We start from the raw sequence: 121896 nt of genomic DNA on the forward strand, positions 1-121896 counted from the left end.
GTCCACCTACCTTCGCATTCATTGCAGTAGGTGGACGTCCACTTTGATATAGTGGAAGCCGAGGCGTTTGACTGACCAGGGGGCACTATTGATCGCGTATTACCAAGGCAGTGGAGCCGATGGCGCCGCCCATGCCGCGTCTGCCAGTCTGCCGTAACAGTCGGATACGACGGCTCGGCTTCACCCATTATGACGCTACATAATAGCCTCAGCAGGCCACGCCGCAAGCTACGCTACTCCAACGGGCACCTAGCTGACGGAACAAGAGAAGACCCCCTGTGTCAGGAGAGCAGCAGTACGCATATCGAAGGAAAGATTCGCTACCACTGTAGCCACAGTCACGTTGGGCCCACCTGTCGGGGCATCAACGTTCTATGTATCCGCCCCCCCCCTTTGATCTATAAAAGGAGGGAGCGCCGCTAGAAAACCTCAGGCTGGGGGAGAGCCAAGACCAGCAGAGGATAGATTCATTCACACAACCAAGACAATACATCTCCCAGTGGACGTAGGGTATTACGCTCCGGCGGCCCGAACCACTCTAAATCGTGTGTTCCTGAGTCCTTGTCTCAGCGTAGATCTAGCCCCATCGCCTAGTACTTCCCCGAGTACTCCCTCACTGGGAATAGGCGGGTGCGCTCCGCCACCCGGCTGTGGGTACCCCTAAAAATCCCCGCGACATTTTGGCGCCGTCCGTGGGGAAGACAGGCGTTGGCTGGATCTTCAGGCCTCTGGGCTGCGTTCTCCCTCTGCAACGGCAAACTTGAAGATGAAGGAAGGCACACTCACTCTGCATGCTATGGCACCGGCGCTCCGACGACCTCGGTGCGGCGGCGCACGGCAGCGGCGTCTGCTGTGTGTCGCCACCGCGACACCTCAGAGCCGGCGTAGCAGCGTACAGCGGAGGCGCCGCTGCGCGCCGCCGCTCCTACGTCGACTCAAGGTTTTCTCTCAAGCAACGGCCACGCCCCCTCTGCGATGGCATGACGTCGGCTCAAGGCTTTCTCTCAACTTAGAGCCTAGAGCCGACAGCCATCCCGGAGGAAGTTGACCGAGACCTCCTGCCGCCGCAGCACCGGAGATCCACCTCAGCGTTGCTCGGTGCTGCTGCAGGCAGGACCCCACCACCTCGCGCGGGGGCCCTTGGCGCTAGCACCAAGGACAAGCCGGCGAACGACCGCACTTCTCCACGCGTCGCACCGGTCCATCTGCTGCGCAAGGGTTCTGGTTTCCATCGGCAACGGCGACGGCAGGGGGAGGGGGCCTCTTCCATTCAAGGCCAAAGAATTTGTCTCATGCCATGTAAGCATGTGACAGCTCTTAGGCAAGGAGGGGCCCCCCGAGCTCCCGAGGTGATCCTGGATGATGCGGTTCAGGCACGTCCAAGGCGCCTTCACCTCCGAAGAACACGCTGTATAGCATGCAGCCGTAAGTTACTCCTAAGAAAGGAATGAGAGAATTTCTCCTTTGTAAAAGCGTGGTGTCTATGTGTGTGTCCAGAGCGGTCAAGGTCCGACCTTGTAAACCCGGCCTCTGGCCCTATCACACAAACAGGCAAAAGCGGTCCGGAGCGGTGGAGGTCCGACCTCGTAATCCCGACCTCTGATGTATACCGTGATAACCACAATGATAAAGGAGATTTTCTTTTCTTGACCTTATCTAGGCTCCACCCCGGTTACATTCATTCATTCTGGATGGCTGTTTTTTCGGTTGACCATTTCTTCCTCCCAAACAGAGTCTTTACCTTTGTTGCTAACAATCCAAGTTGAGTTGCTGGCTTGTGGTCAGGTGAAGACACCCCTTCTAGCTGGAAGACAGTCCGGACCCCTAGGGACCTGCTCTGGAGAAGTGGTATTTGTATCCTGGGGTAGAGAAGCTCCGCGTGGCTTAGCCTGGTAATGTACCCTAAGTTTACGTACTTCACTACCCTGTTACAAGTACTCTAGTATCCAGGACTGCTGACTTTAGAGGTCCCGGGCTCTCTTCTAGTATAAGGCTTGGTTTCTTTGCACCTTACTATGAGGTCCGGTAACATGCTTCATCGGATTGTCAGCAACGGTCGCTCCAAGTCCACTCCGGTGGCCCGCTCCGGCGGAGACCGCTCGCCCCGGTCGCTCCAAGTCCACTCCGGTGGCCCGCTCCGGCGGAGACCGCTCGCCCCGGTCGCTCCAAGTCCACTCCGGTGGCCCGCTCCGGCGGAGACCGCTCGCCCCGGTCGCTCCAAGTCCACTCCGGTGGCCCGCTCCGGCGGAGACCGCTCGCCCCGGTCGCTCCAAGTCCACTCCGGTGGCCCGCTCCGGCGGAGACCGCTCGCCCCGGTCGCTCCAAGTCCACTCCGGTGGCCCGCTCCGGCGGAGACCGCTCGCCCCGGTCGCTCCAAGTCCACTCCGGTGGCCCGCTCCGGCGGAGACCGCTCGCCCCGGTCGCTCCAAGTCCACTCCGGTGGCCCGCTCCGGCGGAGACCGCTCGCCCCGGTCGCTCCAAGTCCACTCCGGTGGCCCGCTCCGGCGGAGACCGCTCGCCCCGGTCGCTCCAAGTCCACTCCGGTGGCCCGCTCCGGCGGAGACCGCTCGCCACGGTCGCTCCAAGTCCACTCCGGTGGCCCGCTCCGGCGGAGACCGCTCGCCACGGTCGACAAAAGCCGGGTCCGGGAAGTAGTGCTACCCCCTGAGCGATCCGAAGTCCGTGTAGCCGCTTAGCTTGGTTCCGTACCCTAAGCCTACACCTTCGTCGCCCCGTGGAGAGCACTCTAGTACCTGAACCAGGCAACAAGCATACCGGCCTCAGGGGTCCGGGATGCCCACTCTCTCCAAGAGCACACCAACGCAATCAAGTTGCGTAGGAACACATCACGGTGGTGGCCCCACCCGCGGGTTCGTACCTCTCCCGAGGTGGGCCCGGGGGCCACTGTCGGTACCCCAGGACTGGGGTACCCCCTCTTGCTGTGACTAGGCAAGAGCCTTAGTAGTCATCCTTGACTACAACCAAACAGCCGGACCCCTGCAGTCCGAAGTCCTGTCCTCCCGACAAAGGTCCGGACCTGTTCCACGGCCGGGGAAGGTCTGGGAACGCCACGTGTCCCAGGAAAAACAGGCGCTCAAGCGCAAGCAGCCAGGGCTCCGGACCTCCCAAGGAATCCAGACCCCCGCGGGGTCCCGGACCCCTCATAGGGTCCTGGATAGCAACAGGACCCCTCTCAAAGGGAAAGTTTGGACGCCCCGCCTCAGGGCGGTCCGGGGCCGACACGTGTATGAGGCCCTTGGTCTCCATATTGAGGTCCACCTACCTTCGCATTCATTGCAGTAGGTGGACGTCCACTTTGATATAGTGGAAGCCGAGGCGTTTGACTGACCAGGGGGCACTATTGATCGCGTATTACCAAGGCAGTGGAGCCGATGGCGCCGCCCATGCCGCGTCTGCCAGTCTGCCGTAACAGTCGGATACGACGGCTCGGCTTCACCCATTATGACGCTACATAATAGCCTCAGCAGGCCACGCCGCAAGCTACGCTACTCCAACGGGCACCTAGCTGACGGAACAAGAGAAGACCCCCTGTGTCAGGAGAGCAGCAGTACGCATATCGAAGGAAAGATTCGCTACCACTGTAGCCACAGTCACGTTGGGCCCACCTGTCGGGGCATCAACGTTCTATGTATCCGCCCCCCCCCCCCCTTTGATCTATAAAAGGAGGGAGCGCCGCTAGAAAACCTCAGGCTGGGGGAGAGCCAAGACCAGCAGAGGATAGATTCATTCACACAACCAAGACAATACATCTCCCAGTGGACGTAGGGTATTACGCTCCGGCGGCCCGAACCACTCTAAATCGTGTGTTCCTGAGTCCTTGTCTCAGCGTAGATCTAGCCCCATCGCCTAGTACTTCCCCGAGTACTCCCTCACTGGGAATAGGCGGGTGCGCTCCGCCACCCGGCTGTGGGTACCCCTAAAAATCCCCGCGACAGATGTTGTAAGTTTGATGTTGAAATGTTATGTCAGTTGAACAAATTAAAGGGATCTACCAGCCATGGTGATGATGCTAAGCTAAGATTTTTTTTAGATAAAGGACACATGTCCGGCCTCTACATCCGCAGGTGTACACAGCCAATTATTACAGAGTTCACAAAAAAAAGAGCAAGCCAGTCTCTAAAAAAGCGAAAAGAACTAGAGCAACCGATAGATATGTTGCCACCCTCCCTTCACTCTTTCCAAGCCGATCATCTCCAATTGACGACTCATCATGATGAGGGTGTTCTTGGATAGCTCCTCACGCTACAACTGTGCCCAGAAACGCATCCATTACGCCGCCCTGAAAATAACCTGCAGAATTGAATTAATTTTAATTTTATTAAAAATAATATCATTTCTGCAGTTCCAGATGGCCCAACATACTGCAGCGACCCCAACCCAAATCAAGTTTCTAATCTTTTTAGATTGATTAGATAACCAAGAACCAAACATATGGCGAACTGATCTAGGTGGTGACAAACCAGTAGCAAAGAAGATAATCCTCCAAACCATTCTCGCATATGGGCAATGAAGGAAAAGATGATTAATAGTCTCATTACTATTACAGCCACAACATTTTTGGCTTCCTGACCAATTCTTCTTTGCGAGATTATCTTTAGTTAAGACCACTCCCCTTTGCAGATACCATAGGAAGATCTTAATCTTTAGAGGAATCTTCAATTTCCAGATCATCTTATGGCTGAATGGTGGATGAGTATTTATAAGATGTGAATACCAAGATCGAACCGAATAAGCCCCAGATGTGGTCAAGTTCCATCTAAAAGTATCAGACCCATTCACCAGTTCAACCTGAGTGATCTGAGCTACTAAGTTATGCCATTCCAATAGTTTATTATCCACCAAAACCCTCCTAAAAGATAAGTTGAGGGGACTCGTAGCCATGACTTTAGCTACTGTTGCATGAGGATCTCGCACAATATTATATATTGATGGATACATCACCTTGAAAGGCCTACTCCCTACCCAAGTGTCCTCCCAAAATCTAGTTTTAGCCCCATCTTTAATATCGAAAGAGCCATTCGCCAGCACCTCATCTTTAATTCGCATGAGGCCTCTCAAAAAATGTGAGTCATATGGCTTGGCTTTAACTTGGGTCAGTGACTTGGAACTTAGATATTTATTAGTCAGTAATCTTTGCCATACACCATCTGTGTTAAGCAAATTGACTAGCCATTTGGCAAGCAAACATTTATTTTGCAGTTGTAAATCTAAGATACCAAGACCCCCCTGATCCTTAGGGCGACAAAGAATGTCCCATTTGGCGAGTCGAAATTTATTTTTATCCGAAGATCCTTGCCAAAAGAATCTTGATCGAAAATGATCAAGGTTTTTGAGTACCCCTTTAGGGATCTCAAAAAAGGACATCATAAATATGGGTAGACTGCTAAGTACTGAATTTAATAAGACCAGACGGCCCCCGTAGGATAGGTACTTAGCCTTCCAACAGGAAAGTTTTTTTCTCAAAGCGTTCTTCAACTTTACTCCATTCTAAATTAAGGAGTTGCCTATGGTGCATTGGAATACCTAAATATCTAAAAGGGTATTCACCAGCATTACAACCAAAGAGATGGGTATAAGATTCTTCCATCTCTTTTGCTGCACCATAGCAGAAGATTTCACTTTTATGAAAGTTAATCTTTAGAACTGACAGTTGCTCGAAAGCACAAAGCAAAAGTTTTACATTTTTTGCTTGTTCCACGTCATGATCTAGAAAGATAATGGTATCGTCAGCATATTGAAGAATAGATAAACCATCATCAATCAGGTGGGGAATGACACCTCTTATTTGACCATCGGCTTTTGCTCCCTTAATTAGGAGAGCCAGCATATCAGTAACAATGTTAAACAAGATAGGTGACATAGGATCCCCCTGGCGGAGTCCTCTTTTTGTTTGGAAGTAGGGACCAACGCCATCATTAACTTTGATACCTACGCTCCCCCCTGTTACCATTCCTTCAATCCACCTACACCATTTAGGGGAGAACCCCTTCATTCGTAAGGTTTGTTGAAGAAAGGACCACTTAACCTTATCATAGGCCTTTTCAAAATCAATTTTGAAAATGACCCCATCCCGTTTTCTGGTGTGCAGCTCATGGATAGTCTCATGGAGAATAAGAACTCCTTCCATGATGTTTCTGCCTGGCATAAAGGTAGTCTGTGTCGGACTCACCACAGTCTTAGCTTCCTTATTCAACCTGTTAGTGCCAACTTTTGTAAAGATTTTAAAGCTGGTATTAAGGACACAGATGGGTCGGTATTGTTGAATTTTGGTAGCGTCTTCAACTTTGGGGATAAGCGAGATTATCCCAAAGTTCAAGCTAAAGAGGTTAAGATCCTCTCTATGGAAATCAGTAAAGAGAGCCATAAGGTCGTCCTTGATTACATCCCAAAAGACTTGATAGAATTCTGCTGGGAAGCCTTCAGGGCTAGGCGCTTTATTATGTTCCATTTGGAACACTGCCTCTCTCACCTCAGATTCTGTGAATTCTCTAACAAGCACATCATTTTCCTCTTGTGATACTTGTGGAATATCCAAGATTTGGTTTTCCATAAGTGAGATCTCAGAGATTTCAGGATCTCCAAAGAGGTTTTTGTAATATTGGGTGATGTGGCTTTTAAGATGGTCACCACCAATAACAACTCCTTGATCATTCTCAAGTCTAAAGATATGTTATTTTCGATGTTTCCCATTAGCAACTAGATGGAAGAACCTGGTATTATCATCTCCCTCTAGGAGAGTTTTCACCTTAGCTCTCTCGTACCACTTAATTTCCTCTTTCTGAAGAAGAAGAACTAAACGCTCTTTTAGATAATGCTTAAGATTAATTTCCCTATCAGATAAAGGGGAAATCTCCGCCTTCTTATCTAAATCTTCTAAAAGAGTTAACAGACGCTTCTTCTCTTTGCGGTAGATTCCCGCTGTATGTTTAGCCCATCCCCTAAGATGTTGTTTGAGCCTACGAATCCTATTCTGCCATATCTCCAGGGGTGTGCTCCCCGAAGTCTCAGATTGCCAGATATTTGCAACCATCTCATAGAAACCGTCTCTAATCAACCAACCTCTTTCAAATTTGAAAGGACGTTGGTCAGAAGAGTGGGTAGATGCCCCAGTGTTTAGGATAAGAGGAGTGTGGTCAGAAATATCTCTATCTCTCGGCTCAACAGAGCAGAGAGGGAATTTGTCTTCCCAATCCGTGCTAACTAGAACTCTATCCAGTTTTTCAAAAATCGGATTGTCGTCCGGACCTGCCCAAGTATATTGGCGCCCGGACACAACAATTTCCTTGAGATCAAGGGATTCAATTACAGCATTGAAGAGATTTGGCCATTTAAAATCAAACACCCCGGAGCTTTTATCTTCCGGTCTTCTCATAATATTAAAATCACCCCCAATTAGATACGGGAGTAATTCTTTTGAGCAAGTATTGGCCAATTCTGCAAGAAAGGCATGTTTATTTTGACATTGTGCTGGTCCATAGACAGTATACAGCACAAATTTGAAACCATCCGTTTTATATCGTAAGGTGAATTTCACATAGAAATCACCTTCCGCGATGGCTCCAATGTTGAAAATATCCAGGTCTACTCCCAAAAGGATGCCTCCAGATCTTCCGTGTGGTGCCATACAATGCCACAGGAACTGACGTCCCCCACACAGGTTTTTTAAGATATGATCTGGAAAATCATCTCTACCGGTCTCAGAAAGAGCTATAAAATTAATTTGCTCTTCCTTGACCAAATCCGCCAAAAATATGTGCTTAGCCAAGTCTCCAAGACCTCTGCTATTCCAGAATACCCCTTTCATTTGATAACAATTTTCGAAGGGGTCTTTGGCTTTCTAGGGAGTCTGCCATTTTTTGCATTCTTGGCAGTGCTAGACTTTTTCTTGCGACGGACAGGAGATAGATTGAAGATGTGATCAACCTCCGTGTCTTGCATGATCTCATTTAGCTAAGCTAAGATAGATCCATGGATTTAACTAAGTGCAATAGGGTGGTTATCTTAATATCTTATTCCTCATTGTCCCTTCCACTCAAAGTCATGAACATGTTCGTGCTCCAAAATTTTTATTTTTATCACCGCACATCTGATCTTTTTCGGTTACTTTCCAGCGGTTTGCCAACTATTCACATGGGTAAGTTGCTGAAAGTTTTTTTATGCTTTGCATTGTACTAATCTTCACCCCCTTTACTTACTGCCATGTGCACCCTAAGATTCCTCTCTTATTTCCTGTCTTACCCCTTTTGTTTAACCAGCAGGCCTCTCTCTGATGCCCATGATGAGTTCACAGGAAGCAATAAGGTTCTGCCAGTTCTAGTATCACATTGATCTCTTTTTCTGCAGAAACTTATGCATGTGACTGAACATGTTTTCTGAATTTCATCCACAGATTCAGCTGTTACCGGGCAGCAGGAAGAGCAATTTGAGCTCATGGATCAGTCGTTGCTCAGTGTTGCGGCAAATGAGAAGAATGCAAAAGGATTATATTTTGCAAATTATGTAGCAACTTCTCAAACGACTAGGTCTGTATGTCTGTAAAATTCGCACGCAAGATGGTGCGGGCAACGAAAAAGCAAATGTAAACACCAGGACTTGGCATGTTCAGTTAGCAACGTGAGATGTGCTCTTTTTACTGTCGTACTATCACTGTAAAGGAGGAGATCCGCTGAAGAGCAGTTGTACCTGCAAAGAGGTTACTGTAAAGCAGCACTGTCACAGCCCATAGCACTGCCATCAGAAAACGTTTTAGAAGGTTACATACACCTAAAGGCAGCCAGCACTAACAGCCACTGTCAACTCCTGTGCCAACGGTACAAAGGAGCAGGGATTAAGAATTAACTGACACTGCATTCGAAATGCTCTTCCATGGAACATTGGATAAAAGCCCGATTACCGAGAGAATTAGCAGTAACCTGTTTTCACAGAACACGAGGAGGGAGAAGAGATGTTTTCACCTCCAAAGACCAGCAGCAACAATTAACAATTCAGGGAGGCTGTGCAATGGCAGTAATAAGTACACCAACTGGGGATAAACATCTGCAGATCATGACACCAACCACACCACCTTCCTCTCATCTTCCCCATCTCTTGTAAAACCGCATCCAGTATCTTTTTCCCGATTAAAAACTAGTTCAGGTACAAATATCTTTAATTGTTCAGGCCAAGATCCAATCAGACCTGCTCTTAGCAGCAGCACTCTGTCACCATAGTGCACTGCAACAATCGATCAAAGACCGTTCTAATTTGGTGTTTGGAATTTTTTGTATCCATTTGGATCCAGATCTCTTGTGCTTTCCCTGTATAAACAATTCATGGGGTCTCCCCCTCTACAATCCCAATGCTTGCGAGAGGCGCCACCTCACCAAGCGACCATCCACCGCATTGCCGCCCCACTCGCCTCTCTTCACGTCACCCGCCCGCCTCCGCCTCGCCACCGAGGCGCGCGCCGCCAATGCCGCCGTGGTCCCGCGCCGCCGCACCGAGGCCCGCGCTTCTCGTGCCGCTCGCCCCCGCGCTGCTGCTGCTGCTGCTGCTGCTGCTGTCGCCGCCGTGCCACTGCGTCAACGAGCAGGGCCAGGCGCTGCTGCGATGGAAGGACACGCTGCGCCCGGCAAGCGGCGCGCTGGCGTCGTGGCGCGCCGCGGACGCCGGCCCGTGCCGGTGGTCCGGCGTGTCGTGCGACGCGCGCGGCGACGTCGTCGGGCTGAGCATCACCTCGGTCGACCTGCGAGGCCCGCTCCCGGCCAACCTGCAGCCGCTGGCGGCGTCGCTCAAGACGCTGGTGCTCTCCGGCACGAACCTCACCGGCGCGATACCCAAGGAGCTCGGCGGCTACGGCGAGCTCACCACCCTTGACCTCAGCAAGAACCAGCTCACCGGCGCGATCCCCCCCGAGCTGTGCCGGCTCGCGAACCTCGAGTCGCTCGCGCTCAACTCCAACTCCCTGAGCGGCGGCATCCCCGACGACATCGGCAACCTCACCAGCCTGACGCACCTCACCCTCTACGACAACGAGCTGAGCGGGCCCATCCCGGCGAGCATTGGGAACCTGAAGAAGCTGCAGGTGCTCCGCGCCGGCGGGAACCAGGGGATGAAGGGACCTCTGCCGCCGGAGATCGGCGGCTGCACCGACCTCACCATGCTCGGCCTCGCCGAGACCGGCGTCTCCGGGAGCCTTCCGGAGACGATCGGGCAGCTCAGGAAGATCCAGACCATCGCCATCTACACCACTCTTCTCTCCGGCCGGATCCCGGAGTCCATCGGCAACTGCACCGAGCTCACCAGCCTGTATCTCTACCAGAATTCCCTCTCCGGACCGATTCCGGCGCAAATTGGGCAGCTCAAGAAGCTCCAAACTCTGCTCCTGTGGCAGAACCAGCTCGTCGGCGCGATTCCCCCGGAGCTCGGACAGTGCAAGGAGCTCACGCTCATTGACCTGTCGCTGAATTCCCTCACCGGGAGCATTCCGACGAGCTTGGGCGGCCTGCCGAATCTCCAGCAGCTGCAGCTGAGCACCAACCAGCTGACCGGCGCCATCCCTCCGGAGCTCTCCAACTGCACCTCGCTGACGGACATCGAGGTCGACAACAACGCGCTGTCCGGGGAGATCCGCCTCGACTTCCCGCGCCTGCGCAACCTCACCCTCTTCTACGCGTGGAAGAACCGGCTCACCGGCGGCGTGCCGGCGAGCCTCGCCGAGGCGCCCAGCCTCCAGGCGGTCGATCTGTCGTACAACAATCTCACCGGCCCGATCCCCAAGGAGCTGTTCGGGCTCCAGAACCTGACAAAGCTGCTGCTGCTCGACAACGAGCTGTCCGGGCTCATACCGCCGGAGATCGGCAACTGCACCAGCCTCTACCGCCTCCGGCTCAACGGCAACCGGCTCTCCGGCACGATACCCGCCGAGATCGGCAACCTGAAGAACCTCAACTTCCTCGACATGAGCGAGAACCACCTCGTCGGCCCTGTGCCCGCCGCCATTTCGGGTTGCGCCAGCCTCGAGTTCCTCGACCTGCACTCGAATGCTCTGTCCGGCGCATTGCCGGACACGTTGCCGCGCAGTCTCCAGCTGATCGACGTCTCCGACAACCAGCTCGCCGGGCCGTTGAGCTCCAGCATCGGGTCACTGCCGGAGCTGACGAAGCTGTACTTGGGAAGGAACCGGCTGACCGGCGGCATACCGCCAGAGCTCGGCTCGTCCGAGAAGCTCCAACTGCTGGATCTCGGCGGCAACGCGTTCACCGGTGGCATCCCGGTGGAGCTCGGGAAGCTGCCGTCGTTGGAGATTTCGCTTAACCTCAGCTGCAACCGGCTCTCGGGGGAGATACCGTCGCAGCTCGCCGGCCTCGACAAGCTCGGCAGCCTGGACCTGTCGCACAACGAGCTCTCCGGCAGCTTGGAACCGCTCGCGGCGCTGCAGAACCTCGTCACGCTCAACATCTCCTACAACGCCTTCTCCGGCGAGCTCCCGAACACTCCCTTCTTCCAGAAGCTTCCCCTCAGCGACCTCGCCGGCAATCGGCACCTCGTCGTCGGCGACGGGTCCGACGAGTCCTCGCGGCGCGGGGCCATCTCATCACTAAAGGTAGCCATGTCCGTGCTCGCCGCGGTCAGCGCGCTGCTCCTGGCGGCCGCCACCTACATGCTCGCCCGCACGCACCGCCGCGGCGGCGGCGGGCGCATCATCCACGGCGAGGGCACGTGGGAGGTGACGCTGTACCAGAAGCTCGACATCACCATGGACGACGTGCTCCGCGGGCTGACGTCCGCGAACGTGATCGGCACCGGCGGCTCGGGGGTCGTGTATAAGGTGGATACCCCCACCGGCTACACCCTGGCCGTGAAGAAGATGTGGTCGGCGGACGAGGCGACGTCGGCGGCGTTCCGCAGCGAGATCGCGGCGCTGGGCTCCATCCGGCACCGCAACATCGTGCGGCTCCTCGGGTGGGCCGCCAACGGCGGCACCCGGCTGCTGTTCTACAGCTACCTCCCCAACGGCAGCCTGAGCGGGCTGCTCCACGGCGGCGGCCTCGCGGGGGCCAAGGGCGCGCCCGCGGACGGGTGGGGCGCGCGCTTCGACGTCGCGCTCGGCGTCGCCCACGCCGTCGCGTACCTCCACCACGACTGCGTGCCGGCCATCCTCCACGGCGACGTCAAGTCCATGAACGTGCTGCTCGGCCCGGCCTACGAGCCGTACCTCGCCGACTTCGGCCTCGCCCGCGTCCTCTCCGCCGCCACCTCCAAGCTCGACGCCGGCAAGCAGACGCGCATCGCCGGCTCCTACGGCTACATGGCACCAGGTCGAGATCGTGACTGATCCTATTCTTTCTACGACAATCTCATGGATTTTTTTTTTTCTGACAAACAAAATTGTCTCTTCTTGTTTTTTTTCCCCTCTTCCGGCCAAAGCAGAGTACGCGTCGATGCAGCGGATCAGCGAGAAGAGCGACGTGTACAGCTTCGGCGTGGTGGTGCTGGAGATGCTGACGGGGCGGCACCCGCTGGACCCGGCGCTGCCCGGCGGCGCGCACCTGGTGCAGTGGGTGCGCGAGCACATGCAGGCCAAGCGCGATGCGTGGGAGCTCGTGGACGCGCGGCTCCGGGCGGGCGCCTCCGAGGCGGACGCGCACGAGATGCGGCAGGTGCTGTCCGTGGGCGCGCTCTGCGTGTCGCGCCGCGCCGACGACCGGCCCGCCATGAAGGACGTCGTGGCGCTGCTCGAGGAGATCCGTCGCCCCGCGGCCGGGGACGACGCGAAGCAACAGCAGCGGCAGCCGCCGGCTGCGGCGGCCCCCCCGGCGCCGGTGTCGCCGGTGCGGGGCGCGCGCTCGGGGGCCCAGTCGTCGAGCTGCTCGTTCGCCGCCTCGGAGTACTCTGCCTGACGGGTTTGCAGAAAAGTTTTGCGAGCGTAGTGAGCTTAGTGAATTATTACTACTAGCTAGCAGCTTAGCAAGTCATAAAGAAGTATGTGGATTAGCCAACGTGCTACCGGTGATGTTGTACTTAGGTGTGTAATTGCCCTTGTACATTAACCTGAAGAAAACTTCGATTTTAGAATCAGCTTTCTGGCCCCCCAACCTGTGTCAAATCTGTTGATGAGCAATGCAAAATCTCGCTCTAGCTGAAACGCGTGCCACGAGTACCCAAAATTCCTTCTCGCGGCTCTGACATCCCATCATCTCCCGTGCCGCCCCAAAGGCGGCAGGGCTGCCGGCATCGCCCATCCTCTGCCATCATGAGCAACAACCAACTTGACACAACCACAATGGCTTCCCTCTAAGATTGGTAGGCTTTCAATAAGCCCTAATCCCAAACCCTATGGACGTTGCCCCGGCTGTACTGATGCCGTGACGTTCAGTCCATGTCCTCGCACAGCGGCTCCATGGGATTAGCCCAGAGAGCGCGCATTAGAATTCAGAGCAGAGCCAGAGCGGATGTTGTGGAGCCCCACCTGCCAATGATTAGGCGCTCGCGCTCGTCAGGATCAGGCGCGCCCATCAGCCCGGTGGCGGTGGGGTTGCTACTGCCCAGGTGCCATCCTTTTGGAATGATTCCTCGCCTGGTGATTTGGCTCCTCTCTTCTCTCTGCTGCGGTTGGCACGTCCGCCTCGTGCCGACAGATGAGTGTCGCCTCGCCAGTCGCCACTAATGATGCGTGACCAGTGTCCTTGTCCACGCTGGCGCGCTTCATGCTGTCTGCAGCCCCCCTCGCTGCTGGTGCGCCGCCGCCCGGTAACCCTGTTAGTATTACTTGCTAACTGCTATCTTCAATTCACTCTGTTCGGCTGGCTGTGACTGGTAGTTGGTGCTGATTTATTGTGAGAGAAAAATACTGCTGATTGGCTGTGACTGGTAGTTGATATTGATTTAGTGTGAGAGAAAAATACTTCTGTCTGGTCGCAACCGAACAGAGTTCTATTCCGTGAATCTGATCTTCTAGGCCCACAAATGCCAGGCTTGTGAAGTGTCAATGCTGAAGCACCGTGGAAGGCCCAAGAACAGAAAGGCCCATGTGTGCAGTGCTGAAGATAACAGATCCAATGGCTATTATGATTAGAGTTGCCGAATTGATGGCCAGATATTTCTAATTTTTGTGAGAATTTATAGGATTTCTCTTTTTTTTAGACTGTCCACCTAGGATTCTAGGTGGCATCACTTGGAGACTTTAAAAGGAGCCTCCAAATAGTAATAGTAAGATGAGCTATTCAGTTAACAAATACAGAAGCACTTTGAAGTCTAAATAATCAGCAATGCTACTCCATTCCCTTCTAGACAGAAGTAAAGCATATGGTCAAAGGCTAGTGATCATGATATTGCATACCTGTTGATAGACTCTAAGTTACTACAACAATATTTGCGCACCATGATCAAAATGACTTTCATCTAGACCTAGTAGCGAAAGGAAATGATACACTTATCTAGAGAACTGGCTTTCACCTAGCATAAAATTAAGCAATATGCTTTCAGTGCTAACATAATAAGACACAATTCAACACAAAATAAAGCAGAAAGGAACTAGGCCAAGTGGTTCTGCTATATCGTGACAATGTCAAAGGAAAACAATTTCTCAGTAGTCAGTACCATTTTAGCAGACATTTCAATATTACATGGATAAAAAAATGAGGTCCGATAAGAATATTAAATTCTTTAGTACGCCGCTAATGACTACTGAAATTGTAAGAAGACTTATCTACTTGATCTTTTGTTATCATAGGAGGCAATTGAACACTACATAACGCGAAGATGAACCATATGAAGTCTACATACTTGATCATTTGTGGTTGGTCTTCTTTCCCTTTAAACCCAGCATAGGGGAAGTTGAAAACGACCCTATCAAACCGCCTCATCTTGAGATCGGTATGAAGCTTCATCGTCTTCGCATTTACTCCATGCAAAATTACTGCCCCCAATTTTTTGAGATCCGCCAAATTGGATTCTGCTCCGCTGTACTTCTTCTTCAGGGTGTCTGCCAAAGATCATTTGGAAAATAACGGGAATCAAATAAAAGGCTGGTCACAGAAAATTGCCAAAATGCTCCTCAATTGATCTACCAGGTACAAATTTCCTCACTATTGAAGATTATGTGTCAGACAGAATATTAGAGATGCAATTCAAGTGATATCGGTATCTCATAACAAGACTAGTGCTGTAAAAACATAGAAGATTGCTGTGCTCACGTGATAATCTCTAAAAGACGAAACCTGCCCCATAGGATCGAGCAGGAGATTGGGCCACGTCGCCCAGTTTCCATCATCGTCCGATTCCCATGCCTACGTCGATCGTGCCGTCCATCCTGGCCGTCCCGCGCTGGCTTTTCCCGACGCTTCGCGAACGCTCAGCTCATCCCGTCGCTCGTGTGTCGCACAGGCCATCTTCCAGACGCTTCAGGCTGAGCAACGGCGGCCCCCTCACGAGTCGTGGCGTGCGGCCATCCTTCTTCCCTGTTGTTCCTCCCCGCAAGTCCACCGCTCCTCTTCCGTCTGACCCCCACCAGAACGAGCAAGAGGAGGTTGCGGCGGCCGCATCGTTTCGTGCCGACTCAGGGGCGGACGAACTCCTATCCATAGCCAGCTACTGCAACGGCTTCTTCCACGCTCAAATCCAGCAAGCTCTGCTGTTGCCTCACACGGTCACACCACGCCATCGCCCGCCGGAATCTATTCACAACTCCGATCATTCGTCCGCCCCTGTGCATCCTGTCGCGGCTCTGCTGGCCGGCCGCCGCGCAACAATCTACGCTCAGTCAGGTACATCTTCTTTGTTGGGAAGTGTACTACAACTAGGCTACAGCTTACCTCCATCCGCAGTTGTGATTATGCTGCTGGATTAATGCGACATTGCTTGCTTCTCTTTGTTGTGGATTAATGCTTCGATGCTTGGCCAGGCTCCCAAATCAAACTACTTTTTTCTGCCTGATTTTAGAGGAGATAGCATTGTTCATAAGCATACTGAAGTTGGTCCATGGATAAATTTGATCTATATTTGGTATTTTCCATACATAAAAAGATCGTTGTTGATTAAAATCATCCAATCTGTGCAAAATGTATCAGAAACTTTTACTAGAGCTCTAGCAAAATGTAACTTATATCAATACTGAAGTTGGTCCATGGATAAATATATGCAATCAGTAACTTATATCACTAGAGCTCTAGCAAAATGTATCAGAAACTTTTACTAATGTTCAGTACTATACTTTGTTCACTCTGATCATTAAAGCTTAGATGCATACATATACTTTCATACTTTACTGTGCAATGCTAACAAAGTTATCCATTCAGTTATTGATTAATGTTGTCATTTTAAAATCATCCAGTTGCTTTAAAATTACCACTACCGAGAATCTCAGAGGCATCATACGAAAAAAAACTATAGACCAAATGGCTGGGCTTCAGGAACGACAAACTTAGATGCAGAGAAGAACATGCTATGAACATTCATGAGACAGAGCAATCGCTTAAGTACATAAAACAAAACCTGCAGTTGCATTCTATCATTAGCACAGCCTAGGCTACATTTCCTTTCATATTTATTCTATGCTGATGACTAAAAGCTGTGTGAGGATAAATTGAACAATATGACATTTGGTTCATTCAACACAATAGTATTCGTGCCATTGTATAGTATATATTGGAGATTAATGACGAATAATCGTAAATGGGGTCTAATGTTGCTTCCTCCTTCCCTGGACTCCATTTCACTATACTGCTAGCGACAAAACCTGCAGTTGCATTCTATCATTAGCACAGCCTAGGCTACATTTCCTTTCATATTTATTCTATGCTGATGACTAAAAGCTGTGTGAGGATAAATTGAACAATATGACATTTGGTTCATTCAACACAATAGTATTCGTGCCATTGTATAGCATATATTGGAGATTAATGACGAATAATCGTAAATGGGGTCTAATGTTGCTTCCTCCTTCCCTGGACTCCATTTCACTATACTGCTAGCGAGTAGCTTAAATAATTGCTGCAATGTGAGCTTATCTGAATTTAGTAAACTGTGAGCTCAGTAATATCTATGGCTATAGTTTTGGACGTTTATTTACTCTCTTCTCATGTGACTTCTCTCTTCCTTTTATTGCCAAGCTGATCTCGAATGCATACTACATTACTAGCTCAGTTGACAAAACAAACAGGATAGCGCTAGCGCCCATGCATGGATAACTATCGTTTGTTCGCCTACTAGCTGAATCTAAGAAAGAAAAGGTGCTTGACGTCAACACCATGTTTATTGATGTCCGGCACTGTAACAGCATCTGCTGTAATTTAATTGGCAAACAATTCGAGTCTAATTAGTGTGCATAAAGCCATATAACTGGTAATAACATTGGCAAGAGCAAAAAGGGCGCGGCAAAGCCGCGCCACAAATTTCTAGTGAGTACCTAAATCCGCACCTCGTTCACGAGTAGATTATTAGAATGGGAAAATCGAGGAAAGAAAAACAAACAATCCATAGCAGTCGAGAGAAGTGGCGACGATGTTGGCGCCCGAGCCGAACCCGGCAGCGAGCGCCAAGGAGAAGGAGAAGTCGCCATCGCCGACGAGCAGGATGCTCTGGGCCGACGAGTACTGCCCCACCCACTTGACCTCCTGCTCCCCCTCCTCGTCGCTGCCCTCCTCCGTCATGTCGATCACCGGGAAGCCCTCCCCGCGTGGGGCTGCCACCCCTTCCTTCTCCTCCTCCTCCTCCGCCGTCAAGTCGATCACCGGGACGCCCTGCCGCCTCCCGTCCGCGGCGACGCCCGCAGGCAGCCGGGGGTTTCCACCAGCGGCAAGCGCGTACTCCAGCGAAGGCTGTGCCATGCGCGCGCCTCCTCTCCTCTGCCGCGCCGCGCTCTTCGCCCCGCGGTGGTCAGGTGAGGTCACACGGTGACAGCCTTGATCGGTGGCTGCAACTCGCCTTACTCCCTGCCTTGGGTTCGAATTTTAAATTTCAAACGGTCGCGAGGTACAACTAGTCGTTGCTGCTGCTTGCCTTGTTGGGCCGGGCTCCTATCACTTCCGAAGCCCAGCGCTTTTCTTGGCAGGCTCTTGCCGAGAGAGAAGGATACCAAACGCGGCGCGGGCGGGCCGCCGCTGCCATGTGGGTCCGGACAGCCAGAGACCGCAGGCGGACAAACCCCCCTCTTTGGCTGGCTACGTCTACGTGTCGGGGAGCTTCTGGGACCCACCCCCGGTTTCCACGCTGCAAGAGTGACACGAGTCCGCACCACTTCGCCTCCCCGTCGGCGGCGATTCCCGCACGCGCACGAGCGCGCATGGCCGTTGTGGTGGCCGCGCCGGTGGAGATCGGGCTCGATGCGGAGGCGGGACGCGGCGGGGCCGGGGCCGGGGCCGGGGGTGAGGTGCCACTGGAGGTCGCTGGGAATGAGGTGCTGCCGCCGGTCGAGGTCGGCGGGGAGGGGGTGCCGCCTCCGGTCGAGGTGGACGAGAAGGGGCCGCCGCCGGTGGAGGGAGTACCGGTGGCCGTCACCGCGAGAGGGGAGAAGGAGAAGGAGGGGAAGGGGAAGGGGGAGGGGGTGAAGTGGCTGGGGCATTACTCCTCCGCGCAGGACATTCTGCTCGTCGGCGACGGGGACTTCTCCTTCTCTCTGGCGCTGGCCACCGCGTTCGGCTCCGGCACCAACCTCGTCGCCACATCCCTCGACACCTACGGTTCGTCTACTTCAATTGCTTCCGCGACGCCTAAGCCCCTTCCTGCTACGTACTAGCACCTGGTGAAAGTGATGCATTTCTTTTTGGCCCTTTGCGCCTTGGATACGGGAATAAATTGGGGGCAATTGATGGGTGGATGGATGCTTACAAGAACACCATATGTTAGTTCGGGGTTGTGTTGGTTAAAGAAGGATATACGCTGTCCATTTAAGCTACCAATCTCTTCGTGCAAACCGTGCAAACTTTAATCTGGACCACCGGATCAACATCCAAGGGATGCGTAGGGAGGATGGGAGAGGGGATTTGCAAAAGTGTGATTAGGGGCGGGCGGTTAACCGTAAAATTAACCAATTCCCCATACCCCTTGGATGTTGATCCGGGGGCCAAGATTGAAGTTTGCACAAAGGGGTTAGTTTGCACTTGATATATTCCCATCTTAAAATGGGTGACATCATATTTTGCTTTCTTATGGTTTAGAGTACTTGCAAGTTGCAACACAGCTTATCCCCATTACTATGTCTTTTAGCAGCTCCTTTGTGTCAAGCAATTGCTTTAGGACAACAGTTCGATGGTTAATACTGATAGCATTGACAATCAGCAAAGGGGAAGAAGCGGCACCATGTCCTGCTGTCTAATAAAAGTATTAATTCTTTCACACTGTGATAAGACTTCTTATGGAAAATTTGCCATCTTCAGTAGTTTTACAGTCTTGTATTTTCTTCATTCCTACTTTGGCGTTGGGCCCATGCGCATTAAGATCATGTGCTAAACTGGAATCACGAAGGGCTGCTATGTTTTTTTGGTGATTCTGTTGTCGCTATTACTTATCTATTTCTCTGCAAAAATCCTCTTTATTCAGAGGATCTGAAGGACAAGTACAGCAAAGCAGAGTCAAATCTAACAGAGCTGAAAAGATTGGGTGCCACATTGATGCATGGCGTCGACACGAAAAAAATGAAGTTGCACCCTGACTTGAAGAACAGAAAGTTTGATCGAATTATCTTTAATCTTCCTCATGCTGGCTTCAAAGGAAAAGAAGACGACTTGCATATGATCAAGTATGTGGTAGTTGATGCCCTAGATTTGGACAATTGTTCATGTTCTTCAAATGTATTGGTAGGAACATTATTCTTGTTTTTCAAATAGATTGGTTGCATCATTTTATTTCTCTTAAATGAGTTCTTCAAAAACATAGTTGATTAAATATTCCTAAGGATACATCTGCACATGAAGGGCCATGCTCTCCTTTTTAGAAAACATGTTGCATATTTAGAAATTAGAAAACCTGGCAATGTAAAAGACATTGGATATCATCTGACCAAAATTGTCCATTTTAGGCATCATTGTTATGCTTAACTTTTTTTCACTCGAAATGTACTATAGCCTTTTATGCTTACATTATGAACAAGTAACACATACTCTATTTGCTGGCGTCATTTTGCTTTAGATCCTTTGGCAGTAAAAAAATATACCATCTGGTTTACCATAATGCAAGAAGAATAAACAACCTTTGTGCATATAGCATTTTTACAGCTCCTTACAGTATTATTTATTCATTCCTTCTTTGTTGCACACTCGTGAAATAAGATTCCTTCTTTTGTACAGCTCCTTGATAGGTTTGATGAAAAGGTTCACGTTCATATGATAGTGATAAAGGAAATAGTTTGCTGATGATTTCTTGTTGCATTTGGACAGCAAATGAACCTTTAAAAATTTTACCATGCTGTTGTAGTGTTGTTTCACAAAGTTCTGTTTCTTAGTTAACTTATTATTAACCATCTGCCGTGATATTTAGCTCGCACAGGGAGCTGGTGTGGGGCTTCTTCAACAATGCACTTCACCTTTTTCGGCCTTATTGTGAAATCCACATTAGCCACAAGACAGGAGGGGCGTATGACAGATGGGAACTTGAAGACCTAGCTTCTGAGGCTTCTCTTGTTCTGGTTGACAAAGTTGCTTTCTGACAGGAAGATTACCCCGGGTATAACCAAAAGAGAGGAGATAGCGCAAGGTGCGATGAAGCTTTCGATCTAGGCACATGTTTCACATTCAAGTTCCGGATCAGAGACTATCAGAAGAACCTGAATGAAAACATGACTGGTTCAATCTCATTCCTTGGAACCATGACCCAAGCAACTGAAAGAGGCCCATTTCATCTGTTTCTGCCTGATGAAGCTTGGCCTCGGCAACATCTTCCTCCACCACATACCTCAGTTCACACGCCGATAGCTCTGGAGCCTTACAGGGTTGCACAAAGGCAATATCCGGATTTTAGACTGAACTTTGATGGCATAGTGAGAGACCCGTATAATCAACAACAGGGCAATGCCCAGCCAATGATCAGAAGTATAAAGCCATCTCTGAGGGCTCTGCCCGATCCAGGCGGCACCATTCCTCCACCTATGAGCAGAATCCCATGTCCTGATCTCCTTGCACCTGAGGAGCCTCGGTATCGACATAAACCTACTCCTGATGCTCCAGGGAGGGATCACTCTTGCTTGGCGTGGGAACACCCGTGGAGTCTGCATAGGGAACACCAGCGGGGTCTGCAGAGGGAGTGTGAAATGCAGGGACAGGTGATGCCCGCGGCCAGGGCTGGCCCTGAGGGCGGGCGAGCGGGGCGGCCGCCCCGGGCCCCCCGAAACCAAGGGCCCCGCAGGCGATGTGTGTACTGTGTACAGATACAGGGGACAGGGAAATAGATGCCTGGCTCAAAATCCTGCCGACTGCCGAGGTGCCGCAGGCGCCGGCGCAACTAAACCCGTGGAATCTGAAGATTGCCTCCTTCAACGCATCTCGTCTGCAATTGATGAGTGGTCACGCATAGAGGATCTCAGGGATCTGACGGCTGAGACAGCAGGGTTAGTTCTAGCTCCTCCGTTGCTCTGTATGTAGTGCAATGGCCGATTGGCATCAACATAACTGATTGATGGAATGGGAAGGTATATAGCATTTGCCCTTAGCAGTTTTTTTTAGCATATTTGCCCTTAGCAGTTCTGCCGCAGCGCTGTGCACATGATTAATTGATGTTTGATTTATGATCAATATTTCGTATTCATTACAGCGGCCTATTGATTTTTGATTAATAGATATTATTAGGAAATAGGAACTGCGAGTTCTACATGATAATTGGTAATATTTTATTGGGTTGATCTAGTACTTTTGTAGCTTTACACTAGTTTTGAAGTACTAATGGTTGTTTCCAAATTTTTGGCACACCATCATATCGTCCAGTAAGCATGCATGTGGCAGTGAAAGAAAAAAAGAAAAAAAAGGAATACGTAGATGAACATATAGAGAGGATCCATTATCAATTATGATTTCATATTTATACAATATTTGATGTGAATATTGTTTTTAGATGCACTTAAGTTTTAGAAGTAGCATGTGTATTAATTATATATACATATATCCATTATTTACTGTGTATAGCAAGGGCCCCATTTTTATTTTCCCCCTGGGCCCCTAAAACCTCAGGACCGGGCCTGCCCGCGGCGACCAGCTTGAGACATTTGGCATTGTTGGAACGTCAGCAGAGTTACAGACAGTTTGTTCAGAAGGAGCAGCTGCGAAAAATAGTTGCGTTGTATGGTTGTATGCCATGAAGGGTCTTTGGGAGGTGTACGTGTAGAGCTCTAGAATAGAGGAGCCGGGGCTTTCCAAATCACACTAGTTACTACGTTCGGGTGAGTGACCAGACATGAGTCATCAGAGTTTTGTGTTCCAGACTTCCAGGTGTGATTACTCATCAGTGTTTTGTGCCCAAGGCTTGTACATTTTCCTATTAATTAACTGTTTACTCTGGCTCTGGCTCACATGGGGAACTGACTTACAGGCATGAATATAGTATGCATCTGGCTCACATAAGGTTGTATATATTTTCCAGATATTTAAAATACAGTACCATAGTTGTGGAAGTAATTTTATAATTAAATTTTATTTAATACTCCTAATTAGTAGTCAAAGCATCGTTTCTCTCTCATCAAAACATTTTCATGCAACAACCAAACACGGCCCAAAAGCCGCGGCCTCCACCACCGTGCGGGCCCCGCTCGACGAGTCCCGGAAAGGTCCGAACCTTTTTCGTCGCATTTCGCTACGTGTACGCCATTTCAGACACTAGACCACAAAGCGCGCATGGCAGTGGGAGCGGCCTCGCCGGCGGACGGCGGTAGGGCACGACGCGGCCGGGGGCGTGGGCGAGGCAGTGCCAGCGGAAGGGGTACCGGGAATCGGGGTAGAGGCCAAGGGGAAGGGGAAGGCGGTGCTTGCGGAGGGGGCGCCGCCGGCAGTCGCCGTCGAAGGGGATGAAGCGGAGGAGGGGAAGAAGCGGCTGGGGCAATACTCCTCCACGCAGAGCATACTGCTCGTCGGCGACGGCAACTTCTCCTTTTCGCTGGCGCTGGCCACCGCATTCGGCTCCGGCGCCAACCTCGTCGCCACGTCGCTCGACACCTACGGTTTGCCCCCCTTCCATCGCTTCCGCTTTCTCTCGTGTCCTGTAAAGTTGCCGCCTGCGCGTTAGCGGAAATTGGTTGGTGCCATTTTTTTTTGGCCCTTCGCGCACTGGATACGGAAATACTAGACAGAGAGAAACCCACCTGCTAATTCGACGATCCGTGTGTGGTGTTTTGTGAAGATGGGTTTGATGCATTTTGCTCCGTTGAAAATTGAGATCAAGGCTACCTTGTTATTGGTGCCTTTACGTTGTGTTGATGGAGGTGCTGCTGCAATTGCAACATGATTCTGAAGGAGCTAGGTGCTATTTGCTATATACATTCAATTTTGTAGGATGCTCTTGATGTGTATTATTGATCTTGGAAATAGACTTCTTGCTATTTGGCAAGATTCTACTGAAGTTAACTGTAAACAATTAAGAAAGGAGTCTTATTCGTGCCATGTATTGTTTCATATTGCTAGAGATGTACTGAAGCAGTGAAGCAACACATACGTTGAGGAAGCACTCTTGCTATATTCCTTTTTCGAATGCCTTTTGCATACTTTGATCGATTTGTCGAGTATGTGTGTTTATGAAACACAGCGTCGTGCAGTTTAAAAGATCTAGTTTAGATCGCTTCGTTTTAACTTTGACTTTTAGATCCCTTGGTCTGCTCAACTGTTAGAAGCAACCTGCCTGCTGTTTGCACATTGTTATTGCACCTTGAGCACAACGTATCAGCAAAAGAAAATGAACCAGCAAGAGCAATGTTTTGCCAAGAACGAACGAACACACATGCACACAAGTACGCATGCACCCACCCACCCACCCACACACACACGCACACACATCTACAACAGGCTACCTAATAAAATTGCACATTTTTCTCACTTTAGTCACCACCATTTTTTCATTTCCTCCGCAAATCTGAGTATCCTACTTCCATTTGATCTCGTCTATCATTGAGCTGACTTGCTTAGATCATTTTAGTTATACTAATCTATTTTCCTCTGCATTTCGCAATCCTTTTCTACAGAGGCTGTGAGGAAGAAGTACTCCAGAACAGAGTATAATATAATGAATCTGAAAAGATTGGGGGCCACAGTTTTGCATGGCATTGACGTGAAAACAATGAAGTTCCACACTGACCTGAAAAATAGACGGTTTGATCGTATTATCTATAACTTCCCTCATGCTGGCTTCAAAGGAAAAGAGTATAAGGCGCATATGATCAAGTATGTGTGCTATCTTGTTATTTAATTTATGGGTCTGTCTACACGTCAATCGACTGAAATTTAGATATCTATCAATCGATGATGTCAGCTGTTGATTTATCATTCAACTGCTCCGCTACTGATCAATACATATGTGTTATCGGACCCGCTATTTACTATAGTGTGCCTGTTAATATAGAGACCCATTCAAATTGGACGCAGTTGTAGTTTGTGGACCCATTTGGGTCCGTTTTCCATCCTTTCGACCCCCCCCCCCCCCCCCCCCCAAGCGCACACGCGTGCACTCACTCTGAATGTACACACGCACAATAAGTAGAATGATGTGTGCAGAATTTTGAACATCAGCAGTAGACTCCTATTACATAGCACACACACCAGTAGCTCGTGTTCATATGTGTTCCCAGGATTCCTACCTAAACCTTCTCAAAACAAGCTCATATACAGACTTACAGAGCTAACAAAGTAGGCTCCTATCACATACAGAGGCACTGATAACAATACAATAATATTGTACCTCAACTATAAGGGAATTACATGAGCCAATAATGAACGAAAACATTGCACCAAATTGCAGAGAGCAAATCATCCTACCAGCATCATATCAACTGTATCTGCAGCAAAAGAAAAAAAAATAGAAACATCATGAATACATAAGCTGAAACAATAGAGAATATACATAATACTGAGAATTATAAAAATTTATAGTGGAAAGTTGGTGAAAAAAATATTAAGTTACTCTAAGAACAGAAAAGTTATATGTAAATTTTTTGGTTAACAACGAGTTTGCTGTTTGCATGTAATTTTTTATAGTTGATCTGTAATTTTAATATTGGAACCAACAGTAGAGTTATACAAGAAATTTATAGAAGTTACACATATCTTTGCCAATACATCTCCAGATAGAAAGAAACTTTGTATGTAGACACATATACTGTTTACTTCTAAACACTTCAATAGTATTAAGTTACACTAAGAATAAAAAAGTTACATGTAATTTTCTGTGCTAACAATAAAGTTACATATTAAAATTTTCTTATAGATGCTCTGTAACTTCGAATATTGGAAGCAGTACATAGTAGATTCATACAAAAACTTTTTTAGAACTTACACATATCTATGCTAATAAAACTTCAAATGCAAAGAAATCTTTATCCACATACACATATTATTTACTATTAAAATTTTTAACAGATATTATAATAAATTATAATATATGCTGCCTAATAAAAACAAAGCAACATGTGTACGAAAAGTAAATATTTGATTTAGTTTGACCTTTGACAAAATATGTAGATAGAGAACCTTGCCATGAGCAATGAAAATAGACGGGTCTACTAGGAAGGAGACAAATATATATTAAGTAAAGAAAATATTCAGAACTACAAAACTACACAATTAATGAAAAGAGGTAGAACATTAGTTCTTAGTTTTTACCTGCAGTCTGGATAAAGTTTTTTTTTGGTAAAAAGAGTTTGAAGAAACTTGCAATCTACATAAAAAGGTAGTATGACATACATCAATCTATAACAATCTGGGGCAATAAATAAATAATTTTGAAGATCGATAAAAATAAGAATTAGATACTACCTATTATACTTAAATAATACAAGGTCCATATCGACAAAACCAAGCTAACCGAACACCTGAAATTAAAGTGCTACTGTCAAACATGCAACATGGAGAGTCCATTTACATAAAGACAACAAATCCGATGGGTATGATTTTGGTTTTTATGCATTATTGCATGAAACTATTACACTGCTGTTGTAAAATACATTTACATGTGTGATGCTCTCTACTTTTTACTCCAAGCAAGCGATGACAGCAAAGGTACCATGGTATCAAATTACATTTGAGATATGAGTAACATTGTAACAAAAAAAATACACTATGTGTGATCGTATAATTATAGATATATGATTCTTTAACTTTTAAATATAGTACCTAGAAATTTTTACTAATCAAGGGTCAGTAGATGAAGTATCTGAACATTTACTTTTCCTTAATGAAACTACAACCACTCGAAAACAATTCAAGCTATAGACGTGAGCTGCGACTTCCAGTCGTCATGCAAAACTACAGGAGCGCACAACAGAAAATCAGAGTGCCGCTAGTTTGTTCTCAGGTGATTAATACCGGAACACACATAAAAAGGACAAAGGATACTACCTGCTTCCAAATTGTTGAGGATACTGAGGTAATACTCCCATTTAATACCATCAAGGTGCTGTGCAGAAAATTGGATGAAAACATTTTTTTTGGGAGATTGCAATAATCTCAGACATAGGATTATTAATTCTATATTTTCTGTGTGATCGTGACCAAGTGAATAACATATTTTCCCCCTATCTTTGGATTCAAATGCGATCGAATGCCAGCAGGCCAACAAATCCCCACAATAGGCTTAGATCACAAAATCCAAAGCACCTTCGTGAATCAGCACAGAAGCAGTGCGGGATTTGGCTGAGTGGGATTCTGCTCTAATCCACCACAACTGCCAAACAGGACAAAAATGTATCACAGCTTCCCCCACCCCCACTCCCCCATAGACAAGAGAATGATACACTCGAGCGGACAACTGGGATCCCCTACAAATCGATTCTAACCACAACACAGATCGAATCAAAATCAATTACGAAATTGGAACAAATCAACCCCAAATCTAATATATGTCCACTTAAACCTCACGCACAGATTGAAACCCTAGAACTGCATGTCATTGGTCAACTCGTGTGCATACCTCAGCGGCCAAATCGATCACGAGGTCATTGTCTCCTTGTCGATGGCCGCCAATCTGATGACGAGGTAATCAATTCATTGTCGCCGCCGTCGCTGCCGTGGCCACTTCAGCTGCCCCGCGACAAGAATGAAGATGAAAGTGGGATAAATGAACCAGAGTATGCTTGAGCTCCTCCCCACTTAAACAGAGCCAAAATGGGGTCGCAGGCCCACTTCAGACGGAGACAACCCAATAAGGGCCTAGTGGGCGGCCGCGAGCTCAAAAATATTCTGTCGCAGCAGGCCCGGTTGTGGTATTTGCACATGAGTAATCTCATTCATCCGGAGCCGATCCAACGATTGAGAACGTCGATTGACACAAATGCAAGATTTCAATCGACTGACGTCTAGCACATCTGTTAATTTATACAGTTACCCCTTTTTTAAATCCTTGTTCATAAACTCTTCATTTTTTTAATGTGGATTGGTTGATCCCTTAAGTTTGGATTTGATTCAGTATTCCTATGACTATATTAGTACGGCGAATCAATGTTCTTTTGTTTAGTACCTCGATGGGAAAAACTGGCAGTGGATAGAATCTCAATAAAATTGTTCCATTTCCATTGGCATCTTAGCCACCACCTATCACTGTTTCTTAAATGAACTTCAAGTCCTTATGCTTACAATAAGAATACCAAACATCTTAAGTATTGCAGATATTTTATTTCTCCTCCATGGTCCATAAGCAAAAGAGCATTTTTTGCTTTTAAAATTTTGTTAGTTGCGTTAACTTTTGTGCATGTATCTTCTTTTTTGCAGTAATGGTAGTTTTTGTTACTTCCTTATTTATTATGTACACTATACAATATCGTTCCTGTACCTTGCCAGCAGAAGTGTCTATACATATGATTATATGGAATTTCGATGGAAAGGTCTGACGAGTAGGTTTCTTTTGTTATGATAGTTGCTTCTAGAAAACAGGAATTTATTCAATATTTAGCAGGTCTTCATTTTGCAGCCTTGTGTTCTTAAATCCTTATTAACCATCTGCTTTGACCTCTTAGCTTGCACAAGAAGCTGGTGAAGGGATATTTCCACAATGCACGACACCTGCTTCGGCCTTGTGGTGAAATCCATGTTAGTCACAAGACAGGAGAATCATACGACAAATGGGATCTTGAGCACATTGCCGCTAAGTTTTCTCTTATTTTTGTTGAGAAAGTTAGTTTCCAGAAAGCAGACTATCCCGGTTATAACCAAAAGAAAGGAGATGGTCCAACATGTGACAAATCTTTCCCACTAGGTACCTGTTTCACATTCAAGTTCAAAATTCAAGATTTGAAGAAGTGGAAGAAACAGAATCGGAGGACTGGATCGGTCTTATCCATTGGAGGCAGCACAAGGCCATCTCTTCCAGTTCCACTTGTTCAGGCATTGCATTGGCTAGATGTTCCTCAACCAGCTAACACAGTTCTCCTGCCCCCTGTCTGTCCAGTGCTCAGCATGCCAGGGCCATCACTGAATGCTTTGGGTGCTCCAGTTGGTATTCCTCCACTGCTGGGTGGAATCACAAGCACCACTCTCCTCACTCCTCAGTGGCACCCACAGTATGTTGCTGAACTGCTGGGAAGAACAACTGACCACTTCTTTGCTCAGGAACACCAAGGGAGTCTGTGGAGAGAGTATGCGATGTTGAGGCAAGTCATGCCTGGAGCAACCAGATTGAACTATTCTGCCTTCTTGGAAAATCGTTACAGGGAGTCTGTTCAGAGGCAGGAGTGGTTGCGCTGGATGATCATCGCATACAGTTGTCAGTGAAGGACCTTCAGCGAAGGCTCGTCATTGGTCTTTTGGAGATCTGTGTGTATCTGTGAAGAGGATTGCTCGAGTAGAGGAACTTGTCCTCCCCGGATATGCTATGTTAGACATGACCACAAGTGTTTTGTGTATAGGTAGGGCTATTTTGTGTGGCGAACACTGGCCACGGCAGCAAAGCAGCGAAAGGAACGCTGGTTCCAGTGTCTGGATGAAGATGTAACCCTGGGTAGCTAAGTCTGTTTTTGCTGTGGGGACTGCCCTTAGGGACGCAGATTGACTGTAGCGACCTCACTTTAGGGGGTAAATCTGCTTGCAAGCTTCTGTCGTGCACTCGTTCTAGGGGATAAGTGGATGGGGGGAGTGCTCATCGTCAGCCCAGAGCATCCTTAATACGGGTTCTCTATGATTTTGTCAAGATCGAAGCAGGCCAGCACCAGCAGGCTCCGAGTGCTGATTATGTTAGCAATGCATGGCACAAACTCCGGCATGGATTTGGGGCAGCATTTGGCGAGGCTGGACAACTGCAGTATAGCCATTCATGTTGGTGCAGTACGGCAGTCTATTTTATAGACACGTTTCAAGATATTTTGGTGTTTACATTAACTGTTTCGCCCTTGTAAACATCTTCTGTTATATATATATTTGAGTGTTTGAAGAAACCACCACATTCGCCGAGGGCGTCTATAAATTCCCACATTAATCTAAAAAAGAAAATGACTTGCACTGTCGGATTTTATGAAGATCTAACGGTCTAAACTAACAAAAGTCTAACTATCCAAAGAGTCTTTATCCAATTAATAAAGTTAAAGGTATAAACAGAATATATAGTACATATAGAGTCTGCATGATACAAGAAACCTATGTTTCCATTTTACTTATATATCATTGTATGTTAAGTTACGGCCCATTAGCACTTACAACATATTATTTTGGCCCATTAGCACTTGCAACATATGACATGTTATTGTATTGTCGCATCGGTCCGTTGGATGTGCTACCAATGCTAAGGTTGGCAGTTTTGGCATGTTAACGCAATGATTGGTTGGGCCCTTGGAGCCAGGGAGTTGATAAGACACGTAGGTAAATGCGGTGACTCAATGTGCATACGAGTGGATAGGATGAGATTGCTGTAGGTTTATCTATTGTTTTAGCTATAGAGTTTTCACTCAATTTGTTTTGCCGACTCTTGCTCTAAAAATCGAGTGAATACCTTCACTCAATATTCCATCGCCAAACGTTGTTACATGCAATAATTTCAATTGGTCAGAAATTTGATTGAGAAAAAAAAACACTCGATTGTTTTATAGTCAGTTCTTTGCAAGGGCCATTAATAAGAGCCAGAGTCAGTCTCTTAACAGGATGAGGATATATTTGTCTAAACAGGTGTTCACACCCATGTCCATTTATATGTGAGATTATTAAGGGTGACAAAAAGAACTGAAGGTGAAGGTGCTAATCGATGACCAAAATATCCAGGAGCAAATGAGGCCAAAAACATTGTGTACAAAAAGATCTTTTTATCAGTAATATAAACATGCTCTGCATATTTAGATAAGTACACGGCATAGTCCTTCTATGAAATGTCATCTCAAAATAATCATCTTCTCAATAAGAATATATAATAATCAAGTTTTTCTAAAAAAATACCAGCAAGTATCAAAATAGTGGATATATGCTATGCAACAGTTAGAGCTTACGTTTTAGATTTAACAGAGTAGTATATTAGCATACAGCAATAATGGAAACTTGAAATATATGGCTCACGCTAAACAATCATTTAAGAAAAAAGCTCTACGGTAAAACAACATATACCTTGCCTGCAATTAGAATAAATATCCCGCTTCCCACTAAGTTCTTTTGCAAATAACATTAGACCTTCTGAAAGCACCGTGCCAATCTCAGGATTGCGGCCGCACAGCGGCACGGCCCGACTTGGGCACAAGCTTGGGGGCAACAGTGGCGGGAGAGTAGCAGAAGCACCTTGCCTAAGATCACCAGATCTTGGTGCAGCTGGGGTGGGAGAGGGAGGGAGCGACAACAAAACACCAGCAACGTACGAGCAGACGACCGGCAGCGGTGGAGGAAGTCCAACAGCTGCTCAGGGATGGACAAAGCAGAGCATATGGTCAGCGTGGGAAAGGATAAAGGAGGTTGAACCGACAAGAAAAGTAGAAAAAGTGAGAAGAGAAAAGGAAGTACAGAAAAAGGGAAAACAAAAATTATTGATTTAGTCTATAAGTATATTCATTATTATGTTTTTTCATATATAAAATTATATTATTATGAAATCCCATTATAGATTATAGGAAAACATAAAATCCATCTGTACAAGTCATATATAGCTAGAGGCATATAGGATATTTGACATCTTCCATGTATTTGTGAAAAAATAGGTTCCAGCTCCATTACAGAAGCCGCTTCATCTGAGGGCCATAGCTAGAGCCATTTAAGCCATAGTTAGCACCTTGACAAACTATCCCTAAATCGATAGCCTATGATACACAACAAATAACTCCAACAGCTACAGCCACTGCTCTCTTCTCTCAAAAAAAAATAGCAAGCTCTAAAGCACAATCTAAAATCAGCAACTGAGTCGAACTAAATAGGGAACTTCTCCATTAGGTGCATCTTACAAGAAATACACTAATAGATTTTAAATGCGTGGAGCAAGAAAATGGAAGAGGGAGAAATCAACAGAAATATCTAGAAGTTAAAGAAAAGAGTTAAAAACAACATAAAAGACATATGGAACTATCCGTCACCAATATGACAAAACTTTAAAGTGGGTCCTTTTATGCAGTCAGGCGGGTTAAAAACAAATAAAAAATATATAGTAACCAAAGTGGGGGGAAATCAATGGGTAAAGCACAATAAAACATCAATATATATATATATATATTTTGACTGGAGTCAGCTGGGAGGCCCTAAACTACTTTTAAATATAACTTTTAATTTAATCTATAAAATTCTTAATTCGCTCCCACCATGAATTAGACCTAGAATGGCTGGATATTACTGAGGTGATCTATAACAACTAGGCTAGACTTTCTTTCATTAAATATTATGCAAATTATCACACAAATCAAAGTCCAACATCTAAGTTACAAGTTGTTGGCTTTAACATCACTAACACATACATATAAATATATTTGATACCTACATATAAAAAATTTATAAAGGATAAACATGTATTCAAGTTGATCCCATGTTGCAGTTAATCATCAAACTTAAATATCACGTGCTACAATGCATCCATATTGAAGATGGCCCAATATTAAATTGAATCATCATATTTACATTTTGCAATAAAATATTAAACTATGAAAAATATAATATAGAATAAAGTACTTTAGAAATCGATGATTGATATGAAACTATACATAGAAAGCTGCAGGTAGTATTCAACGAGAATGAACGAGAGATAATACTTCTATTCTGTTAAGATAAAAAATCTAAAAAATAAGTAAAAAACTAGATACCCGTGCTATTTGCGCGGGCCACCTCGCTAGTTATACATACAAAACAGTTGGTGAGTTGAAATGTGGAAGGATCAGGCAAATGCCTAGCATAATTTCTCTATCTTTAGTCTGACGGAAAACATTGCTCCGCCCAACTACAGCACAGCTGCACAGCGATGAGCCGCCTCTTATCGCTGATCGTTTCGTTCGCATCATCATGTTCCTCCCTTGCGAAGCCAGGAGCCCCAGGTAAAGCTGAAACCAAAACCTCTACCCGTCTGTGCTGTGCCTCGGTGGTGGATCACCGGTTGAGCTGCTCGATCATTTGCTTCGTCTCGCAGCCGCAGCGGAGAAAATCCATTTCAGCTGCCTCCCGATCCCCGAATCCCAGAGGATCAGTCGTCAGTTCGTCATTAGATTCTGAATCTTAGCAGGAAGAAAGAAACCCACTGTTTCTTCTCTGGCAGAATGGTTCACCCTTCACCGCACGGCATAGGAGTTGGGTGGTGGCGCCCGGCCGCCCACCCTCGGCAGTGTTGGGCACCGTGCCGCCGACCCGACGCGGCCACGGGAATGGCATGCCGCCGGCCGGGCCACGCGGCCCCCCTGCCTGCGGCTTCGGTGGCACGGCGCGGTTCGCTTCGGAATTCGTGAACACCATCAGCTCCGATTGGTCTCATCGACTGAGAAATCACACTACTCGTAGTTGTTGTTTCGTTTCAGCGACACGCGTCCGGCACTGCACAGTACTATTCTGGGTCGTCGTGCTGTGCCGGCAGCCCGCGACCGTTCAAGTCTCGCTTGGAAACCATTTTGCTGGACTCTGATCGAACTCTGAAGCCAATCGGGAGCACTCTTCCGATTCAGTAGATGAGCGCGCACGGCACGGCGACGCCGGTGGAGCAGCTGGGTTTCATCGAAGGTTGCTAGGAGCCTAGGACATAGTAGGATGGAGAAGGCGCTAGGGGGAGAGAAACGGGTGAGCCGGTTGAAGCACTACTCCTCTGATCAGAAGATACTGATCGTTGGCGATGGCGATGGCGACTTCTCCTTCTCGCTGGCGCTGGCCATGGCGTTCGGCTCCGGCACAAACCTCCTCGCCACATCGCTCGACACCTATGGTTTGTCCGTCGACTACTTCCGCTTTCACATTGTGCGGCGAGTCGTCCTTCCTACTAATACGGATGGTGCTCGTTTTTCTTTTTCTTTTCTTTTTTGTCTTCTGCGGTTTGAACTAAATGTGATGCTTGTGTTGGCCGAAGAAGGATTTGACGTGCACTTATTTGAGGTAAAAGGGTGTCTTAATTTGTTTTAAAGAAAATCATTTTGAAAGAACCCACCTTTGTGTTGGAACTTAGAAAGAAATACACTAGAAGGCTGTCTTCAGACTTTTAAGGGAAATCTTTTGAAAGAACCTGCCTTTGTGTTAGGCTTTTCTTTCAAAAAAATTCAACATGTGCAACAATCAGCAAAGTGGATGTGGCTGGGTCATAGAACTTGGCAATTGATTAGTAATCTTAGGAATATTTAGGTGGTGGAAGCAAGCCAAAACCATACAATTTGCAATACATAAGTGTGAAGAAATACAGCTAATAGGACTTCAGTATTGTCAAAAATGTAAGCCGCTTAAAACATCAACAAGTCTCCAAGGTTTGACTGACAAGGATCATTAAACGACGTATTTACGTTGAGAGGAACTGAGGAAGCATGTGTCAACTTTTGCGAATATCCTGTGCATACATAAAACATTTTTATAGTTTTATTTGAACAACTATCAAGTTTCATAGCAACATGTTGTGGCAATCCTCTTTTACAGTTGCTCTGACGATCAAGTACAGAAACGCAGAGTCAAATATAATGGAGCTGAAAAGACTGGGGGGCACGGTTTTACAAGGCGTCGATGTAAAAACAATGAAGTTTCACACTGAACTGAAGAACAGACGGTTTGATCGAATTGTCTTCAATTTCCCTCATTCAGGGTTCAAAGGACGAGAGACCGAGCTACACGTGATCAAGTACGTGCTCCACCATCTTGTTATGTTTCCCTGTAGTTAATGTTTGGTTAAATCCTTGGCTAAGAAGGCTGTTGCTTTTAACAAAAAATTAACTACATTAAAAACTTGCAGAGGTCTCATCTGTCTTCCATATACCTTAGCCAAAAGCACAGTATGCTTAGATATTGTGATGCAGTCAAAAATGAAAAGAATTAAAAAATAACAATAAATATCTTTTTTTCGAGAATACGCAGGAGAATGCGTATCATTGCATTAAGAAGAAAAGAAATGAGTTTTTTACAATGCGGGCCATAAGGGGCGCACGCACACCTCAACAAGCAAAAATAAGACTATACGGCACTACAATACAACCGAGAGGCTCATGAAAAAGCAGCCTAGCTAGGAACAAAACTACTCGTTCTCAACTGGTGAGGCCAACCTACCCCCGCAAGCTTGCTTGCATCAGCTCGAATCCAATTGTTTCCCTCTTCGAGAATTCCTTGAACAAGCTGACTCAAGCTCTGCTGGGTGCCATTGAAGACCCTGGCGTTGCGCTCTTTCCAAATCATCCAAGACACTAGCATTACAACAGTGTCTAGCCCCTTCTTATGTTCTTTCGACAGCCCTTGCCGCAGGAGGAGCCACCACTCCAAAAAGTTGAGGCCGGCAGGAGACGGCGAGTTTTGGATCCCAAGAACCGAGAGCAGGGTATGCCAAACCTGTCGGGTAAAGCTGCAGGTGCAGAGCAGATGGTCAGCCGTCTCCTCTTCTTGGTCGCACAGCCGGCACGTTGCATCGCTCGTCAGCCCACGATGGCGTCTCCTGTCCGAGGTCCAGATGCGCTGTCTGACTGCCAACCACATAAAGAATTTCACCTTCTGTGGCGCCCAAGTTTTCCAAATCGGCTTTGCTCCCTCAAAGTGGATGGTGCCTTGGAAAATCGCTAGGTAAGCTGATCGGGCAGAATAAGCAGCATCTGTAGTCCACTTCCACCTGATGATGTCCTCGACCCCCACCCTCAGCTCAACTGCTTCAACGATTTGCCAGAGGATAAGGTACTCAGAAAGTGATTGAGCTGTGAGGGACCCTGTAATGTCCTGAATCCAGCGCTTGTCGCTCAGCGCCTCCGCCACTGTCCTTGAGTTCCTGAACCTCGGTCTGACGAGGTTGCAAAGTTCAGGCGCGATCAGACAGGGTGAGTTCTGGCCGAGCCAATGATCTGACCAGAACAAAGTGAGGCAGCCATCTCCAATTTCGATGTCAATAGAGGCATTGAACATTGCTTTTACCTCAGGATCATTACCGAAGTCAAGGCTCAAGTTTTTCCAAGGTCTGTTAGCATCAGTCCGTTTGAGCCAAAATCCATCTTAGCCGCAGGGTGTAGGCAGCAAACCGGAGGTTGACAACTCTCGAACCTCCGAGTTTTGTCGGCAAACAGACAATCGGCCAAGCAACCAGGCACTGACCTCCAGTTGCTTTTTCCTTGCCGGCCCAGAGAAAACCGCGCCTCCTCTTGTCGATTTCCTGGAAAACCCAATCTGGGACCTTGAGTGAGATCAGAGTGTGCACACAAGCAGCGGACATCGTGGCCTTCACCAAAGTTAGCCGCCCTGCTTTGTTCATCAGTGATGCCTTCCAAGTCGGAATGGATGCAGCAACGCGATCCACCAAGGGCTGCAGGTGTGATTTGCGCAGCCGTCCAATGGTGAGAGGGAGACCGAGATACCTTATAGGAAAGCTAGATATCCCGGCCGAGAGTAGGCTGCCAGCCAGTGCAACGTCGCTATCGCTGCACGCTATGGGAGCGATCAGGCTCTTCTGCAGGTTTGTGTGTAGACCGGATGCTTCTCCAAACAAGGCCAGAACCTCCCTCGTGGTGACCAAATCTTGTGCAGTTGGGGAGATGAAGAGCACAACATCATCAGCATAGAGAGAGCATTGGTGCTGAATGACCTGATTTGCTAGTGGGACCAAGACATCAAGTGCCGCTGCTTTCATGAAAAGGCGCTGAAGCATCTCCATCACGAAAATGAAGAGCAAAGGTGAAAGCGGATCGCCTTGCCGCAAACCCCTCGCATTGCAAATCAGCCTCCCTGGATCGCCATTTAGTATGACTCTTGTCGAAGCAGTTGAGATGAGGGAGGCGATCCCGTCTCTCCAACGTGTGCCAAATCCCAAACATTGCAGAACCTGCAACAGGAATGGCCATGACACAGTGTCAAACGCCTTGGAGATGTCAAGCTTCAACAAAAGGGTTGGCTTCCGCTTCCTATGCAGCAATCGTGCCGCTTGTTCCATGAATTTGAAGTTGTCATGAATGGAACGCCTCTTGATGAAAGCACTCTGGTTAACCCCCACCAGATTGTCTAGCTCAGGTGCCAATCTGTTGGCCAGGCACTTGGCGGCCAGTTTAGCGAAACTGTGGATCAAGCTAATTGGCCGGTAGTCACTTGGCCGCTTCGGGTCTTGGCACTTTGGCAGAAGAGTGATCAGGGCCCCATTCAGCCGCTGCAGTTGCGTCCTGTTGGTGAGGTAGAAAGCTCCGAACGCAGCTAGTATGTCGGTCTTGATGATAGGCCAAGCAGATTTGTAGAATTCTGCAGTGAACCCATCAGGCCCCGGCGACTTGTCGGCCGGTAGAGACTTGATCGTCTGCCAAACCTCCTCCTCGGAGAAGGGGTACTCTAAGTGGTCGAGATTGGCCGGCTGGATTCCTAAATCCTGAAGATTCAGTGTGGCACAACGTTGTGGATCCACACCTAAAATCCCGGAAAAATGGCGAAACAGCATGTCAGCCTTCTCATCGTGTGAGGTTGCCAATCCGGAATCATCCTCGAGCTTCACGATGAACTTCCTCTTGGTTCTGTGGCTTGCTTGCAGGTGGAACAGCTTTGTGTTGGCATCACCCTCACGAAGGTATGTGATTCTGGAGCGCAGTCTCGCGCATAGTCACAAAGTTCCTGGGTCGACCGGGTCGAGGAACGGGGTCGAGGATCGAGGGTCGTCATTTTATAAAATTGTGGTACGAAGGGGGTATACATCTATGGAACGATAAATTATTATGTGGGACGCGACCCTGATTCATCGGGGTCGATATCTTCGGATCGATAAAGACAAAAACTATATATGTGCTACTAATGAAGAAACTAATCTGCACAAGCATATAAGAAACATATAAAAGAGTACATTTAGACCATGATACACGTACTCAGCTCATTGTCTAACAAAAACCACACCAATCCACTGTCCTTAACCTTCTTATCCCAATTAAATCTGCTAGCAATGGGGCTGCGACCCCTTTCAAACCGGGACACGATCCAACCTTAAATGGGACACTGACCCTCTTCGACCCCGACCCTCGAATCGGAACGACGTTCCCGGGTCGAGGGACGAGGCATCGACCCCGAATCCTGTGACTATGGTCTCGCGATAGTCCGCTCCAAGGAGGCTAGCCCGAGGCACTTGCACTTCAGCTCTTTCCTTAATTGGTGTTCCTCGCTGGAGAGTTGTCGCCGATCCTGCGCGCAATCGAACCTGAGGACCAGCTCCTTGGCCACAAGAAGCTGCAGCTTGATCTGCCCAATGCGTCGTTGGCTCCAGCTTTGGAGTTCCCTGGCTGTGTTCTTCAGGAGCAGATCCACGCGCTGGAAAGGATCAGTGATGTTGTCTGGGCAACGCCAACCACGCTCAACCGTGTCCAGGTAACCCGGTATCTTGAGCCAAAAATTCTCAAAGTGGAACCGGCGCTTGGAACTGAAAGTTGCGTTCAGCGCGAGGTGCAGGGGGCAGTGATCAGACATGTCAGAGGAAAGAGCCTGCAGGAAACAAGATGGAAACCGCAGCTCCCAGTCCACGGTGACAAGCACGCGATCGAGCTTCTCAAGGGTTGGATTCTCTCTTTCGCTACTCCAGGTGAAGTAGCGCCCATGGAGAGGCACATCCTTGAGCTCCATCTCGTCGACGAATCTACGAAACCTTCCCATATTCCGACGTTTGAGATTCAAATTGTTCTTGTCGGTCGCGTCCAGGATGAGGTTGAAATCGCCGGCAATCATCCAAGGACAAGAGATTGAAGTTTGGATTGAACGGAGCTCATTTAAGAACTCAACTTTGTCCACGTCCGGCTGTGGCCCATACACACCTGTGAGACACCAAGGTTCGGTGCCGTCATTGGCTGTCAGAAACACGGAGACAGAGAATTTCCCCACTCTCAACTGAGACAAGGAGAAGTCTGGGCTGCGGCAGGCGATCAGAACGCCGCCACTAGCGCCCACGGCCGGTAAGTAGGAAAAGCTCGAGAAACCAGCTCCGAGCATCTCATTGATCATGAAAGAGGAAATTACACTGAGTTTAGTCTCTTGGACGCACACAACGGACGTGTTAGCATCCCTCACGACCCCGCGCAGAGCGTCACGACGGCTCCTGCTATTTAGCCCCCTGACGTTCCACACAAGCAGGTTGTAGTTCTGCTGATCCATGGAACTAAGCAACCAATGGCGCGGCCGAGGTGCGGCTCAGACGGCTACGACGTCAACGTCAATCTGCATGGCTGCAGTTGACAGCTCCTCGTCCGAGAGCGCCTAGGCCGCCGGGAACAGATCACGAATGGCGTCCAACTGCTTCTTCTCTAGCGGCTTGTCGAAGAGCTTGTCCAGTTTCGTCTTGGCATCGTTGGTTACTGGGTCACCATCGGCCAAGATGCCGAGCTTGCGCATGAGCACAACCTCACCACGCTTGGACGGTCGCACCGATGAGTTCAAGGGTTGGTTGGCGATGCGGTTGCTGCGTCGCTGTGATTTCACAGGAAACACAGCCGAAGAAGTACGCCTCGATGCTGGCAATTGGGCGAGCGGAGCCTGAAGGGCGCGGCGAACACTGGCGATGAAGTTCGCGGTAGCAGCCGTGGCCGCCGCCAGGTCCTGATCCGGGCCATTCGCCGTCGAGCGCCTGCGAGTGGCACGGCCGCGCTCAGAGATGGGAGTGGGCCGGACCGGTGTCGAGGCTGGTGGTTGGCACGAGCGGCCTGCGTCGGGGGGTAGTGTGCTCAACCGCAACTGGGCCGTTGTCAAGCAGGGGCACGGACGCAGTATGGGCCGGAGCAGAAGGTACAGGCACATCAAGGGCCGACTCCTCAGAGACAGGCACGCCCGTCAGCTCACAGATAACCAGCTTAGTCACAGCTGGCTCCTCAGAGGCCGGCTCGGCGTTGGCTCCACACGTTGCAAGTGGAGGCGGCTCGAGGGTGAGACGCGTCGGGCCTGCAGCAAGGTCGAGGAGGAGCCGGCGGCAAGGGCGTGGGTGCGCCTCGCTATAGGCCCGCCTCCGGTACACCCTAACCGAAGGTGGAGACAAGGCAGCCGCCAGAACCCGACAAGGAGTCAGCTTCGAATTCAAACTCGCCTGGGAAAGTAGCAGCGGATCCGAGGCAAGGGAAGCAACGTGTTGGCCGCTGGGAGGCATCGTCGCCGCCAACGCGCATGCCGAGGCGACGTGTCGGGCGCTGGATGGTGGAGCACCCACGGACACAGGCGAGGGCGAGTTAGAGATTCCCCCGACACTTCCGCTTTCCAGAAAGGGAAAGGAAGTTGTTGCAGGCTGGCCAGCCAGCTGCCCGCCAGTAGGGGCAGGTGGGTCGTGGCAGGCCCCAGCGCCCGCGTCAGCGCATGACATCGGCGGAGATTCCATCGCCGGCGTGTTGGGGGCCTCCGAGGCCGGCGAAGCTAGCGGCAGAGGTGGTGGGGAGGAAACTCGCGCCGGCGCCGGCGAGGAGACCAACACCGATGACGGCGATCGCGGCGAAGCCAACAGCACCGGCAGAGGCGGTGACAGTGGAGGAGGCTCGCACGACGGCGGTGGTGGCGGCAGAGGCGAAGAGGACGGTAGTGCGGAGGCCACCTGCCGCCCCGTTGCCGTGGCCGCGTCAGGAGGACTGGAACCGTCAACCACGCCGGGTTGGCAGGGAAACCCGTGGAGGAGCGGGCCCACGCCAACAGAGTCGCCGTAGCCCCGATCAGGGTTACCGTCATGGCCGTCGCCGTCGCCGTCGCCGGGAGGCGGCGAGGGACTGGTTGTCGATGGCATGCGTGATCGGAAGTCGGTGGTGGACCGAAGGTGAATGAGGACAGGGTAGGAGAGCATCTCCTTGCTGCGCAGAGATGGGGGCAGGTTGCCGAAGATGACCTGGAGCTCCGTGTCCGGCCTCACGTGCTCGGCGATGAGCAGAGTGACGGTGCGTGGAATCCGACAGGGGTTGTCTGTCCAAGCAGTGAGCTTGAGCACAGATTGATCGGATTTGTCCTCCGATGAGGGGGCCAACCTCTCGATCCAGCAGGACGACGAGAGGATCTTCCGCGCGGTGTGCAGACTCACTGCATGAGCCAGGACGCCCTCCATCTCAACGGAGACCCGAAAGCGCAAGGAGACTGCCTCGGCCCGGACGAGCCGAGTCCAGGGCCGGAGGAGGAACCTGGAGGTAGCGACGGAGATCCACCCAGCGCGGAACGCACAATCGCGATCGGCCTGAGTGGCGAAGACGATGAGGAATTGCTCGGGGGAGAACTTCCTGACAGCCATGTCCCGGCCATCAATGCCGTTGATGCCGAGGACGGCGCTGCGCATGGCATCAGCGGTGACACCGGCGCCGCTCCCATCAGGCGCCACCGCGAGCAGAGCCAGCCGGAGATGAGCTTCCTCGACGTCCAGCTCGTCGCAGCGAGAAACGAAGCAAACCTCGTGACCCGGCCGGAGCGCCCGGTGGCCGGCGGGGAGGTCCTCATCCGAGAGACGAAGAGGCTCTGACGAAGATGGCGCTGGCGTGTCCACCTCCATAGGGGCCTGGGGTTCCACGCGGCAAGGACGCGCCTGTTCGCCATGGTGCTCCCGAGCACGATCATGACCAGAGCGAGTCGAGGACCGACCACGCCGGCGGCCGTGCGTAGAGGCCCCCACAGGGTGATGGTGTCCGGCCCCCGGCGACGAAACTCGCGTGCGAGAGCGAGTGTAGCCCCGGAGGGTTCCCCCGTCAAGAGAGCGCCGGACGGCCCTGCCCCCAGAGCGGCGGTCGTTCCTGCTCCGAGACCGGGAGCGGGCGCGAGTCGCATGGCCACGGCGAGTGCCACGACTCAGCACACGAACGTGGTGGTCGTCCCGTGCGCCACGGCCATCGCCGTCGTCCTGCAGAGGAGGCCGAGGGGGCACTCCGAACTGGCCCCGATCACTCCCGGGGTGGTGAGGATGTGGCACAGGCGGCGGCGAGGGCGTCCTCCCGCGGGCGGCCGCGCCCCGGGGAGTGGGAGGGGTGGAGCGGCGAGGCCGGACGATTCGGCGGCCGCCGCCGCCGCCGTCCGAGGCGGTAGGGCTCCTGGGAGAGCGCGGCCTCTTGCACTCGCGCGCAGATGCTTGTCGCGGCCGCCGGAAGGGTAGAAGGACGTGGCCTCCGGGGAGAGGGAGGAACGTACTGGGGTCGTGGTTGCCGGACCCGAGCGGGACTCCGGCGAGGCGGGGCCGTGGGGGCCGGGGGAGGGGAGGCGCTCCATCTCGGAGGGGTCGCCCACTACGTAGTACTCTCAATGCCTCAATAAATATCCTCAAAGGGGAAGAGGACAAAGATATCCTGCAGCATTGTGCATTACTTTCGATATTGTTGTAACTTGTGAGTAGAAGTTTTTCCATGTACATGTGACGTGGTAGGTTTAACAATAACTTTCAACATTTATATAGAAGTGTCCATAAGGTAGTTAGATGATACTCCATCCATTAAATTTTTTAAATTATAGACTCCATTATAATTTCTAAATTATAGATCGTTTTCTCTTTTCTAGGTACGTAGCTTTTGTTATGTATCTATATATATATGTTATGTTTAGATACATGGTAAAAATTATGTATTTAGAGAATCTAAAATAGCCTATAATTTACAGAGGGAGCAACTTCTTACTGCATTAGAAACATAAGGAGATAACTGTCTGCCTTTTTAAGGCCTTCTCTCCCTCCCTTACCTGTTTGTAAATACATTTCTCAGTTAATATATTAACTATCTGCTCTGTCACTGTGATCTATAGTTCACACAAGGAACTGGTGGCTGGCTTCTTCAGCAACGAGTGCCACCTACTTCGGCACTGCGGTGAAATCCACGTCAGCCACAAGACAGGACACCCATACGACAGATGGGATCTTGAGCACCTAGCTTCCCAGTCTTCTCTTGTTCTGATTGAGAAAGTTGGTTTCCACAAGGAAGACTATCCCGGATACAACCAAAAGAGAGGCGATGGTATAAAGTGTGACGAACCATTCAACCTAGATCCTTGCTGCACGTTCAAGTTCAAAATCTCAGAAGCAGGGAGTGGCCTCACAGGAAGTAGGACGATGAAGCAAATAGAGGAACTTGACCTCTGTAAACTCTCTATATAATATACTTCCACCGCTCTTAAATATACTTCCACCGCTCTTAAATATATACTCGCCGCACGGCTATGGAGTACTATCTGCCGCTACCCACCGCCGGCGCGTCCGTGTGCATGGGCATCACGTGCCCACCACGCCCCCTCGCCGCCGCCGTAGCCGTACGTGTCCCCGCACCTCGCTTGCTCGGCCGTAGGCCTCCCAGGGTTAACCGAACCATCGGTAACCGGTCCGGTTTGACCGGTTACCAGTCAAACCGGCCCGGCCCGGTTCTGGTTTGGTCCGGTATGAAACCGGTCTAAATTCAAAATTTAAATTTGAATTTAAAAAAATGAAAAATTTCTAAAAATACTTCAAGTTGCGACGAATCTAATGGTGTCAAATTTTCTCAAAAATTCGTTCGTTTAATATACTTTTAGGGCATTTAAAGTTAAAACAAAAAAGAAAAGGAAAAAATGAGACGGCCCATTAAGGCCCACTTGGTAAACCGGTAAAACCGGCCGGTAAACCGGTCTAACCGGCCGGTATACCGGTTGCACATGCGATTTTAAATTTGAATTTGAATACAAACCGGTCAAACCGATCGGTATACCGGTACGAACCGGTTGAACTGGGAAGTTTGAATTTAAATTTGAATTTGTCCGGTTCCGACCGATAACCGGCCAAATCAGACCGGTATACCGGAACCGGAGGCCGGCGGTTACAGTTAGCGGTCGGTTATTAAAACCCTGAGCCCTCCCCGTTCCGTTACGCGTGCCGGCGGCGGCGCCCGCGTCCCCGCGCGGCTTCATTGGGGAGCGTACGGCCGCCGGACCACTTCAAATATCTCGACCCGGCCATGCACAGGGCCGCACGGCTCGCATAGTAGTAACATATAGGACAAGCAAGTTAATCCATTTCCTGCTTGTCCTAAATATCATATATTTAAGAACATAGCATAGTAGCAGACAGTAGATGTTGGATATGGTCAAGTGTTTTGTGTAAGAATAGGGCCTTTTGTTTGTGTGGCCCTGTTCAGTTTGTGAAAAATTGTTGATTTTGGTACTGTAGCATATTTCGTTGTTACTTGATAAATAATATCTAATCATGAACTAATTAGACTTAAAAAATTCATCTCATGCTAATTAGTTAGACTGTGTAATTAGTTTTTTTAACTGCATTTAATGCTCCATACATGTGTCCGAAAATTCGATGTAACAAATTCGATGTAACAAGTACTGTAGAAATTTTTTTTTGGAACTAAACAAGGCGTCGAAGATGCAACCCTGGACAAGTTGACAGCCGAGTCTGTTTTCTGCAGACCTTTTATATATATATATATATATATGAAAGAGTGTTTCTTCACACCCTTAGACCAGTCCCAACCTGAAACTACCAGAGTAGTTTCCATAGCTGCCAACGGGGCAAGAAACCTCCTGTGGAAACAACTTTACCCAACGCAGAGACACCTGCACACGGGTCCAGCGGGTTTCTCAGTGCAAGCCCAGCGCATTTTCCTCTCACGTCTCACCTCGTTGCTCGCGTAGACAGCATTTCTTAGATAAGAAACCGTTTCTCTCTCACTTTTTTATATACCTCGCCACCTCGTCAAAACGCCTACATGGCAGCAATATTAATTGCAGGAAACGATCCTACATCACCGCGTTGGGACCGGCCTTATAAAGCTGTGTTTAGTTCGAGCACAAAAAATTTTTGTGTTGGTATCTTACTAATTTAAAGTACTAAATGAAGTCTATTTATAAAAAATTTTACATAGATGAGTTGTAAATTGTGAGACGAATCTAATGATGTTAATTAATCTATGATTAATTAATAATTAGCTGATAGTTACTGTAGCATCACTATTGCAAATCATAGATTAAGTAGGCTTATTAGATTCGTCTCGCGATTTACAGCCCATCTATGCAAAAAAATTTGTAAATAGGCTTCATTTAGTACTCTATGCATATGTCGAAACATTCGATGTGACGGTTTTTTTTGCGTTTACAGAGTTTATGGGTAAAGATCTGAACAGAGCCGAAAAAGTCTGTTTTTGCAGTGGGACTGCCTTGTTAGGGAGGCAGATTAACGCCGTGTTTAGTTCCCAAATTCAAAGTTTCAAATTTTTTTTCGGCACCTGCATGGAGATTTAAATCTAGACGAAATAAAAAACGCATTGCACAATTTGCCTGTAAATCACGAGACGAATTTAATGAACCTAATTAGGCCGTAATTAGACGCAAAATTGATATAGTAATGCTACAGTAAACAACCTCTAATGACGAATTAATTAGACTCATTAGATTCGTCTCGCGATTTACAGACGAGTTCTGTAATTAATTTTGTGATTAGTCTATATTTAGTACTTCAAATATAGAAAGATGCTCTTTCAAGAATTTTACAGGAGGCAACTAAACAGGACCTAATTGTAACTACCTTGGTTGCTACTAGCGGCAACCTGAATAACGCAGAGCTAGCTAGGCTTTGCCGTTCTAAAGGATAGAAATGCAGAGAGAATGTTGTGTTGGCTCGCACACCATTGTGCTTCCCATCGACCAGGAAGGAGATTGGAAAAGAAATGAGACGAACTGAAGTAGAGGAAATCATCATAAACACATGCATTACTTCTGAGGAAACCACTCTGTGAGGTTGACACAGTTCCAAATTTCTCGGCAGCATGTCGTCGACAATCAAGGGCCATGTTTGGTTTGGGAGTGAAAAAGTTTTTATGAAATTTTTTTTGCAGCTTTGACTACTAATTAGAGGTATTAAATAAAGTCTAACTACCAAATCACCTTCAAAATTATGGTACTGTAGTACTACTGTAGATAATGAGGCATTTGGCCGTACATTTAGGGGATTATCAGACGCGGTTGCTGTAACAGCACTGTAGCCAATCATGATGAAACTTGGCTCATTAGATTCATCTCGAAAAATTACACTCATCTATGAAAAAATTTCACAAATAAACGAACACTTCGTTTAGTACTCTATGCATGGATTCGTCTTTTTTGAAAAAAAATTTGATGACGTAAACAAAACACGGCCAAGAAGCGAGTCCAAAATGTCTGCAGCTCGGAGAAAAGACCTGAAGCGGCCATGTGGGCCCCACGCGCCGAAGCGATTAAGGTCTATTTAGTTCCCACCCCGTAAACACAAAAAAAATCGTAAACACAAAAAAGTGTAAAAATTTTTTGCTAATTTGAAGAACTAAATGAAGTCTATTTACAAAACTTTTTTGCATGGTTGGGCTGTAAATTGCGAGACGAATCTAATGAGCCTACTTAATCCATGATTTGTAACAGTGATGCTACAGTAACCATCTGCTAATTATTTCTTAATCATGAATTAATTAGCATCATTAGATTCGTCTCGCGATTTACAACCCAACCATGTAAAAAGTTTTGTAAATAGACTTCATTTAGTACTTGAAATTGGCAAGATTGCCACGCAATTTTTTTTTGCGTTTACAGCGTAAGGGAAGAGGGCCTAAATGCAGAGGTCGAGTAGCTAGACAGGTCTCCTGTTCCGTACACTCAAGTCTTCCGTCCACAGACCACAACCGCGCATGATGGGGGTGGCCTCGCCGGCGATCGCGCACGCCGCGGCCGCGGACGGCGGTGGGGACGGGGCAGGTCAGGCGACGTCGGGGGTTGCGGGGAGCGAGGAGCCGATGCCAGCGGAAGGGGTCCCGGGCATGGGGGTAGAGGGGAAGGGGGCGGAGCCATCGGAGGGGGTGTCGGCGGCGATCGCCGTGGAAGAGGAAGAGGAAGAGGCGGAGGAGGCTGTTGCGGCGGCGGAGAATGAGGAGGGCGATGCGGATGAGGAGGAGGGGGAGAAGAGTCTGGGGTGTTACTCCTCTACCCAGAGCATACTGCTCGTCGGGGACGGGGACTTCTCCTTCTCGCTGGCACTGGCCACTGCGTTCCGCTCCGGCACCAACATCGTCGCCACGTCCCTCGACACCTACGGTTCGTCTACTTCGGTCGATTGCTTCTGCTTGCTCTTGAGAGTTGAGACGCGTAAAGGTGCTCGTCTTTGCCGTTACGCACCACTACATGGGTGAATGGGGATGGTTTCTTTCTTCTTTTTTTTTGTGTGCCTTTGATTCGGGAATACATGGAGCAACTGATGGATGGATTCATTCGTACAACAAAACCACATGCTAATTTGGAAATTCCCGGAGAATGTGGCAACAAACCTTCTGGCGCGTAAAGGTGCTGCCTTTGGCCAATATGCGGTTAATTTCCCCTTGCTACTAGTAGTACGTACCAGTGATATAAATGATTCCTTTTTCTTTTGTATTTTGCGCCTGGTAGTGGAAATGAACGCCATGGACGGATGCACATGAGAATGTGGTATACTGTGTTGCCCTGTTAAGATCAATGTTATGTTGAAATCAGTGCCTTCACATTGTGGTGTCGAATATCTATTGCAATATCCATTGCATAGAGCCGGAAGTGATTTGCTTTATGCATTGGGTTGTAGTGCCGTTGAATCTACTCTTGCAAGATTGTACTCAAGTTAATTGTAAGGAAGAACGTCCAATTTGCATGATGTATTGCCTCTTAGTGCTAGTGATTGTATGTTATCTAGTAAAATAGAATCCAGTGCGTGTATTTTGAGCCAAAAGAGCACTATATTTAACTACATGTTATGCCACTGTTTGTCTGTTTCTTTAGGAAAATTGTGACCCCTCCGTTGCTTATCTGTTTCTGAATTGCTTGAGCTGACCTATTACCTAAGGTCAAATTGGCAGTATGGTTTGTGTGATTTTGTCATCCTGATCACTAGCTGTTGTACTTAATATTTCCCCTGCATTTCTTGTGGCCTATTCCTCATGTACAGAGGTGCTGCTAGGCAAGTACAGCGAAGCAGAGTCAAACGTAATGAAGCTGAAAAGTCTGGAAACCACGGTTTTGCATGGCATTGACGTGAAAACAATGAAGTCTCATAGTGACCTGAAGAACAGACGGTTCGATCGAATTGTCTTTAATTTTCCTCATGCTGGTTTTAAAGGGCGTGAAGACCAGGTTCATATGATCAAGTATGTGCACCATTTTGTTATGTTTATTTTGGTATTTTGGTCAATGTTGGATGAATCCCTGAACGAAAATGTTCTTGCTATCTTCATGTAGACTAATTGTATCGGTACTTGTCTTAACCTTAGTAAACAATGTCACTATCTAAAATGTAAAGTTTACTTGGTATTCATAAGTTTACATCTGTATGTGAGGTCATGCCCTTTTGTTTAGAAAACCTATGTGCTGATGCATGCAAATGATGTTGGTTAGATTATTAATGAATTTGTTTCCTTTTCCGGCTTTCATTCTCAGACTGCTGATCTTTCTTGTTTCTAGAAATTGCCTCCTCTTTTTTAGAGAAGTACACTCCTTATGCAATATGCATAGAGTAAGAATAACTAATATATTATATTACCAGAAAATGTAACGTGAGCCTGTTCAGGGGAGCTCCGCCAAGCTGTGGTTTACAGGGAATCATTCCCAGAATAATTCCGTGAAATGGTTTCTCAAAAATAAACTACGATGCTGAGAGTTTAAAAAACTAGCTTCTCCTAATTCACTTATTCCCTAGAAAATTTCCACCATAGAGTTTATTGTAGGGAATCACTTTCAATCTTACAATTGCTTTTCCAGAGGAGCTGTACCAAACAGACCCTAGATGTTTTCCCTTTAGATTAAATTGCACCAGTCTTATCTGTTATCAATACGAAATTTAACCATAAGCTTAGAACTTTGTTAGTTTCATGGACTGTTGTATGTATATCTTTTTTGCAGAACTTATTTCCTTTTTCAGTTACTTATCTGCAAGTGTACTATACTGATGATGAAGACTATTTTTGTATATCTGTGGTAACTGAGTAGTTGACATATGGTTTAAAAAGTTTCCTTCTTAATACCATTTTTCTTTAGTTATCTTCTTATTAACCATCTGTTCTTGACATTTAGTTTGCACAAGAGTCTGCTGAGGGGCTTCTTCTGCAATGCACGCTACCTGCTTATACCTTATGGTGAAATCCATGTCAGACACAAGACAGGAGGGCCATACGACAGATGGGATCTTGAGCAGTTAGCCTTTGATTCTTCTCATATTATGGTTGAGAAAGAAAAGTTTCAAATAGCAGACTATCCTGGTTATAAACAAAAGAGAGGAGATGGTGCAAGGAGCAATGAACTGTTCCCTCTAGGTCCTTCTTGCACATTCAAGTTTCAAATCGGAGACTGCAATAAGTGGAAGGAATCGAGCAGAAACAAGGGTACTTCAATCTCATTCCTGGGTGGAAGCAATGCCCATCCTTCTGGCAAATTGGGAACTTACACAAGGCTACTTCATGAGCTTCCACCTGTTCAGGCATGGCCTTGGCCACATTTTACTCCACCAGGCCGCATGCCAATACCTCCACAGCCTTACATAGTTGCTCAAAGGCAACAGCAAGGTCCTCCACTAAGCTTGGATGGCATCGTGGGGGCTCTTTTTCATGCACAGACAATGTTCAGCATCACAGGGCCATCGCTCAATGCTTTGTGTGCTCCAGGCAGCATTTCTTCGCCAATGAGAAGAATTGCATGTCCCAATCTTGTTGCACCGCAGGAGCAGCCTTGGCATCAGCAGAGAAAGATTTCTGGTCCGCTGGGAGATGATTGCTTTTACTTTGAACACCAAAGGTGTCTGCAGAAGGATTGTGAAGCGCAGAGGAAAGCTGTGGTGCCTGGAGCAGCCGGGTTGAGCTATTCTTCTGCTTTCTTGGAGCAATGCTACAGGGAATCTGTAACTGTCCAGAGGGAGGAGGGGCTGAGAGAGTGTGAAGTACAGAGGAAAACCATGATGCCTGGGGCAGCCGGCTTGAGGTATTCTTCTGCCTTCTTGGAGCAATGCTACAGGGATCGGCAACTGTTCAGCGAAAGGAGGGACTGAGGGTGTGTGAAGTGCAGAAAAAAGCTATGGTTTCTGGAGCAGCCGTCTTGAACTATTCCTCTGCCTTCTTGGAACAATGCCACACAGAGATTTGTGTTTGCGAAGTGGACGGATAGGTAGAGCCTGGATCTTGAGTTCTTGACATAGCAGGGCTTGTTTTTGCAATGGAGCTGCCTTTAGGGGTACAGATTACCCGTAGCAACCTCACTTCACTACTAGTCAGCCATACAGTGGCAAACCAAACCTACATGCAGATGCAGTGGCACCCTTTTTTTCCCTGTGCGATAGTACCTCTGCAGTCATTTGTTTCTACTTGCAAGAAAATTACAATTGAGCGTGTATCTTGCAGGTTGGTGATTAACCAGAGAAAACCAAATCGCTCGGCGATTTGTTAATTGGAAAATGGCTGCGGACTGCAGCCATTTGTTCATCCTTTTTTCCCCCTGGCTACTGTGCATCGTTGACCGTTCCTGCTTTCTACTTTGTGGTATCGATCCTCTCCTGGTAACGCTGCTCCCCGGCGATCTCCGAGTTCTCGCGCACTTGTTACCGCGCTCTGCTCGCTAGCCGCGGCCTTGGATCGGAGCTTGGAGCACGCACCGCGGTGATCTCAGTTCGACGAGGCGCCACCAGCCTCTCCAGGTCCAGGCTGCCCGTTCAGGCTCATCGCCGCCGCGCACTCCTGCAACACGACCCACTTCTGCCGCCAGTTCAGCATCCCGGTCAGGCGCCGGGCGGCAGCCGCCCAACCCCAGAGCGCGTCGAGGAAATTCGTCTCTGCGATGACTCGCGAGCACGTTTTCCAGCGCCCCAGCCGTTGAACGCATCCATCTGGAGCACTGTTGCAGCGTTGCTGCGCAAAGCTCCCATTAGCTAGCCGCGCCGCCACCCAGAAAGGCAGCTGCCCCAAGGATCGCCGACGAAGATGGAGTCCGTCTCCAGAAGCCGGTAGCCAGAAGGAAGTGACGATGACCTTTGTTGCTTTCCTTTGTCGAAGCTATTACCCCTTCGGCCTTGACAGCCGAGAGTTTCTGATGTAAAACGTTTGGGGATGCAAAAGCAGCACTTTTCATATCAAAGCTGTGACCAAGTCTGAGCACCACAAATAACATTCAGGAAATGTCTTACATCCTGACAAACACAATTACTTCACATAGCTTAGCATATAGATAATCCACCGGTGAGGGGGGGGGGGGACATTTGAGAGGGGACATCAACTGGCATGATGATGTCACTGTTACTATTGTACTAATTAATAATTAATGATTTCAGAAAACCACATCTGGATACACGCGTGCACAACACAATGGAGATGCACTGGCAATTTTCTGCAGGATGGAATTCCGCTGGTGACATTTGTTGGATCAGAGATTACTTCACAGAACTATTCAAGACACACAAAAAAAAAAATCACCAATCACGAAACTAGCTGCACAACAGTTGTCCTACCTGCACGACAAAATCAATGCTATGCATATTATTCATTAAAAAAATTCAACAGCCAAGAAGTAATTCCTGTAAGAGTAACCTGTACCGGTGTAGAGTTTTAAGCAAATATAAATATCAGCACTGTAACCAACTTATAAATGAGATAAGGATTCAGTGTTAGTGCAATATTAAATTTAAAGCACATTGTCACAGATGTACTAACCATATTGCCTGAACATACCGTGAAATTCAGTTTCCTGGACATGGTACAAGCAGACAAGCACACAGATAAAGAGTTCAGTTTTAACCAGGATGACTTAAGCTCAAAAGGTACTGAATATTTAGAGTACACATAAGATTAAGTTGACGGAAGAACATAAATTTCAATCTTTCTGAGTATTCTTCGGTTCATTGATTGTCTCGAATTGATCAATTGCAGATGCTTCACTCTTGCTCTTCCTCTTCTGTAGCAATTTGTGTGCAGTCTGATGTTAGAGAACCAGGAAAGCCACACTCCAGCTTTTTGTCCGGGATCCAAGTTGGTGTCTCCTTCTCCCAGCCAAACTGAATGGAATGTTTGTACCTGGTGAACAAATTATCAGCTACGTTGAATTTTCTACTCCAAGTATTACCTAGATAGGATAGGCTGTAGTACGGGGACATGTATGTAGAAGTGCTAACTCCAATTTGACAGCAGACGGCCACGACATGAGAGCAGGGTCTGCGAAGAAGCTGCATCTTGTTGCATGAACATGTAGCACGTTTTCTGATTGTGCTCGCTCCAAACTTATTCAAGTTACCGCTAGATTTTGAATACATGCGAACAGCTACACTCTTCTGCCCTGACCGAACCACAAACTTTTTAACATCATCCCCCAATATATTGTTGCCGTTTGCTTTCACGCAGATCACCTGATGCACCTGGGCCTTCTGCATTTTCAGATTCATCTCATCCTGGACACGTTGAGGGAACTTCGTTGCTGGGTCGTTGATTGCTTTGTTTGCTGCGGCACTTGTGTTTTTGAAGTACTCTATAATGCGTTTGAATGTCACCTCCACTATGGCACAGAGTGGAAAGCACTGTACCCCTTTGAATACATGGCTATGCTTATATATATCAGATATATCAGTGCCCATGTTGCCATACCTAGCACTATTTGTGTCATGCAGCAGTGACCACTTTTCTTTCGGTTTCAGATGGATCCAATCAGAAAACTTTGTTATCTTCCTTTGGCTGTCATCTCCATGATTTCCTTCTTCCCCATCTCGCACTGATTTTGGTTGGCTGCATGGTGCCTTAAGTTCTGCCTCATCATGCTCATCAAGCTCGCCTGACCCCTGCTGCATTTCCTGACTTGTATTGCCTTCTTTCTCTGCCATATATTTTGATGTCAGCTCATCTAGCTCCTTCCAGATGTCAGCAAACTTACTTGGTTGCATCTGCTGGCAAAGCCTCTCGAACATCATCACCAACTTCTTGTCGCTAAAATATGCCAAGAAGCTTTCAGAAAGGTGTAGCATACACCACCGGCTTCGTACATCCCTCCATGGGTGTGGTTCATCAGGGTTATTCTGAATATCTTCTACAGCATTTACCAACTCCACTTTACAGTCATGGATAATGCAGACACCAGAGCGCTCCTTCACAACTGATCGCTTCAAATTCCTAAGAAACCAAAGCCAGCTTTCCTTTGTCTCTCTCTCAGCAATAGCAAATGCTACTGGAACGAGGCAATCATTAGCATCAAACGCAAGGGCAGTCAACAGCACCCCTTGATATCTCCCACATAGTGGTTTGCCCTTAATACAAAGCACCTATGCAGCACGGATACAGATACACGTATCGGTATCGGGCCGATACGGATACGGGGATACATCATTTTCTCAAAAAACCCGATACACAGATACGTTTTAGTAATTTTTTATAAAGTAAATATTAATGCATATTAATGGTAGGAAAAGGAAAATAAAAAAGAAAAGAAGAAGAAACTAAGAAAGTCCAGCCCAAGAGACCACCAAACAGTCCATATAACCTTCCCTTTCTCTGGATCGGTCGATCGGAAGCAGATTCTCTGCTCTCTCTCTCTGCAATACGTTCCACGGAGTATCCGATACGTACCCAAATAAGTATCCGATTTATGTTTTATTTATTTTTTTACGGATACTTCTCCGATACGTATCCGTCGCGTATCCGCCGCGTATCGGTATCCGATACGTATCGGATACGTAATTCGCACCTCCTCTGGAGTATCGGGGTAACGTAGCAAAGCACAGGGCGACAGTAACTGAAGGCATGTATGCACTGTGCAAGTGCCCAAAATATACAGTTGAGGACTCGGAAATCCTTGCAGCCCACAACCTCTGTATCCTTGATGTCAAGAAAACTACCTGGGTTTGAAGACAATATGTTCTTAAGCAACCTTGGGGCATAGTTGTATGAGTCATAATACGTACCAAATCTGAATTCCAACGCTTTCTGTTTTGCCCTCCATACCTCAGGGAGACTGACCTGCTTGTCATACTTGTCAGCACAATCTACTGCGATTTCCTTCACTGTCATTGTTAGCTCGTGGTCTTCTAGATAGTGCCACAGATTCTCATCATCACTTGGCAGCAGAACCGTTGCCAGTTAGGAGTAACCATCAGGTACTGCTTTGAGCAGAACATCATAATGCTTGAGTTCACAGGAGTCCGCATACAACACGAGCTTCTGAATCGCATATTTTCTCTTCGTTTTATTGACAAAGGAAGTCCAACACTTGTCAGTAAATAAAAACTGGGTCTCCCAGTCCATCGCTTCGAAATACCATTCAGGATCTTCTTCCATGAATAAACTGGAGATCATGTCGTAGCAGTATTCTTTGAAAAAACCCGTGATATGGAGATCTTGTGTCTCTGGATGAAGCCAGAACAGTTTCAAGATCCAGAGCTTCACATCCACCAATGTCATCGGCCACGGCTGCGGCAGCTCCGCCACTATGTGGCCGCATGCATTCAAATCTTCTCCTCTCATACAAAAAATCTCTTCGCTGCTTCTTTTGTGCCCGTAGTACACCTCGATGTGATATGTTCTGTGATCCTATACACCGAACAATGGCACAACATAAATGTGACAGATTACGACGAACGAAATTAGATTCAGGAAAAGGCTAGTTGGGATGAGTGCGGTGAACAGTTGAACACGAAGCCACGAACACGAACACGAACACGAACCTGTGCCTTCCGAGGGGCCGCCGCGGCCTTCCGCTTCCTCCCACCGGTGGTGGCACCCTGCAATCTCAAAAACACGCAAACATGAGCCAAAGGGAGGTCGCGAATCGACAATACAAGACGGGTGGGTGGTGCAGCGGAGGAGGCAACATACGGGATTGGAGCCATCGGAGGCCGGACCGGCGGCGTTGGAGGAGGACGCGCCCGGTGCTGTCGCTGTCGCACGGCTGGACGAGCCCCCGCGCTTCCCCATGGACGGATTCATCGGAGGCGGCCTCCGCTTGGCGTTGGTCTCGCGAGCTTCGACTGCGTGTCGGAGTGTCAAGTGTGACTGTGGTGGCTGGTGGCGGCGGGGAAAGGGAAGAGGTTCCCGCCACTTTCTCGCATCTTCCCGCCATTTTCAGGCGGTGGTACTATGCCTGGCACCAAGCCAGGTCCAGATCGGCAGAACGGGCCTGTTTGGGCTCAAGTATATTTTTTTTGAGCGACCCATTGGGCCCTGGGAATTCAGAGGAAGTATGTTTGTAAATAGAGTTGGATCGCTATAGCTCTTTAGATGTGTTTCTAGACGCCGCCAGGTACGGCGGCGAGATCTGACCTCGGCGGCGATTCAGCGTCGAGGGTACGTGCTCCCACCAGGCGACCTTGCGGATTTCCCTGCTGGTACGGCGCACTCGGGCTGACCAAGGGGGTGACCTAGCTCACCTTCCCGGCCTTGGTGCAAAGTACTGGCGTGGACGTGGCGCTAGGTTTTCGCTCCTGTTGGTGAAGATCTGTTAAATGGCGGCGGAGAGCTCGATGTTGGGGGCCTCAAAGGCCGAGATGGAGGTGGATGAGTTACTCAAAAAACTTCAGTTGAGCGAGGAGGAGAAGGATGGCGTGGTGCTGGCAAAGGCAGACCGGGACAACCTCCCAGTGGTGAAGTGGATGGCAGTGGCGAAGCTTCTGACAGCGAAGGATTTCAGTACGACCTCCCTGATGTCGATGATGCGTTCGGCATGGAACCCGGCAAAGGAGGTGTCTTTCCGAAGCATTGGCAAGAATTTGTTTGTGATCCAGGCGTTTTGTTTGGGTGATTGGAAGCGGATAATGGAAGAGGGTCCCTGGATTTTCAGGGGCTATGCACTGATGTTGGAGGATTTCGACGGATCGACAACGATTCCCAAAGTGATACCGCAAAAGGTGCTGTGTTGGATCCAAATCCATAAGATACCCCATTTATTTCGCACAGAAAACATCGTGAAACAACTTGCGGAGAAGGTGGGGGGAGGTGCAGCATGTGCTGATGAGGCCCGTGCCCTCGAGGACGGGAGAATTTCACCGTGTCCGGGTGAAGCTGATGGCGTCTAAACCTTTGATAAGGGTGGTTACCTTTGCTCCTGAGGGACAGGACAAAATGTTGCTCCAAGTGAAGTATGAAAAGCTTCCTCGTTTCTGTGCTCATTGTGGACTGATGGGCCATGTCCACCTGGAGTGTGGCGCTGGGGAGTATGCGGAAAAGGATCTCCAGTTTGGAGGTTGGATGATTGCAGAGGCAGATACCTGGCATCCAGGCACCCCAAGGTTCCGGTCTTCTTTACCTGATGAACGTGAGGGGCCGAGGGATGGAGCTGGCCGTGGTGACGGAATGCGAAGGACTGGTCGAGGTGGCCGCGCTGCATGGGGCGGCCGAGGACAAGCTGGTGGCCGAAATCCGATGTGGCAGGCAAAGGAGAAGTCAGAGAGTATTAGCACTGGCTCCAAGAAGCGAAACTCTATTGAAGTTAGTGGCGAGGATCGGGAGGATCAGGACCTGACAGACACAGAGATGAGTCCCCATAAACCTCAAGCTACAATTCCGGTTCAGGCAGAGGACTCGTCTGCAGCTCGAAAGAAGCTGGTCTTGAATGGGGAGGCAGGTGTTCCTCCACTGCCTGAGCAGTATAGGTCGCCCCGCGATATCAAGCGAGTTAGGCGTGTTGAAAATAAGAAGAGTCTGGAGACAACCACAGAGAAGGCGGGCTCCTCCGAGGAGCACCGCCAGCAGCAATGAGTTGCCTAAGCTGGAATTGTCGCGGGATTGGCAGCGCCGCGACAATAAAAGAGCTTCGCGAGATGGCGAGGCGTGTTGCCCCTTCCATACTTTGTGTCCTCGAGACTCAAGTAGCGAAGGCAAGGGTGGAGCAGTTGAAAGGTACGTTAGGCTTTGATAACGCTTTTGCTGTAAGCAGTACAGGCCGTAGTGGTGGCCTGGGCATTTTCTGGACGAATAATGTAAGTTTGGAAATTTTACCTTATTCACAATACCATATTGATGCAATTGTTTCTGAGGGTGATTCTGAACCCTGGAGATTAACTTGTGTGTATGGGGAGGCACAGGTTAGCGAGCGCCACAAAACGTGGAGTTTGCTAAAGTTTATCAGGGCTTCTTCTCCACTTCCATGGGCATGTGTGGGGGACTTCAATGAGGTCCTGCACCAACATGAACATGAAGGAGTGCAGGAGCGCAGTACGGCTCAGATTGCCGGTTTCAGAGAAATGGTGGATGTATGTGGCTTCCACGATCTTGGCTTTGAGGGGCACCGTTGGACCTTTGAGAAAAAGGTTTCTGGGGGCTCTTACTGCCGGGTTCGCTTGGACCACGGTTTGGCTACGGCTGACTGGTGCATTCGCTTCCCGTCAGCATCGGTCAAGCACTTGACTGCAGCAGCTTCGGACCATGGGCCGATTCTTATGCAGTAGCGTGTTGAAGAGAGGCCTAGGCCTAAGAAAAAGAATTTCAGATATGAACAAATGTGGGAGTGTCATCCCGAGTTTACACGTACTCTATCAGAGTCGTGGTGTAAAGATGGTGCTGCGAGCACTATTCAAGAGCTTCAGGCAAAGCTTAATGGTGTCTCTAATCATCTAGTCCAATGGGATAGAGACGAATTTGGTAATGTTCGTCAGGAACTTCGTCGGCTGAATGCTGAACTGGAACGCAGGCAGAACGATCCTGGTCGGTCCAATCCTACTCATGCTGAATTGAAGATTTTAAAGCGTATTCGGGAGCTCAATCATCGTGAGGAAATTATGTGGAGGCAACGATCTAGGATTACTTGGCTTTCTCATGGGGATCGGAATACTAGTTTTTTCCATCTTCGAGCTAATGCCAGAAGAAGGAAGAATAAGATTACTAGGCTCAAGAAGCCAGATGGTCAATTCACAGAGAATGAAGGTGAACTGAAATCTCTTATCTCTCAATTCTACGAGAGCCTATATACCTCAGAGGGTACTGTTAACATGGGTACAGTCCTTTCTGCGGTGCCAGCTAAGGTGACAGATGAAATGAACAGCGGCTTGCTTGCTCCATACTCTGATGATGAAGTTAAGCAAGCTCTTTTTCAGATGTTTCCTACTAAGGCCCCGGGCCCGGATGGCTTTCCTGCCCATTTCTTCCAGCGCCACTGGGAACTTTGCGGGGAGGAAATTACGGCAATAATTCTAAGACTGTTGCGGGGTGAGGAGGATTTCTCAAGAATAAATGAGACGTTAATTGTGCTGATACCCAAGGTAATTGCGCCGGACGATGTTGGGCAATTCAGGCCAATTAGTCTATGCAATGTACTTTATAAGATCGCCTCCAAGGTGATAGCAAACCGTCTAAAGGCAGTTCTCCCAAATATTATCTCTGAAGAGCAGTCGGCTTTTGTTCCAGGCAGGCTCATAACAGACAATATCATTACTGCCTATGAATGTCTTCATTTTATGAAGCAAAAGAAGGCGACAGATGCTAGGTGTTGTGCGCTCAAGTTAGACATGAAAAAGGCCTATGATCGTGTCGAGTGGAATTTTCTCTCAGCGATGATGAGTCATCTTGGCTTTCATCAGTCATGGGTGGACTCAGTAATGAGGTTGGTCTCTTCAGTCTCCTTTTCAGTATTGTTTAATGGTGAAAGGTTGCAGAGTTTCAAACCAACTCGAGGATTACGACAAGGCGATCCCATTTCTCCTTATTTGTTTCTTTTAACAGCAGAGGGCCTTTCTGGCCTCATAAATTCAAAGTCTCAGTCATCTGTACTCAATGGTATTAAGGTGGCAGCATCTGCACCGGTGATTAGCCACCTACTCTTTGCCGATGACAGCCTGCTGTTTTTTAGAGCAAACAATGAGAATGCGACCGTGCTCAAGGATGTTTTGGTATCCTACTGTAATGCATCGGGGCAGCAGATTAATATGGAGAAGTCCTCCATACACTTTGCCAAGGGGGTGCGACAGCAGGTTCGGGATGGGATTAAGGGTATTCTGCAAGTCCAAAATGAGGCCCTCAATGAAAAATACCTGGGCATGCCAACTGAGGTTGGTGCCCCAACTATTGGGGCATTTAAATACCTCAAGGACAGGGTTTGGAGTAGTGTTCAGGGCTGGCTGGACTTATGCCTCTCGGCTGGGGGAAAGGAAGTCCTAATCAAGTCAGTGGCTCAAGCTATACCCACTTACTCGATGTCTTGTTTCAGATTACCAAAAGGCTTGTGTGAACATTTGACATCAGTGATCAGAAATTTCTGGTGGGGGAATAAGGAAGGGAGGAGGAAGACAGCCTGGGTAGCTTGGGACTCGATGGTGAAACCCAAGTCTGCAGGTGGTCTAGGCTTTCGAGATATGGAGCTGTTTAATCTTGCATTATTGGCTAAGCAAGCATGGCGTGTCCTGCAGGACCCGAACTCTTTGAGCGCTAGGGTCCTTCAGTCGGTGTATTACCCGAGCAGTGAATTCTTAGAAGCTGAGCTCGGGTCTTCTCCGTCCAAAATTTGGCGTTCGATCCTGGACGGGAGAGAGATCCTGAAAGAGGGACTAATACGAAGAATTGGCAATGGGGAGTCTACTTATATATGGACTATGAACTGGCTACCGTCTGGTAGTTTGAGGAGACCTATTCCCACTGCAGTACCGAATCCTCCTCAGCTGGTCTCTGAATTGATCAATCATGCAGAAGCATCGTGGGATTGGGATAAATTGAACCAAGTGTTCAGCCCTGTTGATGTTGATACAATTGCCGGCATTCCAATTTGTACCAGACAACAGGATGATTTCTGGGCATGGCACCCGGAAAAAAGGGGTTTGTTTACTGTCAGATCGGCCTACTTCTTGCTGCTGAATCGGCGGGACCAGGTTGATGATGCATTGAGGAGTATTCCTGGACGCTCAGACCGCAAAGCAGAGGCTAATGAATGGAAATCTCTATGGAGTGTTAGGGTCCCATCAAAGATCTCGATCTTCCTATGGAGACTGGCGAGACAATCCTTACCGGTAGGTGAAGTTCTACATCACAGAAATATGGCTCAATCTAGCGCATGTTTCTTCTGTGGTGGGTGTGACTCATGGAAACATTCCTTGATTGAATGTAACATGGCAAGGTGCGTTTGGGCACTTGAGGATGATCACATCCTAGAAGCAGTCTGCCTCTCTGACGAAGGGGACGCCAAAGCCTGGCTGTCAGAGATCTTCAGAAGACTAAAACACTCGGATGCTGTTAGAGTGGCTGTTGTTTTGTGGGCGATCTGGTACTCTCGGCGCAAGGCTATTCATGAACGAGAGTTTCAGAGCCCTCTTTCTACTCACAGTTTTGTCGAGAGGTTCCTCGCTGATCTCGGAGAGGAAAAACCAAAAGAAAAGGGAAAGAAGTCGGTGATCCGGCGTACAGGTACTTGGCTACCTCCTCCGGATGGAATGATAAAAATCAATGTCGATGCAGCGATCTCCAAGAATGAATGTACAGCCTCAGTTGCTGCAATTGCTCGTGATGCTTCTGGATGTTTTTTGGGAGCATCAGCCTTGATTAGTAAGGGGATCACGGATCCAGAGGTGATGGAAGCCGTGGCTTGCAGAGAGGGCCTTTCCCTTGCTCTTGATCTTCAGATTACCAGGCTCCGTTTGGCGTCCGATAACTCAAGCGTGGTGAAGAACATCAGGGATGGATCCAAAGGAGTTTATGGTCAAGTGATAGAGGAAGTCAGAGCCCGGATGACTTCCTTTGATACTGCTGAAATTGTTCATGTGAGAAGGGAGCACAATGCTGATGCTCATAACATAGCACGTAGCGCCGTCTATGGTGATGTGGGTCGTCATGTATGGTTCTTGAATCCACCTTTTGGTGTTTGTAATACCTATACATTTGATAATTAATAAAGGTGGATAGGTTCGGCTCAAAAAAAATAGAGTTGGATCGCTAGTTTTCCTCAAAAGAAAATTGATTTAATACAGCTACATATGTGTGCGACTTTTCATTTTAATAATTTCTAGTCCTGAAATAAATCTGAACCTTCCCATACATATCACCTGCTGCTAGTTAATCTTATGCCCAGCTGACAACCTATTCCTAAGACTAGCTCGTCAATATAATAATTTTTATCTTATTACCACCTGAACTAATATCCATCCATTAGACTCCCTCCGTCCAAAAAGAATGTGGCTTCAAGATAGTGTGGAAATTAACAAAGCATGGTGAATACATGAGGCTTCAGCTTATGAGGCATAATTTATTGGATCGGTTTCATCTAATATGGAGGAGAGGAACACCTCATCTGGCGCACTTGGGCTCCACCGAAATGCAAGTTCTTCTCTTGGCTCGCCTATCAAAATAGGCTCTGTTCAGCGGACAGACTGATATCACCCGAGGATGGCCAGACCAGAAGACTTGTATGCTTTGCCACTCGCATGATGAGAGTATGAGACCATACTACACCTCCTGATGCAATGCCGCCCGCTACAGCCTAAAAATCTGGACGACGGGGCACGGGGCAGCGTTCACATCCATCAGCGACTGGTGGTCGGCCGTAGGATCCATGAGCGGAGCACCGCTGAAAGGACTAAAGTAATCCTCTGTAGGCTGTACAGCTTTCGTTTCTTTTTGTTTTGGGCCTAGCTGTAACTCTTCTCTATTAATTAATACAAGTCCGGCAATCTCCGCCGGGCTTACGTTTAAAAAAAACAAAAAAAATCCAATAGTGTAGAAGGGCAAAGATGAAGGCCAAACTAAAGCATGCAGCACCAGTTGTCGAAGTATTGAACAGAGGAGTACAGAGTTGACGGGCAATGTAGCAATTCCATAATGCTTCATATATACAGATGTACGCCTGTATGCTAGAGAGTTCAGCAGCTGCAGAAGTTAAAGGGAACTAACTACAGATGATTGGGCAATAAAATATATAATATGGTTCCTAATCCATCTGCAACCTAAACTGTAAAGCAAGTACTCCAACACAGTTGACCTTTTTCTTCCGAAACTCAAACGCAAAAGACCTACTATTTAGTACTGTATGTTGATGCATCATGCCATGGTTACTAAGAGCATGGGTCTAGTTGACTTGACTAGCTGACTCCTAGCGAGTTAGTATGCGTGTTCATACCTTGTTTACTTACGATGATAGAAATAATCATTAGTCACCGACGACTCTAAGTCAGCACTATCGTAATTCACATCCACTCATTGTCTAAGCTAAGTAACTGCTAGCACAATGTGGAAAACATCTGTATCTGCTGTGTCCATTCAAATAAGTATATTAGGTTGGGCCAAGGAAAACTCATTCAGGCCAGATTCAGGGCATGTTTGGCAGGGCTCCGGCTCCGTCAAAAACAACTCCGGCTCTGGCTTCACTGGTGGAGCGGCTTTTCCGGTGGAGCTGCAGCCGTTTTAGAAAACGTTTGTCAAAACAGCTCCTTCTAGTTATTAATATACACAGGAAATATAAAATGACCATACTACCCTGTCTATCTAGTTTTTTTTTCTCAATTCATCTTCTCCTTATCCTTTCTTGCTGCCCAACAGGCCACGGCAGCTCCGCCCCCTCCTTCCGGACGAGGGGGGCGGCGCCGCCGGCAGCACCGCCCCCCTCGTCCGGCTCGGCCGCGGCGACGCCGGCAGCTCCGCCCCCCGTCCTCCCGCTCGGGCGCAGCAGCGCCGGCAGCTCCGCCTCCTTCGGCTCGGCCGCGGCGGCATCGACAGCTCCACCCCTACTCCCGCTCGGCCACGGCGGCGCCGGCAGCTCGGCCCCCCTACTCCCGCTCGGCCACGGTAGCGCCCGCTCCGTCCCCCTCCTCCCGCTCGGCCACGGCGGCGCCGGCAGCTCGGCCCCCTCCTCTCGCTCGGCCATGGCGGCGCTGGCAGCTCCGCCTCCTTCCTTCGGCTCGGCCGCGACGGCATCGACAGCTCCGCCCCTACTCCCGCTCAGTCATGGCGGTGCCAGCTCCGTCCCCCCCTCCCGCTCGGCCACGGCGGCGCCGGCAGCTCGGCCCCCTCCTCCCGCAGTCCCGCTCGGCCATGGCGGCGCCGGCTGCTCTGCCCTCCTCCTCTTGCTCGAGCCGCGATGCCACCGTCCTTCACCCCCATCGTGGCCCGCCGCCGCTGGACCTCCCGCCCCGCCCTGCGCTGCAGCACCTCGGCTGCCGAGGAGCGCGCAAATAGGCCGCGAGGAGACGCAACGCGTGCGGGAAGGGGGGAGGGCAAAGGTGGGAGGCGAGATGGAGGAGCCGCCGGAGCCGCTTGGAGCTACCATTTCGTGGCTCCTCCCCCTCCGTCCCGCTCCAGTCACCGGGATTCCCGGGGCTTCAGCGCCCGAGCTGGAGCTGGAGTCGGGTTTCAGCACCGTTTGGCAGGGCTCCGGCTGGAGCCGGTTTTGGAGCCGGAGCCCTGCCAAACAAGACCTCAAGGAAGACCTACCCAGGACGAGACTAGTTAAGTCTTGGGTCATGAAATCCGATCACTATCAAAGGCCCACAGTTGGGCCAGCGAGTAGGACAAAACCATGACTGGAAACTGCAAGACTTTTTCCATCTGAACTAGTTTTGAGACTTCAGTTTTATATGGGAGTCGCGGACGGCATTAGTTTATACTATTCTTTATAAGAGTGAGTGAACCGCCATAGTTGAGTTACCCAGTTTAAAACGTTGTGGAACACCTAATATGTGGACAGATAGCATCAATACTGGATTATGAATACAGCCTGTTCTTCCTATGAAAGTAATCTAGCAATCTTGAAACACTAGGCACCCTCATGCTCCTTGCTCAGCACCTAGCAATCTTGAAACATTGCTCTAGTATCATTCTTAGGACATGTGAAATGATTCTTAGAAATCAACACGAATCAAACACTGCTATTATGCAAATATATGCAGAGGGGGTTGGAGGTGACTCAGAAATAAAGGATCCAAACTTGGGGGCTACTTTGCAAACTTTAGAGAGCTTTATGTAAATATTCATATCGCAATTATAGACCACCAGTCTATCAACCCGTGCTACCGCACGTGCTAATTAGAATCTAACTATTACTAATTGGAGGCTCCTTTTGAAGCCTCCAGGTGATGCCACCTAGAATCCTAGATGGACAGTCTAAAAAATAGAGAAATCCTATAAATTCTCAAAAAAATCAGAAACATCTGGCCATTGGATCTGTTATCTTTTTTTAATAAATTAACCACCTTTGGCATTATGAAATAAACTAAAGTAACCCCCTACACATATCTAAATTACCCACCTCTGCCATTATAAAAATAATCTAAAGTAACCCCCTAATCTTCATGTAAATTACCCACTTATACCATTATAAAATAATATCTAATAACCCCCTAAATTTTCGTATATATTATCCAATGATATCATTATACAAAATTAAAATAAACCCCAAATCTGAATTAAAATTATATTATTATAGTAAAATCTTAAAGTGCATCAATATAAAATTCTAAATTACTATTTTTATCATTATTAGTATATGTTATTATTTATATAAAAATATTAACCATAATGTGTGTGTCACCATATATTCATGTATAAGAGAAGAGATAAGAATACCAATTTTCATATTGCTCATATAGCTCAAACAAAGTGTCCAATTAAATACATATCAAACATATATGGAGGTATGATGCAAAGTGAGAAAAAAATTGTTAGTAACTAAACTTATCACGTTTATTACAGTTATATAATGATAAATATGTATATTTATAATACTGGATTAGAATATTTAATTAGTTAAAGAGAGTGTGAGATAAATAATTATTAGATATCTCTCACTAGCTCGTGCAGGAGCACGGGTTGATAGACTAGTTAATATAAAAATAGATCATATAGCTAATAATTATAACTATCTATTAAATATTCTAACATGTACTCTAAAATACATATTTATAATTATCTAGTTACAATAGATTTTATTTTGCATCACTCTTCCATATATGTTTGATATATATTTAATTGAACTATTTATTTGTGAATTGGTGTTCTTATCTCTTCCGTCATACATGAATACATGGCCGGTGACACATATTGCGGGTAGTATTTTTATATAAAAATAACATAAATAATATATTAATAACGATAGAAATAGTAGTTTAGAATTTTATTCTGGTACACTTTAATATTTTGTTATAACTATATAATTTAGATTTAGATTTAGGGGGTAATTTAACTTTTAATAATGACATAATTGGATAAATTATATACAAATTTAGGGGATTAGTTGCATTATTTTTACAATAGCATAGATGGGTAATTTACATAAAATTAGGGGGTTGCTCTAGATTTTTCGATAATGGCAGAGGTGTGTAATTTAGATACAGGTTATTTTAGTCTATTTTTATGATGGCAGAGGTGGGTGATGATTGAGGTGAGTAATTTATTAGAAAAGGTAATAGATTCCTATAAAAAACAGATCTAACGACTATTATGATTGGAGTTATCGGATTGATGGGCAGATATTTCTAATTTTTGGGAGAATTTCTAGATTCTCTAATCTTTTAGAGTTTCCACCTAGGATCGTATGTGACTTCACGTGAAGCTTCGAAAGGAGCCTCCAATTAGTAATAGTAAGATGATTTCTCTGAAGATATTTTGAGATAGAGACATTGCTGCTGATGAGATCATGCTACCGACGGTTAACTCCACTGACCAACTCCGCCACTTCCTCAAGCAGCCCGTGCGCACCGCTCACAGCCACTGCTCACCCAGAGATGCTCTGCGAGTGGTGTTTCAAATTCAATGCGACGACAGTCGCGTAACACCATGTCGTGCTGAACTTCAATGCGTCTCATTTTTTTGGCACAGGTGGTCAAGGATTTTTTTTTTGCCCGAGCACATGAGTGGCGGTCTAGTCTTAGAATTGACAATCATTAGTGTGTAGTGTGTCAGGATTCTTGTCAAACTTTTGTAGGTTGTGTGCCCTTTCGGCAGAGATGGAGAAATTTTCAAGACGAGGTATCACCTCGATATATAAAGTTTCCCTTTTTCAAAAAAAAAGTATCATGAGTAGAAATATGGCGAATTTCTACGTGGCAGATAGAGAAAGCAAAAGAGACACTTCTGAGTTCTGACCGTCACTGCCTGTCTGCCTCCACGCCCCATCCCCATGGCGTTAGTCCGTGGTGCCTTTACGGGATGGTCAAGATTAATTATCCCAAGTGCCCAGCTGATCATTTTTTCCAACGAAATTAGAGTCGTGGTCGCTGGTAGCATTTTCTTCAGAATTTCCCTAGGATAATTTTGCTCATTTGGTGCATCTATCAGATCCAGGCGCCCACCATTTTTTTTTTCTATAAACCACGTCGCAAATACGAAATTTCACCTGAATTTTTAAGCCAGGGATTCTAAAGTTTTACAACGTGGCATGCTAGATGGCAGCCAAAATAGAGTTACACAAGAACGCCAAACTGGCAACACTGTAATAATAATCCATATGGATGTAGTATATGATTTCAGATGCAACGGTATGGAAACTGACAACGACTGAAGTCCACAAGAAACTGGCCCGGTGAAGAAGCTTCTTGGACCAGAAGATTGACGCGGTGCATCCTGTCGAATAAGATTGCAGTGGCAAGTCCCAGCTGCCGTTGAAATTGACACCCAGCAAAATGAATTTCCCAGGAGTTACCACTGCCGTACTGACCAGTGACCATAGGAGAAACAGCAAATTATGATGAAAACTTAGCTTGCTGGGGAAACACAGTGACCGAAGAAACCATGGTGGAAGTGTAGAATCAATTCACCACATGTCTTCAGCAAGTTTGCCATTCATCTTCATCATCCGTTCACAAACCGAGTTAGATGAAAACCCAACCTGACCCACCTAAAATGCGCCACTGCGGGTTGGTGCTGCTTGGACCAGGCAGGTTAGTGACTTCTCTTTCAACTGAGCACACCCCTGCATTTAAAACAGAGAAGTGGAGGCATAAAGAGGAGGCGCACATAATCTAGCAATGCAAAGTGTTCAACGGTGACATTTCCTTATCTTACCCAAAGCTTAGAGAATTGAACAAAACCGAGAGTTGTCTAACTGCTTTTCTAAATAGAAATAAAATTTTGTGCAATTCAAACTAAATTTTATTAACACGACTTGTTTTGTTTGCTCCAAGGATGGACTGAACTCAGAAATCGCCACCGCTTTGAGGCAAGCAAGCTTCACTTTTGAAAAGGTTTTGTTTGCAACCGATAAACCACAATAATGTCTGTATTTTCTAAGTACAAATATAAATTGTTTTTTTTGAATAAAGCATAAAACTATTGGCACGGAAGGTGATCACTTGCCTTCTGTTGACCAGTAGACCTTCGGAATATGATTTAGCTTGACCGTTTGAAGGTTCCTCACAAATTCAGAATGCATCCTGGTAAAGTATGCTTCTTTGATAGAACTGAGAAATCCGATACCAATAGGTACATCCCGCAATTTCTTGAGGCTATCAATATGGAGACATTCAAGGCTGACCAAAGCACCATCATGTATGCATATTTGATTGACCTGTGGCAAATCCCACAAGACTAACTTCTTCAATTTTTGGAATAACTTCCCAAGGAAGTTTATCTGTTGACTGGTGTGCACCCTTGTAAGGCGTAATTCAGTTAAATTTGACAATTTAGAAAGTTGTGCCACTGGACTACCTATGAACTGACACCATGCTAGCTCTATTTGCAGAAGTTGACTTCCATGGGCAGAGAAAAAGGGAGATTCCAGAGTTCCTTCAGATAAGCTCCCTACCAAATCGAGCTTTTCAAGAGGGTTTTGCAATGTCAAATTTTCCATAAATAGTAACTCATCTTTGTTGATTGCTCTTATGTGTAATCTTGTAAGCTGGTGCATCTTCGATAGGGAGTTGCACAATTGTGAACAATGGCTACTCCTTATGCGAGTAATGCTAAGGGACCTCAACTGGGATAAATTCCCAAGTTTTGCAACAAAGACTTTAGTTGCTCGAACTTCATTCAAGGATTGCAGTTCCTTCAAATTCCAGAAGCCTTCAGATGGCTCCATAGAGTCCCAATTATTTAAACTTCTATATGTTGCATCTAGCAATTTCCAAGCAAGTAGGTGACGCAGTTTCTTCAGTTTTGAAAATCCTTGCGGAAACTTCAGCACTTGTGTGCGCTCAAGGTTCAATGTTTGTAAATTGTGGAGCTTCGTAATATATTTAGGTAGTTCCTTCACATTTGTGTCGTTGAGGCACAAAAGCCTAAGGTTGAATAGCAAACCAACTGAATTGGGAATCGTCTCAATAGGCAAGCCTGATAAATCTAGTACTGCAAGGTACTTAGACTCAGAGGGAATAAAAGAATACCATGAACATGTTGTTATGCAGGTTTCAAATGCTATGAAGGTGCGAAGCCTGGATGGATCTATGGTGGATTGAATATCGTTGTTGCACTGGAGTACTGATATACGACGAGGATCTGATCCCACCTGCACCACCCCATGAGTATCATCATAAATTGTGCAGAAATTCTCCTTTTTAGATTGGAAAATAGCCAGTTCACGCACAAGATCATGCATACAAAGACACTGTATCCTGTCAAAACTATTCCTTGCTACAACCTGAAGCATGCTACGCTGGACAAGTTCTGTCAGATAAACTTCAGCAACATCTTCTAAGCTGCAGACACCTTTTTGTTCAATAAACCCTTCAGCGATCCACATTCTAACCAATCTTTTTCTGTGGATCAGATAGTCTTCTGGGAACATAGCACAATATAAGAAACAGTTCTTCAAATAGTTTGGCAGGTACTTGTAGCTCAGATTTAGAATTTTCTCCACTCGGTTTAAGTTCTCATTGTTGTGTATCTCTGAAATAAGTTGATAGTAAAAAAGTCTCCATTCTTTAATATTCCTTGTTTTGAGGGACAACAAACTCCCTATTGCCACAATAGCTAATGGTAAACCATCACATTTCTCCACTATGTCTTTACCACACTGATGTAGTTCTGGGGGGCAGATATTATTCTTAGTTTTTGGAAATGTCTTCATGCAAAATAGAAGCCATGCATCATGGTCATTTAGCGGCTCTACCTTGATCTTGCAACCATCCTCAGCTATTGAAGCCACTTCCTCAATCCTTGTCGTGATTATTACTCTGCTTCCCAGGCCATTGTCAACAAGAACCTCTCTAATTTTAAAAAGAGTTTCAGCTGTCCAGACATCATCCAATATGATCAAATACCTCTTCTTATCAAGAATTTTCATCAATTCCATTCTTAGTTCTGCACTGTTCATGCTTCCAGCATCAAAAGCTCTATTGTCATTTCCGTATATTTCTTTCAGCATGTTTCTCCAAATATCAATCATTTTATTTGACTGAGAAACAGAAACCCATGCGTGGCAATTAAACTTTGATGATATTGTTTCATTTCTGTAGACATTATTTACAAGGGTGCTTTTCCCAAGGCCACCCATACCCCAAATAGCAATAATCCGGAGGGAAGTATCTTGTAGATGCAATGATTTAATCAAAATTTTTCTATTAAGATCGATTCCTACAAGCTCATTGTCATTGATAGAATGATCATGTCCAGATTGATATACTAGCTCACTGTCATAGTTCGTTGCAGGATTATAACTCACACCAGGCATTAGTTGGGTCCAACGACCAATCCTATTTGAAAGTTCCATAAGCTCTTTATTTATCATATCTGCTTTGGCAGCAATTTCATCTAGTGAAAATAAATGCTGATGTTTCTTGAAAACTTTCCTCACACAGGACAATGACCCTTTCTGTTGGTATTCACTGACAACATGCATGAACTGATCCACAATGTCTTCCATATCATATGCCAACCTTCGGACTTGTCCTGTCCAAGTTTCTATGATTTCACTATTGCAACCATTCATGCTGATTTCCTTAAGAAATGCATTAATAATTTCAAGTTCACCTTTTATCAATTTCATGTTAACTGGAAGAGCCATTCGCATCTCAGAATTGTCTCCAAGCAAGGGCTTAGCTAACTTTAGAGTTTCACATGCCACTGCTATCCCTATCTTTTTTATCACAAAAAGAACAGCAACTTCTACCATTATTCTCATGCAGTTTGACTTCAAAATGTCAGCACAACTATTTTGCAATAATCAACACTCGATCGCAGTCACAAATTCCACCTCCTTACATCACATCTACAAAAAGAATGCAAACTTTTTATCAACCAGGACGTACCGACTCTACTAATTAGTAAGAAAATTGTTATTGTTGAATGAGAGCCAATGATTTGAAGTATGATCTTCTAAAGCCACTAGAAATACACACAGGCTTGCTGATTTTTTTTTAAAAAAAATGATGAGGTATGATGAAAGTACATACACTTGCTGGGAAAAGAAGATGAATGAACATTAAGACAGAATGACATATAAGTAGATAGCACTGCTGCTAGTGTTACTTCCATAATTATTTCAGCGGAGTAAAATGAAGGAAACATTGTAAGCTAAAGATAAAGGGGCACGGAAATGGTGGTAATTTCTTTTCTTGCAACAGAGAAACAACTTTAGTTCCCAGGTTTTTCTTGCCTGAATAAGCCAGTGGATTCAAATGTATCATATAGCTAATATTATGGCTCTGAGCCTCCGAGACAATGAGAAGAAGAAAGGGAGTTAGAAGAGGGGAGAGAGAGATCACACCTTTACAAGTTTGATCAGCTGTGGAAAAATATGTCCTTTTGAGTAAAGCAAGAGATTGTCAAAGTGTCCAGATTCCAGAATGGCAGTGTTGAAGGCAGGCAAAAAACTGAAGCGGCATAAGTTCATGTTAAGTAAACAGAGGAGTATAGACTTGATGCTGGCAGTGGTGACCCTAGCTTCAGTACTCTACACATATATAGATGGATGGCTGTCGTTGTATCAACTCTAAGTTTCAGCAATTTTATAATTTACTAGCATTTAGATTTCATTCAAAGGATATCAGATTTATAGTAGATAAAATTTGGTTTTAATAAACTGTAGACGACCTAACTCGTAAACAAAGTATTCCATCACAGTTGACCTTCTCTTCTGAAATTCACAGGCAAAATACTCTTCCAGTTACCACTATACATCATCTACAAAGACTTTGACCTATTAAAGGAGGAAAGTATCCTGCAACCTCAGAGTTCAGAGGGCAAAATAGGGAAACTTAAATCTTCAGTATTCTCATGACTAGATAGGGATGTAAATTGGTGACCCTTAGGTGCACCTCCAACCCTTTTTACTTCAAATATTTGTACTACTTCTTCAAATTGAGATCCCATTTTGAAGAAGTAGTATAAAAATTTGAACTAATAAAGAGGGTTGGAGGTGCACATCACCAATTTGCAGCCCTATGGCTAGACCACCTGATGTAATCATGATGTAAGTTCCTTCCAACTCCCCACAGTTACCTTCATGTTGGCTCAACATTTAATTATAAGCGCGTGAGGGAAGGGAACACATTTGGGCTAGTCCACTGAACTAGGTTAGGTTGGTCAGTGTCAACTTCAGACCAGATCCAAGGAATGCTCACAGAAATTAGTCCGAAATAAGTTAATTGGTTAGTGATCCCATCACTCTCAATGTGTATGCACACTTGAGTACTTGACTCCCAAAATTGGTGTTTGATCGGTGCGAGCATGTGACTGGACAAAGTCTCGAAGGAATAGAAATGTACCTCTTGCGTCGCAAGTTCGCAACCAAGAACCAGTCCCTGTCCCTCTTCTTCGCCGAGTGCTAAAGCTTGGAGTTGGAGCTCGCCTCTCACGTCGGAGAAACCAGGCGGCGCCGCGGTTGCGGTCGCGGCAGGCACAGAGCCACAGACTCCGACCTCCGCGGTCCGAGAGAGGCGGAGGAGGAACGCTCGCCAAGGACCAAGCCGCCATGCCCGGCCGGCGCGGCGAACCGGCTGCTCGCTAGCAAAGACCCCGGCGGCGGCCCGGCCCGTGCTGGGTTGAGCTCTCGCCTCTCCCATTTGAAATTCGAACCAAGCAAAGAGCTCTTCCCTTTGCAAAAAGGGCCGGCCCAACGGTGAAGTCTATTGACCAGCCCACCGCGATGTGGCCCTGTCACGTTCCACTCCCTCCCCTACCCACCCGGTACCGGATCGTCACGGCGCGCCGCATCGCCTCGTGACCCACGGACACGAGTACGCGAACGCATCGTGATACGAGTACGCCATGGACGGCGGCGCGATGCGGCATCCTCTTCGACGCCTCCTCCGCATCCGCCGCCGGCGGCAGCGGCACTCTCGCAGCCTACCACCGCGCGGGAGCCGCGCCGCGAGCGCGAGGTCGTGCTCGACCCGTCCCGCGTCCACATCCCGCGACGTCGCGGGGCCAGCGGCGTCGGGCTCGTGAAGCTCGTGGGCCGGAGCACGGGCCACATCGCTGCTGCCTCATCCCCGAGGACGAGGACGACTTCCACCTCCGGCGGGCTGTTCGAGTTCCTGCACCGCCGAGGGCGCCGGGCAGCGTCTCATCCCCCGGCCCACCGGCGGCGGCGAGCAGCGGCGCGACGAGTCCGGCAACCCGGCGTCCCCGGACGTGGGCGCGTGGCTGAAGGCCGAGCTGCGGGCGGGCGTGGTGAGCGGAGGACGACCACGCCGGGGAGCCGCTCACGGTGAAGTGCATCGACCCGACGTACATGATCCGCGCCGTGCCGGCCAACGCCGGCCGACAGCCTGTACGTACTGCACGCTGCTGACGCACGCGGCGATCCACGGCGCCATGGCCGGGTACACGGCGCCAGGGCTATATATTGCCCGCGCGACAAAGCTCGAAGCCATCGCCTGAAGGCTCCCCTTCTTCTTCCTCATGCTCCGGTGGGCGGTGGCGGCGAGCCAGGGGAGGGGGAGCGGCGGCGGCGAGCTAGGGGAGGGGGGAGGGGGTGGCTGGCGAGGGGTGGTTGGTGGGGGGAGCGGCCGCCAGCGAGGTCGCCGGCGGCCGGGGTGGTGGATGGCGATGGCGGAACTTAATTTTCCGGGTTGCTGGGGCTTCCATGGCCGCCGACCTTAGAGGAGGGGGCCGGGGGCGGCAGTGGCCCGGCGGTGGTGGCGGGTTGGGCGGCGGAGGGCGAGGCGGCGCGGGAGCGCCGCCGGCCGGCCGGGGTAGGACCCCCGATGGGTGGTGGCCGGTGGCGGGGATGAAGAGAAGCGGCGCGGCGGTGGCTGGGCGGCGCGGCGGCGAGAAAGGTTAGGGGCGGCGGCGGTGGAGGGCAGCGGCGGAGGCGCCGGGGGCGGCGCCGGAGCCGGGCGGCGGCGTGGAGGATGGGGAGGGCGTTGGTGGGCCGCGTGGGCCTTCTTCAGGCGATGGGTCCGGCAAATGTCGCCTGAAGCGACAACTAATCGGACCCGGTACACGGGTTCGTGCCGGGTCCGATCAACGGCAGCTACGGGTACATCCCCGTGGAGGAGGTCGCCGAGGCGCGGAACCCCGTCGACATACACCAGGGATCACAAGCGGGCGTGGTTCAGGTCTGTCGCGAACCAGCCGGGCTTGGTTCAGAGCACGGAGGACAAGGCCCTTGCCGGCCTCTACAAGGCTGTGTGAATTTGCAGCTTGGGTTCAAAGTCGTTCAAAATCCAAGAGCTTCGATGTTCCTGCAGTGTACGGCTTGCTTATCCTCCTCGTACCTTAAGTTGAAGGTTACAAAATCCACTGATTTGGAATAACCGTGGCCTTCGAGGGAAAAAATCTTTGGCCTCTGAATTAGATGTTCATCCATCTACATGCAGAGCCCGGAGACAATGCCATGTTCTTAAAAAAAAATTGCAGGAAAAAGGAAAACTTTGTCCTTGCAAGATTGTGGGTGACATCATCCTGCGCAAGGAAATTATGCTGAATTGGAGACCGAATGGAGAACGAGATGGTTCTTTATATCTCCAGTAAAGTGGTCAGAACGGTTAACACAAACGATTTTTTATTCTTTACATCTTCAGCAGATAGCTAATCAGATTAGGACAAACAAAGCATTTTTAGAGCTTGCGTAAGAGCAGCATTTTGGGAAAACAAAGCATTTTTGGAGCTTGCGTAAGAGCAGCATTTTTGGGCTTACGTAAGTTAGTCAAGAGACCCCTCTTTATAAAATAAAAAGTCAAGAGACCCAAGCAAAATATTGGGCCCCCACACTACACTGGTCGGTTGACCAGCCCAACCCAACTTTTTTGCAGCTTTTGATTACCAACGTGCCCTTCCCTTCCGCCAACACAACACACAGTTTTTTTTAAAAAAAAAAGATAACACAACACACAGTTCAGTTACCCTGCAGATGCTATTCCACATGATGCCACATCATTTGAAACTGAAGCGCTAAACCGCAGACTCCGAATGAATCCCATTCCCTGAAAGTTAACTCCGCCCCTGCTAACGGAGCGTGTTGCGGAATCCATGGTTCAGACTAGCACAAAGCCCTGTCAACCCTCCAACGAGCCCTCGTGTTTCTCACGAGTCCGACGACATCATCACCTCTCCAGCTGAAAATCCCCGGAAAGTTTCTCCTTTTCACCGGCGTATATAACCCCAAGCCCCAGGGCCCAGGGTGGGGAGATAACCGAAAGGCAGGCCACCAAAAGGGCCTTTTCGGGCAACAGAAAGCGGCTCCTCCCCACTACTTTTTGTTAGGACAAGACCCACCCCCGTGCCATGCCGTCCGTCCTCGCGCCCTGCCTATAAAAAACCAACAGTGCCCAAGCAAGCGCATCCACTCTTCTTCTGCTGCTCTGCTCTTGCTCTGCACTCGGCACACCAACGTCGTTTCCAATCCTCGCTCCATTGTCCACTCCACTCTCGATAATCACCAGCTGTTATCTCAAGCATCACCCGCGGGGGGAGATGATGTGTGCTTCGTCTTCCCCGGGAAATCGGCGCGGTCTTCTTCCTCCCCTCGCGCTGCTGCTGATCGCCGGCGCTCTGCAGCAGCACCCGGCCTCGGCTGAGAAAAAGGCGAGTAGGGGGAGTGTTCATGTGTGCGCGCCACTGTTCTCGAGCTTTGACTCCCTCCTCATTTCCTCGTTTGATTGCCACTGTTCCGGCCTGCTGACGGGAAAAGCTGCGCTGGGTCGGTTCCCCTTTGATTTCTCGCAGCCGTACGTCGTCTACCTCGGCGGGCACTCGCACGGCCGGGCGGGCGCGGCGGCGGCGTCGAGCCGGGCGCGCGCCAGGAGGTCCCACGTCGAGCTCCTGGGCGCCGTCCTGCGCAGCGAGGCCAGGGCGAGGGGCGCCATCTTCTACTCCTACACCCGCTACATCAACGGCTTCGCCGCCACGCTGGACGAGGGCGAGGCGGCGGAGCTCTCCAGTACGTCGCGCGCCGCCGGCCGCGGCCGTCTTCTCCATCTCTCTCTCTCTCTCTCTCTCTCTCTCTCTCTCTCTCTCTCTCTCTCTCTCTCTCTCTCTCTCTCTCTCTCTCCCTCCCCCATTGTCCGCCGTTGGCTGCGGGATGATCTCGCCGTGGCACTGTTCCCGCTTGAGCTCTGATGACGACCCCCACACACCTCGTTTAATTTCTTGGGAAATGATCTGATTCGCAGGGCACCCGCGCGTGGTGTCCGTGTTCCCGAACCGGGGGCACCGGCTGCACACGACGCGGTCGTGGGAGTTCCTGGGGATGGAGGAGGAGGGCGGCCGGGTGAGTCCCGGCTCCCTCTGGGCCAAGGCGAGGCTCGGCCAAGGCGTCGTCATCGGCAACCTCGACACCGGTACGCACGCACTCTCGATCGCTTCCCGGCCATGCTCGTCCATCCTAGACGAGCGTTATTGCATTGGGAGTTAACTAGAGCGAATTAACTCATAGCTAGCATCAGATCAGCAGGATGCTTCCAAATAATCCTAGCTTTCAGGCTTGAGACCAAAATACCAGTCCAAATTCTGGCCGCGCCAGCTCGTCCGTGTAAGCCGGAGGGAGAAGCACAGGACAGGCTCGCGGCTGGTTCTGTGTGCTTGTGAGGCGCTTGCTTGCTTGCTCGCTGTTGTTGCAGAGACAGACAGGGCAGCAGCGGCTGCAATCAGAATCTGCGCGCGGACGCAAACGCTTGCTTGCGCTTGGCGATGACTGCCGAGTTTTGTTTCCGCGCTCGTGGAGCCGAGCGCGGCGCAGCAGCGGAGGGAATGGGAATGGAGTTGTCCGTTGCACCCCCGTGGGAACTGGGAACGGCTGCCTCGCCCTGCCGCGGGTTTTACGGCTTTCCGGGCAGTTCTCCTCTCCCGGGGTTACCGTGGCTTTTCGGACTCGGAGGAGCTGCTGCGGCTCTGCTTCTGCAGCAGCTGAAGCAAAGCAACCGAGCCTATAGGTTGCTTGGATCTTACTGTAGGACAGACGGACGGACAGTAGGCGACTGCTGATCTTATCATTTTTCTTTTCGAAAAAAGTTTCTCATCACTTACCACCTTCAGAGAAAAAAAGGTCTTTGCATCATCATTTTGCAAAACAAAATATTGCTAGCAATGCAAGGATTATCAAGATACGATGCTCGTAGTGACGGCCGGTACATGTACGTGGATCCGCTCGTGAGGTGGGTGCTGCGAAAGGCAGGCAGGCATAGCAAAGGAAAGGGCTTTTCCGCGCGCGCCGTACGTGCGCGTGGGGCGCGACGGCCACGGCGGCGTGCCAGGGAATCCCGCATGTGGAGTCAAGTCCGATCCCCACAGCTCGCCTGCTCCGGTGCTCGCTCCGTCGTCTCGTTGTCCCAGCAGCGGCAGAGGCGGCAGGCCCAGCCGCCGGCCCTCTACTGTGCTCAGCCGCCGCCGTGCGCGGGGGCGGGGGCGACGGGCAAGGGCAATACAGTATTCGCAGGGCCATGCCAGTGCCATGCCCGCGTGCGATTAAACAAGGTTTGCTTGTGTGCTGCGTAGGGGTGTGGCCGGAGGCCGGCAGCTTCAGCGACGACGGCATGGGCCCGGCGCCGGCGCGGTGGCGGGGAATCTGCCAGGACCAGCAGGCCTCTGACGACGCGCAGGTTCGCTGCAACAGGTCTGTCTCCCTCCCCTCCCTCCTACTCTCTCAGCGGCAGGCCTTGCTTCGCCCGCACCCCCTCCGTGCTCCGTGGTCCATGCCGTGGCGCTGCCTCGTCTCGCTCGTAGCTGCAGCCTGCAGCGACCACTAGTAAAAAAAAAAGCGTCCACGCCATTATCCCTGCGGGTTTCTCATGTGCTGATGGATCGCGTTTCTTTAACGTTAACCCGTGGCAGTGTGGTGGCAATGACGGTGTCTCTTCTTTGGCTCATGTTCCTTTTCGCTCTCCTGGTTTTGGAACGGCGCGGCGTTGTAGAAAGTAAACTAACAGGGAGGTGACAAAAGAGCCGCTTCGGTTTCAGGGACTTTGTTTAGCCTTGCTCTCTGCAAACGACTGTCCTTATTGAACTCCAATAGGCCTACCAAACTCGCCTACATGTTAGGGCCGGCTCACGAGAGTGCCGACAACTAGTTGGACAACCTCACTTATGAATTCTTTACGTTTCATCAGCTATGTAAGAGTACAAGTGCATAACCTCAGGTTGACCATGCATTGACGCATGCATGTTACACTTACACCTGCCATTTGCAAGATAAGTTTCAGTAGTTGTATTTATAAAACTGAAAACGATGAACCAATAGCTTTACTAGTGATAGCAGCAGTTTCAGTTTTAATTTTTTTTAAAAAAATAGCATATTGCTCAACCCAATAGAAACAAGGAAGTTTCCATCGATAAATTTTGAAAGCCACTAGCTAGCTCTCTTTGGTCCGGAAGGGGGTTACGTTGTGAGTCACGATGCCGTTGGGGAGAGGCACGGGTCACCCGTACCCATGCCCACAACTTACCCATCCCCAATTACCCAACACCAAACAGGTAGGGTAATACTCTCTCCATTCTAAAATATAAGTCGTTTTAGTTTTTTGAGATTTATATTATTTGCTATGCACCTAGATATAATGTATGTTTAGGTCCATAACAAAATATATGAATCTAGAAAAGTCAAAACAACCTACATTTTGAAACGGATGGAGTACCCAACAGGGATGGATAAGCCCATGGGTAATAGGGGGAGAGAAGCGGACACTAATCTAGACAGTGCTGCCTAGCGATCGCCGGCAGATAGGCCAATGGGTAATAGTGGGGAGAGAAGCGGACACTAATCTAGACAGTGTCCAACCTTGATGAGGCGGAAGCGCAGCCCAGTTGAAGCTTGCCTGTCCGTAAAAATGGCGCCGAAGCGCAGCCCAGTTGAAGCTTGCCTGTCCGTAAAAATGGCGCCGCCGCGCCGATGCCGAAGGGAATGGCGAGCTAGGCCCGCGCCAAGGCTGCGATCCATGCGCAGCCGCCCTCGTAGAGGCATGATTCGGTCGGAAAGGCCTTAGATCAGAGCCACCAGAGTTCCCAATCGAAACAAATCAGATTGGTGGAAGATCTTCATGCTGTGAGAGAGAGAAGATGCGCTTGAGGAGAGAGAAATGTGCCTCCCTGCGAAGGGGTTCGCAGCTTCGTGGTGGAGGAGATTGCTTGTTGATATTTTAATTGACCGGGGGTACAGGTGAAACAGGTAATACCCTCTATTATCCTATCCATATCCACAAGTAAACGAGTAATCCATACCCTTCCCAAACAATACGGGTATGAATTTGGATACGGGTACTGGATATCCAGCGGCAACGTGAGTTGTGATAGCAGCAGTGTGTTCTATAGACTTTATTAAAACATCTCCAGAGAGGACAGCTGCTGGGTAGTGTCGTCAATGGCGATGGAGCACGGATATGGGTTAATTTGGTTAGCATGCATGGGGTGACGGTCACAGGTCTGGCAGCGGGATAGCTGCTAGGCAAGCAGAGCCCGGCAAGAGGAGAGACCGAAAGGGGGGAGGGGTGCGCTTGCTGTAGGATAAAAAATGAAAGAAGTCTAGTGATAGAAGAAAGAATGTGTGCTGTAACATCTTCCATAATTGAGTGCCAAGAGCTTCCGTTATAAATATCAATATGAACAAGGTGCTAAATGTAAAGAAATGGAAATCTTATTTTAGCTCCATGTCACTCAACTTTTTTTTCCCAACTATCAACATACGGTTTCATTTGTCTTCTCGACCTCCGGTGAGGACTTCCACACGTGTCTATTGTAGCTTGGGGTCTGACCTCTAACCAGCTTCCTTCCAATTGTTATGCTTAATAAAGGGAGCCTGTTGGAGGGAGGGATTGAGGAAACTCCGGATGTGGCGATGGACATGAGGGTGAGAGGTCGGTTTTGCTAGTTTACGGTCGCCCATTACAATGGAACTGTACAGTCGATTTCCGACAACCATTGGTGGGAGGTTCCAGACCGTTTTTTCCTTTTCCAGTAGTTTTTTGTGGTTTCCTGACAAAAAAAATTCGGAAAAAATTTTCATGGGAAAATTTGGAGAACCAAAAAAAATTTGAAGTAGAAAAATTTTTAAAAAAAATGAAGAGAAAACTTTTACATCCAAACAAAAAAAGCTCAGGTAAAAATATTTTCATAAGAAAAATCTGAAGGAAATGGAAAAAAAATTTGATGAGAAAAATTTTAAAAGAAAAAATTGTGAACAACTGAAAGGAAAATCAAGTGAAAAAATTTCAAGAAAAAAAGTTTGCATCCAAAACCAATGAAGAATTCGGGTGGAATTTTTTTTGTAAAAAAGTGCAACAAAATAAGAAAAAAAAGTCAACCTGGGACACCCCGTCGGCGGCGGGCCTGGCCGGCACCTCGCCACCCCCGCCGTGGCGTGCCTCCCCGCTGGCGCCATGCCACCCCGCCGCAGCGCGCCTCCCTGCCGGCGCCGCCCCACCTTGCCGCCGCCGCACCTCCTCCGCCCATCAGTCGCCAGGCCGCCGCATCTTCCCGCCGCTCGCCGGAGATGCTGGGAGCCGGATCCAGACCAAGAGAGAGAGAACAGATGAAAAGGAAGGCAACGGGAGAAGGGATGGATGCTAGAGGAAATAGGAGGAAGAGATGAGATAAATGCGTCACGTGGGACCCACCACGTGCTGGTCGACCGGAAGTTCGGCTCTGTCCGGGCGACTAGAAAACCAGCATTGGGGTGAGAGGTAACGAGTCGGCGGGAACGTGGCAAACCGCACACAATGGAAGATAACTAGTTTGGAAGGATTAAGCAGGTGTATCATGGCAATACGTTAGCATGGCAATGGGTGCCATCGGGACAGGATTCCTGTGCAGTAATGCATGGTCACTAACGTGTGAGACCGGCCCACATGTCAGTGATCCGACCGCACTCTGAAGTACTGCAAATGATCCTCTTCCTGCCATGGAAGTGAAGGAGTAGTTGGGGTTGGAGCTGCTCCTCTAACATTGCAGTCATGGTGACTTTGTCACCATTGTGTGGGCCCGCCAGTGATAAAGTCACCATGGCTCCGATTGCAGAAGATCTCAACCAGGGTGGGTTGGAGCGGGGCGTCATGTTTAGCTACCTATTTGAAAGGAAGAGTGGAAAGAAGATAATCTTTTTTGAAAAGTAGTAGGAAGAAGATAATGAATATGACCTTAAGGAGTTGGATCATTCGAAGGAAAGTTTGAGCTTGAGCGTCGATCGGGCGGCAAAACAGGCAAGTGCTGTGTAGCAAGGTCCAAAGGAAATGTCAGATGTCCTACGAGCGAGCCTCCCGTCTACCTTTCAATTCTTACATCTTACTGTGCATTTACTTCAGAAAAAAAAACATCTTACTGTTCATCTCGTTGTAGCACAGTGTAGCCCTGCGGATCACGCATGTGAGGCACGCAGAGCTGGTGCTGGTCCGATCACGCAGATCCCCTTTCGCTGTTGCCACCACAGATTGCTGCCATAATTCTGCAAACATTTGCCTCCAACCCCAGAAAGATTTCGACCTCTTTGCCGTGCGCTTCCCCATGATTACATGGCCGGATGACCGTCATCCCTTCTCGGGCGTCGCGCTGGCTTCCTGCCAAATCGGCCTCGCCCGCCCCCGTGGAGCAGCTCGCTGCCGCAGCAGCGCTGCATCACCGCCACGGTTTTCATGTATCGACAAGCCGCAAGCAGACGCCACGGCCTGCGTCGTCTCCGGAAAAGCTCCAAGAGGACGGGGTAATCCACGCACAAAACTCTGAAAATGTGCAAATCGACGGAGCTGGATGGGGGTCCATTCATCGTTCCTGCGGAACAGCACAAGCATCGCCTGTTTTATGATTATGCGGTGCAGTGCAGTGCAGAGCAGCAGCAACACTGCAGCTAGCTCGACAATCTATCGTGCAGGTGCAGCTCTGTCAAAGCCCTGATGAACTGCGCTCATGACCGAATTCTCAGAGACAGCATGTCGTCTGCAAGCACGGACCATCCATCCTTATGATCTTATCACATTTGTCTCCCTCCCAATTCCTCTGCTTCTGTCAGGCTACAGTATCCTGGAATGTTGACTGCCATTATCAGCCTTAAGCACCGCCATTAATCTTGTCAGTTCAGTGTCAAAATCCCTTAGCTTGTGTTCGTCTTTGCGTGCAGGAAGCTGATCGGCGCGCGGTTCTTCAACAAGGGGTACCTGGCGACGGTCGGGCAGCAGGAGCAGCAGGTGAGCCCGGCGAGCACGCGGGACACGGACGGGCACGGCACGCACACGCTGTCGACGGCGGCGGGGCGCCTCGTCCCGGGGGCCAACCTCTTCGGCTACGGCAACGGCACGGCCAAGGGCGGGGCGCCCCGGGCGCACGCCGCGGCGTACAAGGTGTGCTGGCGCCCCGTCAACGGCAGCGAGTGCTTCGACGCCGACATCATCGCGGCGTTCGACGCGGCCATCCACGACGGCGTGCACGTGCTCTCCGTCTCGCTGGGGGGATCCCCCGCGGAGTACTTCCGGGACGGCGTCGCCATCGGGTCCTTCCACGCCGCCAGGCACGGCGTCACCGTGGTCTGCTCGGCGGGCAACTCCGGGCCCGCCGCCGGCACCGTGTCCAACACCGCGCCGTGGCTGCTGACCGTCGGCGCCAGCACCATGGACAGGGAGTTCCCCGCGTACCTGGTCCTCGACAACAAGAAGCGGATCAAAGTCAGGGGGCAGATACTTACTAGCTCAGTTCATCTTTCAGAATTCAGCCGTTCCAGCATTCATCTGATGGGGTGTAGAACAATCTGATTTTGGCAGGGGCAAAGTCTTTCACCAACGCGCCTTCCTGGCAACAAGTACTACCAGCTGATCAGCTCGGAAGAAGCGAAGGGAGCCAATGCAACTGCAGCACAAGCGTAAGCATCCATGAGGCTCAGAACTGAGACTTGCAAACTCGAAATTGCTGCTTTTCTGATATTCTGATAGCTGAATTTGATTGCGATTCAAAATTTGCGCTTCTGGTGATTCTGTAGCAAGCTGTGCATTGAGGGGTCACTGGACAAGGCGAAGGTCAAGGGGAAGATCGTCGTGTGCGTCCGTGGGAAGAACGCGCGTGTGGAGAAAGGCGAGGCGGTTCGACGGGCTGGCGGAGTTGGGCTGGTGCTGGCGAACGACGAGGCCAGCGGGAACGAGATGATCGCCGACGCGCACGTGCTCCCGGCCACGCACATCACCTACACCGACGGAATTGCTCTGTTGGCCTACCTGAACTCTACGAGGTAAGTACAGATTTTATAGCTTTATTATGGAAACTCTTTCAACCGGCCTATTAGCTCAGTTGGTTAGAGCGTCGTGCTAATAACGCGAAGGTCGCAGGTTCGAGACCTGCATGGGCCATTATCTTTTTTCCTTTTTGATGTTTTGGCCTGCTAATCATACCTGAGCTCCCGTCCTGTCGCGCAGGTCGGCATCAGGCTACATCACCGCCCCGTACACCGCGCTGGACACGAAGCCGGCGCCGTTCATGGCCGCCTTCTCGTCGCAGGGGCCCAACACCGTCACGCCTCAGATCCTCAAGGTCCGAACATTTTCCCTGCGACCGGTCGCCATGCGCGCCCCATCTGCAGCTTCCCTCCGACGATCCTGACCGTACCTGCACGCCTCTGCTGGCAGCCTGACATCACCGCGCCGGGGGTCAGCATCCTCGCGGCGTTCACCGGCCTGGCGGGGCCGACCGGGCTCGCCTTCGACGACCGCCGCGTCCTCTTCAACGCCGAGTCCGGCACCTCCATGTCGTGCCCGCACGTCGCCGGCATCGCCGGACTGCTCAAGGCCCTCCACCCCGACTGGAGCCCCGCCGCCATCAAGTCGGCGATCATGACGACAGGTACCAACCGCCGCCATCAAGTCGTGCTTGCTTACACGACTGAGTAAGTTGTTGATGCTTTGCAGCCAGGGTGCGGGACAACATGAGGAGGCCGATGAGCAACTCGTCGTTCCTCCGGGCGACGCCGTTCGGCTACGGCGCGGGGCACGTGCAGCCCAACCGCGCGGCGGACCCGGGCCTCGTCTACGACGCCGGCGCCGCGGACTACCTCGGCTTCCTCTGCGCGCTCGGGTACAACGCCTCGGCGATCGCCACGTTCATGGCCGGCGGCGACGGCGCGCCGTACGCCTGCCCGGCGGCGGCGCCGAGGCCGGAGGACCTCAACTACCCGTCCTTCGCGGTGCCGCACCTGTCCCCCACCGGCGCCGCGCGCGCCGTCACGCGGCGGGTGAGGAACGTCGGCGCCGGCGCGGCCGCGTACGACGCGAGGGTCCGCGAGCCGCGCGGCGTGGCGGTGGACGTGCGGCCGAGGCGGCTCGAGTTCGCCGCGCCGGGGGAGGAGAAGCAGTTCACCGTCACGTTCAGGGCGAGGGAAGGGTTCTTCCTGCCGGGGGAGTACGTGTTCGGGCGATTGACCTGGTCGGACGGCGTCGGCAGGCACCGTGTCAGGAGTCCCCTAGTGGTGAGGGTCGTAGACACCAAGAAGAAGAAGAATCCTCTTTCCATAGCCTGACGATATCATATCTGTTAGGATCCCATTTCCATCCATGGTGATGACTGATGAGCAACTAAGCCTGGCCAAAGAAGGTATGGCTTGATGAACAATATAACGCTGTACTGACAACAACTCGTGCGTTCAAACTAAAGTGTACAAAATTTTCAGATTTGACTGGCAATCGTCATGTTCTTTTTTTCCTTTTCTTTTGAAATTTCAGTTCAATTTATAATGTTAAGATTTGTGGGGATCCATGTATTTTCAGAGACTTTATGTGACGCTGATGTCCAGCATTTCCATGTCTATTAGCACAATCTTTTTTGTTCAGGAGAATGCAGGTGAGAGTGGGGAACTACCAGGAACTTGCAAAATTTCAACAATAAAGTTGAGCGCTGGAATTGGACTAATTTCGATGATCTATATGGTGTCCTTCTCAAGAGTGTAACGGTGGTCAGTGGAATAGATGAAAGCGAGTTTATTTGCTCAGAATGATGACACGGCACGGTCTGAAAAAAAAACTTAGACAATCTGCCCAGAGCAGTCAAACAATGTTAAGAGTTCTGTTGCTACAGCAATGCCATCATTTGAAAAAATGTAGTATTTGCTCAGTAATGCTCCTACTGCTGCATTCTGAAATTCTGAATCAAGGAAACTCAACTATAGGTAACCAATCTAAAAAACTGAAAGGGCATCGCTTCATCCATTGGCAATAGCACGCTTACGGCTTATTACTTATGGTATGATCCATTACGTTTGAAGTGAGCTATCGTTAGAACAAATTTAGGACGCCATCAGCTTCAGTAGCACAGCCCAAATATCAAGTATATAGTCAGGTTTCAGGACCTACTCCTACTTAGTAGTAGTAGCACTAGCTAGTACATCAACCAGCTACTTGTCATCCTCAGCTATCCGCCTGCAAATTCGCATTGACCTCAGCTAGGAGGTCCGGGTCGGCCGTGCGCATGAACTCAAGGAAATCCTCCTGGAGCTCGAAAATCTTCCCGAAATCCTTGAGCAGCCTCAAGCAGTCCCTCTTGAGCATCGGCAGCCCGTACAGGTGCGCGGTGTGCAGCCTCTCGAGCGCGTTGTCCAGGTCGACGCCGTCCCCCCAGTAGGCTCTCCTCGCACGCCCGCTTGAGCTCGACGACGTCGTACTTGTCGCCGGCGTGGAGCAGCTCGCTCCGGTGGGCTATGAACTCCTCCTCGCGCAGGTTGCCGTAGAGGTAGCCTACGAATGCCCGGCACGCGCCCACGGACATGTCGGAGATGTCCACCGCGGACTCCCTCGTCTCCCGGAGGCCGTTCGAGAACATGGCCGCGAACACCGGCGAGCGCGCCGCCAGGACGGTGCAGTGGGCCCTGATGCCCCCGCCCCCGCCGGCGGCGTTCACGACGACGATGTCGCTGATGAGCATGCGCGAGAGACCGGCGGACTGCGCTTCCGTCCGCCGCCACCCGGTCCTCATCTGGGAGGATAGCCATGAGGACGTTGGATCACCCTGCAGTATATACGTAGTATGTTAATTCAGAAGAAAATAGTTTTAAAAGGAAGGGTGTAGACGTGTAGTGTGGTGACGCCATGGCATGTCTTGTCTTGGAAAGGAGGCTGGCAGGAAATCCCTTACGTTCTTTCTTATTTTCAAGTTGATGAAGTTGATCTCGATGGAGAGATTTGCAGGACCAACGCCAGCCTCAGCCCATAGGACACAGTGATTGCTTTGATTTCAAACTCTGTGCAAATTAAAAAAGCAAGTTAAGCTTTCCAGTGTAAAAGGGGAGGTAAGCAACACATTTGAAGAGCAGCTGAAACCTACTCCGGTCGGATGTCCGTGTGGGCGGATCGCGAGCGAGGTTGGCGACGCTGACGGAGATGGACGCGACCAGAATCCGGCCACCGCCGCGGCGGCGGCGGCGCCAGCGTCACGCAGGTACTCGCGTGGATCTTCAGCACGGCAAGCTCCCTTCACAGTTCCGGAGGACTCATCAGTCGTGCCAGTAAGAGAACTATGAAGCTATACTATTGTTTAGGATGGCTGGGATACCAGGGACAGCAGTTTGTTCAAAAAAAAAACATGGGCAGCCTCCGACGGCTCCGAGCGTGAAGCGGCTGGTCTTGAACCAGTCGTGCGGCCTGAGCTTGGGCTCCCAGCGCACGGATCGTCCCCTGACCCTCACGCCGTCGTTCCCCGGCGGGCTCATGGCGCGCGATTGCTCGGCGCCGTCGCCGTTCCGCCGGAAACTGGTGGGGCCTCTGCGGCGCAAGATCGCAGGGCAAGCTAAGGGCTGCCACGACGCGACCGTGGTTATGTACTCATTAATACTCCCTCCTTCCCCGTTTATAAGGCATGGTGGAACATGACACGGTCTTCTAAACAACACTTTGACCATTTATTTATCATATATTATATCACTTTTGATTATAAACTTATAATCATTGTAAAATATATTTGATTATGAATCCAATCATATGAAATTTGCATTATAAAAATAAAAATTTAATAGTCAAATTATTGGTCAAAGATGACAAGGTTTGAATCTTGATATACGTGTATGCCTTATAAACAGGGAAGGAGGGAGTAGTTATCTAAATTTTCAATTATTGGGATCAAAACCATACTACCTGCGAGGGTTGGATTTTGGAGGGGAATCGGGAAGGGTTTTATTGAGGGCTGAACTCGAACTGCAGATTGACTACAACACTGTTGTTTCGACATCAAACATCCCTACGTGGCTGCGGTTGCCCTAGCGCTTTAGGTTGCCCGCTCCAGCACACGCGCCACGCCCTATTAACTGCGCCCGCTCCGGCTCGCCCACATGCAAAGCGCCCCCTCCCATCCTGCCGGCATGTCTTCCGTCACTGGTCTCATCGGAGGAGGTAGTGCCGGTCTCGTTGGAGGAGATGCTGCTGCCGCCGGACTCGTCGGAGGATATGCCGCCGCCGAACTCTGCATCGTCGAAGGAGGTGGCGCTGGACTCTATGCCGGTATTTGTGTTGCCACACACTTGCGACTTTGAAATCCAAGAGCGGTTCCTGGGGCGTTTAAATAGGAGCTGCGTGGGAACATAAGTGTTTTTCTGTCTTGCGCCAGAATAGAAAAAATATGTGTTTTCCTTCTTTTACGCCGAAATAAAAAAAATGTGGGCAAAATCTGCGAAAAACAAAAGAAAATCATGTCGAGGAGGGGTTACCCTCAATGTCTTGACATGGACCTCCCTGCGCTAGCCAGTGAACCCGTTAAACTTTGTTGGAAGTAGCATACCCGACAACCTATTTAATAAGGAAAACTGGGAAAACTCTACCTGATTAATCACTTCGTTGTAGTTAAATGTTGTCCCAAACAAATTTTTTTACCAATATGGAGGGAGTATAGGCGAGATACGAAAGTTGCAAACCATATGCGCGATTGCCGGTGCTTCTCGCACCTTAATATAAAACAACCACAACCTACTATGTTTGTTTTAACATAATCAACACCTACTAGTTAGGGATAGCAACTACTATATAATGGTATTATGTCATCCCAATTTCTCATATTTTAAATGGTCGTTTTCTTAATCCTTTGCCATACTACACCCGGGCCAATTTTATTAAAACATTTAGTCCTACGGCTGGAAATAAAGATCGCATGCTCAATTAGAGGTTGACTAGAAATCGAGCCTAATCTCGAACAGCTGCATAATGAAGCTAAGGTACCTAGTCTTTTAGATATGGGCAAGTTAGGGGACACAAAATAATTGTAATATGCAACGTACCTACCCACGCAGGTGTATGTGTCCTAGTATAGGAATTTCGGTATATCGACAGGCACATATCAATCTATGGTTGGAGTCGGAGTATGGGAAGAAAGCCACAAGGGCGAGTTGGTTAATTGTTAGGCCCCGTATCGCTATCTACAAAGTTAAACTTTGACCAATAATATCTAAACAAAACTTTTGATTTTAAAGTAGATGGAAATGTTTTTATCGTGTGAATTTGTAAAAAAAACAGATACAGGATTTTTTTTTCCAGATCGGGAATAATAGGTATAACAAGAGACTCATGATAAGTACACTAAAAGATTGGGATTCATACTATTTCATGGTCTTTTGTTGAGTCTATTTTGTTGTAATTAATTTTTTTATCCGAAATGAATCCCAGTCACGTGTCTTTTGTTATATCATTTTCAGCCTGGAATAATTGCCGTATAATCGAACAAGTCCTTATATGTCCGCAGCTAAATAACGATGAAATGGTGTGGACCATGGACTTGTATTCCCGGATGAAGTAATATGGTTTTCTTTTGCACTGCCTGCAGCACTGTGCCTTTGGCCAGATCGCCGGGCTGTACGGTACCAGCAACGGCGTAATGCAACCGTTGCGAATTTACTCCTAAAAAGCGGAACGTGTAGTCCAAACAGAACCGCCTTTTGGATTCACCACCGACTCCACTCGCCACTCATCAGTCTAACATCATTAGGAGGGGGGCAGTTCAGCAGTTGCTGAAAACTCACTCAGGTTCAGGCAACGAGAGGATTGGCGTAAACGGCACTCCACTTTTTCTGGCGAGCGCGCGCTTGACGCCCGCTGCGCACTCACCACGGCGCCGGGCAGTTCGCGGGCTCGCGTGCCACGGCTGCCAAACCCACACATGTTGCTTGGCGTGAGCGGCGCCGCACGCCGGCGGGAGATTTCGACCGGCTCCGACCGTCCATGTGCCTCGCGGTTGGGCGATCAATCAATCAAGAACTGATCAGATTAGCAGTATCTGGGATTATTGTTCCCCCTAAATTAGTGCGTAGTATCTGCGCAATCAACGAAATCGACGGCGCCGGGCGGGGCGAATCATCACAAATCAGCAGCAATTCAGTCGGGATGACCGATTCTCACTTGAACAAATCAAATGTCACTAGTAGCCAATCCAATCTACCGGCACGAAACGAAAATGCAGCGAGTAGAAACAAACAAATCCCAGGATTCCTTCCTTCCCTTTTTACATGCCCAACCGACTACTCCATGGAGAGCGGCGGCCGAATCGAATCGCCCGGCGAGCGAGCCCTAGCGAGTAGATCTCGGGGGGGCGCCTCAGTACGGCGGCGGCGGGGCGAAGTGGCCGTAGGCGCGGAAGGAGCCGCCGGGGTGGCGGTCGTCGAGGTGGATGTTGCTGGTGAGCTTGTGGAAGCCGCGGGTGTAGATGCCGAAGCCGAAGACGAGGCCGACGGCGACCAGCACCAGCACGATGAGCGTGCAGATGCAGCACGCCTTGCTCGGGCAGCAGCACATCTTCCCCGCGCCGGCGCGCCCTTGTTCCTCCGGTCCTCCTCCTCCTCCCGCCGCGCGCGGGGACGAAGCCGAGAGCCGCGGCCGGGGGGCGGGCGCTCGCGAAAAGGCGAGGCGCTTTTGCCTTTGGGTACCCTTTGCCTTTTGGCTCGGGTTCGCTCGGGACGGCAACTGGGGAGCGGTCGGGTCGTGTCCCGTCTGGGCGTCCGTGCCCGGCCGCGCCGGCGGGCGGGCTATAAAGGGCGCGGCCGCTGGTGCCGAGTCGGATGAGGACGGGGTGGGCCGGGTGGGGGGGGGGAATCGATTCGGGTGCGCTCGTCCCGTCGGATTGGTTGTGTTTGGCGGCCCGGCGGCCGGTGCTGTGGTGTTGGTCCCGTCCCGTGGGGGCGACGCTTCGGCGGCCGGGGAGCCGCTGGCTTCGTGGCGACGAAACGATTCCTCGGCTGAAAGAGAACGGGCCGCCGGCGAGCGGGCTCCGTTTGACTCGCTCGGACCATGAACAGTTATTTCGGCCCACGGACCTGACACGGCCTGCTACGGGAGTAAGTTCAATCTCCGCCTCCGCCTCCCGCCGCCACCTCCATGAACCATGAGAAAGCACCACGAGCTTCTCTTCCGCCGCCTTCTCCCCGGGCGAACCAGCAAGCCCTACACCTCGGCGCTCCCGCCGCCACCGCGGCCGTCCCCGCGCCGCCGTGCCTCGGCGCCCTCGGCCTCCTCGACGCGGCCGAGCTCGCCCCGACCCCGACCCCGCGCGTGTACCAGTCCCCCCTCATCACCGCGTGCGCGCGGTCCAGGAGCGCGTGGCCCGCTCCTCCGGCCTCGCGGCCGATGCCTTCCTCCTCAACTCGCTCGTCCACCTCTACTGCCGGTGCGGCGCCGTCTCGGACGCGCGCGGCGTGTTCGACGGGATGCCGCGCCGGGACGTGGTCTCCTGGACCTCGCTCATCGCCGGCTACGCGCAGAACGGCATGCCCGAGGAGGCCGTCGGTCTGCTACCCGGCATGCCCGAGGCGGGGGCCAAGCCCAACGGGTTCACTTTCGCCAGCCTGCTCAAGGCAGCTGGTGCCTGCGGCGAGCGTGGGGTCGGGGAGCAGATACACGCGCTTGCCCTCAAGTGCAGCTGGGATGAGGATGTCTATGTGGGGAGCGCGCTTCTGGACATGTATGCGCGGTGCGGGCAGATGGACATGGCAGTCGCGGTGTTCGATCGGCTGGACTCGAAGAACGCGGTGTCTTGGAACGCGCTGATTGCTGGGTTTGCGAGGAAGGGTGAAGGGGAGACCACGTTGATGACGTTCGCAGGGATGCAGAGGAATGGATTTGAGGCGACACATTTTACCTACTCGAGCGTGTTCTCTGCCCTTGCTGGTATAGGTGCTCTTGAGCAGGGGAAATGGGTGCATGCACATATGATTAATTCTGGAGAAAAACTGACTGCATTTGTGGGAAACACAATGCTTGACATGTATGCAAAGTCCGGGAGCATGGTTGATGTAAGAAAGGTGTTTGACCGTGTGGATCAGAAGGATCTAGTTACTTGGAACACAATGCTCACTGCATATGCACAGTACGGACTTGGAACGGAAGCAGTTGCCCATTTTGAGGAGATGAGGAAATTTGGCATTCAGCTTAATCAGATAACGTTCCTTTCAATCTTGACTGCTTGTAGCCATGGAGGCCTGGTGAAGGAAGGAAAGCACTACTTTGACATGATGAAGGACTACAGTGTGGAGCCTGAGATCGATCATTATGTTAGTTTTGTTGATCTCCTTGGTCGAGCTGGTTTGCTGAAGGAAGCACTCATCTTTGTCTTTAAAATGCCCATGAAACCAACCGCTGCTGTTTGGGGAGCCTTGCTTGGGGCAAGCAGAATGCATAAGAACGCTAAAATAGGGCAATTTGCTGCTGATCATGTCTTTGAACTTGACCCTGATGATACTGGTCCACCTGTGCTGTTGTATAACATATATGCTTCCACAGGAAAGTGGGATGACGCAGCTAGAGTGAGGAAGATGATGAAGGCAACTGGTGTGAAGAAGGAGCCTGCATGCAGTTGGGTTGAGATTGAGAATTCGGTGCACATGTTTGTGGCAGATGATGATACCCATCCAAAGGCAGCAGAGATATATAGGATGTGGGAGGAGATAAACACGAGGATTAGAAAAGCAGGATATATCCCCAATATGGATTATGTGCTTCTGCACGTAAACGAACAAGAGAGGGCGACAAAGTTGCAGTACCATAGTGAGAAGATTGCACTTGCATTTGCATTGATCAACATGCCTGCAGGGGCAACGATTCGGATCATGAAGAACATTAGGATATGTGGGGATTGCCACTCTGCTTTCAAGTATGTCTCCAAAGTTTTCGATAGAGAGATTGTTGTGAGTGACACTAATAGATTCCACCATTTCAGCAATGGTTCTTGTTCTTGTGGAGATTACTGGTGATTATGATTCTCTTGTATATATGTGTGTGTTCAGAATGACACAGGCTATCCATTCATCCATTTTGCTTGTTGGCTATGAGTTCATGCCTTAATAGTGAGCAAGGCGTCATGATCAACCCATGTATTCTTTCTGATTGAGGAAGACTGCTCTGCAGCCCTTAAGAGGATTGTGTGGGAAGTGACTCCTGCAGACATGAATTCATGTTATCTTTTTCAGCTAATTGGCATTTGGGTTCCTGCAAGGGACATGTGAATTCGTTGCGATGCAGCCTCAGGGCTGTGATTCTCGGATTGAAAAACACAGGAATGTGATTCTTGGAAGGAAAAACGCACTTCGGATAGCTTCTTTCAGGTACCCTTCTCCTAGAATCCATTTTGCTGTGTTGATATAAACCAGGTAGCTTGGAAGATATGTGTTTGCAGCAGTGAAGAAATTGTTTTATGTGACAACCGCCAAATTAAAACTCTAAATTAAGCGTAATGGCCGTCATTTGAACACATCGGGCACATTAGCTTAATGGTTTAATTTGACGGTCCTTTTTCAACCCACGGGCCGATCGAAACAACACCGGTAGTCCCACGCGAAGCCGGGCGCAGATGGTACAAGCACAACAAATACTTGAAATATAGAGAGGCGACAAACCGATAAACAAGAGTTTTACAAACTGAGTTCAAATACACACATAGCTTACATAAATTACATAAATTAGACTAATTTACAAACTTTACAAAAAGGGTAGCCAGGTTCAAACAGAAAAGAATTTACAACTACACTAGAGTTCTGCCTCTGCACAACCGGTCAGACCGGCCTACATGAGCCCTCCAGCGCGTGTACCGGTCAGACCGGTACAACAGACCGGTCAGACTGGTCCAACAAAACAGACATGGTGCACATCCAACTTGCCCATGCGCACCCGCGACCCCCCTCGTCTAGCTATCCAGTCCAATGACTTCCCATCCCTCTACATCCCGGCGGATGAACTTGACGCAACAGGGACAGAAGTCGACATCTGGGTGCCCTGTAAAAATTTGGTGGCAACAAACCCTGAGCAACTAATACTCAGCACGACCATTGGGTATACTTAGCTCATATATTTAGACATGCAAGTCATTTGGCTGGTGGTTTATTTGCAGAAAACGCGACTAAAGTAATTCTTTATTTTCATTATTTTAGCTCCAAGTTCTATGTATAGATGAACTATAATCTAATATTTGCATACCAACTGTAGCAACATGGTGGAGCAATAAATAATAATTCAATGTATTCATCATCACATATCTAATTATCATTCCATCAGAACACTACGATGTGACACAGTGATCAAGGTGCTCATATCCAAGAGCGACTAACGGCGAATCGATCCGTTTTAACCTTGTAAGGTGGACCTAACCAACACGGCAAGCATAAGTCCCGTCGGACCACACGCACCAACCCTTCCCCTCCCTGCCTCGAACTACAGGACCGCCCCACCATCATATGGTCAGCCGAGCTCAACGTGAGACCACCAAAATTAATACATGCGTCCCCATTTCTCCATGACTACTCGACTACCCCAGGAGGTGAGATGGAGTCATGTACTTTCAAAGCAAGGCAGTACTAGATTTACCGGTTTCGACTACCTTCTACTCCTGGTATGCGGTTAGTACAATTCAAACATGATCAGCAGGGCCAATAACGGTACGGTCCTTAACCAACACAGACGGGACTAAGACACTCAGGAACCCTATCTTGCTGCCATACCTATATATTCTCATCATTTCCCGTCCGGTCTCAATTCTCTATTTATTCCATATCAAACTCAACAACTCATGTACTGGAATATAAATATATCCTATATCTCACGAGTAACCAAAAATTACTCGACTACTAACATCCTATATCTCGCGAGTGACAAGAAATCACTCGACTTCTACCGAGAAACATTAAGCATATCATTTCTATCATCCTATACATATTAGTATAACTCAAGAAAACTTAGGGATCATGCAACTAGGATTCCAAACAACTCCTAAAATGTAATGCACAAGTAATAAATACGTATAGTGAGTCATAATTTAAAGCAATAGGACATGCACCGGGGCTTGCCTTGAGTCTGCTGCTCAGCACTAGGGTCAGTTGGGCCTTGGGCAACTCCCCACGAACCTCCTCCTGCGGGGCTTGCCCCTGCGGCTCCTGTGGCTCCGCAACCACCTCGTATACAATCTCCTCCGCCGCGGCTGCTACACGTATGCACATGCATATGATATGAGGAATGCATGCATGATTTAAAAAAATATATAAGTAAGCAATACCCGAAATAGTTTTCATCTATTTACACTAACTACCCCTTATTAACCCCTCTCAGCCACTGCCACACCGGTCAGACCGGTCCACCCGACCGGTCCACCCGACCGGTCAGACCGGTCCCATGTAACCCAACTAAGCTACCGGTCAGACCGGTCCTACCCAGGCCAGAAGCTAGAATCAATGTCGCAGTGAAATCCACCCACCAATTCTAAAACCCTTCTAGAAACTAGTTCAGGGACACATTGGAACGTATTTGACCGGAGGGAATCACTTAAAATCGCCTAGAAGGAGAGATCGAGCCATCCCAAGCTAGAGTACCTTGGATGAGTCCTTGCCCCACGAAGAACTTGAATCCACTGCACCTTGGATAGGGAATCGTGGAGAAGAAGCTTCCCCACGCCGATTTGATCCTTCCTAGGCCTTGGAATCAAATGGAAATGAAGGATTGGGGATTTAGGGCTTGGGAAGGGGGGGAGCTTGGGAGAGGGCGAGTGAACTGGTGAGGGAGAGAGAGAAAGTGGTTTAAATGATGTGGGGCCTAAAACGGTTGAAACAGGCTCAACCGGTCAGACCGGTTGCCCTAACCGGTCAGACCGGTCCGGCCCAGGCTGACAAGAAATTTTGTTATCTTATTGTTTGTTGTTTAAGTTCGAAACTAATGACCCTGATTAAATTTAACTAGGGTTGATTAACACCTGGGTGTTACATTTTGCTACTTACGCATTGCCACAGCTGACAATGCTGCATTTTCTGCATTTCAGATTATATTGGAGAAATATCCATGCCTTTTTATAGGGGCTGCGGCCTATTTGGGTAAAACCTGCCAAGCTGAGTTGCCAAATGGCAGGCTAGTGCATCAGGAAATCGGCACTTACACACCAGGGACATAACACTTCAATCAGTCGCCGCCGTTTTTTTTTTTTTTTTGATCCAATGGGTGACATGGAGAATTTTGTGACCGCTGCAGATCAAACTTGGAAGATCAGGGAAAGCGAGACAGATACATCTCTGGTCCGTCTGTTGTAGGAGCGGGGCGTCGCACACCTGCACTATTTCATGATCTTTGCGTGTTGATTCTGCATGATACGTGCGGTTGTGTACTCTGAAGTTCTAGTTCAGAAGAAAAACTTGAGTGCTTTCTAGAGACCTCAAGTTGCCATTGGCACAAACTAAAGCTGCAGACTCCTAATTTCCGTGTTCCTTTCCCCTTTCCGTGTTCCGTGATCAGATCTGAGGAAGATAGTCGTGCTGGATTGGCGGAAAGGATCCATCGCTAACTCTTTTTATTGTCCACTCAGCTCATCGCCGCGTAACGCACACCGCTGGCTGGTACCTCCTCAGACCGGGCATCCTTCCGCTAAGCGCAGGTGCGCGCGGGGGTGGCGTGCACTCCGAAGTTGCGTCCTACGACCAGGCGACGCCAGGTACCGGCGGCAGTGCCCTTTCTGCGTGAGGCGGGTGCTCTTGCACAGCTTGGCACGGTAAAGACCGACCAGATCGTGCCGGATCCCATCGCAACAGATCGGCCGGTCACTGAATGGGATTGGAGTACTGGACCGGTTCTGATAAGGCCGGCGCTGCCGGCCGTTGAGTTGCGCTGCGCTAGCTGGAAGCCTGCGGGGATGGCGTGGGGCGTGGAAGCCAGAAAGGAAGAGAGGGCGAGCGGAGCGGCGGCGCAAGACCCGCGCGCACGCGAACGGGATGCGTGCCGGGCTGCCCCGGCTTCAGCCGCGCCGCGTCTCGTCGCGAGCTGCTGCCATTGCCTGGCCACGCGCGCGATCCTCTGTCCCGGCCCGGTCCCGGGTTGCGGCACCTACGCTCGCGCAGGCCTCGCCGTCGCTCCTCCCTTGCCCTACGTGGCGACTGGCGAGGCACGGGCGCGCGCACTAGAGTCGGCCGTGGCAGCGCAGCCGCGCGCACGCGAATTGAAGTTCGACGGGTGCACGCGCTCAGTGCTTGTGCGCTAGCGAGTGATCGAGATCGGCATGGTCTCCAGGTCAGGTCAGTTCGGTTAATATAGGCGGGCCAGCCGCGCGCGAGCCTTGCCTTGCCGTGGCGTGCGTGCAAAACGCTCCATTCCGAGGTCGAGACCAACCCGGCACCGATCCTCGTACCCGCAACGACACCCCTCTCTCTCTCTCTCTCTCTCTCTCTCTCTCTCTCTCTCTCTCTCTCTCTCTCTCTCTCTCTCTCTCTCTCTCTCTCTCTCTCTCTCTCTCTCTCAACAAGCTCCGTTCCTCTCTGCCCTCCCGTCTCGGGTTCAGGTACGTAGCGTCGTCCGTTCATGGCACAGGGGTCTTGTTCTTGTAGCTGGTTCGTTCCTCCTGCATGCAGCATGCATCCAATACAAGAAATAAAAAGCACAGCGCAGTGGCTGATCTTCAAATTAAGCCGAGAGGCGGAAGTCGATCGTACGTGACCCGGCCGCAGGCACGCACGGATGCTCTCTCTCTCTCTCTCTCTGAATCTTGGATTTCTGATGCGGTGCAGTGCGCATGGATCGGCGGCCGGAGCGCAAGGCGAAGCGCGCGAGGGAGGAGGAGGATGAGCAGGGCGGCGCGGCGCCGGCGGACTTCCCGTTCGAGGAGGCGGCGGGGGCGGACGACGCAGGGGAGGCGTCGCGGCGGCCGCCGGGGGTGTTCCAGTTCCCGTGGCAGAAGTGCCGCGGCGGGCTCGGCGTGACCCCCGCCGCGGGCGCGGGCGCCGGCGGAGCGGGATGGGAGCTGCGGGACGTCTTCTTCCGCTCCCTCGTGGACGGCGGCGCCGCGGCCATCGGCGTGCCGGGGGACCGCCTCGTGTCGCCGCCGCCCAGCAAGCAAGCGCTCCTCGAGGACGTCGACGCCTGGCTCGCCGCGGCCGCCGACGGCGAGGTGGACCCGGTCTGGCGCTCCGCGCTCATGTCCCGCCGCGGGCCGGCCTCGTCGGCCGCGTGAGCCTGGGTGGACGGACACGGACGCCGAGGACCCCCAGTCCCCACCGCGCACGCGCCCGGGATGAGGCCCGCGTGGCATTGATTGCACCGCGGCGCCCCATCATCAGCCGCGTGACGCTGACGTGGAGCGAGGCACCGGTGTGGGGACCACGGGTGGTGATGATTAGGATTCTCGTGGAAGATCAGGAACGTGTACAAAACCATGGCCATATGGTGATTCTTCTCTTGCCAATGTCCCTTCGGTCCTTGTATAGTTCATTCAAAACTTGTTTTTGATAAAAAGAAACATTGAAACATTTCAATTTTTGTTTATCCGATCCAGATTTTTAGTTCAACCCTTCAGAATAGCATCACAAAACCATAATCCTAATCCTCAACCCTTTTGTCTTCAAGCATGGCTTCCGCCCCCACCTCATGCTCTGCCTTCAACCCACCTCACCAATCACTGGCGATTGAAACATACTATACTACTAGCAAATTTTGTTTCCAAACCATCTATTCCCTTATTTCTTTTTTCTTTGTTTCTAACAACTTAGTTGCACCGTGTCCAGACTTACTTCCATCCATCTCCACTTAAACCATGGTGGATAGCAAGCCTCACTTGGAACCTCTCCCATGCCTTTACTCTATCATAAAACCCTTAAACGATGATGAACTAATTTCTAGACCTAAAGCGTGAATCCTCAAGTGAATCCAATAGGATCATTTGGCAAATAGCTTTTGTTAGTCAATTTCTTCTAGTTGTTCTTTGGACGGGAAAGAAGCCGAGTGGAACAGAAATGTTACTACACATTTCCTAGTTACCCTGCTAAAGTTCACATCGCAAAGCTGGAGAAAAAGCTGCTATGTTAAAAGCTATAAAAAAGGTAGACGTATCTCATGCGTTATTTCTAGTGAATGGCCATAGCATATATGTGAGAATTTCTCTCTTAAAAAGTCTATATTTTGTTTCAACATTGAGTAAGCATGTCAGCCAACTAGATCCTTTTGTTACCAAACATTATACATGGTTTGTTCCACGAACCAATATGCCAATGTGTTCGCATAGAAGATAGATGGTCAAAAACCATGCTCGCGAACCTCTCCTCCAGTCTTCAGCCAAACCAAATGGAGTTTGCCCATGTCCTTTTCCTAAAATCTGAGTCGTCAGCTACTCTTTTGAACCATACTGCCAGTTCACTTTGCAATCTATATTGAAATTTGAAAAACCTAAATCTGAGTCGCCGGCTACTCTTTTGAAAGCCATTCGTTAAACGTTAATGTGATGACAGATGTGAGCATATCTCCCTAAAAATATGCATCTTGAGTCAACGTTGAATAACCAAGTAATATAAGCCAACTAAACACTTGCCCTGTGGTTTGCTCAACAAATCAACGTGTTCACGCAGAGAGAATAGACGACGGCCAAAAACCATGCTGGCGAGACGACCCTCTTCCTCACTCTCCAGTCAAAACCGAGTGAATTCCGCTCGAAAAAAAAACCATGCTATCATCAGGTGTTTGCTTAAGAATCAAGACACCATGAACCGAAATCGCCACTCAAAGACAGCCTGAAAAGGCACTAGTACGATACTTGCTTGGGACGTCAAGGAGATCGCGTGCAGCGTGGCGTCACGAAAATATCCCTAGCCAGGCTCGCTGCGGTTCGCACCCTGCATTCCTGCTCACCCACCCACACCACGCCACACGCGCGCGCGCGCTATCGCGGCAGCCGGCAGCCCCCACGGCTGAAACCGAAACGGCGGCGAGGACCACACGCCCTCGCGGCTCCAGCTCGATCTTCGCTCATGCCGGGCTCGTGTGCCGGCACCGGCAGCGCGCGGGGAGGGCCGGCCAACCACGCGCCTACTAGATCGCTCGCCGCGACGCTGGCTGAAGAAGAGGTCGGCCGTCGGCGGGTCGCTGCTGTGTGTGCTGAGGCCGGCACACGGCACGAGATCCTGCGGCAGCAGAACGGATTCAAATTTCGCAGCACCCTGTTTAGTTCTCAAAAAAATTTCTACATTACTCATCACATCACATCGAATCTTTTGACACATATATGGAGCATTAAATAAAGTTGGAAAAAATAATTAATTACGCAGTCTAACTGATTAGCACGAGATGAATCTTTTAAACTTAATTAGTCCATGATTGGACATTATTTGTCAAGCAGAAACGAAATGTGCTACAGTATCAAAACCTAAACTTTTTCACCAACTAAACACACCCTCAGTTTCGCTTTCTAATCTCTACTTTCAAATCAAATCCTCCAAACCAGTAAAATTCTTGGCGAGTTTGCTGTGTTTCTCCGTTGATTGTTGGATTGGATAAAGCAAAACACAAACTCACAAACAGGGTTTCTTTTACCGACTGGTCGGACCAAACCGCTGCCCACCGGTTTCGGTAAACCGGACCGGTTTGATCGAAAACCGGTTAAAACCGGACAAATTAAAATTTCAAATTCAAACGCCAATTCAAACGATTTCAACCGGTAAGCCGACCGGTTTGCTCGGCTAACCGGTCTGGTTTGATCAGTAACCGATCTGTTGAAAAAAAACCGACTTTAGTTCAAAATTTGAATATTTGTATAACATGTTTTAGCCTAAATGAACCCTCCAACCCTCTTTTATACTACTTTTACATTAATACAATGTATAATATGGTTTACATTGTATTTGTATACTTTTGTATGCACGTTTTTTTAGTTTAACTTCAAATGCCTGCAAAGTATACTAAATAAACGAATATTTAAAAATTTTGACACCATTAGATTCGTCGCAACTTGAAATATTTTTAAAATTTTTTTGAGATTTTTTTGTTTTTTAATTCAAATTTTAATTTTAAATTTGGGCGGTTTGTAACCGCCCGGTACCAGAACCGGTCCGGACCGGTTTGACCGGTTACTGGTAACCGGTCCGGTTCCGGTCGGTTAGAAAAACCCTGCTCACAAAGCGAGGCCCGGCAAACCGACGACGCGACCGTCACGCGCGGCGATTTTTTTTATTTTTATATTTTTCATTTTCGTTTTTTACAAAAATATATTTTTGTTTTCAAAATTTACAGAAATATACCCCGGCCGCTCCGCTGCTGGGCGGCCGGGACCTAGTCGCCCCGCTGCGGGGCGGCAGGGACTTTTCTATAAAAATTTTCACAAAAAAATTACGCTAAGACCTCTAGAGAACCGGTCGTCCGGCAGCAGGGCGGCCGGCCCCAGACCGCCCGGCAGCCGGGCGGCCGGTGCAAGCAGCACCTCGACAGCAGCAGGTGGCCCGGAGCAGGTGAGCAGTTTGGCGCATTTCTTCTCCATTCAGATTAGTCTCAATCGGCAGCTTTTTTTTTGCTCGCATGGAAGGTCACTTTCACTCAATAGTGCTACTCGCTTTGAATAGATAAACAACAATTGAGTACTCCTTGCTTGTACGGTCCGCGGTGGTTTCGTAATTATGATATATTTAGTGTGTTGCTCAGTACAATCTCTTTGCATGCTTTTTTTTATCACCGCTGCTCTGTCTTGTTAATGTTTGCATGCTTAGCGAAGACAACTCTTTTGCAAGTCCTCTTTTGCGGCACTTAATAATCGTTGCTTCCGCTTTGCGTCGAGATTTGCCTAATCATTCTTAGCGTGAGCACGTCACGAGTTGGTTTGTATCACCTTTGCGGGTAGAAGAGAGAGACGTATTGAGCTGAATTGGTGTTGACACAGAATCGCGCCAACACACTCGAATGCGCTAGCACGCGCGAACGATCATCAAAACGATCAACTCGTGATGAATTGGCGCGATTCTATGTCAACACCAATTCAACTCAACACATCTCTCTCTTCTACCCGCAAAGGTGATACAAACCAACTCGTGACGTGCTCACGCTAAGAATGGTTAGGCAAATCTCGACGCAAAGTAGAAGCAACGATTATTAAGTGCCGCAAAAGAGGACTTGCAAAAGAGTTGTCTTCGCTAAGCATGCAAACATTAACAAGACAGAGCAGCGGTGAAAAAAAAACTTGCAAAGAGATAGAGATTGTATTGAGCAACACACTAAATATATCATAATTACAAAACCACCGCGGACCATACAAGCAAAGAGTAATCATTGTTGTTTATCTATTCAAAGCAAGTAGCACTATTGAGTGAAAGTGACTTTCCATGCGAGCAAAAAAAAACTGCCGGCTGACACTAATCTGAATGGAGACGAAATGCGCCAAGTTGCTCACCTGCTCACGACCCACTGCAGCTGTCGAGGTGCTTGCACTGGCCGCCCAGCTGCCGGCCGGCCTGGGGCCGGCCGCCCAACTACCGGGCGACCGGTCTTTCAGGGGTTTCAACATAATTTTTTTGTGAAATTTTTTACAGAAAAGTCCCTGCCGCCCCGCAGCGGGGCGACCAGGTCCCGGCCGCCCGGCTGCGGGGGGCGGGTATATTTCTGTAAATTTCGAAAACGAAAATATATTTTTATAAAAAACGAAAATAAAAAATAAAAAAAATAAAAAAATCGCATCACGCGCGCCCCATCTCGCGCGTCGCATGTATGGCTGGGCGTTCGGGCTACCCGAAAATTTCGGGTCGGGTATTTCGGGTTTCGGGTATTTCGAGTTTCCAAAAATACTACCCGAAATTAGTTGGGAAAAAGAAGAACCCGAAAATTCGGGTACCCGAAAATTCGGGTTCGGGTTCGGATTTACCCGAACTACCCGACCTGCTGAGTAGAGAGAGTAGACGAGACGCTGCTGGTCTGCAGCTTGCCGAGGAGGCCGGGGGTAAGAACAGCGCTGCTGCCACGGCGGGCTCCGGGAGGCGCGCAAAGACGGCGTCCGCATGCACATGCGCGACGGGGTCTGCGACGGACGCGAGGGCAAGGACTGGCGGAGGTTGGAGAGGCAAAGCAGGGAGGCGCGCGAGGTAGCCGGAGATGAGGGCGGCGTGCCACTGGAGAGCGTGGGAGGCGGAGGCGGACCTGCACACACGGAGGTGGGAGAGGAACGTCGGCAGCCCGATGGGATCTGCTGGTGGGTGCTGGCTTCGGCGTCTCGCCGTCCGTCGAGGATTCGAGATGCGCCGTCACGGCCTCCCTGGGAGTTGCGGCCGGAAGTCGGAGCCTGATGGCTTTGTATGCAACGTGGGGGGCTAGGGTTATTGGGGTTTGGGCCTTTGGAGTAGTGGGATTTGGGGGCCTTCGTGGGTTGGGCTGAAAATAGTGGGCTGGGCCTGACTATTTCGGGTTTGTTATGGAATTCGGGTACCGGGGTCTTAAACCCGAAATACCCGTAATAATTTCGGGTACCGTGGCTTACTACCCGAAGTAGTGTTCGGGTTTTTCGGATTCGGGTTTTTCGGGGTCGGGTTCGGGTTTTTCGGGTTCGGACTTCGGGTTTCGGGTAATATGCCCAGCTATAGTCGCATGGGTGTCACGCGCCTGGCGGCACCGCCCGCACATTACCCCCTCGCCACCCCACCACCGGCCCGGCCCCGAAAATTCGGCGGCCGCGCAAGCCGACGCCCAAACCCCATCGGGGGACCTAGAAAAAAAAAGCGCCTGCCCCCACCTAGACCTGGGCAAACGTCGGGTAGGGTCGGGTTCGGGTCGGGTCAAGGTCGGGTCACGGGTCGCATAGGACGGCCCGCGCCCGACCCGTACCTATCACCGGGTCGGGTCGGGTTGGCCCGTGCACCTTGCGCGGGCGTGTCGGGTCGGGTTTTTTTTCGGGTTGGGTCGGGTTTTTTGGCCTTTGGGTCGGGTTTTTTCGGGTTGGGTCGGGTTTTGGGTCAAAAATCACGGCCCGTGCCCGGCCCGTTGATTGTTGCGGGTCAAAAAAATACGGCCCGCGCCCACCCGCCACGTAGCTCGGGTCGGATTTTTTTCGGGCGGGTTGGGTCGGGTTGTTCGGGTCGGGTGACCCATGCCCAGGTCTACCCCCACCGGAAAGCGACCCCCCCTTCCGTCCCTCCCCTCCCTCCCCATCCCCAACCCCATCGGCACCGGCGGCGGCGGCGGCGACGGCTCTCCGGCCGTAGGCTCGCCAGCACTGGCGGCGAATGGCGGTGCTGCGGGGCCGGCGGCGGTGCCGAGGCGCGGTGCTGCTGCTGCTCCTCGCGTCGGTGCTCGCGCCGCTCGTGCTCTACGGGGGCTCCCCCGTCTCGGTCGCGCACCTCCCGGACTCCACCGGTGCGCTCCCATTCCATGGCCCCTCCCTCCCTCCCTCCCTCCCTCCCTCCCTGCGTGTGGTTTCGGCAATGCTGTGCTTGATGGTTGCGGATTTGTGTATTGTTTTTGTTTCCGCAGCGGCGAGCGGCGCGTTCGATCGGGAGGACGCTCCCAATCTGGTGTGGCCGCAGATAGCTGCGTCCGGGGTGTCCCTGGCCAGAGGTGGGTTCCTGTCTTCTGTCCCCCATTTCCTGCTTGGTAGGATCCCATCTCGCGAGTCGCGAAGCAAATTTTTGTTCGCATTTTGCTGTTTTGGATCGTGTAATGGTGCGGAGATGGGTGATTTTGGTTCTGACCAGTCAGAGAGAAGTTATGTCCGCAATGCGACGCCAACACTCGAACCCCCGCTAAATCACCGATTTTGGTGCCTTTTGTAGATTTGACGATCGAGAGGCTTGGGGAGCACAAAAACCGTGTGCTATCTGCAACCGATCATTTGCAAGCAGTTGAGGCAGCGAGTAGGAGCCGTGCGTCCGGAAAGCCTGATGCAAGTGTGCTGAGGGAGGAGCCCGAGTCACGGAATGCGGTTGTTGAGGGGAATGGCAACGCAGGGTTGGGACAGGGTGGCGTGATAAGGGAAGTTGTTGGAAGTGAGGGAAGTGCAGGTAGATTTGGTGAGCCGGGGGATGGCAAGGATGCTGTAGCGCGGAATGGAAAAGAGGTTGGGATAAAGTTGCCGCATTCAATTGATGCAGAGCACAAGGATGGGTCAGATGAAGGAGGGGAGAGCATCATTTCTGGAATGCACACTACTGGAAGCCTGAGTTCATCTTCTAGTCAGGTAAAGTTTATTGCAGGAGATCAACTTGTTTCACTTTGTTTCCTTGAAAGTATCTCTTACTTTTATTGCCTCTGTTCATTTAAAAGTTAGCTAGAACCTAGAAACTTCATTCCAAGGCATCATAGTTAAAATGTTGTCTGTGGATTGCCGATTTATCACCTTGTTTGAAAGCTCTTGCTTAGTGTTATTTGTATGAATGAGCATCGTATTATCTGGTGCTATCTGTAGGCTTTAGCTAATGTAAGAATTCACAATCATGGTTTTATTTGTTATTCCAGTCACCATTTTATAGTCAGGCCTTGTTTACTTCCCTTCAAAATTCCAAAATTTTACAAGATTCCCCATCACATGGAATGTTTTAACGCATGCATGAAGTATTAAATGTAGCTAAACAAAATAACTAATTACACAGTTTGTCTATAATTTGCGAGACGAATCTTTTGAGCCTAGTTAACCCATGGCGGGACAATAATTACCAAATACAAACGAAAGTGCTACAGTGCTTTACACCCAAAACTTTATGCATCTAAACAAGACCTCAGTTTTTTTTCTCGCGATCTAATGTTAAAGCTCTAATTATCTTCTCAGACTAGAGATGCTACTACCACCAGGGACAATCAAACAAGGTTGAGTAACAGTAGTTCTGCTCATCGCACAACGAATAGACATACTGGTCAATTGACAACATCACCAGATGCTACAGTTCACATCAACATCATCAAGGACCAGTTGACAAGAGCAAAGACATATCTTGGGTTTTTTGCTTCTAGAGGCAATCATGGATTTGCAAGGGAGCTCCGTGCACGGATGAGAGATATACAACGTGCTCTAGGTGATGCGACTAGTGATTGGCAGCTACCTCAGAAGTACATTCTCTTCTACTTTACTAAGATTTTTAACTGGCTTTCCTAGTGATGGTGTATGATTGATGTTTCGGTATTTTTTTATTGTAACCGAACACTTTTGACCTCATTTTCTGTTGTCTCAACAGTGTCCACAGCAAAATTAGAGCAATGGAGCAGACGCTGGTGAAGGTCAAGAAAATTCATGATAGTTGCTCAGGTGCTGTGAACAGGCGTCACACAGTCCTTCACTCAACGGAGCAGCAACTTGAATCAAACAAAAGACAGGCCAACTATCTAGCACAAGTAGCAGCAAAATCTCTACCCAAGGGTCTCCATTGCCTTACACTGAGGCTTACAAATGAGTATTATTTCACCAACTCAACGAATAAGGATTTTCCATATGTGGAGAAGCTGGAAGACCCCAAACTCTACCACTATGCCTTGTTTTCAGACAATGTATTGGCTGCTGCAGTGGTTGTTAACTCAACTCTTGTTCATGCTAAGGTATGCCACTTGGCCTCTGAACGATATTAAGTTGCCAAATAAGTGTCTGATTAATTATTGTGAATAAATAATCATCTTATATGTGCAATATTCTAGTCGATTTAACCATTTTCACCACTAATCTTTCTATGCTATATTTGATGCAGAAACCAGAAGATCATGTATTCCACATTGTGACAGATAGGCTTAACTATGCTGCAATGAAAATGTGGTTCCTGGCTAATCCATTGGGTAAAGCTGCTATTCAGGTTCAGAACATTGAAGAGTTTAAATGGCTAAATTCAAGCTACAGTCCAGTTCTGAAGCAGCTGGAATCACAGTTTATGATTGATTACTACTTCAAAAGTGGGCATGCTAGGCCTGACGAAAATCCTAAGTTTCGGAACCCCAAATACTTGTCGATTCTCAACCATCTGAGGTTTTATCTCCCTGAGATCTTCCCAAAGCTTAACAAGGTGTTATTTCTAGACGATGATACTGTAGTGCGGCGGGACCTAACTGCACTTTGGTTGGTAGATCTCAAAGGCAAGGTTAATGGTGCTGTTGAGACCTGTAGAGAGACATTCCATAGGTTTGATAAGTACCTAAACTTCTCAAATCCTCTTATTGCCAAAAATTTTGATCCGCATGCATGTGGTTGGGCATATGGCATGAACATGTTTGATTTGTCTGAGTGGAGAAAGCAAAACATCACTGAGGTTTACCATACCTGGCAGAAACTGGTGAGTATTGAAATTATGCTTCTGGTTCCCATGCTATTCTAAAACATGCACTAAAGTGTTTGAGCTGAAATTGTTAAGTAATGACCTAATGCATGTTATAAATTTGCTATCTGGCACTTCACAAAAATTTTGCACACTGTGTCTTAAGTAGGTTTTTTTTGTTGTTGAAAAGATATCCTAGTAGGGTTGCTTCTAGATTTTGATACACCAGTGCACTCCTGTAGGGTTTTGTCATTCATCAGTCTAATATCCCATCTTATCTTGTATGTTTCACTCACGATTCTCTTTTCTGCAGAATGAGAACAGGCTATTGTGGAAGCTAGGTACCCTCCCTGCTGGCCTTGTAACATTCTGGAACCGTACTTTCCCTCTTGATCGTTCCTGGCATCAGTTGGGACTTGGGTACAATCCAAATGTCAACGAAAGGGATATCAGGCGGGCAGCTGTCATCCACTACAATGGAAATCTGAAACCCTGGCTCGAGATTGGATTGCCCAAATACCGGAAATACTGGTCCACACATGTCAATTTCAACCAAGTGTTTCTACGAGAGTGCAATATAAATCCCTGAAGAGCAAATAGTGGTGTATGCTTTATCTTTTCTTCTAATTATTTCATAGATCAATTCTTTGTGCTCAGGGTATTTTAAGTTGCCTAGAGCACTAATTCTTTAACTGATCTCTTTTCTGATGTAAAGGTGCAAACAGGCAGGTTAGTGGTAGGGCTTAGATCATACAAATGATTAGGAGCCACGCAGACATATTACATTTTTGTACTTATAAATGCTAATATGGTAGCTAATTATTGATTGTATGAGTGGAACCCTCTGTAAGATTCTTTCAGAAATACTTCGTGGTAAGGAGCCACGTATAATATAGTTTGCTCCCCTCTTCCACTACTTCAATCTGATGCATCCACCGTGTGATCTGTATGATGCAAAGGTCCTCTAATGTCTTGCAACGTCACACCTTGTATCAACAAATTACCCAAGGGAACGAGAGAACTAGCAGCAGTTCCAAACCAGTTTTTTTTTGAAATAAAAGACAGGAGCACTGCCACATCATATAAAAAGAGAAGCATTCGTACGTAACGCGCCGAGACGAACACCACCACCACAAAAACAACACACAACAAAACACTACATCGCCACAACCTGGAAGAGGAGCCAAAAGAAGCCACCCGCGAATTGCGCCGTCGTCACCAACGCTGTGCCACTCCAAATGTGGCGGCCCGCTGCAGGCCAGAGCGGCAGCTCGAACTCCTCCACCATGGGACTATCCCCCTCAAGCCGCACACACACGATCGTCGATCCCCCTGTCCCAGTGGAGCTTCAGTAGAACACTCACGTCGCAGTGCCGAAAAAAACCACTGATCCTGGCCACTCTGCATGGGGGCCTCGCCTCTCCCACCGTCTCGCACTCCTCTGCTAAGGACTCAGATATCTGAAACCGCTATGAGAGCGACACCTCCGTCCAACCGTCACCGGAGTCACCACCGCACCATGCGCACCACCTCAAGACCTCTAGCACCCATGGGCCCTCTACACCTCCCTGCTAGCACGGACCAGCCGCGCCTCCTCCGCCGTTGCGCACGAGCAACACCGCCAACCAACCACCACCACTGTGTAGCCAAAGCGGGTCTCTAGATGTGGCGCCTCTAAGGAGGGCACGACGCCAATGACGCCGCCGTCGCACGTCCATAAATGGACAGGGTTTTCACCCTAGAGGACCCCGTGCTGTAGGACACGGTGCATCACAGTGGTGCCCCCAGCAGGGAGAACAACACCAAAAGGGCGCCGCCACCATCTCCACCGACAAAACCGTCGGTGAAGGCTTTCGCCCGACTCAGCACCGTGCCTGTCGCACACACTCGGACTAAGCAGTGGCTCACCCCTCCTCACCTCCGCAACGCCTCTACTAGAAGAGGCCCGACACAGTCCGAAACACCACCATGACGCCACTAGCAAGCACCAGCCGGCCCCAGCCCCACCACCCAGGCCACACTGGACCAATATCGCCATCAGAGGGGAGAGGAGGAGCACCACCTCCTCACCGCAGCACCCGTCGCCCGCGCACAGCACGCCCCCAACTCCACCATCTTCGGTCCGCCATGTCCCAGATCCGGTAGAGCGGCGGCACCCGCACGCGGCCACCAGCCACGGCCCGCCACGGCCCGCCACGGCCGTGTCCAGCAGGCAGCCCCGGCCGTGCTCAGCAGGCCGTGCCCACGCCAAGTGCCACGGCCACCTGCCAGCCGCGGGCAGGCAGGCCCACCAGCAGCCAGCCCCGGCCGCCACCTGCCGCGCCGCCGCCTGGACGGTGAACCCCGCGCCCATCCGCGCCAGCCACCGCCGCCGCCGCCGCCGCCGCCGCCAACTCCTTGCGCCCCCCCCCCCCCCCACACCCACAGGGCGCGCGCCCCCACCGCACGGCCACCGGATCCGGCCGGGGCGACGCCGGATCCGTGGCCTCCCGTCGCCGCCGCCGCGTAGCGCCGCGCCGGCGAGCCCCCTCCGAGGAACGAGACGACCGCGCCCGCGCCGAACCACCGGAGGAGAGGGGGAGGGAGCCACGCCGCCGCCTTCACCACGGGGCGCCCGAGCTTCCAGGCAGCCTGTTCGGGCGGCGGCGCGGCGGAGGAGAGGGAGGCCGCGAAGGGGGCGGCGGCTAGGGTTTGGGAGCGCCCGCGTCGGGAGCGACGCGACCGGCCGTGAGAGAGAGAGAGAGTCCCGAAGTCTGCGCTTCATGAATTTGTTGTACATCCTGGAAGTCCATCCTGGCGTCGGAGAGCTGCGTGGACGACATCCTCCACTCGCTGGCCGGGCTGCAGGTGCGCGTCAGCAGCGTGTGCTGCTCGGTGCTGGAGGGGATAGGCGACAGGTGCTTCGTCGACGCCTTCTCCGGCTTCCCCTTCAACCCGACGTACCCGCCGCTCGTCAAGCGCGTCTGCGGCCTCGCCGTACGTGTGAGGTTGAGGGGTCACGCACTCACGCCAGCCACATGGTGGCGACGGTGCGGCCTGCAGCGCCGTCGCAGCTACAGCTCTGTCAGCAACCCCACTGCACGAGTACTCCTTCAACTTGAATAAAGACAGTTCTTTTTTTGGTGAGATGTTTTGAGTTCTGGCTAAGGGGTTGTTCAATTTAGCTAGCTCTGTGCCAAAACTAACTTGCCACTTGATCGCTGAGCAATTTTTGTTAAGGATTTGGTTGTGCTGATTGCTACCGAACTCTGGTCAAATCACTCCTCTACATTTAACTCTAGTTTGTTTCATAAGCGCAACTACGCATGCACGCAGAGGCAGAGCTACTCTTGGGTCTTGCCGATACCGAAGACTTTATTTAGTGCATTTGAACAGAGGGAGTATTTGTTTGGAGTTACACCGGATCTGCATAATCAGTCTGTTATTAGGAGCTGCAAATTAACCGCGGAGGAAGCAATGAACCGTTCTGGATAAGTACTGCCGAGATCGACGTGACCAACGCGATAACCAGGACTTATCCAACAAAAAAAAACAATGATTAGATCCGATAAGTTCGGGACGGTGATCCACTCGTAGGTAGTCGTAGCTATATATGTGGCCGGTCGATGACAGATGCAGAGTTTTGCATTGCAACCAACTCGCCGTCGCAGTCTCGATCTGCGTAACGTGCTCTGTTCTTCCCGTCCTCTAGACTAGATTCCATGGCGAGGATCCTTGCGTCCGACGCCAGCGCCGGCGCGGCGGCGTCCGCTGCCCTAGGGTCGTCGTCGTGGCTCTTGGGGCTCTGCATGGTCGTGGTCTCCGTCTGGGTCGTCTCGTTCGCCGTCTTCATCTGCGGCCGCAGCTCCCACAGCGACGACTGCCCCGCCAAGAAGCAGCCGGCCGCGAAGAAGCCCGCTGCGGCCGCGAAGGCGAACCCGTCCAGCCGCGGTGGTACGGCGAGGTCGTCACGGACGGTGGCCGACACCTCGAGCATGTACACGGCCGCGTACATGGGCGGTGCTGCTGCCGCGGCCTACGGGTGCAGCGCCGGCCACGGTGGAGGCGGCTGCGGCGGCGGCGGCGGCGGCGGCTGCGGCGGCGGCGGCGGAGGTGGCTGCTAGAAGAGTGGATAGACATGCTCTCGGGAGTTGCGAATTGCGATGCGCCTCTGAGTTAGTTTCTCTTGATTAGTCTCTTGATCTCGTGTATTATTGCCTCTCCCATATTATTGTGAGGAAGGAGCGTCGGTTAGTTTTGCTTAGTTCGTTCGATGGTCGCGTGAATTTTGTTTGCTCTCGTCAATTTCATGATTTTCATCTTGCGGGTATTACTATTAAAAATCTGGTCGCAAAGAAATTTTATCAAATTACGTTCTGGTACATGCCTGCCCACAGGCACTCTGTTTGCTGCATCTTCGCTGCATTCAGCCAACGGTATTTATCTCTCACACAAAATCAGCACCAGTCACTACTACCAGCCAGCCAGCAGTATTTTTCTCTCAAAAAAATCAGCACCAGCACCAGCCAGCCGAACATAACCTAGATCTGTTGCGTCCGCTTGATGTACCAAGAGGAGAAATGCCCGGGAAAACTGCGAATCTATTCATCGCGCGCGCGAGTGCGAGCGATGCCGTCGCAGAAGGAGGAGGAAGGAGAAGAAGCGCCACCACTGTTCATCTTCCTCGCGGAGACGAGCACGCCGGTGAGGGGTGGGAGGTGGGTAGGGATGAAAGTGGGAACGGGAAAATCCCGTACCGACCAATGCCGTATCCCGATTTTACCGATCGAATACCGCATTTTTGGGAAAAACGAAATCAGGAAAAAATTCGGGAAAATTTGGTGAAAACGGGAACGAAAACGGTTGAAGGGTTTTCCGACCGAATTCACGGATCCCGTATTTCATCCGGTAAATTCCCGCGGTATTCCCGAATTTAGAGAGTCCTCAGCATTGGAGCCCACACAACGCACCCCGTGGCCCAAGAATGACGGCCCACGACCCCCTCCGATCCCTCGCCCAGGCCAAGCGCCCAGGATCACTCCACCACGGGCTGTCATCGTCGACCCCATCCAGTAGCGGGTCAGTTGGCCACCATCTTGGACTGGCCCTGACGCTCTGTGTCCCTGCCCCTGCGCTCGCCGCTCAGGTTGTCAGGAGGCATGAAGCCATCGTCCTTGGCTTGGCTCACAATGAAGCCACTGAACATCTTGTTACTTGTGCGACATTGGCACGTGATGCTATTTATCTATATAGACTATAGTTTTATTTCTCTATATGTTATGTATGTATATGGTTGAATATATTGCATTGAGTTCAACGTTTGAAGTGGTTACACGCTTGATGGTCCCGCTTTTAAATACCGCTTCCCGACCGTTATCGACATGCTTCCGATCGAATTGTTTCGATTTCGATTTCCCGTGCATTCGATTTCGTTTTCCCGACCGAGCTCTCCCGTTTCCGTACCCGTTCCCGAATAAAAATATGAAAATGAAAGTGGTTAGAGTGTTTTCCCGATCGTTCCCGACCGCTTTCATCCCTAGAGGTGGGTGAGGTCGGCCGGGGGTGGAAGGTGGGGGGAGCGGCCGCCGGCGAGGTCGCCGGCGGCCGGAGTGGTGGAGGGCGGCGGCGGACCTTTAGGGTTTCGGGTTGCCGGGGCTTCCAATGGCCGGCGACCGTAGAAGAGGGGGCCGGGGGCGGCGGAGGACCGGCGGCGGTGATGGTTCAGCCGGCGGAGGGCGAGGCGGTGCGGGAGCGCCGCCGGCCGGGCAGGGCAGGAGCCCCGGTGGGCGGTGGTGGCGGCGGGGGCGAGAAGGCGTCGGCGGCGAGCTTTGTTAGGGTTGGCGGCGGCGTAGGCGATGGGGCGGCGCCGGAGCCGAGAGAGGTGGGGGTTGGCGGTGGAGCGACGCCGGAAAGACTTCTACGACGCAATCGTCACCAATTGCAATTAGCGACAAATAGACGCTCCCCCCGGTTTTTTTATTTTTATATTTTTTATTTCTGTTTTTTACAAAAATATATTTTCGATTTGGAAATTTACAGAAATATACCCCGGCCGCCCCGCTGCCGGGCGGCCGGGACCTGGCCGCCGGGCTGCCGGGCGGCAGGGACTTGAATGCAAAAAAAGAAGAAAAAAATTGCATATAGGTCCCTGGGGCCGGTCGCCCGGCAGCGGGGCGGCCGGCCCCCCGGGCCGCCCGGCAACTGGGCGGCCGGCTCTACCACCCCTATATAAGGGTTGGCTGGTCCCCCCACCCCTCATTTGCATCACTACAATTCCAGAAACAAAGAAAAAAGAGAGAGGGAGGGAGAGAGGCGAAGCCCGGCCGGATTTTCGAGCCGGCGACTGCAGGTAACCAAAATTCTTCTACACTTTACAAATAGCATGATTGTGTGTCCAGATATATCGAGTAATTATTTTTGTTGAAACAGTAGATTAGCAATCAATTTAATATCATGATTCTGTGTCCAGATATGTCAAGCAAGCTTCGTTTTCAAGTTCATTATGGTAACGGATATATTTCTCATGATGCGTATGGAGTAGATCTATCAACTTTTGAACGAAGAGAGTGCGGAATAGATAAACCCTTAGAGAGGAGTTTTGGTTCCATACGCAAATGGTTTCACGAGATATTCAATGTGAATCCAAAGACTCATTTCCTAACCGTTCATACTGTGTCAAATTGGGGAACTGAAGGGGATTTCTGGGAGTTGATGCTTATAGCAAACACCAAAAAATGGCGGACTTACATGCAAGCAGCTCTTGACCGCGGGTGGCCTCTTTGCAATGCTAATTCAGATTCACTAGAAGGCAGGCCATTTCGGTGAAGGATCAACAAATACATCATCTCATATGAACCAAGCAGTGGAACAAGAAAATAAAGATCAGAACATGCATGTCACAGAATCTGAGCCGCAAGGTATAGCTGATCAGGTAGGAGAAAAAGAAGATCAGAACGTGCATGCCATTCAACCTGAGCCGCAAAGTTTAGCTGATGAGGGTGAGCAGATACCTGGAATTGTGGAAGCTGTACATAATGAAGACCAAGAGGCTCGAATGATGGAAGAATGTGGGGACTCATCAGACGATGAGGACTACCCGTTGCTAGGTGAATGGAGAGGCAAGGGTTTTGAAAATCTAGTGATACAGGATATTAGGAGTAATGAGTACGAATACAGAGAGAATGAGGTCGTGCAAGGGGCAAAGTATCCTAGTATTGAAGTTGTGAAAGATGCTGTGAAGCTTTGGGCTATATCGTTGAGGAAGGAATTCAGAGTTGTGAAGTCTAGCAGCAAAGAATATGAGGTGAAATGTGTCAATGACGATTGTACATGGCGAGTACATGCCTACAAGGGCAAGTATAAGACACACTGGGAGTGTTCAATTGTTACACCACATACATGTAGATTAACTGCTGTTGCTCAAACTCACTGTAAATCACATCCACTTTTGTTGCCAAGAAGATCTATGGGGTGATTCTGGACAAAATTGATTATGAGCCAAAATTGATAATGAGGGACATCGATGACCGTTTTCAATACAAAATCAGCTATGCAAAGGCTTGGCGGGCAAAACAAAAGGTGTTTGAGATGAGATTTGGCACATATGAGGCATCATATGATAACTTGCCTCACATGCTGTCAGCAATTGTGCAGAGAAATCCTGTAAGCGCGGCTGATACCTACATTGTACCGAGTTTAGATGGGGGACCTGGGTTTCTGCTTCGTGCTTTCTTCTGCCTTGGTGCATGTGTGAGGCATTCATGTATTGTCTTCCTGTTCTATGTATTGACGGCACATTCTTGACAGGAAGATATAAGGGGACAATACTGACAGCAATTGGAGTTGATTGCAACAAGCAGGTAGTTCCCATCGCCTTTGCTTTTGTTGAGAATGAGAACACAGAGAGCTGGTACTGGTTCCTTGAATGTGTGAAGATTCACGTTGTTGCTAGAAGGCCTGATGTTTGCCTCATCAGTGACAGACATGCTGGTCTTCTAGCAGCAATAAGGCAACTACATGAAGGAAGTCGAGGACAGCCTCCTCTATGGCCAGATATTGTGAGTAGGTGGTGCATAAGGCATATGGGTGCAAATTTTTTTGAGCGCTTCAAGAATAAGGAACTTATGAATTTGTTCAAGAGATTGTGCACTCAGAATCAGCAGCGGAAGTTTGATGCATTGTGGCAGGTACTAGATAACATGTGCGCCGAGCTGCTAAAGGAACAGACCTCAACCTCCAGCCGGAGACATTTCGGCAGCGGACCTTTCACACAGTGGATTAAGGATGCACCTAAGGAGAAGTGGTCAATTCTATACGACACTGGTGGTCGTCGATATGGTATCGAGACAACCAACCACGCAGAGTGTTACAATATGGTAATGCGTCATGTTCGTGGATTTCCTCGTGTTGGCATAGTTGAATTCATCATATACGGATGCACAAGGTACTTCAGAGAGCAGTATCAGGCAGCTGCTGTCTTACTTAATGATCCAGGTGTGACTTTTTGTAATAGGGTCACTAACTACATGAAAGAAAAGATTGAAAAGGCTCAATATCACAGAGTGGTCTCTATGGGCACAAAGGATCAAAGGTTTGAGGTTTCATGCAAGGACATGCCAGGGCAGGGTGTTCGCAGACAAAGGGTCGTTTAGGATTGCTTGATAACGCCAGAAGGCAAGGTTTTTTGCAGATGCAAGAAGCCACAACTTCTTCACTTACCATGCTCCCATGTCATTGCGGCATGTTCAGAATCTGGGTTGGATCCTGGGGTTTTTATTTCACAATATTACAGAAAAGAAACCGCTGTGCACACTTTGGGACATGAGATATATGGCATAGGCAGTCTGGGATCATTCACTACACCAAATATCTCTCCAATGTACATTCCCAATCCAGATGCTAGGAGAGGGGTAGGTCGACGGCAGACACTTCGTATCCGTAACGGAATGGATGAGTCTGAGGCAGGAAAGAAGAAAAAAAGATGCAATATGTGTGGAGCAGATGGTCACACTTACAAGAAGTGCCGTAAAATGCAAGAAGATAATGCTGGTGCTGAAGTTGGACCTTCTGAAAATCCCACCGATGGATTGCCTCCGGAGTTTAGAGCCCGTCGCGTCTAGATTTCATTATGTGTGCATATGTATTTGAACCAGATGTATGAATATGTATTCCGACCTGTATGTGATAATTACATTTCGTTATGTATGGATATGTATTTGCACCAAATTGTAGCATGTAATATTACGAAGGTATTGTTCTGTGTTTGAATTGTTCTGTGTTTTGCTTGATTTGAATTGTTCTGTGTTTTGCTTTATTTGAATTGTTATGTGTTTTGTTTTATTTGAGTTGTTCTGTACTTTTCAACTCTCCTTGACGAATTATGAAAAGAAAAATCAAAGACTCCGCTTTTACAAGATGAGAAGTGTTCATGCATTTAATAGAGTTTCCACTGTACGCTCCCTGATTATATATATATGATGGTTGAAAGAACATTCCAAGAACACAGAAGAGAGTGGTAACTCAAAATTCATATCTCAATGGAAAAACTGGAAATTGTCCTGAAAATATAAGGGTAGTTACGAATCATAAATTTTCGGTTTGCAATACAGTTTTGTAAACAATGCTACGATTACAAAGCAGAGGCCTAAGGCGTTCGTACTACTAGATACTTGAACAATGAAAACCATGGCTTGTGCAACACGATAACCTTGTGTTGTGAGTAAACCTAACATGCCTTAGGAAATGTAAAATGCTGGGATTACATGGTGGTGCTTTACTGAGTGCACCGGGGATATTTTCCCTTCCTAATAGCCTCAGAACCTGCTTCCTTAGCACGGCGGGCCCTCTCACGCTTCCTCTCACTGTCAGCTTCACGTTCCTCTGCCTTCTAACGGTCCACTTCTGCAATCCTCTTCTGAATGTCTTCCTAGTTTTTTTTGCGCTTCTCCTCCATCTGTTCTTCATGCAGCATTCGATGCCACCTTTGTGCAGCCCACCTTGCTTGACGCTCCACGTGGTCCTTATCCTGCTGAGATTGCTCGGTGTCTAACCACTGCACGAAATCACATAGAGGCGGTGGAGTCTTTCCCCAAATCATGTTAGAAGTCAGTACTAGATCAGAAAGTGACAAACTCTGATAGTGTTTTGTAGTACCTTTGCTCGGTCCTTGCCGTAATGCTTGGGCGGGTCGTACTCGTAATTCTCGCACATGAAGAATCTCTTGCCAAAGTCGTCCCCCAAAACCCTTAATTTTATTAGTTTGCACAAGGATCCGCAAAAACACATAGGCACCTGGACTCCTTGGGGGACTGTTTCTGTCACCTTATTCCATGGAATGTACGTGGATCCTGAGGATGTCATGGTGTTGAGCCCTGGCAATCACAAGTGAGCAATCAGATTGCTAATATACTATATCAATGCTAATCAGTATCAGTAACTACACCTAAATGTACCACTAATCACTCCTAATAATAATTAAACTGATTGCTAAACTATTTTCTAAAAAAATTTCTAACATTTTCTATAATTTTCTAACATTTTCTACAATTTTCTAATATTATCTTGCATTTTTTTTTATTTTCTAATACTCCTCTAACAATTTTCTAGTATTTTCTAATACTAAATCTAACACTAAATGTACTATATCAACGCTAATCACTACAAGTAACTGCACCTAAATATAACACTAATCACTCCTAACAATAATTGAACTGATTGCTAATCTACAGTTTCAAAAAAATAATTACAACATAATCTATTTATAAAATGTAGAAAATTTTAGTTACCTAAAGTCGCCGCCTTGAAAATCTGACAGGGCTTCGCCGCTTTGCCTCTCCCTCACCCCCTCCTCTCCCTCCATCTCTCTTCTTTTTTTATGGATTTTTAGTAAGTCAAATGTGGGTGACGGGGCAAACACCTTATATAGGGTTGCTGGGGGCGGGCGGCCACGGGGGCCGGCCGCCCCGCTGCCGGCCGCCCGGCCCCAGGGACCTGTCTGCAATTTTTTTTCTTTTTTTTTTTGCGTTCAAGTCCCTGCCGCTCGGGAGCCGGGCAGCCAGGTCCCGGCCGCCCGGCAGCGGGGCGGCCGGGGTATATTTCTGTAAATTTCCAAATCGAAAATATATTTTTTGTAAAAAACAGAAATAAAAAATATAAAAATAAAAAAAGCGCCCCCACCCCCGAAAGGCAACGTATTTAGTGCAAACCAAGGACCTCGTGCAAATCCGTGCAAACCTACTAAACAAAGTTTCAAAAAATTCTGAAAAAAAATCATGAATGTGCTTCTCAGGTTACGTCATCAATATATAAAATTTCATGATCAAATTCATCTTACTCTAGAAGTTACAAAAAAGACAAATTTGAGATGCATTTGAACCATTATTGTTGTCAGAAAATTTGTCTTTTTTGTAACTTTTAGAGTAAGATGAGTTTGACCATAAAATTTTGTATATAAATGAGGTAAGCTGAGAAGCACATTCATGATTTTTTTCAGAATTTTTTGAAACTTTTTTTAGTAGATTTGCACAGATTTGCATAAGATGTTTGGTTTGCACCGGATACGCCCCCCCCCCCCCCCCCGAAAAGGCCCAAAGCTCAGTCCCCACTCATCCGCCAATGTTTCACTTCGCTGGCCCAAGCCCAAGGTGTGCAGTGCAGTTGCAGTCCTTCAGTGAATAAAGCCTCGCAAACCCCTCTATAATATCAGGATGAGATTTCTCAATTGGCAATCGCAGTGCCGGATGAGGAAAAAAAAAACATGAATATCTACACTGCGTCAAAGGTCAAAACCAAGTTGGCATGTGTGGTGGCAGTTGAGCCTTCAAGACCAGCGTGTGCTTCAGAAATCAGAATCATCCCCTACCCAGGTTCGGCAGCTTTCACTCGCACTGCTTCTCCCTCCGGTACGGCAAACAGCATACACACCTTGATGGCTTGACAGGTGGACGGCTTATTTAGATCGCAAATTTTTTTCTTAACGCTACAGTAACTTTAAATGTTTGATCTCTAATATTAAATATGAATAACTGACAAAAACTCATTCCACAATCCCGATTGCAATTGCGAGATAAATTTTTTAAGCCTAATTAGATCATAATTAGATAATATCGTGCTACATTAATATCGGATACCATGATTAGGGGCACCCTAATCAGGGGACTAAAATCGCCCTAAAAACAAACGCATACTGGGCAACCGGACCCAGGAAGGCCTGCAACCTCCTTCTAATCTGGAAGAAAGAAAAGGACTCAAAGAAGCCCAACACGTAGTCCACGTACTCAGTGCGGCCCGTCAGCACCCCTCTGGAACCCGCAGGGTGATCTCCGCCTCGCTCGATGGCTCCCCGCCGAAGCCCTTGACCGCGCCCCGCGCCTCCGCCTCGCTCGAGGGTAGCGAGTCTGCCCTCGAGAAAGCGGATGGTCTACGCCCTAAGGAGCTGTTCAGCCACACCCCTGGGGTCCGACTCCATCTCACCGAACCAACGGTCCCGGACCCGCTTCCCGCTCGGGGAAGGGTCCGGTGTCGCCACGTGTCCCGCAGATGGGTCCGGGACCTCCACGTAACTATCCGGACCCCTGTGAGCTCTCGGCTCAGCTAGCTGCTCGGGAGGGGTCCGGAACCGCCACGTGTCATGCGGACGTGGGCGCGGGCGCAAGCCTTCCGCTGGAAGCTCCCTCACCCACCCGTATTAAGTGCGAGTGGTTGAGGCGTGCTCTTCTGACACCGGGCAAAGCTACCCCTCGGCAGAAAGGACAAACGACTCTTTCGCTCACCCGCCTGCCATACGAAGGCATTAAATGACAACCACTCCTCCACTCTGGTAGTGACCAGAGTCCCGTCCGCCAAGTTTGGTCACTGCTCCCCGGCGCTGTGGCGACACTGTGGGAACCTGCGACGCAGTGCAAGACGTGTTCGGCATTGCTCCAGCTACTATGCTGCCAACTCTCCATGCCTCCTTCGTACTTTCCCTTCCATGGAGCCCCCAAATGGCATGGGCACGACCTTCGTAAGCGGCTCCGGCCTTAACCAGGATAAGACTCTGGCCTGCAGGACCTTCGGAACGCCGCCCGCAGGAGCTGCCAGGACGCCGGCGTGATCTCCGCAAGACCAAGGACGATACCCAAAATGACAGCCACGCCTGGCGCCATACCCCACAATGTACTTCCCACAGTGCTCGACCACTGCATCCCCGCGATTCGGGGAAAAGACGATGACTTTCATGACCCCCTGTGCATGTACACCGTCCCTCCTTGTGTCTATAAAAGGAGGAGGTGGGCGTTCCCTTAGGGGGGTCGGCCCATTCGGTAGGACACAATGCTTCGCACTACTAGCAGAGCACACACGCTCCTCTAAACTCCGATATTGGCACTCGCCTCAATCAACTCCTTCTCTAGCAGAGACTTGGGAGCTTCCCTCCCTCTCTCGCCTCGCCTGTACCCCCTACTACAGGCACCCCCGGTGCAAGATAGTATAGTGTTCTCGCATACCCCTTTGCTGGACGTACGGCCACACGGCTGGAATCAGGATAAACCTGTGCGTTACTGTATTGTTCCTTGCATCAACATCTGGGACGAGGAACACGCAGCATCATCACTGGTTGGGTCCGGACCGCCGGGTCAGGGCACCGACAAGTAAACAACCTCTAATGAGAATTAATTATGCTTAATAAATTTGTCTCATGATTTTCTGTCTATTCGTGTAATTAGTTTTATAATTAGATCATATTTAGTCTTTCTAATTTTCAATTGCTACATTGAATTTGGTAAAAAAAAAGATTTACAGGAATCTAAACACAACAAGCCAGACGCCCTAGCATGGAACTGCAAGCGTCCTCGGTCAGTTCTGATCAGCCAGAGTCTAGTCCAATCCGATCCTCAACGACGGCACCACGAAGGACTCGATTACAGTACAGTCAATTCCTTCCGCCCCCAATAAATCCTACGCTACGTCAGTTCACCTCATGCCTGCAACCAGTTCTTCGAGCTGGGACTAGGACAGATCAAGTTGTTCGCTCCGGTTTTGCCATGGTCACCGCATCTTGCAGAGCAAAGGCCCTGCGGCAGGTCAAGGTGCGCCCGGCAAACAATTGAGAAAAATATAGTAGTAGAGTGGAATTTTTTTGCCCGATGCAAACAGACATGGACTTGTTTGGTTTTCGTTCCAAAATCCTAGCACACGATTTTTGAGAAGAAAATCTCACGTATATGGGGTACAAAATAAAGTCTATTTGCAAAATCTTTTCATGGATGAGTGTAACTTTTCGCTACGAATTTAATGATGGTAATTAATCAATGATTGACTACAGTGATGCTATAGGAACCATCTTCTAATCACGCGGTCAAAAATCTCATTAGATTCATCACAGTTCCTAGCTCAGAGATTCTGAAGTTAGTTTTGAAAACTACCTTAATTTAATATCTCTAATTAGCGGTTAAAGTTGATACAATTCTTAGCATAACACAAACCAAATGGAGTCATGTTTGCCGATTTCATTCCTCGGACCTGCAGCTGCCTCCTCGTCAGATAAACCTTCCCTGCCGCGACCGCTACTCGATGGGCACGGCAGTGCATGACGATGCCATCTCTTCTTCTTCTTCGATCGACCCGTTTCTTAATTCGTAAGCAACCCGGCCGCACTCCCCGGTCGCCATCACGAATTTCCATCCGCGCGGCCGCAGCCCGCAACGTCAAGAGACGGTATATCTTTTCTCCCAAATGGAAGGGCCACCCGCACGAAGCAATCACGATTGCTTAGCTTAATTCAGTCGCTCAACCGCTTGCTGTTCCTCGCGTCAACGTCGCCGTATGCATTCAATCCAAAGAGAGAGAGAAAAAAAAAGAAACCCCAGGGACTTGACTCGGCCAACTTGTGCGTGCCACCACCGCCCCCAGAAAAACAAGGTACGGGACGGGGATTTCAGTTCGTAAATCCCTTCGCCGAGTACGATCGGGTCCAGTAGGATACGCCACGGGGCGCCGCCGGAGGCCGACCGCTTCCAAGCCCCGCCCCGCCCGCCCACAGCCCACCCAGAGGTGGCCGCCCAGCCGACCGACCCTGCCTGCCCACAGCCCAGTGCCGAGCCAGCCAACTCCGCCGCGCTAAGCAAAGCAAAGCAAAGGGCCCCGGCCGCGCACGTCTCCGCCCGTGACGGCACCGTTTTTTCCCGCCGTGGCGGCGCCGCGCCGACGTGGACGTCTCATCGACTCCCCCCTCGCTCGCGTCACCCCCGCATCCCGGCCACGGCACCGGTGGGCTATAAAGGCGGCGCCCACGCCCCGGCGCAACGCTTCACACCGGCCGGATAGGGATCGAGACTCGGACTCCTCCCTCCTCGTACAGTCGTAGTGAGTGAGGGGCTGGGGGCCGGAGAGATGGAGCAGTTCGTGGGCACGGCGGAGGGCGGCGGGCTCGGCGGGGAGGCGCTCTACTGCGCGGTCATCCTGTGGCTGTCGGTGGTGTCGTGGCTCATCTTCTCCTGGGTCGGCGGGGAGGACGGCGGCGGGGGCCGCGGCGGGAGGAGGCGCCGGGGGGGCGGCAGCCGCGGGAGCCCCGTGTTCGTGGGCGCCGCGGGGATCTGCGACGGCACCGGCCCCGGCTGCAGCGGCGGCTACGGCATCTGCGGAACCTGCCTCGACTAGCCAGCCTCTCTCCTTCGCGCCGAGCGAGCGTGTACATGTCGCCACCGATCGACGCTGTGCTGTGTGTCGTGGCGTCGATCGACTTGGCGTGGCTCCGGAGGAGAGAAAGGGAGGGCTCCCCTCTGTGAAGGCCATAAGAGGGAGATCCACCACCAGTCTGTTTAATTTCCATCTTGCTTCGGTTGCAGAAGCTGAGTTCTTAGCTTGCTTTTTTTTTTACGTTTCCTTCCTCTATCTGCTTGATCCTCTGTGTAAATATCTCCATATTCCGTTTGTCTCCAGTTTAATTAAGCTGCAAAAGTACCTGTCAATTACATGTCTTCAATAGTCCTACATGTCAGATCTGATGTTCAGGTCCATTTTGCCTGCTGCTTTTAGCCCGTGGAGGATCTTTTTCAGTGAAGCTCTTCTAGGTAGGAATGTAGTAGGATAGTTGGGCAAATGTCGCCTTCAAGTGCTCACTCTACAGGAGTTAGTTGGGAGTTGGAACCAGGGTTTCCGTTTCCGTCGGGAGCTGCTTTCCCGCCTGAGTCCGGGAACGGGAAACCGGCCGGTTCCCGGTGAAAACCGCCAAAAACCGGACGGGATGGCACTTCAAATTCAAAAAACGGGAACCCGGTTTTCCCGACCGGGAACCGGTGTAGTCTGACCAGGAAACCGGTCACAGCGACCGGGAATTAAAAAAACAGGTGCAGTGAAGCCAAATTTTGTATAGAAATGACTCCATTTGAACAATTGATATGTCGTAAGATATTTTGAAGACATATATAATGTTTTAATGTATATAATGGACATAGCATTGCATAGTTAGTACGAACAATGAAAATTTTGGCAGCATTTCAGTGCAAATTGAATACCTAAAGCAATTGGTCAAACCAAATCGACCATATTAATAGAAGTCCGAAGTGCATTCCATACAATATATTTAGTACATATTACAATACAAGTCCATGGATAGAAATATGGCATACAAGTTCTAATATTTATTTGTCCATACAAGATTCATACCATGACATCACACGAATTG

General features: G+C 49.3%; 13 protein-coding genes, 1 long non-coding RNA gene, 1 other non-coding gene and 3 pseudogenes across 19 annotated transcripts; 14 read left to right on the forward strand and 4 right to left on the reverse strand.

Annotated features, from left to right (window-relative positions):
• The first annotated feature begins 9046 nt into the window (after positions 1 to 9046).
• On the forward strand, positions 9047 to 13092 carry LOC120682385 (leucine-rich repeat receptor-like serine/threonine-protein kinase RGI4). Its single transcript, XM_039964261.1, has 2 exons — positions 9047 to 12320; positions 12433 to 13092. The coding sequence occupies exons 1-2, from the start codon at positions 9359 to 9361 to the stop codon at positions 12900 to 12902; spliced, it is 3432 nt and encodes a 1143-aa protein (XP_039820195.1). The 5' UTR covers positions 9047 to 9358; the 3' UTR covers positions 12903 to 13092.
• A 5082-nt stretch (positions 13093 to 18174) lies between these two features.
• Positions 18175 to 22482, forward strand: LOC120682389 (heavy metal-associated isoprenylated plant protein 41-like). 2 transcript variants are annotated; one of them, XM_039964274.1, is made up of 3 exons: positions 18175 to 18680; positions 19540 to 19796; positions 20476 to 22482. In XM_039964274.1, exons 1-3 carry the CDS (start codon positions 18284 to 18286, stop codon positions 20539 to 20541), a joined length of 720 nt encoding a protein of 239 aa, XP_039820208.1. In that variant the 5' UTR covers positions 18175 to 18283; the 3' UTR covers positions 20542 to 22482. The 2 variants fall into 2 exon arrangements, with proteins under 2 accessions (XP_039820208.1, XP_039820201.1); XM_039964267.1 differs by having other exon boundaries at positions 18177 to 18680; positions 19540 to 19738.
• A 35-nt stretch (positions 22483 to 22517) lies between these two features.
• LOC120695396 lies at positions 22518 to 29180 on the forward strand. Its single transcript, XM_039978660.1, has 4 exons — positions 22518 to 22526; positions 22825 to 23140; positions 24155 to 24353; positions 28136 to 29180. The coding sequence occupies exons 1-4, from the start codon at positions 22518 to 22520 to the stop codon at positions 28887 to 28889; spliced, it is 1278 nt and encodes a 425-aa protein (XP_039834594.1). The 3' UTR covers positions 28890 to 29180.
• LOC120682398 lies at positions 24663 to 27244 on the reverse strand. The gene is made up of 2 exons (XR_005678424.1): positions 27094 to 27244; positions 24663 to 24964 (listed from the first exon to the last, which is right to left on the reverse strand). It is a non-coding gene; the product is annotated as an uncharacterized LOC120682398 (long non-coding RNA).
• A 4116-nt stretch (positions 29181 to 33296) lies between the features above and the next one.
• On the forward strand, positions 33297 to 42750 carry LOC120695397 (heavy metal-associated isoprenylated plant protein 41-like). The gene is made up of 3 exons (XM_039978661.1): positions 33297 to 33468; positions 34164 to 34362; positions 42402 to 42750. The coding sequence occupies exons 1-3, from the start codon at positions 33297 to 33299 to the stop codon at positions 42748 to 42750; spliced, it is 720 nt and encodes a 239-aa protein (XP_039834595.1).
• Positions 42751 to 46291: 3541 nt separating this feature from the next.
• Positions 46292 to 50086, forward strand: LOC120695398. Its single transcript, XM_039978662.1, has 3 exons — positions 46292 to 46691; positions 47569 to 47767; positions 48690 to 50086. Exons 1-3 carry the CDS (start codon positions 46292 to 46294, stop codon positions 49654 to 49656), a joined length of 1566 nt encoding a protein of 521 aa, XP_039834596.1. The 3' UTR covers positions 49657 to 50086.
• Positions 50087 to 52407: 2321 nt separating this feature from the next.
• Positions 52408 to 54627, reverse strand: LOC120682400. Of its 2 annotated transcripts, XR_005678440.1 has the most exons (4): positions 54449 to 54627; positions 54298 to 54354; positions 53357 to 54163; positions 52408 to 52899 (listed from the first exon to the last, which is right to left on the reverse strand). XR_005678440.1 is itself a non-coding variant. In XM_039964285.1 (3 exons), exons 1-3 carry the CDS (start codon positions 54557 to 54559, stop codon positions 53714 to 53716), a joined length of 618 nt encoding a protein of 205 aa, XP_039820219.1. In that variant the 5' UTR covers positions 54560 to 54627; the 3' UTR covers positions 52926 to 53713. The 2 variants fall into 2 exon arrangements, 1 of the variants encoding a protein (XP_039820219.1); XM_039964285.1 differs by lacking the exon at positions 52408 to 52899 and having other exon boundaries at positions 52926 to 54163.
• A 5034-nt stretch (positions 54628 to 59661) lies between these two features.
• LOC120695399 lies at positions 59662 to 60438 on the forward strand. Its single transcript, XM_039978663.1, has one exon. The coding sequence runs from the start codon at positions 59662 to 59664 to the stop codon at positions 60436 to 60438; it is 777 nt and encodes a 258-aa protein (XP_039834597.1).
• A 5419-nt stretch (positions 60439 to 65857) lies between these two features.
• On the reverse strand, positions 65858 to 71419 carry LOC120682406 (disease resistance protein RPM1-like). 2 transcript variants are annotated; one of them, XM_039964301.1, is made up of 4 exons: positions 71176 to 71419; positions 70176 to 70281; positions 66830 to 69677; positions 65858 to 66446 (listed from the first exon to the last, which is right to left on the reverse strand). In XM_039964301.1, exons 3-4 carry the CDS (start codon positions 69588 to 69590, stop codon positions 66346 to 66348), a joined length of 2862 nt encoding a protein of 953 aa, XP_039820235.1. In that variant the 5' UTR covers positions 69591 to 69677; positions 70176 to 70281; positions 71176 to 71419; the 3' UTR covers positions 65858 to 66345. The 2 variants fall into 2 exon arrangements, with proteins under 2 accessions (XP_039820235.1, XP_039820244.1); XM_039964310.1 differs by having other exon boundaries at positions 70176 to 71419.
• A 258-nt stretch (positions 71420 to 71677) lies between these two features.
• On the forward strand, positions 71678 to 73048 carry LOC120695400 (annotated as a pseudogene).
• Positions 73049 to 74096: 1048 nt separating this feature from the next.
• LOC120682413 (subtilisin-like protease SBT5.3) lies at positions 74097 to 83636 on the forward strand. Its single transcript, XM_039964323.1, has 10 exons — positions 74097 to 74440; positions 74582 to 74795; positions 75028 to 75195; positions 76349 to 76466; positions 80952 to 81492; positions 81589 to 81686; positions 81804 to 82049; positions 82234 to 82348; positions 82444 to 82657; positions 82723 to 83636. The coding sequence occupies exons 1-10, from the start codon at positions 74330 to 74332 to the stop codon at positions 83328 to 83330; spliced, it is 2433 nt and encodes an 810-aa protein (XP_039820257.1). The 5' UTR covers positions 74097 to 74329; the 3' UTR covers positions 83331 to 83636.
• Positions 82094 to 82167, forward strand: TRNAI-AAU. Its single transcript has one exon. It is a non-coding gene; the product is annotated as a tRNA-Ile (tRNA).
• A 568-nt stretch (positions 83637 to 84204) lies between the features above and the next one.
• On the reverse strand, positions 84205 to 85511 carry LOC120695401 (annotated as a pseudogene).
• A 3554-nt stretch (positions 85512 to 89065) lies between these two features.
• On the forward strand, positions 89066 to 91215 carry LOC120682418 (annotated as a pseudogene).
• A 4029-nt stretch (positions 91216 to 95244) lies between these two features.
• Positions 95245 to 96575, forward strand: LOC120682429. Of its 2 annotated transcripts, none has more exons than XM_039964351.1 (2): positions 95245 to 95572; positions 95799 to 96575. In XM_039964351.1, the coding sequence occupies exon 2, from the start codon at positions 95804 to 95806 to the stop codon at positions 96239 to 96241; it is 438 nt and encodes a 145-aa protein (XP_039820285.1). In that variant the 5' UTR covers positions 95245 to 95572; positions 95799 to 95803; the 3' UTR covers positions 96242 to 96575. The 2 variants fall into 2 exon arrangements, with proteins under 2 accessions (XP_039820285.1, XP_039820277.1); XM_039964343.1 differs by having other exon boundaries at positions 95250 to 95719.
• Positions 96576 to 102143: 5568 nt separating this feature from the next.
• Positions 102144 to 106152, forward strand: LOC120682442 (probable galacturonosyltransferase 4). The gene is made up of 7 exons (XM_039964361.1): positions 102144 to 102381; positions 102499 to 102582; positions 102798 to 103201; positions 103790 to 104067; positions 104193 to 104550; positions 104697 to 105272; positions 105568 to 106152. The coding sequence occupies exons 1-7, from the start codon at positions 102252 to 102254 to the stop codon at positions 105841 to 105843; spliced, it is 2106 nt and encodes a 701-aa protein (XP_039820295.1). The 5' UTR covers positions 102144 to 102251; the 3' UTR covers positions 105844 to 106152.
• A 2645-nt stretch (positions 106153 to 108797) lies between these two features.
• On the forward strand, positions 108798 to 109570 carry LOC120682447 (zinc finger protein ZIC 2-like). The gene has a single exon (XM_039964366.1). The coding sequence runs from the start codon at positions 108956 to 108958 to the stop codon at positions 109355 to 109357; it is 402 nt and encodes a 133-aa protein (XP_039820300.1). The 5' UTR covers positions 108798 to 108955; the 3' UTR covers positions 109358 to 109570.
• Positions 109571 to 120503: 10933 nt separating this feature from the next.
• LOC120682462 (loricrin-like) lies at positions 120504 to 121202 on the forward strand. The gene has a single exon (XM_039964392.1). The coding sequence runs from the start codon at positions 120603 to 120605 to the stop codon at positions 120867 to 120869; it is 267 nt and encodes an 88-aa protein (XP_039820326.1). The 5' UTR covers positions 120504 to 120602; the 3' UTR covers positions 120870 to 121202.
• Positions 121203 to 121896: the final 694 nt, after the last annotated feature.

The sequence above is a fragment of the Panicum virgatum genome, chromosome 2K, assembly GCF_016808335.1.
Source record: "Panicum virgatum strain AP13 chromosome 2K, P.virgatum_v5, whole genome shotgun sequence".
Taxonomy (NCBI): Eukaryota; Viridiplantae; Streptophyta; class Magnoliopsida; order Poales; family Poaceae; genus Panicum; species Panicum virgatum.

What these genes read in the sequence shown, in the direction of transcription:
- LOC120695398 (XM_039978662.1), top strand. Translation starts at nt 46,292, where the DNA reads ATGGGGGTGGCCTCGCCGGCGATCGCGCACGCCGCGGCCGCGGACGGC. An exon ending in CACGTCCCTCGACACCTACG is followed by an intron (nt 46,692 to 47,568) that starts GTTCGTCTACTT and finishes CCTCATGTACAG; the next exon opens with AGGTGCTGCTAGGCAAGTAC. An exon ending in GACCAGGTTCATATGATCAA is followed by an intron (nt 47,768 to 48,689) that starts GTATGTGCACCA and finishes CTTGACATTTAG; the next exon opens with TTTGCACAAGAGTCTGCTGA.
- LOC120682385 (XM_039964261.1), top strand. Translation starts at nt 9,359, where the DNA reads ATGCTTGCGAGAGGCGCCACCTCACCAAGCGACCATCCACCGCATTGC. An exon ending in CTACGGCTACATGGCACCAG is followed by an intron (nt 12,321 to 12,432) that starts GTCGAGATCGTG and finishes CGGCCAAAGCAG; the next exon opens with AGTACGCGTCGATGCAGCGG.
- LOC120682406 (XM_039964301.1), bottom strand. Translation starts at nt 69,590, where the DNA reads ATGAGAATAATGGTAGAAGTTGCTGTTCTTTTTGTGATAAAAAAGATA. An exon ending in GGTCTACTGGTCAACAGAAG is followed by an intron (nt 66,447 to 66,829) that starts GCAAGTGATCAC and finishes TTTTAAATGCAG; the next exon opens with GGGTGTGCTCAGTTGAAAGA.
- LOC120695396 (XM_039978660.1), top strand. An exon ending in CACGTCGCTCGACACCTACG is followed by an intron (nt 23,141 to 24,154) that starts GTTTGCCCCCCT and finishes CCTTTTCTACAG; the next exon opens with AGGCTGTGAGGAAGAAGTAC. An exon ending in TATAAGGCGCATATGATCAA is followed by an intron (nt 24,354 to 28,135) that starts GTATGTGTGCTA and finishes TTGACCTCTTAG; the next exon opens with CTTGCACAAGAAGCTGGTGA.
- LOC120682400 (XM_039964285.1), bottom strand. Translation starts at nt 54,559, where the DNA reads ATGAATCCGTCCATGGGGAAGCGCGGGGGCTCGTCCAGCCGTGCGACA. An exon ending in CCTCCGATGGCTCCAATCCC is followed by an intron (nt 54,355 to 54,448) that starts GTATGTTGCCTC and finishes TTGAGATTGCAG; the next exon opens with GGTGCCACCACCGGTGGGAG. An exon ending in CGGCCCCTCGGAAGGCACAG is followed by an intron (nt 54,164 to 54,297) that starts GTTCGTGTTCGT and finishes TTCGGTGTATAG; the next exon opens with GATCACAGAACATATCACAT.
- LOC120695399 (XM_039978663.1), top strand. Translation starts at nt 59,662, where the DNA reads ATGGCAAGGTGCGTTTGGGCACTTGAGGATGATCACATCCTAGAAGCA.
- LOC120682429 (XM_039964343.1), top strand. Translation starts at nt 95,593, where the DNA reads ATGGCACAGGGGTCTTGTTCTTGTAGCTGGTTCGTTCCTCCTGCATGC. An exon ending in CCGAGAGGCGGAAGTCGATC is followed by an intron (nt 95,720 to 95,798) that starts GTACGTGACCCG and finishes GATGCGGTGCAG; the next exon opens with TGCGCATGGATCGGCGGCCG.
- LOC120682389 (XM_039964267.1), top strand. Translation starts at nt 18,284, where the DNA reads ATGGCCGTTGTGGTGGCCGCGCCGGTGGAGATCGGGCTCGATGCGGAG. An exon ending in CACATCCCTCGACACCTACG is followed by an intron (nt 18,681 to 19,539) that starts GTTCGTCTACTT and finishes CTCTTTATTCAG; the next exon opens with AGGATCTGAAGGACAAGTAC. An exon ending in GACGACTTGCATATGATCAA is followed by an intron (nt 19,739 to 20,475) that starts GTATGTGGTAGT and finishes CGTGATATTTAG; the next exon opens with CTCGCACAGGGAGCTGGTGT.
- LOC120682462 (XM_039964392.1), top strand. Translation starts at nt 120,603, where the DNA reads ATGGAGCAGTTCGTGGGCACGGCGGAGGGCGGCGGGCTCGGCGGGGAG.
- LOC120682447 (XM_039964366.1), top strand. Translation starts at nt 108,956, where the DNA reads ATGGCGAGGATCCTTGCGTCCGACGCCAGCGCCGGCGCGGCGGCGTCC.
- LOC120682413 (XM_039964323.1), top strand. Translation starts at nt 74,330, where the DNA reads ATGATGTGTGCTTCGTCTTCCCCGGGAAATCGGCGCGGTCTTCTTCCT. An exon ending in GCGCAGGTTCGCTGCAACAG is followed by an intron (nt 76,467 to 80,951) that starts GTCTGTCTCCCT and finishes CTTTGCGTGCAG; the next exon opens with GAAGCTGATCGGCGCGCGGT. An exon ending in ACAACAAGAAGCGGATCAAA is followed by an intron (nt 81,493 to 81,588) that starts GTCAGGGGGCAG and finishes TGATTTTGGCAG; the next exon opens with GGGCAAAGTCTTTCACCAAC.
- LOC120695397 (XM_039978661.1), top strand. Translation starts at nt 33,297, where the DNA reads ATGGAGAAGGCGCTAGGGGGAGAGAAACGGGTGAGCCGGTTGAAGCAC. An exon ending in CACATCGCTCGACACCTATG is followed by an intron (nt 33,469 to 34,163) that starts GTTTGTCCGTCG and finishes CCTCTTTTACAG; the next exon opens with TTGCTCTGACGATCAAGTAC. An exon ending in ACCGAGCTACACGTGATCAA is followed by an intron (nt 34,363 to 42,401) that starts GTACGTGCTCCA and finishes TGTGATCTATAG; the next exon opens with TTCACACAAGGAACTGGTGG.
- LOC120682442 (XM_039964361.1), top strand. Translation starts at nt 102,252, where the DNA reads ATGGCGGTGCTGCGGGGCCGGCGGCGGTGCCGAGGCGCGGTGCTGCTG. An exon ending in GATTGGCAGCTACCTCAGAA is followed by an intron (nt 104,068 to 104,192) that starts GTACATTCTCTT and finishes TTGTCTCAACAG; the next exon opens with TGTCCACAGCAAAATTAGAG. An exon ending in CAACTCTTGTTCATGCTAAG is followed by an intron (nt 104,551 to 104,696) that starts GTATGCCACTTG and finishes TATTTGATGCAG; the next exon opens with AAACCAGAAGATCATGTATT.